The sequence below is a fragment of the Nycticebus coucang genome, chromosome 14 (assembly GCF_027406575.1).
Source record: "Nycticebus coucang isolate mNycCou1 chromosome 14, mNycCou1.pri, whole genome shotgun sequence".
NCBI lineage: Eukaryota > Metazoa > Chordata > Mammalia > Primates > Lorisidae > Nycticebus > Nycticebus coucang.
In genome coordinates, this window is record NC_069793.1 from 5,206,315 (window position 1) to 5,345,560 (window position 139,246).

Sequence of the window (139,246 nt, forward strand, 5' to 3'; positions counted from 1 at the left end):
TATATCATGGGATCTCATTGTAGTTTTAGTTTATATCCCACTCAAGACTAACGATGTTGACCTCCCTTTCATGTACTTTATGAGACATTTGGATATCTCCTTTAGTGAAATTTCTATTCAAATCTTGTGCTCATTTTTAAAGTGAGTTTAAGTGTTTTATTAATTGAGATAGATATTTTTATGCATTCTAGGTAGCAAACTTTTTTTTTTTTGTAGAGACAGAGTCTCACTGTACCGCCCTCTGGTAGAGTGCCGTGGCTCACACGGCTCACAGCAACCTCTAACTCTTGGGCTTAACGCGATTCTCTTGCCTCAGCCTCCCAAGCAGCTGGGACTACAGGCGCCCTCCACAACGCCCGGCTATTTTTTTGTTGCAGTTTGGCCGGGGCTGGGTTTGAACCCTCCATCTTCGGCATATGGGGCCGGCGCCCTACTCACTGAGCCACAGGCGCCACGCTCTGGGTAGCAAACTTTTATCAGATGTAATTATATACAAATATCATCTCTTAGTCTTTGGCTTATGTTTTCTTTCTTTTTTTTTTTTTTTTACTTTTTGGGACAGGGTCTCACTCTATCGCCCTGGGTAGAGTACTGTAGTCTCAGCCTAGCTCATGATAACCTCAAACTCTTGTGCTCAAGCCATCCTCCTGCCTCAGCCTCCTGGGTATCTGGCACTATAGGTGCCCACCACAGTGTCTGGCTGATTCTTTTAAATCTCTTTTCAGTAGAGACAGGGTCTCACTCTTGCTCAGGCTTAAACTCCTGAGCTCAAGGATTCTCCCACCTCAGCTTCCTAGAGTGCTGGGATTACAGGTGTGAGCCACTGCACTGGGACATTTAACTTTTTTTTTCATGGCTTTGGGGTTGTGTCTAAGATCTCTTTACCTAACTTAAGATCACAGAGGTCTTTTTCCTATGTTTTCTTTTATGTATTTTATAGGTTTAGCTCTTATATTCAAGTCTGCAGTCCATTTTGAGTTCACTTATATATGGTGTAAGGTAAGGGTCTAAGTAGTTTTGTTTTTCTTTTCTTTAACTCACATCTATACTGACAAGGATTTTTTTTTTTTTTTGTAGAGACAGAGTCTCACTTTATGGCCCTCGGTAGAGTGCCGTGGCATCACACAGCTCACAGCAACCTCCAACTCCTGGGCTTAAGCAATTCTCTTGCCTCAGCCTCCTGAGTAGCTGGGACTACAGGCGCCTGCCACAACGCCCGGCTATTTTTTGGTTGCAGGCCGGGTTTGAACCCGCTACCCTCGGTATATGGGGCCGGCGCCTTACTCTTTTTTTGTTTTTAATTTGCATGTAGATGTCTGGTTTTCAAGGATAGTTGAAAAGACTATCCTTTCCTCATTGAATTGTCTTGGCATCTTGTTAAATATGACTTGAGTGTAAATGTGGGGGCTTACTTCTGGACTCCCAATTCTGTGCCATTGATCTGTATGTCTATCCTATGTCAATACTACAGGGGACCCCTGGGTAGCCCCCACCCCCATCATGGAGGTGGCCCCTTCTGCAGGAGGCAGAGAAATGAGACTTCTGGTCAGGATGATGTTGCAAGTTCATGGTCAGAGGCTTAGGCCCCCACCCGTCTCTGATCCATCTCTCAGCAGTTGTGTAAAAAGTGGAAAAGGAGGCTCGGTGCCTGTAGCTCAAGCGGCTGAGGCGCCAGCCACACACACCAGAGCTGGCAGGTTCAAATCCAACCTGGGCCTGCCAAACAACAATGACAAGTACAACCAAAAAATAGCCAGGCGTTGTGGTGGGCGCCTGTAGTCCCAGCTACTTGGGAGGCTGAGGCAAAAGAATCGTGTAAGCTCAGGAGTTGAAGGTTGCTGTGAGCTGCGACACCATAGCACTCTACCCAGGGCAACAGCTTGAGGCTCTGTCTTAAAAAAAAAAAGTGGAAAAAGAGGGTTTTTTTTTTGAGACAAAGTCTTACGATGTTGCCCTTGGCAGAGTGCTGTGGCGTCACAGCTCACAGCAACCTCAAACTCTTGGGCTTAAATGATTCTTTTGCCTCAGCCCCCCAAGTAGCTGGGACTACAGGCGCCCAACACAATACCCGGCTATTTTTTGTTGCAGTCGTAATTGTTACTTAGTTGGCCTAGTCCGGGCTCAAACCCGCCACCTTTGGTGTATGTGGCTGGCGCTGTAACCATTGTGCTACAGGCACCAAGCCGAAAAGGGGTTTTGAAAACATAAAGCCGTGCTCAAGAAAAGATAAAACACCCTGAATTCTAAGACACAGACAGAAACAGGGCAGCCCAAGCAGGGCAGGGGCTGGCAGATTTGCCAGGCCCCAGGTCTGGTCAGGGGCAAGCACGGCCTGGGGCCTTTTTCCTGTGGGTAACAGGGACTCAGAGGGCCGATTCTGGGGTGGGGACCGAACCAGGCTCATACTCTGTAACTAGATGCTGGGCAGGGTTTTCTGACTCATCAGATGAGTAAAAAAACTGTCTCAGTTATTATAGCAGCATAACACACCCAAACTCCACAGGGCAGAGTAGCTATACAGTAAGCTGGTAGCTTCTTCAGCTCAGGAATTTGGGCAGAGCACATTGGGTGGGAGATTTCAGAGGCCACCACTTGCCTCAAGGTGGGACCGACCCAGGGGCTCAGGCTGACTCAGGCCTCTTGCCAAGACCAGGTTTGTGCTTGGCCTTCCTGGGTGCCCACCCTGGGACTCGCACCCGAGTCTTGGACATGGCCTGGGCCTCACCTGGCCTCCTGGCTTCGGGTGCTCGAGTCCTGGACACTGGGCCTGGGCCTCACCTGGCCTCCTGGCTTCAGGTGCTCGAGTCCTGGACACTGGGCCTAGGCTTCACCCGGCCTCCTGGCTTCAGGTGCCTGAGTCCTGGACACTGGGCCTGGGCTTCACCCGGCCTCCTGGCTTCAGGTGCCCATCCTGTGCTGACCACTTGCCAGCAGCCATCCTCAGCCCTGACTTCTCACCCCACAAACCCACTCTGGTTTCTACTGGGGTGTGTCACGTACACCCAAAGCTGAGCACCTGGTCTTCCCCCCGGTACTGGACTGAGTGATGCCCCTTCCAAAAGATTTGTCCCCATTGTAACCCCAGAACCCATGCATGTGACTCCATTTGGGACAGGGGTCTTTGAAGATTTAGTTAAGTAATGATTCTGCAGATGAGCTCATCCTGGATTACCTGCGTGGGCCCTAAATCTAATGACAAGCGTCCTCATGAGACACACAGAGGGGAGACGCCTGAGGAGAGGGGAAGCCGTGTGGAGATAGAGGAAGGACTCGGGTGACAAGGCCACCACCACCTGATACCTCAGGGGATCCCCCCGGTACTGGGCTGGGACTGTGGAGCCCAGAAGTTGGAAGAGGCAAGAGAAGATTCTCCTTCAGAGCCTTCACGTCGAGAGAAAGTTCCTGCTGTTTTGAGGCACCATGTTTGGGACGCACCCTCCAAGTCTGCAGCCCGTCCTCCAGGCTGTGCTTCCTCGGGTTCCCGGTGCCGACCTGTGCACCCCTCTTTCTTTTACCTGCACCCCTTCTGCCTTCAAAACATGCTGGGCACCTGCCGGTGTCCCTTCACCTCAGCTCCTGCCCTGCTGCAGACCCTAGCCCCTGCCTGGAGCCGGCACTGTCCCCTCTCACTAGACCCACCTTCACTGTGGACAGTGGCCACTCACGCCCTTCCTGCTCCAGGCCACGTCCCGGCCAAAAGAAAAAACAAAAAAATCCCTGTGTCTGAAGTGGATAATTGTCACCGAGGGAAACCCTCCAGGAGCCATCACAAGAGCCTAGAAAGGAGGTGGCGGGGCCCGTGGAGGTGCAGGGGGCACGTCTGCTGAATGTCACTGAGCAAATTCGTCAGAAAGTACTGCCTGACCCCCTACAAGGTGAGAGGCTGGGCCCATCACCATGCTTCTGGCTTGGGAGCCGGGTGACTTAATGGCTCAGGCAGCTGCCCGAACATTCTTAATTATAATAATTGTATTTCTTTCTTGTAAAAGGCACATATGTGGCCCAGACTAGAAATACGTGTGTATGGAGAAGTTTGGCTTTTCTAGTGATGTTAGGCTGATTGGCATCTGCAGCAATGTGTTCTGTTGACTCCCTGGGGACCCCCACCCCCACCCCACTCCTTTACCTCCTTACAGCAGTGGTGGGAGCTGCCCTGGGCCTGGCCCTTCTCAAGTTGGCTGGACAGGCCCAAGCTCTTCCTTTCCCAGGCCCAGGTCTGTCTGGTGGCAGGTAGCAGGATGTGTTTATCTGTTGGGGAAGTGGTACTGGTTACGGTATTCAGTACATTCTGTGCCTTGGCTGCTGGGAGACATACCTGACAACATCAGCCCAGCCAGGAGAACCTGGCTGTGGTGCGTGACGTGTGGCTTTAGGGGCTGGGTTTTCAGTAGTTTAAGCTAGTCATGACCCATGCTTGCTCTAGGGGTGAGAATGAGGGGGCTCAAAACCTGGTTCTGTGCAGTGAACTAGGAGAGAAGGTCAGCTTGGGGCCTCGGGAAAAAAATATTCCTTCCTCCTAAAGGGAGAGTCATTTGAGGGGTGCTCTTGTTACCCTAGCCTTCCAGATGCTTCCAGCCTTTGAGTGCATGTGTGTAGAGACATGATGTCTAGACCCATGCGGCCGCTTTGTGACTATGAATACACCTATGGACAAAAGCCAGCCCCCTGAGGACAAAACAGCATAGAAGGGACCAGTTCTTGATGGCACCCTGCAGCTGCCGGACCCAACCCCAGGCCAGCCCCCTCCTTTGGACATTTTTTTTTCATTATTGGTGTTGATAAAATTCACATAATGTAAATTAACCCTATAAAAGTGAACGACTTAGTGGCACTTGGTACATTCACAATATTGTGCAACCATCATATCTATAAATAATTCAAAAACATTTTCAACCCCCCGGAAGGAAACCTTACACCCATTGACAGTCAGCCACCCCCCATTCCTTATTTGTCTAGCCCCTCGCAGCTGCTAGTTTACTTGCTCAGGAAATTCACCTGTTCTGCATATTTCATATACAGTAGCACCATCGTAGCTGACCACCTCCCTACACTGACCACCTCCTTCAGTTGACCTAATTCTCACAGACTGGACATGCACCACACGTACATATCAGTACAGCAGGCCTAACTCCTTATGGTGACCACCTCCATGTGTTGACCAGTTTGTTACAGTCCTTTGAGGGGCAACTTACTGAGGTGCTGCTGTAAATGGGATCACACACATGACCTTTTGTGACTGCATCTTTCACGGAGCAGTCCAAGTCATCCTGCTGTAGCCTGCGCCAGTGTGCCCACCATTCCTTTTATGGCAGAATAACTTGCCTTGTGTGAGCAGGCCGCACTTTGTCCAGCCGCACAGGAGTGGATGGGCATTCAGATCTTTCTGCTTCTTGGCTGTCACGAGGATGCTGCCGTGAGCCTCTGTGTGCAGCTTTTACGTGGCCGTCCTCTTACGTGGCCAGTTGTTCACCCAGCAGTGGAATTGCTGAGTCATGCAGCGACTCGCTGCGTGCTCTGTGCACACCGTTCCAGCCTCTGCCCTCTGCACCAGGCTCTTGGTGACTCTCGTCTCCTTTGTCCCTTGCTCTCCCCTCTGAGGTCGCTATCTCCATTTTTCAGGTGAGAAAACAGAGGTGACTTGCCAGCAATCGCTGGACCACCGTCTGTCACCGCCTCTCTGGCTAGAGGAGCTGACAGGGCTGGGCCTGGTCCTGCAGGAGTTTCCTGGCAGGTCGAGGAGGCACCTGCGGAGAACTCACTGGCTGCCAAGACACAGAACATAGTGTCCTGGAGAGACCCTGGGTGGCACCACAGGGGGCACGGTGTGGGAGAGGCTCCTCAGTCTCTGCTCTACCAAAGGGCACCAAGAGTTCCCACAGCGCCCACCTGGGGGCTTTGCCACACTTGCTGACCACATGCGTGTGCCCAGGGAGGGAGCTGGTGTCATTCAGCTTCCTCTGCTGATGCTTAGCCAGGTCAATGGCCAGGGTAAGGACCACAGCTGGGGTCACGTCCCAGTTTAAGGCCGAAAGTTATGATTTTAACCACTGGCCATGCTGCTTCCTCAGCCTCTGGAGTTTCACTTTACAACAGGAGCCAAGAATGATATGGATCCTTCATGAAGAAAAGCTTGAAGAAATAATGAGAAAAACCACTCATAATACGCAAAGTCAGAGCAGCTATCACATGGCTCATACCCTGTGTATTCCGCTGTTTTTCACTGAAGGTATCGTAAGTGTTCCCATGTGCTTTTTCCTGTTTGTCACAGCTGTCATCCTCGGTGTCCTCGCCCATTCTCAGTGCATTACCGGGACCCCGTACTTAGCAAACAGTTTTCCAAATGTTTGTCACTTCGATTGGGGCGTGGCAGATGGTGCTGTCCAGGCCCAGGCTGGTCGACAAGCTAAGAATGAGCATTATATCCTCAAAGGGGTGGGAAAAAATCGAAAGAAGAATAATATTTTTTTTTTTGTAGAGACAGAGTCTCACTTTATGGCCCTTGGTAGAGTGCCGTGGCATCACACAGCTCACAGCAACCTCCAGCTCCTGGGCTTAAGCGATTCTCTTGCCTCAGCCTCCCGAGTAGCTGGGACTACAGGTGCCCGCCACAGCACCCGGCTATTTTTTTGTTGCAGTTTGGCCGGGGCTGGGTTTGAACCTGCCACCCTCGGCATATGGGGCCGGCGCCCTACTCACTGAGCCACAGGTGCCGCCCAGAAGAATAATATTTTTATTTTTTTTGGAGACAGAGTCCCACTCTGTTGCCCTGGGTAGAGTGCTGTGATATCATAGCTCACAGCAACCTCAAACTCTTGGGCTCAAAGTGATCCTCTTGCCTAAGCCTCCCTGATAACTGGGACTACAGGTGCCCACCACAACCTCAGCTATTTTTTTTTTTTTTTTTTAAGGCTGGTCTCAAACTCCTAAGCTCAGGCAATCCACACGGCTTGGCCTCCCAGAGTGCTAGGATTACAGGCATGAGCCACCATGCACAGCTGAAAGAAGAATAATGTTTTGTGACATATGCCAGTGACACAAATACCCATGTTGCCCTGCTAATTTTTCTATTATTTTTTTTTTTTAGTAGCGATGGAGTCTTGCTCTTCCTTAGGCTGATCTTGAACTCCTGAGCTCAAGCGATCTTCCCGCCTTGTCCTCCTAGAGAGCTGGGATTACAGGCAGGAGCCACTGCCCCCGGCCACAATTCTATAATATATTTGTATGCTCCTAGTAACATAGCCTCAAAATAAATAAAACAAAACGGAACTTACGCACAAGCTTGCTTTCTTATTCTGGAAGTCGGATTTGGTGGATGGACTGTAGTCTCTGCCATCAGACTTGGGCAAAGTCAGAGCCAGGCCCTCCTCTCAGGAGTTTTCTCTCCAGCGGGGAGGGAAAACCATGGCTGCGTGAGCAGCTGCAGACCTCGGCCAGTGCCAGCTGAGGAGGGTCTCAGCCACAGCAGACAGCTATCACCCACCTGCATTCACAGTCACACCACGAACACTGGTGTTCCTGCCCAGGTGTGGGGAGGAATTCTGGGCTGGTGGTGTTCAAGGGGCGCCTTCCTGGAGACAAGTGTGGACCTGAACCACTCGGGTTACTACCAACCTCACCCTGTGACTGCTGTCCCCTTCCTCACCTGGACCCACAAGGACAGCTTGGCAGGTGGGACAAAGATGTCCTGAGCACCTCTCTGTGCTGGGCCTTGTCCTCGGTCTGGGGTACAGCAGTGACCAAAACAGACACGTCCCTTCCCTCCTGGTGGACGTGTGGCGTATCAGACAGTGGCAGTGCACTGGGGGAAAGACGCAAGGTATGTGAAACCAGGGGTGTGTGTGTGTTACATTAGTCCATAAAAGATGGTCAGGAAAGCCCTCTCCAAACAGTGGTGACATTTGGGCAGTGGCCTGCAGACAGACAGGGTCAGAGCTCTGCATACTACTGGGGGAGAAGCACCTGGCAGAGGGTTGACACGTGCAAAGGTCCTGGGGCAGGCAGACTAGAGTGGGTGTGCAGGAGCATTTAGGAGACGGGGGAGAGGGGGCAGGCTATGGGCACCATCACTACTGTCTGGGAGTCCTGTCAGGAGGCAGAAAGAGCTGCAAATACAAGAGGGCTGTGAGCTGTGAGGCCGAACACCAGGGAATGCTGTTTGTACTTGATCAAGCCTGTGGTAGATGGCTGCTGTATGCGTGGTCTGTGCAGGGTGCTGGGTGCCCATTGGCGTGAGGGTGTATCTCCTGCGGGGCACTTGGGAGGGTGGCAATCACTTGGGGGGATGTGCCCTAATTGCCCTATCCTGGTCTACCCTGTCCTTGGTGAACAGGGCTGGGACAGAGACCTGTGTCCCTAATGGATCACATAGCCCCTCAAACTCCCCAGCCCCTAATGGATCAAATGGCCCCCTCTGCCTCCCTAACCTGTTCTGCACCCTGGCCAGCCCTCCAGATCTCATCCTGCCCCCCACTTCTGCCAAGGGTGGGAGAAGTGGCTGGGACGGCCTTGCCCTGCCTGCACTCTCCCACAGGCCCCTCCGCACTTCCCTGTGCAGGGCCATCTGTGCTGCTCAGATGGCACAGCACAGGCTGCCAGCTCTCGACCCATCACCCACGCTGGCATTCAGCTGCCACATATCCAGGAGGGTCCCGAAGACCACTGAGATAGTGACTCTCTGTACTGGTTGATAACCTGTCCTTACCTGAGCTCGGAGCATCTGCTCTGAGTCCCCAGCCTCTCCCCTGGGTGCCCCCTGAGACTTCTGTCTCACTGATAGTGGGGCCTGATGCCTGTTGAGGCCATGAGTGTCTCCCGAGTGGCTTGTTCTTCTCCTTGCTGGGTCTTCTCTGTGCCAGGCCTGCACTGGCTGCTTGCCAGGTCAGTGACTCTGGACACTGGCATCAGGAGAGGGCAGGGAGCCCAGGGGCAGGGCTGTGCACGGCCAGCGTCAGGCTCAGGTCTGGGCAGAGGGCAAAGGTGGGCGGCTGAGGGCCACGGTGTCAGGGGTGCTGCCCACACGTCCTGCCTCAGTGGTGCCTGTTTGTTGGGGGAGTCTCCCTTCCCTGCAGCCTGGGCTCCTCCCCCAGTGCCGGGCAGAGCACAGCCCCAGGTTCCTGCAGCCTCTGCCTCCCTGACTGCCCACGAGAAGTAGATGAGCAGTGTGGACAATGAGGGGGGATTTCTCTGATAGCTGTCTACACTTGTAGGGTGGGGAAAATGTGCACACACGTGTCTGTGTGTACATATGTGTGTGTGTGTATATATATATATATTTTGAGACAGAGTCTCACTTTGTCACTATGGGTACAGTGCCATGGCATCATAGCTCACAGCAACCTCCAACTCTTGGGTTCAAGTGATCCTCTTGCCTCAGCCTCCTGAGTAGCGGGGACTATAGGTGCCCAAAAATGGATGGATGCTCCCCCAGAGCCTCTAATTTTAGCCCTAAAGACCCACTTTAGACTTCTAACCACCAGGACTGTAAGATAATAAATTGTGTAGTTCTGAGCCACTGACTTTTTTTTTTTTTTTTGGAGACAGAGCCTCAAGCTGTCACCCTGAGTAGAGTGCCATAGCATCACAGCTCACAGCCACCTCCAACTCCTGGGCTCAAGCGATTCTCCTGCGTCTGCCTCCCAAGTAGCTGGGATTACAGGTGCCTGCCACAATGCCCTGCTATTCTGTGGTTGCAGCCGTCATTGTTGTTTGGCAGGCCTGGGCTAGATTCGAACCCGCCAGCTCAGGTGTATGTGGCTGGCACCTTAGCCACTTGAGCCACAGGCGCCGAGCCTGAGCCACTGACTTTGAGGTCATGTGTTAAAGCAACCAGAGGAAACTATTATACCATAGGGCTCGGCATCCTGATGCCCGGAGCTGGCCGGTGACCGGGGATCTTGAGGGCTGTGGGTACGAGCTCCCACGGTCTTGGCCCACAGCTGGAGAAGGAGCAGGCGTGGGAGAGCGGGAGGCACACTGACACCAGGTGGTGGTAACAGAAGAGCTGAGAAGATACTGAGACGCTGATGAGACAGGTCCTTGGTCCTTCAGTCAACCTCAGCAGGGAAATCTGGTTATTTTTCCCACCCAGCATGAATTCCCTCTTCCTCTGAGAAGACCACCTGGGTTTCTCCTTAGTGCTGGCTTTCAGGCAGGGTTCCACAGGGTGACATTTAGCCCCAGCCATCCACAGTGTATTCCACCTCCTTTCCAAAGCCACTGTCTCAGGAGTGGACGTGTGGCTTCAGCTAGGCTAGTTGTTATAATCCCGGCCTCCATATTTCTGGGGTGTTGGGGAGAACAGAGGACCAGAGGTGATAGCAGCACACTTGCCTGCACAGGCCTGCAGTCTGCCTGACTAGGAGTTAGCAAAGGAAGTCAAAGCGGAGAGGCAGACTGCTCTCCGTGACATGAGCCCCGCCTCGCCTGCAGCGAGCCCTCTAACAGCAGGTCCACGGCCTCCGAGGAGGAACTGGCTAGCGGAGCTTACACACGAAGCTGTATGATTCCTAGCTGATGGGGAAACTGCTACTGGGGAGGGGGACACTGCCTATGCCACACCTGATGTGGAGGATCTGTGGGGTCCAGGGGGTACTGGGGTTCGCCATATGGGCAGTGAGCTTCTTCATGATGTCCAGCTGGGCCATTAGCGGTCCTTGGTGCAAGGTGGCCAGTCATTGTGCAAATCTGACTTTGTTCGAGCTCTTTTTTTTTTTTTTTTTTTTGAGATAGTCTCACTATGTCGCCTTGGTAGAGTGCTGTGGCATCACAGCTCACAGCAACCTCCAACTCTTAGGCTTAAGCAATTCTCTTGCTTCAGCCTCCGAAGTAGCTGGGACTACATGTGCCGGCTACAACGCCCAGCTAATTGTTTTTTTTTTTGGTTGCAGTTGTCATTGTTGTTTAGCAGGCCTGGGCCGGGTTCAAACCTGCTACCCTCAGTGTACATGGGTGGCGGCGCCCTACCCACTGAGCCACGGGTGCCCCTGATGTGCAAGCTTTTAAGTGCTTCGCTCACACCGTGCATCTGTGAGGACAGCCCTGGTACTCATTCACTAGGGTTGCCGTGATGAAGACCGCAGACTAGGTAGTTTAAACTCAGACAGACATTCATTGTCACACATTCTGGGGGCTAAAGTCTGAGGTCAGGGGGCTGCAGGTCAGGTTCCTCCTGAGGCCTCTCTCCTGGCTTGTAGATGGCCACCTTTCCCCTGTGTCCTCTCATGGCCCTCTATCTGTCCCTGTCTGTGTCCTAAATCTCTTCTTACAAAGACACTGGCTGTGTACGATGGGGGTCTGCTCTAACAATTTCATTCTAACTTAATCACTTTTAAAAGACTCTGTCCAGGCCAGGTAGCTCATGCCCGAAATTCTAGCACTCTGGGAGACTGAGCGGGTGGATTGCTTGAGCTCACAGGTTCAAGACCAACCTGAGCAAGAGTGAGACCCTGTCTCTACTAAAATAGAAACCCTGAGGCAAGAGGATCACTGGAGCCCAAGAGCCCAAGAGTTGGAGGTTTCTGTGAGTTATGACGTCATGGCCCTCTACCCAGGGTGACAGCTTGAGACTGTCTAAAATAAATAGACTCGGGCGGCGCCTGTGGCTCAAGGAGTAGGGCGCCGGTCCCATATGCCAGAGGTGGCGGGTTCAAACCCAGCCCCGGCCAAAAACCAAAAAAAATAAATAAATAAAATAAATAAATAAATAAATAGACTCTGTCCTGAGCTGGGTGCAATGCCTCACACCTAACACTCTGGGAGGCTGAGGAGTATAGATTGCCTGAGCTCAGGAGTTTGAGACCAGCCTGAGCAAGAGTGAGACCCCATCTCTTTTTTTTTTTTTGGCCGGGGCTGGGTTTGAACCCGCCACCTCTGGCATATGGGATTGGCACCCTACTCCTTGAGCCACAGGCACCGCCCGAGACCCCATCTCTAAAAATAGCTGGGTGTTATGGTGGGCACCTGTAGTCCCAACTACTCTGGAGGCTGAGGGAAGAGTATCACTTGAGCCCAAGAGTTTGAGGTTGCTGTGAGCTGTAATGCCATGGCACTCTACCAAGGGCAACAAAGTGAGACTCTGTCTCAAAACAAACAGACAAACAAACAAACAAACAACCTCTGTGCCAAATAAGATCACATTCTGACGTGCTGGGGGTTAGGACTTGAACATATGCATTTTGTGGGACACAATTTAACCCATAATAGAGTCTTAGAAGAATGGGGAGGATTCCAGAGGCTTCTGGGGTCTTCACCAAGGTCCCACAAGAACAAAGATGGCATCCTGGGAGCTGAACTACCTGAAGCAGGAAGGGTGGAGCTGTGCAGAGAGGTCCTTTCTGCCAGGGAGGAAGGATGGGGCTGTGCAGAGGTGTCCTTTCTGTAAGGGGGTCAGGGATTCAAAGGGGTTGAGAGGCATCTCAGCCCCTTCCTGCTGCTATAACAAAATTTTTTAAAAATTTATTTATTATTAAATCATAGCTGTGTACATTAATGTAATCACGGGGCACCATACACTGGTTTTATATACCATTTGACTTCTTTTCTTTTCTCTTTTTTTTTTTTTTTGGAGACAGAACCTCAAGCTGTCACCCTGGGTAGAGTGCTGTGGCTTTACAGCTCACAGGAGCCTCCAACTCCTGGGCTCAAGAGATTCTCCTGCCTCTGCTTCCCAAGTAGGTGGGACTACAGGCGCCCGCCACAATGCCTGGCTATTTTTTGGTTGCAGCCTTCATTGTTGTTTGGCGGGCCCTGGCTGGATTTGAACCCGCCAGCTCAGGTGTATGTGGCTGGCGCCTTAGCCGCTTGAGCCACAGGCACCGAGCCCATTTGACATATTTTCATCACACTGGTTACCATAGCCTTCCTGGGATTTTCTTAGTTATTGTGTTAAGACATTTATACTCTACATTTAGTAAGTTTCACATGTACCCTTGTAAGATGCACTGCAGGTGTGGTCCCGCAAATTACCCTCCCTCTGCCCATTCTCCTCCCTCCCCTCCCCTCCCTCTCCCCTTTCCCCATATTCTTAGGTTATAGCTTTCATATGAAAGCTATAAATTAGTTTCATAGTAGGGCTGAATACATTGGATACTTTTTCTTCCATTCTTGAGATACTTTACTAAGAAGAGTATGTTCCAGCCCTATCTGTGTAAACATGAAAGAGATAAAGTCTCCATCTTTCTTTAAGGCTACATAATATATAACAAAACACTTTTTTTTTTTTTGTAGAGACAGAGTCTCACTTTACGGCCCTCAGTAGAGTGCCGTAGCCTCACACAGCTCACAGCAACCTCCAACTCCTGGGCTTAAGCGATTCTCTTGCCTCAGCCTCCCGAGTAGCTGGGACTACAGGCGCCCGCCACAACGCCCGGCTATTTTTTGGTTGCAGTTTGGCCGGGGCCAGGTTTGAACCCGCCACCCTCGGTATATGGGGCCGGCGCCTTACCGACTGAGCCACAGATTTAAACTGGATAACTGGTGAATAATAGCAATTTGTTTCTCACAGCTCTGGGGACAAGGAGTCCCAGATCAAGGTGCTGGCAGATGTGAAGTCTGGTGACAGCCTCTGCTTTGTAGATACCACCTCTTGCTGCGTCAGAGGGCACAAAGGGGCTGGCTGGTTCCCTGGAGCCCTTTTATAAGGACATTTGTCACCTCCTGAAGGCCTTTCCTCTTAAGACAATCACAGTGGTGATTAAGTTTCAATACATGAAGTTTGAAGGGGCAGCTACATTCAAACCACAGCAAGAGTCAAGTGACCTGAGCCCCACAGGCTGCAATGGATCCCCTGCTTCTGACTATAGGCCCAGCAAAGGCAGGGGTCTTGCCAGCCAATGGAGCAGCCCTCCAGCTCTCAGCCCCCACCTGGGAAGGCGGACATCTTCCCAACTGGGATGGCCATCTGCTCTGTCAGCTGTGGCCTGGGGACAGGGCAGAGAAAAGGTACCCTGCTGGGGACTAGAAATGAATACCTACAGGAACACACTGATGCATCAATACAGTGGATACCAGTAGATGTCACGGAGCAGCAGCCGCAGACGATGACAGCACACCCGCACGCAGGGAGGTGGCCCCACGGCCATGAAGCTGCCGCAGTCAGCCGGACGTGCTGATCTTCCTAGGGCCTTGTCCGGTCCCTGCTGTGGTTGCTCCCGTCAGTGCCTCTGTTGACACTACCGTCAGTCACACTCCCTGGCATTCTTCAGGAGGGCTCAGCTAGGTTTTCCACAGTGCCCTCCCCAGAACACTGTGTGGTCAGCAGAGCCAGGTCACAGACAGGGACTATCAGGGAGGATAAGAGGAACAGCACGGCCCTGGTGCCAGTTTAAGGACTGCGACTTTGCAAGCCCTTGTGTTTGGTTACAGGAATTGATGGGACACACACATTCCACAAGGCAACCGTGTTTTCAAAGAGGTGGCGGCCAGGGCAGCCCAGGTCCACCACCTCTCACTTTTTTTCTTTTTTCTCTTTTTTAGAGACAGAGTCTCAAGCTGTCACCCTTGATGGAGTGCTGTGGCATCACAGCTCATAGCAACCTCCAGCTCTTTGCCTCAGCCTCCCGAGTAGCTGGGACTACAGATGCCCACTACAACACCCGACTATTTTGGGTTTTTGGGGGGGTTGTAGTTGTCATTGTTGTTTGGCAGGCCCAGGCTGGATTTGAACCCACTAGCTCCGGTGTATGTGGCTGGTGCCCTAGCCACTTGAGCTACAAGTGCCAAGCCCAAGTCACTCTTTTTTTTTTTTTTTTTTAGCGACAGAGTCTCACTTTGTCGCCCTCCGTGAGGTGGCGTCACAGCTTGCAGCAATCTTCAACTTCTGGCCTCAGGCAATTCTCTTGCCTCAGCCTCCTGAGTAGCTGTGACTACAGGCACCTGCCACAGTGCCCGGCTATTTTTTTTGTTGCAGTTTGGCCGGGGCTGGGTTTGAACCCGCCACCCTCAGTATATGGGGCCGGTGCCCTGCCCACTGAGCCACTGGCGCCGCCCCTACCTCTCACTTTCTTTTTTTTTTTTTTTGGCCGGGGCTGGGTTTGAACCCGCCACCTCCGGCATATGGGACCGGCACCCTACTCACTGAGCCACAGGTGCCGCCCACCTACCTCTCACTTTCTAAGACAAGCCCCTGGGGGTCCTTGGTGGGGGGACTCTGACCTCATGCTGGGCTTCACACGCTCCATTCTGGACGGTCACCCAGGTCCCGCCCCTCAGCCCTGTGATTAATGTGGGGCAAGGTACTGAATCTAATCCAAAAAGACTCGATTCCTTTATCCAATAAGAGTCAGTCCCGAGGGTTCCAGGGGAAAAGCTGAGGAGAGGAGCACCCCCTTTGGGGTCAGTGAGCAGACGGAACGGAAGTCTGAGACGTGGGGACTCATTATGCCAGCAGAGTGGACGGCCACAGTGGACACCAGAACTGATGGGGAGAAAGAAGGAGGCTTCTGAGGCCACTGTTTGACCACCTGCACCACCGAGGAGGGGAGCCATGAGATTTTTGGAGTTCTTAGTTATTACAGCCAATAAATTCCTGTCCCCTTTGACCCAGATGGACTTCAGTTTCATTCTCTTGCTGCCCAGATCGTCTCCTCTGTGGGGTTACCCAGATCGATGGTAACTTGGGTTTGTTTCGCTGCCTTTGTTGAGAGGGCCATAATCAACCCTGCCTGACCTCAGGAAAAAAGATAAAAGGAAAAAAGGCACGTACTAGGGGCGTGCGAGGGAGCTGCTGAGTTGAGTGTGTTGCAGGAAGACGAGGCCCAACAGGGGGAAGGAGCACGCCATGTTTATAAGGGGAAGGGCTTTATTCTCTAGAAGAATTCCAAATGCCCACACTCCCCGACTGGCTTAATCTTTCCCTTTTTATTGACAATCAAAAAACTCCACCCCACAGCTACCCTTCTCATTGGCCAGTTTGAATCAAGCAGAAGGTGTTATTCCAGCCCCCACAGAACTACAGGATTTCATAGAAGTGGAAATTTCCAAGTTCCAGGAAGTTAAGTTTACAAATTCCCAAGAGCTGAGTCACCATGGATAGGACCCTGCAGGTGTATCCTTGTGGTCTCCTTGAGAAGCCCTGTTCTCCTGGACCTCGCCCTGCTCAGGTGTCCTCTCTCAATTGGTGCCCAGAGAATGGGCTGGACAAGTACCTGAGCTACTCAAGGGTCACAGGTGACCGGGACACCTACTCTCCTTGGGTTGTTGGGTCAAAATTCAGCTCTCTGGGAATGAGGGTGTAAGTGGGAAGCCCCCGGCCATGTGTTAGTCTTCTGCAGCTGCTGTAACAAATCACCCCTTGGGGCGTGTCTGTGACTCAGTGAGTAGGGCGCGGGCCCCATATATCGAAGGTGGTGGGTTCAAACCCGGCCCTGGCCAAATTGCAACAAAAAATAGCCAGGCATTGTAGTGGGTGCCTGTAGTCCCAGCTACTTGGGAGGCTGAGGCAAGAGAAATCGCCTAAGCCCAAGAGCTGGAGGTTGCTGTGAGCTGTGACGCCACGCCATTCTACCTGGGGTGACAAAGTGAGACTCTGTCCCTAAAAAAATAAAATAAATAAAAATCACCCCTTGAATGGTGGTTTGAAACAATGGGACCTCATTCTTTCAGAGTTCTGGAGGCCAGAAGTATGGCCTTTGGGATGAGGGGCCCGTTCTATTCAGTATGCCCCCTAATTAACTAATTACATCTGCGGAGACCTTATTTCCAAATAAGGTCACATTTTGAGGTTCTGGGAGAACATGGATTTGGGGGAGACACTTCTTTACCCAGTACAGGCCACGTACACACCGCTCAATTGTGTGGGGGGTGATAAGAAGGGTTTTCGGGAAGAGGTTCCTTAGGTTCTATAGCTGAAGGCGCTGGGCTTACCCTCTCATGGAGATGGGAGACCCTTCCTCCCAAGGATGTTCTGGTTCTTTGAGAAAGGGGATCGGATGTTGGACCCACTGCAGACAACATGCCCATCTGCACGCATCCTTTCTCTGTTACACGCATTTCCAGAATACCCCTTCCTTCCCGGCCAGAGCAGCTGAGAATGTCCTGGTACTTCTTTTGCTGTGCACGTCCCCAGTTTCTGGGGGACAGACTCCTCCGTGAGTGAGAGAGTGGCTCCTGGGCTAGTTTCACTCCTTCCCCCCCCCCCCCCCGCCCCACGTCTTTGAGTCTTTACATCTATCTTAGGCCACGGGCTATCTGGCAGCCAAGCTCCCTGGCTAGGGGGTTCAGATTTGTGCTAACCAGCCCTGTGGATTCTTAGGCCACATCCAACCACATGGGCTTGGCCAGAGGGTGCATAGTCTCTAAGTACACACACATCGGTACATTCCACTTAATCGTTTTTTTTTTGTAAAGACAGAGTCTCACTTTATCGCCTTCTGTGGGGTGCCGTGGCGTCACACAGCTCACAGCAACCTTCAATTTCTGAGCTTAGGCGATTCTCTTGCCTCATCCTCCCAAGTAGCTGGGACTACGGAAGCCCGCCACAATGCCCAGCTATTTTTTTGTTGCAGTTTGGCCTGGGCCAGGTTTGAACCCGCCACCCTCGGTATATGGGGCTGGCGCCCTACCCACTGCGCCACAGGCACCGCCCCATTCCACTTACTCTTTTTTTTTATTAATATTAAATCATAGCTGTGTACATTAATGCGATCATGGGGCACCATACACTGGTTTTATAAACAGTTTGACACATTTTCATCACACTGGTTAACATTGCCGTCCTGGCATTTTCTTAGTTATTGTATTAAGACAATTATATTCTACGTTTACTAAGTTTCACATGTACCCTTATAAGATGCACCGCAGGTGTAATCCCACCAATCACCCTCCCTCTACCCATCCTTCCCCCTCCCTTTCTCCCTTCCCCCTATTCTTAGGTTGTAACTGGGTTATAGCTTTCATATGAAAGCCATAAATTAGTTTCATAGTAGGGCTGAGTACATTGGACACTTTTTCTTCCATTCTTGAGATACTTTACTAAGAAGAATATGTTCCAGCTCCATCCATGTAAACATGAAAGAGGTAAAGTCTCCATCTTTCTTTAAGGCTCCATAATATTCCATGGTGTACATATGCCACAATTTATTAATCCATTCGTGGATCGATGGGCACTTGGGCTTTTTCCATGACTTAGCAATTGTGAATTGGGCTGCAATAAACATTCTGGTGCAAATATGTTTGTTATAATGTGATTTTTGGTCTTCTGGGTATATACCTAGTAGAGGAATTATAGGATTGAATGGCAGATCTATTTTTAGATCTCTAAGAGTTCTCCAAACATCTTTCCAAAAGGAATGTATTAATTTGCATTCCCACAAGCAGTGTAGAAGTGTTCCCTTTTCTCCACATCCACGCCAACATCTCTTTGGGATTTTGTGATATGGGCTAATCTTACTGGAGTTAGATGGTATCTCAAGGTAGTTTTGATTTGCATTTCTCTGATGATTAAAGATGATGAGCATTTTTTCATATGTCTGTAGGCCATGCGCCTGTCTTCTTCAGAGAAGTTTCTCTTCAATTCCCTTGCCCAGCCTGCGATGGGATCACTTGTTCTTTTCTTGCTTATACGTTTGAGTTCTTTATGGATTCTGGTTATTAAAGCTTTGTCGGAGACATAACCTGCAAATATCTTCTCCCATTCTGAGGGCTGTTTGCTTGCTTTACTTACTGTGTTCTTGGCTTTTTAGTTTGATCAGGTCCCAGTAGTGTATTTTTGAAGCTGCTTCAATTGCCCGGGGGGTCCTCCTCATAAAATACTCGCCCAGACCGATTTCTTCAAGGGTTTTTCCTGCACTCTCTTCTAGTATTTTTATAGTTTCATGTCTTAAGTTTAAATCTTTAATCCAGTGAGAGTCTATCTTAGTTAATAGTGAAAGGTGTGGGTCCAGTTTCAATCTTCTACAGGTTGCCAGCCAGTTCACCCAGCACCATTTGTTAAATAGGGAATCTTTTCCCCACTGGATGTTTTTAATTGGCTTGTCAAGTATCAAATAATGGTAAGTAGCTGGGTTCATCTCTTGGTTCTCTATTCTGTTCCAGACATCTACTTCTCTGTTTTTGTGTCCACTTACTCTTAAATAACTTTACGGCCCAGATGTTGGACAATACAGAGTATGGAATTCCCGCTGTCCTCCCCGCCCACCCTGGGTTAGGCAGGGATGGGATCTAAGGTAAGGATGACCATGAGGGAGGTGTAAGGGGGGATTGTAAATTCATTTCCTGTAACTAAGCACCCTGGAGAGGGCAGCAGCTCTTCAAAGAAGGCTCGGACAGTCTTGGAAGGGAGGAGGGAGACCGCCTTCAGGCAAGAGAAGCCCTAGGGTAGTGGTTCCCAACCTTCCTAATGCCTCGGCCTTTTAATACGGATCCTGTGGGGGGTTGAGAACTGCTGTCCTAGGGGGTGGTTCCACAATGTTTGGCTGTTTGGGCTCAGGATCTGTCCTGTGTCTTCTGGAACTTTCCTGATATCTTATTTTCCATGGACAGATGTGCAGCCTCTCATGAGGAGTGTTTTGCTGACAGTAAGTGCTCAGAAATGTTTGTTGAATGAACAAAAGATCCATCAAGTTGTGAATTCAACAGGTGTTCTTTTTTTTTTTTTTTGAGACAGAGCCTCAAGCCATCGCCCTGGTTAGAGTGCTATAGCATCATAGCTCACAGCAACCTCAACTCCTGGGCTCAAGCGAGTCTCCTGTCTCTGCCTCCCAAGTAGCTGGAACTACAGGCGCCCGCCACAATGCCCGGCTATTTTTTGGTTGCTGCCGTCATTGTTTGGCGGGCCTGGGCTGGATTCGAACCCTCCAGCTCAGGTGTATGTGGCTGGTGCCTTAGCCGCTTGAGCCACAGCCGCTTTGAGCCACCGAGCCTCAACAGGTGTTCTAATTCAGCAAAGTATAGAAGCATACGGTGAAGGCTGGTTTTTCCCCAAATCAATGAGCCTCCAAGCCACAAAAAAGGGGTGTGTGGTTCTTTCAATGCTGGCATAGAAAGTCCCCGAGTTTCAGTCCAGATCTCCAAACAAGAAATTAGAAATTGAATTGTCATTCTGTTGACTTCGGGTATCCAGTCCTGTCAGGGGCAGCCACTCTGGCCTGTGGCCCTGGGTTCCTGCTCTTATGTACCCTGAGGGCAACAGCTCCATGGCCAGTGTCACCCCATCAAGCTGTCCTCAGTGGACTCTGTCTGGTATTTGAATGGAGCTCCTCTGCCTTCCATTAGGGACAGACTTTGTGGAGCCAAAGCTTATCCAATAACAGTGGGGTGCTATTAAGAAAAAGAATACAAAATTAAAAATACAAAAATACAAAAAGAATACAAGGGGCGGCACCTGTGGCTCAGTGGGTAGAGTGCCGGCCCTCTATACAGAGGGTAGCGGGTTCGAACCCAGCCCTGGCCAAACTGCAACAGAAAATAGCTGGGCGTTATGGTGGGCGCCTGTAGTCCCTGCTACTCGGGAGGCTGAGGCAGGAGAATCGCCTAAGCCCAGGAGTTGGAGGTTGCTGTGAGCTGTGTGAGGCCATGGCACTCTACCGAGGGCAATAAAGTGAGACTCTGTCTCTACAAAAAAAAAAAAGAAAGGAAAGAATACAAAAAACAAATACAACAGTGAATGTTTATTTAGAATAAAAAAAACATGACAAATTACAGATTTTTAAGAGCTGATAGATACCACAAATAATACACAATACAGCAAAACTGTGATTTTGTTTTTAACATTTTTGGCTGCATGCTCTTTGATAGCCTCTTCATATGTCAACAATTTTGACTATTTTCCATACAAAGAATTAAAAGATAATTCAATCTGTTTTAAGCATGGTGGATCAAAATTTGTCCTGTATTTTTAAGTAAATATATTTCTTAACGTTACAACTCATTGTTGGTAATGCCCTATGCATTTTTAGGATTGTTATCTAACTTGAGAAGACCTCTCAAGACAAAAGAAAACCCCCCAAACAAAACTGCACTTTTATTTAAAGACAATGAAAGAAGCTCCTCTTCATTTCCAAACTTGTCAGTCTAATTCTCCTTGAAATCCAGAACTGGACCTGAGGGGTGAGCACAGCTGCCATGGAGCTGGAACTGAGGCTGGAGAACTTGGGGCTTTGGAACCTGTTCTCCCACCAGGCCGCAGGAGCAGAGTGGCCGTTGTGCACGATACAAGGAGAAGCAGCTGTGCAGAGAGGCAGCTGGAGAGCAGGGGAGAGGGCCCGTCCTGGGTTCCTGTGCCTCTGCCATTTCTGGAAGGTTCTGGTGCCTTCCAGAGGGAGACCCAGTGGCAGACCTGGCCCCGGGTTCCCTGATTCCATCTGCAAGCTCCACTGTCAGGCCTGCCCTGGCACTCAGTCTGGCAGGTAGATCAAAGAAGTCTTTGATGCCGGCCAGAGAGGGAGCCACAGTGTGGTCAGGCTGGCATGGGGCCGAGGTTCCCCACCGTGTTGGGGGAAGGGTGGCACTCAGACCACTTTCGAGAGAAGGGGCATGTGGGGTACATATGATTCACTGGTCTGGATGCCCTCACCCTCCTCTCTAACACATTGTTCTTATTCGTCAAGGCCTGGGCAGTGCCTGCCTCTTCCAGGAAGGCCCCCAGACTTTCAAGCCCTCACATCCTTCTTCCTTGGACTCTCTAGTTCCATTATCACATCCACAGCCCTTCCTGTTCTGTCTTCTTAAGTGGGCTGGTTTGGCTACCCGGTTAGTCAGCAAGCTCTTTGACAATGAGAACCAGGTTTTATGTTTTTCTTTCTGACTTTTGCTGCAAACACAGTGCATCTTAAATAATCAGTGACGTGTTGAACTCTCTGCTGGATGGCTGTGTTTTACTGCCTCCTCTGATGCACACTTATAAGCCCCTCAGACAAATCTGGGTCAACTTTATGTAACAAATTTATGAGTTGCCATGGAACTCCCCCCAACCCCTTGAAGGTCACATGACCTGAGCATGCTCAGCTAGACCAAGTGTGTGAAAGTAGATGGAACCTCAGTGCCCAGTCTGAGGAGGAGCAGGGACTGCTTGAAGAAACAGACACTGGCTCACCACCATAGTACAGTGGTTACAGAGCCAGCCACACGTACCAAGGCTGGCGGGTTCAAACCCAGCCCGGGCCAGCTGAACAACAATGATAACTACAACAAAAAATAGCCAGGCATTGTGGCAGGAGCCTGTAGTCCTAGCTACTGGGAGGCTGAGGCCAGAGAATCACCTAAGCTCAGGAATTGGAGGTTGCTGTGAGCTGTGACATCACGGCACTCTACCGAGGGGGATAAAGTGAGACTGTCTCCAAAAAAAAAAAAAAAAAAAGAAATAGGTCTGCACTGGTGTGTCCTGTAGTAAATTTTATCAAAACATAACATAATCGTGTGATCATTTTCTAGGATTCCTCCCCTTCCAATGTAAACAAGGGGCCCTGAGTGGCCACTTAGCACCAAGAAAGGAGATTATCCTTGTCACCAACCGCCTGCTCCAGGCCTGCCTCTCGTCACTGCGCAGAGCAGGGTGCACAACCAACAGGTGCCAAGGGATGGTGACACTTTTACCAGATATTCCAGAAGATAAAGAGGACCAAGACACAGCCCTGGGTGCTGAGGGCCATGAGCAGGCCCAGACACGCGGTGTAGACAAAGAACATCACTCTTTTCTGCTCCCTGTCGTCCTTGGCGATGAGGGCTGGGTGTCTACACTTAGCACGGAGGCCACGCGGAGGAGGCCAGCCATCGCCAGGCTGAAGACACAGGAGCAGCAGGGTCCTGTGCACAGGGAGGCTCGCAGCCAGGCCCCGGTGCTGTCACCTCATGTCCTATGTACACAGGTGAACTTGGACCATGGGGCAGTGTCCAGCGTGTTCTCCTGGAACTGCTTACAGTCAACTCTGTATCTTGCTGCTGGGAAAGAGGTTGAATCGATGTGAAGTCTGTGTTGCTTGGACTGCCGGGGACTTATGGAGCCCCCCGATTTCCTGCTTCGGGGCTCTCACTCTAGTCCCATTTGAAACACGGCATGACCAGGTGGCATAACCTTTCTGCACTCCCCAAGGCTCACACTGGGCCCAAATCTGCCACCAAGCCACCGTTATGGATGAAGTTGTCACAGGTACCCTTTATCATCTTAGGAAGTTCTCTTGCTTTTTTTTTTTTTTTGAGACAGAGCTGTCTCAAGCTGTCACTCTGTGGCATCATAGCTCACAGCGACCTCCAACTCTTGGGTTCAAGCGATCCTCTTACCTCAGTTTTTCTATTTGTAGTAGAGATGGGGTCTCATTCTTGCTCAGGCTGATCTTGAACCCGTAAACTCAGGCAGTCCACCCACCTCAGCCTCCCAGAGTGCTGGGAGTACAGGCGTGTGCTCTTCTATTTTTGACTCTATGTTTTAAATCATGAACAGGCATTGGCTTTTATCAAATTTCTTTTCTACATTTGTAGATATTATAATTTTTTTCTCCTATAATCTTCAAATCCTATGATCTAATTATTTTTAGACCTCCAAGGCGAAGAATAGAATGAATTACATCCCTCAATTTAAGACACACCCTGACGGCCAGCTCATGCCAAATCGTCCAGTTTTAAGTTTCCCTCTCCATCTGTCCTGGCCGCCTTTTCTCCCCCTCTGCTGGTATCTGTTCTGATCTGTTTAATGTAGGCTCTGGTACATCTAAATAGCTTTCAAAATTGCCTGTGGTGTTTTACATTTATATAAACATTGTTGTGATTTAGAATTTATGCTGTTTTTTCTTTTCACTGAGCAGTTGGTAGAATTGTAGGCTATATCCAGGAGGCTGCATGGAAAAGCAGTTTGTTGGGGCTTAAAATTTCATAAGGTACCTGAGCCCATTTTCTTGTCTGTTCCTTCACTGTGGATCCTCAGCCTGCTTCAGAATTCCCATTATGATACGCACACACACTGTGTGTTGAACGTCCTCATGCACAGACCCTGGGACTTGACTCAGGGATTTGGGGGAATATTTTCTGGGAGCAGAATTGGTAGAAGATACCCACGTTTAATTTCACTACCATTGCCTGGACTCTTTTCTGAATGGCTATTTCAGGTTTCACTTCCACCGGCGGAATAGGAAGATACCGTCTCCCCAGTCCCTCGCCAACCCCTGGTGTTGCCAAGCTGATGGCTGTGAAGTGCTGTCTCGATGTTCTAACTTGCATTATTTCTCTGATGAGAGTGAGTCTGAGCACCAATTCTTGTCATTTGCCAGCCATGTACAGGTCCTTTTCTTTGACTGCTAATTTATAGCTATTGTCCTTTTCCCAGCTTTTCTCTTTCCTTCCAGATTTGCAGAAGTTGTTTGTATTTCTAGGTATTAATCTCTTGCTGGCTTTAGATATTTTTCTCTGAGAATTTTCTTTAATGTGGCAACTTTAACTATTATGAACTTTGGTTGGCTTGGGTTTCATCAACTTCCTAAGATGATAAAGGGCATCTGTGTTGGCAGACGTCCTCAATTTTGGGTTAGCCAACTCCTATCAATTTTTCATGGCAAAATGTGTTTTTTAGATCATAAATGATTTTGTAACCCTGGGTGAAAAAGATATTCCATTATATTTCCCTCTATTGATTTTACAGCTTTTCCCTTTCAGATTTTGGTTCTTGGATCCAAATAGCACCTATTTTTTTTTTTTTATGAGAGGTAAAGTAAGAACACAGCTTGATTCCTCTCCCCTATTATAGATCAGTTTTCCTAACACCATCATCTCCTAAGCTGAGTAACCTTCCCTTATTGAGTTATGAAGTTCCTGTTTACATGTGGGAGTTTTTGAACTCTCTGTTCTATGTTACTTATTTTTTCATATGGCTTTGTGCCATTTTGTTTCATTTCATCATTTTTGGTACAGACAGGGTCTCACTTTGTCATCCAGGCTGGAGTGCAGTGGCACAATCATAGCTCACTGCAGCGTTAAACTCCTGGGCTCGAGCCATCTTCCTGCCTCAGCCTCCTGAGTAGCTGCAACTACGGTGCACATAACCACGTGCACCATGAATCTCCCTCTTTACACTTCTTCATCAAAACCGAATTAGCCATTTGAGAATATTTCTCTTTCTTATAAATTTTAGAGTGAATTTTTGAAATACTTCCAAAAAGAAAACCCTGAATTTTCAGTAGAAGTCCAATAACTTACAGATTATTGTAAGTTGCCCCAGGCTAGAGTGCCGTGGCCTCAGCCTACCTCACTACAACCTCAAACTCCTGGGTTCAATCAATCCTCCTGCCTCAGCCTCCTGAGTAGTTGGGGATACAGGCACTACCTACAATGCCTGGCTAATTTTTCTAGTTTTAGTAGAGACAGAGGTTTCACTCTTATTCATGCTGGTCTTAAACTCCTTAGCTCAAGCAATTGTCCCACTTCAGCCTCCCAGAGGGCTACAATTATAGGTGTGAGCTGCCTCGTCTTGCCCTTTTTTTTCAATTTTTAAAAATTGGGTTGTCTTGTTAGTATTTAATTATTAGAGTTCTTTGTAAATTTTGTATAGTAGACCCTTACAAGGTATAATTTCTAAATATTTCCTCCCATTCCATAGGTTGCCTTTTCACTCTCTCTCTCTCTCTCTTTTTTTTTTTTTTTGTAGAGACAGAGTCTCACTTTATCGCCCTTGGTAGAGTACCTTGGCATCACAGCTCACAGTAACCTTCAGTTCCTGGGCTTAGACGATTCTCTTGCCTCAGCCTCCCGAGTAGCTGGGACTACAGGTGCCCACCACAAAACCTGGCTATTTTTTTGTTGCAGTTTGGCCGGGGCCGGGTTTGAACTCGCCACCCTCAGTATATGGAGCTGGCACCCTACTCACTGAGCCACAGGCGCTGCCCCACCTTTTCACTCTCTTGATGGTCTTTTTTGAGGCACAAAAGTTTTTACCTTCGATGAAGTCCAATTTATCAAGTTTTTCTTATATCACTTATGCCTTTGGTGTCATATTTAAGAATCCATTGCCAAATCTAAAGTCATAAAGATTTACCTCTGTGTTTTCTTCTAAGAATTGCATGGTTTTAGCTCTTATATTTAAGACATTGATTCATTTTGTATTAATTTTTATATACAGCTGGTCATCTTCATTTTTGAAAGAGATTTTCTCTGGATAAAGAATTCTAGGTTGATAGTTTTTTTTTTCTCTTTTAAAACTGTAGACCAATAAATAAATAAATAAATAAATAAAAACTTTAGGACAGGCACAGAGGCTCACATCTGTATTCCTAGCACTTTTGGAGGCTGAGACAGGAGGATTACTTGAGTCCAGAAATTCAAGACCAGCCTGGAAAATAGATAGTGAAAACTCCTGCAAAAAAAAAAAAAAAATAGCCTGGAGTGTTGCATACCTTTAGTTGCATACCAGCTATTCAGGAGGCTGAGACAGGAGGATTGCTTGAGCCCAGGAATTGGAGGCTGTATTGAGCTATGATGACATTGCACTCTAGCCTTGGCCACAGAGTGAGACTCTGTCTCAAAACAAACAAACAAATAAACAACAAAAAAACCTTTAAAGATATTATTCTGTGGTCTTTTGTGTAATTTCTGTAAAGAAGTCTACAATAATTCTCATCCTTTGTCTTCTTTTCTCTGGCTGATTTTAATGTCTTTATCATTGGTTTAAAAAATGTAGATATGAGGCTCGGAGCCTGTAGCACACTGGTTAGGGCACCAGCCACATGCACCGAGGCTGGTGGGTTCAAACCCAGCCTGGGCCTGTTAAAGAACAATGACAACTGTAACAAAAAATAGCCGGGCATTGTGGAGGGCACCTGTAGTCCCAGCTACTTGGGAGGCTGAGGCAAGAGAATCGCTTAAGCCTAAGAATTAGAGGTCGCTGTGAGCTGTGATGCCACGGCACTCTACCAAGGGTGACATAGTGAGACTCTGTCCCCCAACCCCCCAAGAAGGAGATATGATATTCCTTAGTGTAGTTTTGTTTTTTGTGTGTGTTCATCACATTCACTGAGGTTTTTGAATCTGAGAGTTTATAATTTTTATTGAGTTTGGAACATTTTGGCCATTTTTCTTTCCCACTTTCTTAGAATTGGAATTGCACATATGTTAGATTGCTCGATATTCTTCCATAGATCTCCAAAGCTCTGCTTATTTTATTCAGTCTTGTTTTTCTCTGTGCTTCATTCTAGTGCCTTGTCTTCAAGTTCTCTGATCTTTTCTTGCAATGTGTAATTTGCTGTTAATCTTATGCTGCAAAAGTCTTGTTCTGTATACTATATGTCCAGCTCTAGAACTTGCATTTGGTTTTTATCTGCATCTTTCATTTGACTCCATTATGTTCATATTTTCTTTTCCTTTTTGTTTTGAGACAGAGTCTCACCTTGTCACCCTCTGTAGAAATCCATGGCGTCACAGCTCATAGCAACCTCAAACTCTTGGGTTTAAATGATTCTTTTGCATTAGCGTCCCAAGTAGCTGGGAGGTGCCTGCCACAACGCCCAGCTGTTTGTAGAGACGAGGTCTTGCTCTTGCTCAGGCTGGTCTCAAACCTGTGAGCTCAGCAATCCACCTGCCTTAGCCTCCCAGAGTGCTAGGATTACAGGTATGCCACCGCGCCCAGCCCCATATTTTCTTTTAAACCTTTGAGCAGTTTTATAATAGCTATTTAAAATTCCTTGCCTGCTAACTTAATCATTTCTCCTGTCTTAGTCTCTATCAATTTACTAATTTCACTCCTGGTTATGTGTCCCGTTTTCCTGCTTCTTCACACGTCTAGTAATACTTGATTAGATGCTGGACATCGTCAGTTTTACATTGTTACAAGTCTGGATATTTCAATATCCTTGTGAATAGTGGTGGTCTTTCTTCCCGCAGACATTTAATCCATTTGTAGATAAACTCAGTCCTCTCAAGACTCCTTCTGAACATTGTTAGGGCTGCTCTAGAGTAGCTGTAAAAGGTCAGAGTGACCTTTTGGGGGCTTTTTACTAAATGCCTCAGGTGTCTGATGTTCTCCACTTTGGCTTATCAGAATCTGAACCTTTTCCATCCCTGTGTGAACTCTGGAATCTATTCAGCTGACAGATAATCATTGGTTTAAAAAATGTAGATATGAGGCTCGGAGCCTCACACCTATAATCCCAGGGTTTTGTTTTTTTTTTTTTTTTTTGGTTGCAGTTTGGCCGGGGGCCGGGTTTGAACCCGCCACCCTCGGTATATGGGGCCGGCGCCCTACTCACTGAGCCACAGGCGCCGCCCAATCGGGTTGTTTTTTCCCCCCAGTTTCATCTTGGGCACAGCTTAGTTTTCAGCCAAAGACTCCAGGGGCGAGCCCCTGTGCAGAATGTTGGAGTTCTTTCTCTGAGTAGCTCACTCCCTTCTCTCTGGTACTCCAGCTCGTAAAGCCCAGCCACTCGACTCTCGCTGACGTCTGACTCAGACACAGCACCCTGTTCTGCTTTGCTTCTTCCCCTGCCCGTGCCACTGTCCCACAAGTATCTCTAGGCAGGTTCATCATCTCATGCTTCCCTCCCCCTGTGGTCATGGGCCTGGGCTGTTTCTTGTCCAATATCTGTAAAGAGTTGTTGTTGTTGTTTTTTATAGAGACAAAGTTTCACTTTGTCACCCTCGGTAGAGTGCCGTGGCGTCACAGCTCACAACAACCTCCAACTCCTGGGTTTAGGCGATTCTCTTGCCTCAGCCTCCCGAGCAGCTGGGACTACAGGCGCCTGCCACAACGCCCGGCTATTTTTTTGTTGCAGTTTGGCCGGGGCTGGGTTTGAACCCGCCACCCTTGGTATATGGGGCCGGCGCCTTACCGACTGAGCCACAGGCGCCGCCCTTTTTTGCAGTTTTTGACTGAGGCTGGGTTTGAACCCACCACCTCCGGTATATGGGGCTGACGCCCTACTCCTTAGAGCCACAGGTGCCGCCCTAACTTCTCCTTCTTAAAGAGAATGCATCTGAATTTTCTCCAGTAGATATGATGTTTATCTTTATTTTTCGGGGAGACAAGATCTCTCTCTGTTGTCCAGGTTAGAATGGAAGGCAGTGGCATGATCATAGTTCACTGGAGCCTGGAACTCCTGGGTTCAAGCAATCCTCCTGCCTCAGCCTCCTGAGCAGCTCAGACTGCATATGTGCGCCACTTTACCCAGCTAGTTTTTAAAAAATGTTTTTATAGAGATAGTGTCTTGCTATATTGCTCAGGCTGATCTCAAACTCCCGAGCTCAAGTGATCCTCCCACGTTAGTCTCCAAAGTTCTGGGATTATAGGTGTGAGCCATCGCACCTGGCCTACTCTCCGGTTTTGGTATAATCTTTTATTAAGGTGGTAATGTTTCCTTCCTAGTTTTCTGAGAGTTTTTGTCATAAATGCATGATAAAATGTATCAAAAACCTTTTCGTGGGCAGTGCCTGTGGCTCAGTGAGTAGGGGGCTGGCCGCATATACTGAGGGTGGGGGATCGAACCCGGCCCTGGCCAAACTGCAACAAAAATAGCCAGGCGTTGTGGCAGGTGCCTGTAGTCCCAGCTACTCTGGAGGCTGAAGCAAGAGAATTGCCTAAGCCCAAGAGCTAGAGGTTGCTGGGAGCTGTGTGATGCCATGGCACCCTACCGAGGGCGATAAAGTGAGACTCTATCTCTAAAAAAAAAAAAAAAAAACACCCAGAACAAAAAAACAAACTTTTTCTGAATCTAGTGAGATAATCATTTCCTTTTTTTCTCCCCTAGTCTATTTATGTTATATATTGATGGATTTCCTAACATTTATTCAACCTTATATTTACAGGATAAATGATTTAATTAGCTCTTTTTGGTTTACTTTGATTTTATTTAGAATATTTTTATCCATGTTTGCAAGTGAAATTGGCCCATAATTTTTCCCTTCTGATATCATCTTTGCATGGGTTTTTATTTCAAAGCTATAAGACTTCATAAAATGAGCTGGAGAGATTACCTTTTTTCTCTACCTTCTAGAACAATTTGTATCATGTAAGGATTATCTTTCTTTGAAGGTTTGGCAGAAGGTGAAACCATCTGGTCTGGTAATTTTTTATGTGAGTGTGAGTATGTGAGTGCATGGCTTTAAAAAGAACTACAAATCCAATTTATTTACTGTTTTAGATCTACTCAGGCATTTAATCTCTTCTTGAGCAAAAGTAGATATTATTTTTCTAGAAAATTGTTCTTGCTTTCTGGTTCCACATTTATAATACTCACTATACGGTGTAATAAAATATTCTCTTCTAATTTTTATTTTGTTTCTTATTTATTTATTTATTTTTGAGACAGAGTCTCACTATGTCACCCTGGGTAGAGTGCTGTGGTGTCACAGCTCACAGCAACCTCAAACTCTTGGGCTCAAGCGATTCTCTTGCCTCAGCCTCCCAAGTAGCTGGGACTACAGGCGCCCAACACAATGCCCAGCTGTTTTTGTTGTTGTTGTTGTCGTCATTGTTTTTAGCAGGCTGGGCTGGGTTTGAACCCGCCAGCCCCCGTGTATGTGGCTGGCGCCCTAACCGCTGAGCTACAGGCGCCGAGCCTATTTTGTTTCTTTTATATTTCCTTAAATTCTCTTAGTTTTAAAAGCTTAATTTTATCTACCATTCTTTATGTGTGACTTTGCTCCTTCCCCCCCCATTTGATCAGTTTGCCAGAGCTTTAGATTTAATTAAAAATTAAACAGAAAAAATTTTAAAAGAGGAATCATCTATTCAGTTCTTTGCTTCCCATTTCCCTAATTTATGCTTATATTTCTTTCATTTTCTTTGAATTTATCTTGTGATTCTTTTTTGTTGTCTTCTTTTGTTGAAAGCTGAGGTAATTAATTTTCTTGTTTTTTTTTTCTTTGAGACAGAGCCTCAAGCTGTCACCCTGGGTGGAGTGCTGTGGCATCACAGCTCACAGAAACCTCTAACTAACTCCTGGGCTCAAGCAATTCTCTTGCCTTCGCCTTCCACATAGCTGGGACTACAGGTGCCCACCACAACGCCTGGCTATTTTTTGGTTGCAGCCGTCATTGTTGTTTGGCGGGCCCGGGCTGGATTTGAACCCGCCATCTCAGGTGTATGTGGCTGGTGCCTTAATCGCTTGAGCCACAGGTGCTGAGCCGAGGTAATTAATTTTCAAACCTTCTTTTGCTGATGGGCATTTTGGGCTATACATATACCACTATACATTTCTTTAGCTGTTTCATGAGCTTGGAGATGTAGTGTTTTTGTTGTTCATGTTTAGATGTTTTACAATCTTAAACTATTTATTAAATTAAATTTTTGTAAATTATGTAGAAATATATTTTATAAAGCATGACTTTAGCTTTCTTTTTGTTGATGTCTATATTGAATGAAAGTGAGATAATATGGTCAATTTTTTGATATTTTATTGAGATTTACTTTGTAGTCTAACTGATGATCAATTTCTGTTTTCTTTTTAAAGCTGTGTTGCTTAAATTGTGTGTATCCTTTTTTTATTCTTTTTTTTTTTTTTTTTTTTTGAGATGCAGTCTCAAGCTGTTGCCCTGGGTAGATTGCCATGGTGTCATGTCACAGCAATCTCAAACTCTTGGGCTTAAGCGTTTCTCTTGCCTCAGGCTGAGACTATAGGCGCCTGCTACAACGCTCGGATATTTTTTGGTTGTAGTTGTCATTGTTGTTTGGCAAACCGGGGCTGGATTTGAACCTGCCAACTCTGGTGTATATGCCTGGAGCCCTAGCTGATGAGCTACAGGCGCCGAGCCAGTGTGTGTATCTTTATTTATTTATTTGTTTTTGAGACAGAGTCTCACTATGTCACCCTTGGTAGAGTGCCTGGTGTCATAGCTCACAGCAACCTCAAACTCCTGGGCTTAAAGGATTCTCTTGCCTCAGCCTCCCAAGTACCTGAGACTACAGGTGCCTGCCACAATGCCTGGCTATTTTGTTGTAGTTGTCATTGTTGTTTAGCAGGTTGGGCCAGGTTTGAACCCACGAGCCCTGGTGTATGTGTTGGGTGCCCTAACCACTGAGCTACGGGTGCCAAGCCATGTATCCTTATTAATTTTTTGTCTGTTATAAATATTAACCCTTAATGATTGTAGTCTCATCATTTTTTCTTCTATCTATTTTGAAACTTTTTAAAGTGTATACAAATCCAAGATTATTATACAATACTGGTAAATTGTGCCTTTTTTTTATGAGACAAAGTCTCACTATGTCACCCTTGGTAGAGTGCTATGGCATCACAGCTCACAGCAACCTCCAACTCTTGGGCTTAAGTGATTCTCTTGCCTCAGCCTCCCAAGTACCTGTGACTATAGGTGCCCACCACAATGCCTGGCTGTTTTTTTTGTTGCAGTTGTCATTGTTGTTTAGCAGGCTGGGCCAGGCTCGAACCCGCCAGCCTAGGTGTATGTGGCCACTGCCCTACTCGCTGAGTTACGGGTGCCTAGCCATGAATCGTGCCTTTTACACAGTGGTCCTCATCATCCTAAATACTTTTTAAGCCATAAAATCAATTTGATCTAATATCAATTCTTTTATTAACATTTCCCCAAGTGCTTTGTAATCACTAATTATCTTCCATGGGGATAACATTACATTTTTCTTGTACGAGCTCTGCATGATCATGAAAGGCATTTGTCACTGGCTTTTCTTGAATATCCAAAGGATTTCACTGGTCTAGAGCCAGGTTTTTTTTTTTTTAGACAGAGTCTCACTTGGTCACCCTTAGTAGAGTGTCATGGTGTGACAGCTCACAGCAACCTCAAACTCTTGGGCTTAAGAGATTCTCTTGCCTCAGCCTCCCACATAACTGTGACTGTGACTACATGCGCCTACCACAATGCCCAGTAAGTTTTTGTTTGTCGTTGTTTGGCAGGCCCGGGTTGGGTTCGAATCTGCCAGCTCTGGTGTATATGGCTGACACCCTAGCCGCTAAGCCTAGGACCAGGTTTTTGATGGATTTCTTGGCTTGGAGGTTTGGCATCATGCAAGTAGTTGTAAATTCAGATTCTACACCTCTGAATGGTGTGAATGAAGGGCTTTGGAGTCAGATTGGTGCCCACACGCGTGATTTTGAGCAGGGAAAAGCTGCCAATAAGAGCGTCCTGCACTGAACACTGTGTCCCTGTCCAGCTCCTGGGCTCACCCAGGTTCCTCTGTTCTAGCTCCCCCACCTGAGGTCACTCCAAGACCCCCTGCTACCTGCTAATGCCTTCACCCCTAGCCCCTGGATCCTACCCTATCTGATGTAGCCTTGGCCATCAGGTGTTAGCTCTAGTCGCAAAGTCAACCGTGATACCTGGAGATTTCCCTTCCTGTTTATTTTACCTGGGTGGGGTAGGAGGGGGGTTATGGTCTGTCTGTCATTTCTCCGAATCCATGGCAGGAGTAAAGTGCCACCTCCCACAGTTACCAACCTCTACCGCTGCCCTGTTGCTATAATTGGAAATTTCTCCTTTAGGCTCAAAACTGATTTAAACAGCATTTATCAAACTCATACCATGCGTGGGATACACATGTGTATGTATATATAGACACATAGATGTACATTATGGCACACACATACGTACAACCCACACAGGACATACACATACCTATAGATATACACAGTGCGTCCACACCTGTATGTCTGTGTGCACCGAATCACATACACAATGATCACCATAATGATCACGAGTTCTTAACGAGCTCATAGTTCAGGGGAGGAAACACAATTAAACACAATTCCTGGCCAGGCCCAGTGGCTCACGCCTATAATCCCAGCACTCTGGGAGGTTGAGATGGGTGGATTGCCTGAGCTCAGGAGTTCAAGACCAGCCTGAGGAAAAACAAGACCCTGTCTCTACAAATAGCCGGATGTTGTGGCAGGTACGTGTTGTCTCAGCTACTTGGGAGGCTGAGGCAAGAGAATTGCTTGAGCCCAAGAGTTTGAGGTTGTTGTGAGCTACAACGCCACAGTACTCGATGGAGGGTGACAAAGTGAGACTCTGTCTTAAAAAAAAAAATAGTTCAATAAGTCAAAGCCAGGTCATTAGGATGGGCTGTCATCCAACATGGCTGGTGTCCTTCTAAGAAGAGAGAATTTGGATGCAGACGGGTGTGGACAGGTGCATACACAGAGAGACAGCCACGTGAGGATGCAGAAGAGGACAGCCCTCTGCAAGCTGAGGACAGGGGCCTAATTCTGTCCGCACTGTGATTTTGGACTTCTTTTTTTTTTTTTTTTTCTTTTTACACTGGTTAAAAGATTTTTTTTTTTTTTGCAGTTTTTGGCCGGGGATGGGTTTGAACCCGCCACCTCCAGCATATGGGGCTGGTGCCCTACTCTGTTGAGCCACAGGCGCCACCCCCAATTTTGGACTTCTTAACTCCAGAACTGTGAGGAACTAAATCTCTGTTGCTCAAGCCACTGGGCCTGTGTGCTTGTTCCCGCAGCAGCCGTGTGGAGGGAAAACAAGGAGCAGTGGAGGCGCCCTTGCCTGGCTGGGAGGCCGCTCCTGCCCTCCATCTGATTGGCTCTTCTAGGTGAAGGGGGTTTGTTTCCTGTGTGAGTAACACAGCTGCGGATTTGGTTGGGAGCATTTAAAAATCTTATGCAGGAAAGAGGTGGGTCTGGGGCCATGACTGTGGTCAGCTCCCGCCGCCTGCCCGCTGGTCAGCACACCTGCCTATACCTCGAGCTCCCTCTTGCTGGCTCCAGACCCCTGGGCTCAGGTGGGATTGCTGCCGCCTGTCTCCTGAGGCCCGGTGTCCAGGGGAGGGTATGTGACCCGGGTCTGGCCAGAGAGCATGGTGGCAGGACTTCGTCTGGAATTACCAGGAGAGGGATGTTCTCTTTCTTCTGGAATTGTTGAATTTGTAGAATAAGCTGGGAATTGCTGGTTGCCTGACTGCAGTTTATTCACTGGGAGTCCATGGAACACAGACCAAGGCAGAGACGAAAACAGGAAAAGGGAGGTAGCCCAGAGAACGCGGTTCAAGGCCCCACATCCAGTTGCATCTGAAGCCAGAGTCATTTCTGGAACTTTCCAAGTGAGTCAGAAAATTCCCTTGAGCACACACATGCCCTCTGCCACCCCTCAAGCTAGGTACCAAGAGTCTTGCTTACCATCGTCCCAGCACACTGATTTGTAGTGCCATAAAGCAGAGATGAGCAGTCAGTGCCCAGTGGTGCTAGGCAATCTTTTTTGGGAGTGATGAAAATGTTCTTTTCGAGGGGATAGAAAAATTCTGTATATCAATGTGGCAATGACATGGACACACTTGTCAGAGACCATTGAACTGTATGTTCAATAGGTGCATTTTATTATATTTAAATTACATCTCAATTAAATTATTTACAAGACTTTTTTTTTTAATCTGCCCGAGTAGGTGAGCCTTCTCTTGAATTGCCAGGAAATTTGGTGCTGGTGCTCTGACTCACAGAAGTGAGTTTTCCATGAGTTTTGCTTTTGCGAAGTGTGCCCTGTTGTTTTCTAGTTCTCCAACTCTCAAGTTCATCCTGGCTTAAAATATATTTTTGCACTTGTGCTCAGTGGTTTTGATTTGGGAAGATCTCTGCAGGACGTTTGCCTACCTTCCGAAGGCACATGTCCCTGGGCCTGGCTTTCTCCCGGTATGGTGAGACGTTGGACCGTGAGGGTTCACACATCTGTGTGCCACCTTCTAAAGGAGCCCAGGGCTTTAGGACAGAGGAATCATCATGGCTGAGGACTCTGCAACCAGTTGTGCAGATATGAACAGCTCTTGGGCTTAAAAGTGCTGGCATAAAATACAAAACCCAATTTATCTGAAAACCGCTGTTGGCAGGGATCCAAGAACTGGGCAGCTGCCAGAGAAGCATTCCATTTCCTTTTGCGAAGATGGAAGATGGAGCCAGCAGAGGCATTGGCGGCGTTCAGGCTGTTTGGTGTGCCCCGTTCCCATCTCACTCTGTATCAGACGCTAGCAGCCTAAGACCCGCCATTTCCTCTTCTGGTCTCGCTACACTGTGGAACCAACTAGGCCTGTCTGGGTTGTCTTAGGGCTCTGACGGACATGTCCTGTGCACATGATGAACTTCCCCAGAATCCCAACTCTCTGCTGATGGAGGGATGCAAAGGTCAAAGGCCTGACCTCCCTGGGCCTCTGTGGGGAGCCTTTGGGTGGGGATATGGACTCCCACCAGGGCTGTCCACTCAATGCGACTGAGCTTAGAAGAGAATCACCATTTGTGAGCCCCTTCTTCCACACCTGGTGCTGACAATGAGTGCCCCGAGAGTGAACAGGGCATGCACAGGGGGTTTCTGGCCTGGAGCCCACTGCAGGAGCAGGTACTCAGCACACAGCAGTCTCCACATTGGTCATCAGTGCTTGGTTCTGGTCATCCATGCACATGTCCCTCCACTAGTGGTCACCGTGCTGCCTGCCCTGGACACCTGAGCAGGGCATTCAAGGGTTCTGGCCACTGCCCTGGGTGTTTACACCAAATCCATGAGATCTGTGCTGTAACAGCTGAGGAAACTGAGGCACAGCTGAGGCCCCATGACTTAAGGGGCAGCCCCTCTGCCTTCCCAGGCTCGCTTTTGACTTTCCAAATTTGGCCTTGTTTATCCCTTGTATAATCTAAAAGAGCGCATATCTCTACTTGCTTATTTTTGTAGAGGTAGTGAGTGGCAGGAAGTATGAAAATGAGTAGATTTCTGCCTCGCCCGTGGCCACCTGCCCCGGGGGGCCCTCGGCCCTTCACCCCAACCCTCCTGCATGCCATGTGGCGGTGGAAAGTTGGCTCAGCAGTGCCCAGAGCAGTCTGGAAACTCCTTAATAGGCACGATGATCCCCACTCCACTTTCTGTTCTGCGCCTGCCACATGCCTCTGGCCCGAGCTGCAAGATGGAAATCTGAGGTGCTAGGGGCCCTCAGCTTCCCACCTACACCAAACACCAGAAAAAAGGCAGCATGGGGTATCACTGCAGGACCCAGCCGTGCGGCCATGGGTGTGGGTGCCTGCCCCTTGAGCTCCTGGGCCCCCCCAGCCCACTTTATTTATTTATTTATTTATTTATTTATTTATTTATTGAGACAGAGTCTCACCTGGTCACTCTGGGTAGACTGCCGTGGCATCATAGCTCACAGTAACCTCAAGCTCTTGGGCTCAGGCGATTCTCATGCCTCAGTCTCTGGAGTAGCCAGGACTTCAGGCACCCACCACAACTCCCAGCTATTTTTTTTTTAGAGACAAGATCTTGCTCTAGCTCAGGCTGGTCTCGAGCCTGTTAGTTCAGGCAGTCCACCCGCCTTGGCCTTGCAGAGTGCTAGGGTTACAGGAGCAAGTCACCACGCCCCCCCCGCCCCTGCCCCCGCCTACCTTAATAATGAAATACCAGGGGAGAGGGAGGAACAGTGGGGCCTGTGGCTCCTGCTCATTTAGTCCTCTGTGAGCACAGACAGGGAGGGGTCCTAGGGCAGCGCAGGGTCTTCCTGGGGGCTGGAGGGGGCACAGAGCAGAAGAAGGCTTGCTCCCAGCACGATTGTAGTTATCTGTGCTTGACAAGGGTCCAGAGGCTGGGAGAGGCCCTGTCACTGGGGCTCCTTCTGCCCCTCCGGTCTCAGTGTCCCTAAAGGCAGGTGCCTCTTCCTAGAGTTGGACCCAGACCCAGCTGTTTCTGCCCTCCAGGACTCAGGCTCTGAGCCACGGTAGCTGGACATAGGCAGAAAGGCCGCTTCCTTCTGGTAGGGGTAGCTCCCCAGAGTGTGTTCAGGCCTGGAGGTCCGGGGCAGGGTCTCCTAGAGAGCCAGGATCCAGGATGGCCCCTCGGACCCCCAGTCCCCTCAACCTTCCACCCATGTGGAGGCTGAGCCTCAGCAGTTGGTGCTGGTGGAAGCTGTCACCCTTGGATGTGGTCGCGGTCCTGCCCCTCACATCTGCCCTCAGAGCCCCCCCTGGTCTCTCTTGAGTCCCCAGGAATGAGCCGTCAGGTGTAGTGGTTTTCACTCTGCCCTTCTGGAATTCTCAGACCATCGCTGGGGCAGGCCAGGCACTGGGAGGGGTCAGTGGCCACACTTGACCTTTGTCACCTGGAGGTCCTAGAACCATCGTCTGCAGACCACACGAGGTCTCCGCCTTCTGTAGGACAGTGGCCTCACTGGGAGGACCACCTGGGACTGTCAGAAAAGGGAACTCAGAGGGGCAGTGGTCTGGAGTGGACAGGAGGGCAAGTCAGGTTGGCTGAGCAGAGGGCTGTCAGGGACATAGATTGGCAGACCGGCCCACCTGAGTAAGGCCAAGCAAGCTAGATGCCTGTGGGTAGCAGCTGGCAGGGAGCAGGTGAGAGCTGGGTCCCAGGGACAGCTGGGCATGTAGGAAAGGGCATTGGCAGAAGCTGGCAGAGGACAGCCTAGATGACCAGGGCTTGCTCTGGCTAAGAAGTAGACGGGCCACCAGGAGAGGGGGACAGACCCAGCCGGAGGAGGCAGCCGGAGTGCTGGAGGGGAGGAGCAGAGTGCCTGGGGACTGGTGTACAGGGCTGCTGTCCTGGGGCCCTCTCACAGTGGGAATCTGAGACCCCGGGTGGGATGGCAGCACTGAGCCTTCCTCACTGCAAGTTATAAAATGTTTATTGGTATACATTTCATTGTCTTTTATAAAACTTCCTTTGGCTATATGCGACCACTGTGCTTGTGGGTGGGTATCACGGCGCCTGTCTCTGGGTGGCCAGAGTCCACTTTCAGGTGGGGGCTGGAGCCAACAGACTGTCCAGGGGCTGCCCAGGACTCACCCGGCAGGGGTCAGAAAAGGCAGGCACTTGCTCAAGGTGGCTGAAAGTCCTTTCTGTCTCCAGAGGCTTGCAAGGACCAGAAATCCCCCCATTAAAGTCACCAAATGATTTGTCAAAGGGGCAAGGATGCTGCTTGCAGGAAGACGTGGCTACCAAGTCCACTTCCACTGATGCTGCCTCCAGAGGACAGAATCGGGAGAATGGCCCCTGAAGGCGGGATGACGCTGCTGGCCTGGTGGGGGTGGTGCTGGCTGGGACACGTTCAAGGTTGTGACCAAAGGGGCAAAGGTGGACTGGGCTGGGTGACCTCCTCTTCTCTCTTCCTGACCACCACTTGGAGGCAATTTCCTCCCAAGGAAGTTGGGTCATTTAGGAGCAGAATGGTTGTGGGAGCCGGGTGGGGACCACAGGGTCTGTTTGAAGGGGTCTGCTCAGTCCCTCAGCCACTCCAGAGCCCTCCAGCCCCGAGAGAAGGAGGTACGAGGGACTAGAAACAGACCTTTCTCCTCCGGTGTGGGCAGTGAGGCAGCTGCTCATTCCTGTCCCCACCTGAGGCGGCAAAGGTCTCTGGAGGCCACCAGCTGCTCCCTGCCCAGGCGCTGGCCTTTCAGGAGGCGTTCCCAGGGGGGCACTGCATCTCCATGGTGACCGTGTTGGGCGTGCCGCCCCCAGCCTCTCCCAGCTCTGCGCCGTCCCGCAGGGCCCGTTGGAAGACCACCCTGAGTGGCTCCCACAGCCGCTGGGACTTGTCCCTCCCGGCCAGGAAGTAAAGGACGGGCTTGGCGCTGCTGTTGATGCAGATGCACAGGTCGGTGACATACTCTGGGAAGGGGGCAGGGATCTGGAAGACCCAGAAGAGGAACCAGTCGATCCCTAGGTATATGGAGGACACAAGGAACACGGAGACCATGGCTAGGATGACGTGGTTGAGCTTGGCGGACCGCTGGCGCCTCTGGGCCCGGCACTCCACATGCACGATGAGGGCCAGGCAGGGCAGCACCATGAGCGGGCAGAAGATGAGGAAGAGGAGGATGCCCAGGAAGATGTCCATGTGCCTGCAGGCCGGTCGGGAGGCCTCTCGGCCAAGGAACACACAGAAGTAGTTGTGGATGCTGGTGACCAGGAGAGACAGGACCCAGAGCAGGGCGCACACCACAGCCGACAGGCGCTTGGGCCGCCGGCGCCAGTACCAGGCTGCAAAGATGACGGACATGCAGCGCTCCGTGCTGATGGCTGGCAGCAGGCTCACGCTGGTGACAAACATGCAGAGTCCCAGGATCCGGGCCACGCTGCGGATGTAGTCGGCAAACGTGCCCAGGAAGCCCCCCGTGTTCAGGATGGAGAACACGGCCTTGCTGAAGAGGTAGCCGACATCGGCACTGGCCAAGTGCAGGAAATAGATGGAGAAGGGGTTCCTCTTGATGGAGAAGCCGAAAAACCAGAGGACCAGCCCGTTGCCCACCAGCCCACACAGGCAGAGGAGCAGGAAGATGTAGTTCATGACGGCTGGCGGCGGCAGCATCGTGATCTGCTCAATGGTCAGGAAGCCTCGGCTGTAGAGCTCCGGGGCCTCGCTCACGCTGGGACACATCTGTGCAGGTGCAGAGGGGAGAGAGCTGGTGATGCCACCAGCCCCGCTGCAGACCTGCATCTGGGGTCTGGCATGGGGGTCCTGATTGGAGACTTAGGGGGTGTCTGTAGTGTCACTGATTGTGGAACAACTAACTGGCTGTGACCCAAACAGAAAACACCCCTGACCCCACAAAAGGCTACCTCTCTGTGCCCCAGAGCCTACAGCTGGCAGCACGGACAGCAGCTCTTCAAGCAAGGGAAATGACAGCAGACTCTGTCCCAAAATGTCCATGTCACGAAAGGCAAAAACACCTGAGGGGCTTTTCCAGATTGAGTGACATCACTAACAAACGCAGTGTTAGTGTGATCCTAGAGTTTACATATGTATACTGAATCTAAATGGTTGTGACTGGGACAACTGGCAAAACGTGTACATGGACCATGTGTAGGTAGATACAGGCATCCTATCATGGTTACATTTACTGAATATGAAAATGTGTGTGGGCGGCGCCTGTGGCTCAACGGGTAGGGCGCCGGTCCCATATGCCGGAGGTGGCAGGTTCAAGCCCAGCCCCGGCCAAAAATAAAAAAAAAAAAAAAAAAAAAGAAAATGTGTGTGGCTCTCTACAAAGTGCCTGTGTTCTTAGAAGATGTAGGCTATTTGGGGGTGAAAGGGCATGGTGTCTGTAATTCACTTTCAAATAGTTCTGGGGAAAAAGTCTACTTATCAAGTGGTGCACAGGCGATGAAGGGTTAAAGACGAACGGATCAGGACTGTGCATGCTCAGGTGTGCATTGCACTGTTCCTGCACGTGCTTGTATACTTGGAATGTTTCAAAGCAAAATATGAAAATATTTATTTAAGGAAGTAAAATTGGCCTGGCATGGTGGCTCATGCCTGAAATCCTATCACTTTGGGAGGCTGAGATGGGAGGATCACCTGAGCCCAGGAGTTAGAGACCAGCCTGGGGAACATATAGCCAGACACTGTCTCTGCAAAAAAAAAGTTTAAAAATGGCTGGGTATGGTGTATGGTGGTATGAGCCCGTAGTTCAGCTACTGGGGAGACTGAGGCAGGGAGATCATCTCGGCCCAGGGGTTTGAGGCTGCAATGAACTATGATGATGCCACTGCACTCTAGCCTGGGCGACAGAGGGAGACACTGCCTCAAATAAGTGAGTAAATAATCATTTGTAAGTTTAAAAAAAAGGTGGCGGGGGGTGGGGATGGGGGAACGCTGACCATAGCTTGAGCAGGACCCTGTCCCATCATGGGCTCAGAGGCAGCTCCTTGCTAAGCCAGCATCACCCTTTGGGCTTCTGGATTGTGGTACAGTTCAGGGGGTCCCCAGGGAGGGGGAGAGGCAATAGCTATTTAACAAACTGTAGGGAAGTGTTACATGTTTTCACGATTGGTCTGAATATCAGTCCTGCCCCCAGGGTCTAGGCTGGCATGGAAATGCACGGAGGAGGGCCAGGTGCAAGAGACTGGTGAGACCCGGTGAGGTGGCAAAATGGGCAGCCTGCTCTGCTCCAGCTGCCGGGCTTGAGTGGCTGAACTTCTTACTCTTTCTCCCTGGAGAAGCCAGAACTCTAGATTGCAATGTGAAATATCTCGATCTTTAAATGTTAACATTTAAAAACCAGTGTGCAGGCCCAGCACAACCCATCCACAAGCCGGATTCAGTTCTCAGGCAGCCGCTTTTGGCCTCTCCTTCCCAGAAGCAAAGGTTGCCTGCCCAGGGTCTCCCCCTACCTTCCCTGAACCCTGGCAGACATGCTGGTCCACCCAGTACTCTCCCCTAAGGCTGGTGTTCGATTGCTCTGGCTCTACAACAAAACAAACGAGAAGGTTCTCAAGACAGGATCTGCTCTGCCACCCTCCAGAAGACCCCCAGCTCTGGCTGAAAGCTGGGTCCTGAGGTTGCTCTCTGTGCTTGACACTGCATCACAAAGGGAGGGACCTTCTGGCCTGGCTCAGGTCAAGGGCATGCTGCAAAGAAGGACTGGAGGTGTTGGCAAAGCTTTGGGCCAATCGCTGAGGCCAGGGCAAGCACTAAGGCACTGCCTGCAACCCTCTAGGTAACCTTAGCAGCCGAGCATCTGTCTGCCTCTCTCCACCTGCCCCACCTGCCCACTTGGTTTATGCTTTCCTTCCCTGTGGGTGACTTGGTTACTCCAGGTCTTGGGTGCTCCTCTCGGCTGGGGAACCAGACCTAGGAATTTGTAAGACTCAGTGCCCAAACAGGCCCAAGAAGGATCAGCTCGGACGCTGGGATGGAACTGGGCCTCAGGGGCTGGACAGAGTAGGGTCAGATCACTCAGTGACTCTTGCATGCTGGAAAAAGTCTGCAATCCCCCCCTTGGAGTCAGAGGGGGAGGCTGGGTGAGTCACGGGGCATGCAGCTGCCATTACCAGCCACATCCATACTCCCTTGTAAAATGCCTGCTCTGGAGCCCGGCCCCTCCCTGAGCTCTGCCTTTGCTCTGGGATTTCTGGAGCCTCCCCACGGCCAGTCTGATCTCTGCCTTCTGAAGCAGCCATTCCACAGCAGTCAGTGTGAGGAGGAGGTGAGTGCCCAAGGGCATGGCAAGTTACTACTGTGGTGTAAGCCTCAGTCTCCTCAAACATAGAAGAAGTTGGACTTGGAAATTTAAGTGAGTCTTCCAACTTGAGAGGGCTCTGTCCAGGATTCAGAAGGGAATTCCAGACTTTGCCACTTTTCCAGGGGCTCAGAGAAGTAGGGGACTCATAGAGGGAGGATGGAAGGAGGTGGCCCAGCTAGAGGGGTTGCCAGAGTCTCAGGGCTGGAGCCTGGAGATGGGAAGTAAATCCATGACTGATGGGTCCCGGGCAGGGCAACCAACGCCGGCAGGTGGCCCAGAGCAGCCAGGCTCCAAGGAGCTCACAGCGTCTGGGCCACCTGGGCATCCTGGGGCTTCCTGGCAGGGCCTGGCCACAGTGAACAGCTGACTAACCCTCTTCTACAGGGAAGAAATGAGAACTTGCAAGGCTGGTAGAGATGACCCCAAAGCTGGGTGCAGTGGCTCAAGCCCGTAATCCTAGCACTCTAGGAGACTGAGGCAGGTGGATCGCCTGAGCTCACGGGTTCGAGATCAGCTTGACCAAGAGCAAGACCTCGTCTCTAAAAATATCTGGGCATTGTGGTGGGCATCATTGTAATCCCAGCTACTTGGGAGGCTGAGGAGGAGAATCACTTGAGTTTGAGGTTGCTGTGAGCTATGACACCAGAGCACCCTGCTGAGGGTGACAAAGTGAGACTCTGTCTCAAAATAAATAAATAAATAAATAAATAATAAAAGATAACCCCAGGGTCAGCATGGCAAAGGACTTCAAGGTATCTAAGAGCCCAGATAACCAATGCCAGGCCACGTAGCCCAGAGCAGCCCACTGCCCACCATAAGTCCAGAGCTAGAGGGTGGGGCCTGGGCAGGGTGGGGATAGGAAATGCTGGGCTGGGCCTGCCCCTCCCACCCACGTCCCTCAAGGGCAGGTTGGGTCCCCGCTACCTAGTGGCACTTGCCTTGTTCCTGTTAGTGGGATGGGCCTCCAAGGAGCAGTTTCCCGCCATCTCCAGGCCTGGCCAGTGTGGACTCCTGCTGACAGCTCACCAGCCGGCACACCCACCTGGCAAAAGCCCAGAGAGAGAGAGAAGAGGGCAGCAGGGTCCCACCGACAGCTGCTCTCCAGCCCTCCATCTCCCAGAGCCCTGTCCCCCAGGGCTTCCCAGGCCTGGAGCTCGCCTTGGAGGTCCTCGGGGCCAGGGGCTTTGTGGGACTGTTAAGTTGAGACTCAGGAGCAGGTCACCCTTCGGGCACAGTCCCCTCCTGCCTGTGGTCCCCTCATTTGGATCCATATTAACTCTGTGGAGCCCTACTGCCCCTCACTGGAAAAGAAGTCCTCTCCTTCCCCATTCTTGCTTAGTCTGCACGACTTCTGGCGCCAGACTGCTTCTGGAGATACAAATTTACCTACGCACATTTCCCGGGCACCCCTTTGCGCCCAGCTGGTGTGGGACAGCAATCAGTCCCAGCAGGGGAGCAGGGCAGCAGCCATCTTGTCAGGGACCACTTCCCGGAGGAGGAGGCCTCTGGCTGGGCCTGTGTTTATCATGGGGTAAGGTTTGTGCCTCTCCCCTACATGTGCCTGGGAGGCAGGATAGTGTGGTCAGCAGCATCACTATCACCCACTGTCACCACCGCTAACCCTAGGGTCAACAAATGTCAGCTGGGCTCTGTGCCAGGCTACACCATCATTGGTGTGGTCCTCGTCACACCAATATGAAGCAGGCATTCCCACTACCCCCTTCGGAAAGGGGTGCGATTTGGCTTGGAGTGCGAGATCCCCTGTCCACGGGCACACCCATACCTGTGCACAGGCTACAGCTTTGCAGGCTTGTGTGTTGTCAAGACCAGAACAGCTGCAGAGAGAAACAAGAGGAACGTCTGAGGGGGCTGTCCAGGAGGGGCCTTCCGGGAAGCCTCCCCCACCCCCCACCCCCGCACTGCCTGGCTCCCAGGTGGGGAAAGGGAACGTGAGGAGGGGGCGACCCAGCCAGAGACTGGTCCACCCGCCTGGAACTGATCCCTGTCCCCCAACCTGAGCTCTGCCCCGACAGGCAAGCACTTATTCCTCCCTGCAGTGCAGGCGGGGAAATTGAGGCTGTGAGTGGAGAGGGCCTTGCCGCAGGCTCCTGGCCCCTCTCTCTTCTCTGGAGGGAGCGCTGGGCAGCCTGCTCAGCTCAACTCCCCAGAAATTCTTTCCTCGGCGCCAACGCCGGGCGGGTCCGCCCCGCCACGACTTGCACACCCACCCGCCACCTCCTCCTCCCCTCAGGGGCGGTCCGCGGTCGGGCCGCCGCACTCGCCATTGGCTGAAAAAGGTGCCTGTCCGCTCAGGTGTCCCGCCCCCTCTTTAACCCTTCCCTCCCAGAGCTAGCGGCGACAGGGCATCTTTGAGGGGACGCTCCCAGACTTTCGCCCATGTGGCCACCTTGCTTCCTTGGGCCCTTGGGGCCTGCGCAGCTGCCTCTAGTTGGGCCACGATCCTACTGTCAGGGGCTTGCCCGTGCCGTCCGGCTGTCCTGTACTTGCAACCCCAGACCTACCGGCCTACCCTCATCCTTCCTGGCCATGGGCACCCACTATTGGCGGCCCCTCCAGACACCCACCACCCCCTAGGTCTGGGTGGCCTCCAGGATGTCCTGACTCAGGAGAACCTTACCCTCTCACCCCGGCTGGCCAGGCTTAACCACAGCTGGCCAACTGATGCCCCAAAGCTGTGGAGGGGTCTCTGGCTGCAGGTGGGCATAGGGGAGGTGCTCCCAGCTCACTATTCTCACTTGATCCTCTGGGGTGTCCCTGCCTGTAGTGTCTAGAAGCCAAGTGGACCCCAGATGAGCCATATTAAAGAACATGTGTGCAACATGTGTGTGGGATGTATGAGTGCCTGTGTTCTTCTGGGTGGGAGCTGGTCTGGGACAGAACTAGTTGCCACTAAAGCTGACCCCAGCTTAGCTCATGCCTGATGCCCCACACAAGCACCCTTGGGTGGCCAGGCCACCTGTCTGTCTCCCAGCCTGCCCTCCTAAAGCCCCTCCTCTTTCACCCCACCCCATGACTCGGTCCCTCTTCTCTCCCCTGGCCACTGCCTGGGCTGGGCCTGCAGGCACTGGCCATCAGAGGGGTCTGTCTGTCACCTCCCTGCTGCAGAGCCTAATAGAGCCTGTGTTTCCTCACTCCGGCCCTGGGGGAAGTGAGGCCTGGGAGAAGGTAAGACTGCAGCTGCCCACCCTTTTGTGACTGACCCTTCAATGCCCTCCCCCTCCACCCCAGTGGGGCTCTGCACTCAGGGAAGTCTGTGTGTGCTTGTCCCTGTGCTTGGGACACTGCCCGCTGGGTGTTCCCCTTGGGGCCTTCCACAAAGCATGCTTGGACAGCCAGCCAGGCTGGGGGAAGGGTGAAGGGGGAGCCCCCACCCCCAGGAAGAAAGAGTAGAGGCTGGAACTGGAGAATGGCTTGGGCCAGGGTTGAGGCCAGTTGGGTGTCAGGACCTGCCACAGGAAGGGGGCTCTCCAAGTTCCCTCGTGTCCCTGGGAGCCCTGGAGCCTCCGGAGTGGAGGAGGAAGTCCTTCTCTGGGTGACAGCAGCTCCGGGGTCTCAGGGCTCCTTCCTGGAACCTGGGAATTTCTGGGAGCTGCCAGCCCTGGTGGTGCCCCCTTCATTTTCCTTTCCTTCCTGGCCCTCATCCTGCAGCCTCGCTTCCCGGAACACCCACCCCAGGCCCCTGGGCCCCTCGGAGCTACCTGCTGCTGTCCTGATCCACCGAGCCTCCCCTCTGTGGAGGGCTCCTCCAGTAGCTCCTGCCTTCAGCCAACCCACCAGGGCAGCAAGCCAGCGTTGAGCACTGCCCGAAGCCTTGGAAAATGCGAGCTCAGAGTGGAGGACGAGCCCTCGCCTGCTGGAGGAGATGGCTTTGGAAGCAGAATCCACCCCAAACCCAGTTCCAGGCCCGGCAGGAGGGGGTGGGGAGAGGAGGAGGAGGCGCTGAGCAGGGATGAGGCTTCGGGAAGGAATGCCCCGCTCCGCTGGAGCCCCCCCAGAGCCCCACTGGGAACTCATCTCTCTGCCTGGTGACGTCAGGCTGGCCCGAGCACTGCAGCCCGAGTCCAGCTGTTAATCTCTCCTGAATTCTGCTGCTAGGCCAGGCTGCCCAGAAGAGGGAGCACTGGGCTGTGCACTTGCCTGGCACTTTTGTCTTGTTCCCAGTGTGCATTTGCTGGCAGGCTGGCTGGTCCCCACCCCATTGTTTCAATGACTGAGGGGCTGATGCAGGGAAGTCGGGGCAGCGGCAGTGGGGTGAGGGATCCATGCAGGGGTGGTGCAGAATTGGCTGAGAGGCAGGCGACACCACCCAGGAGGCACCCCACTCTCCCTCCCACCTGGAATCTGTCGAGGGCCCCCTAAGGGCTTTTGGAGCCAGGAATTCCCCTTTCCCCAACTCTAATAGTAATCAGATGGTGCAAGTGGAAAATCACAACGCTCAGTGCGCAAAGAAATTGGCAGCTATGGTGCTGGTGTGAGTGCTGCTCAGTGGGAAGATGAGTCAGCCCCCCCACCCCACCTCGAGCCCCTAGGAGTCCTGGAACGGGTTAGTGCCCAGGGCACCCGGCCCAAGGCTGTGAGGGTTGGACCCAATGGGGTGGCTGTGAGGACAGTGTGGGGTGGCCCTCTCCTGCCCTGGGCCAACTTTCTCACGGTCCAGGGAGCCCAATGGAATCCTGAGCTTTCCCTGCAGGAACAAATGGTACCCAGACTGGGGGAGGTGTGCCTCCATGGGCACCTTGAAGAGACCCCCTGCCACTCCCCTGGAAACTCTACGCCTCTTCCTTGTCCAGCCCAAGTGTAAACCTTGGCAGGAGGGAGTTTCTCAGATCATTCCCTGTACAACCCAGCCCAGCTGCCTCCTGGGGTCTTTTTTGGGGGGAGGTCAGAGGGTTCTGAGATGCTGGAGGCTCATGGGCCACACCCGAGGCTGAGAGAGAGGCTGGCAGGCAGCAGGCAGGGTGATGACCCGTTCCCTCCTTTCCCAGGACAGCCAGCTGGGGCCCAGCTGGGCCGCTTGTTTACATGGGAGGCCGGGGGAGGCCGAATGCAGACAAGTTCCAAGTGTAATTGCGTTTGGACACTTAAAAGGAATTGTGTGAAGTGGGCAGAGGCTCTGAGGTCCACCGCCTTATTTGGTATGGAAATTTGTTTCTCTCAAAGTAAGTGAGAGGTGCTTGGTATGGGAAGCTCGCTCTCTGCCTGAGTTTGAGGAGTCCCACTGCTGATGTCTTGGTCTGTTGGGGCTGCTGTAACACAACAGCACAGATTGGGGGCCTCTAAACAACATTCTCACTGTCCTGGAGGCTGGAAGTCCAGGATCAAGGCACGGACAGATCTAGTGTCTGGTGAGGACCTGATTCTTGGTTCAGAGACAGCTAACTTCTTGCTGTGTTCTCAGAAGGGGCAGGGAGCTGGCTGGGGCTCTTATATAAAGGACACTAATCCCATTCAGGAGAACACCACCCTCATGACCTGATCACCTCTCAAAGGACCCAGCTCTCTCATACCAGGGATTAGGTTTGCAAGTTGGAATTCCCAGGTCAGTGCACAAATATTCAGTCCGCAGCAGCCACCCTGGTCCTCACAGAGGGGTGGGCTGGGCTGGGGGATGGGCCAGAGGCTGAGCTCCCAAAGACACGGTTGGAAAGAGCTCCAGTGGCTACCTCCAGTCTTGGGTGAAATTCGGGTAATTTAGTTGCCCACCTTCAGCCTTGATTTTCTCACCTGTCAAGTTTGAAAAAATAATGACTCATGTCGGGCATGGTGGCTCATGCCTGTAATATCAGCACTTTTTTGGGTTTTGTTTTGTTTAGCAGACTCTGACCAGATTCAAACCTGCCACTCCTGATGCACGGGGCCTGAGCTCTAACCATTGAGCATAGGTGCCAAGCCCTTTTTTTTGAGACAGAATCTCACTCTGTCACTCTGGTAGAGTGCCATTCGTCATAGCTCACAGCAACCTCAAACTCCTGGGCTCACGTGATCCTCCTGCCTCAGCCTCCTGAGTATAATCCCAGCACTTTCTGAGGCCAAGATGGGAGGATTGCTTGAGGCCAGGAGTTTGAAACCAGCCTGAACAATGTAATGAGACCATCTCTACAAAAAATTGAAAAATTAGCTAGGCATGATGGCATGTACCTGGTAGTCCCAGCTACTTGGGAGGCTGAAGCAGGAGGATGATTTGAGCCCAGGAATTTGAGGTTGCAGTGAGCTGTGCTGCCACTGCACATTAGCCTGGGACAAAAAAAAAAAAAATAATAATAATAATAATGATTCACAGACTCACAATAAGGGAAAGATCAGATCCTGGGTGGGAAAATTCTTCTCAAATCTTAGAAACACTGTGCCCTGGCTTGGTGGCTCAGTGGCTCAGTGGCTTCATGGAGTCACTCTCTCCCTCCCTTCTCTCTTCACTCCTTCCTCCCTCCAACCAGGCTCAGGGCTCTGGTGACCTGGAGATGAAGGAGGCATAGTCCTTGCTCTTCTGGTCTTCACTTTCTGTCTTCACACCCTGGACAGCCACTACTGCCATCAGGTGTCCTCCCTGCCCCTCCTAGTAGAAAGGAACTTTGTTTTTAGTTGTCCCCGCCAGGAGCCTCACAAACAGACTCAGTGGTCCTATACTCCTCCCTAGGTCCTCTCCTAAGGGTCCGGGTCCGGACCTTCCTCTGCTGGGAGGCCTGAGAGGAAGAGACCAGTTCTGGGCAGAGATCTCTCTCCGCCAGGTCTGCCTGTGGGCCGTACGTGCATTACTGCTCCCTTGATGATGGGACCATTGTGGACCAGACCTCCGGGACTCTTCTGCAGCCAGCAAGGCAGCAGGGCCCTCTGACACCATCCTTGCACACTACAAGTATTTACTGAGCACCTGCTGGGTGCCAGGCACTGTGCTCCATGCTGATGAACAGGACAGGTAAGGTCCTTGCCTTCAGAGCTGATGTCAAGCTGGGAGGGAGACCAGAATCAAACGAAACACCTGTAAAACTGCACCTGCAACTAAGAAGGCACACAGGGGGCACAGAGATCTGGACCGCCTCCCTGAGGAGGTGACAGTGTAGTGATGGGGAAGGTGGGCATACGTGAGTGCTTCATTCCTTTCTATGGTGCTTGGCTCTGCTGGGGAGCATGCCAGTCCCCTCTCCCTTCTGTTTGACTCAACTCTTACAGAGGTAAGATTCTCCAGGAACCTCTGAGGCCCTCTTGTCTCAACTCTGAGATAAGTGATCTCTCCAAGGTCTAGCTAGCTGGCTTTCCTGATAGCGAAGGATGAGTGGGACCTCTCTTGCCCTTTCTGTTCCTCTCTCCAGCTAGGCTGGGCCCTTCTGTGATAGAAGGTGCATCTTGGGAATCTGAGCAGAAGTCTACGTTTTCCTCTGTCCTGCATGTGGGAGGCTATTCATTCATTCATTTGTCCACCTGTCTATCCATTCATCTACCCACTGGCACACTCACCCATCCTTCCATCCACCTACCCATCCACCTACCCATCCATCCACTCATCCATCCACCCATCCACTCATCCATCCATCCATCCATCCATCCATCCATCCACCCATCCATCCACCTACCCATCCACTCATCCATCTACCTATCCATCCATCTACCCATCCATCCACTCATCCATCCACCCATCCACCTATCCACTCATCCACCCATCTATCCATCCTTCCACTCAACCATCTACAAAACCATTCGGCCATTCACCCATCTGTTCATCTTTATCTTCATTGAACACATTAACCAACATGTTAATGCCAGGAAAAGAACTATGGAGGAACCAGACATGGAGTAGGTGGAGCAGGTGATAAATGGAAACACATGAACACAAGAATTCCAGCCTAAAGTCAGTGCAGTGAGGGTGCCAAACAGGTGGAGTGACAGAAACTTATGTTGTGGGAAGGGGAGGGACAAGAGGTGACCTGATCCCCAGATCCTGAGATTTTGTGACTGTCTGTGGCCAAAGGGACTCTGCAGATTAGATGAAGGATCTTGAGCTGAAGACATTGTCCTAGAATGTCCAGGTGGGCCCCATGTAATCACAAGGTCCTTATACTACAGAGAATATCAGAGTGAGCAGTCGGAGAGTGATGTGAGGAAGGGGCCCCAAGCCAAGGAATGCAGGCAGCTTCTAGAAACTGGAAAAGACAAGGAAATGGATAGTCCCTTAGAGTCTCCAGAAGGAGCCAGCCCTGCTGACATCTTGATTTTAGCTTCTGATCTGTAGAACTGGTAAGTGAATATATTTGTATTGTTCTGAGCCACTAAGTTGGTGGTGGTTTGTTATCGCAGCAAAAGGAAACTGATGTATGAGGGGTGGAGGGATGGGTACCAGGCCAGTTTAGCAAGGGTGGGTGAGAAGCTCTTTCCACAGAGACAGTGCTTGAACTGAGAGCTGAAGATGGAGAATGAGAAGGCAGCTGTCCACTGAGTCCTCAGGGAAGCACTCCAGGATCCAGAACAGCATGTGCAAAGTCCCTGAGGTGAGAAAGGCATGGCTAAAGAGCAGGAGAGGAGGACAAATGCCAGGTGCAGAGCTGCCTCTCCAAAGCCTGAGGTCAGAGTGCTCCTGTGTCCCTCCTCTCTAGTTTGCGGCTCTCTGCCCACTGGACAATGCCCCACCTCCCTGATGCCCGGATATTACTCAATAGTGCCCACTTCTCCCCCTTCCCCTGGCCTCTGCCCTGTGCAGGCCTCTGGCACTCCCACCAAGACCCCTGCTGGAGCCTGAGCTCCACTGCAGCTCCTTCCTTAGTGTGGGCGTCCACCGTGTGCACCCCCCCACCCTGTATTGGTGCACCCCCAGCCTGCCCACCTCCAGCCCCAGGGTCAGCCTTGAGGCCAGGCTTGGTCCATGCTCCCTGCCCCTGTTGCTGCCTGAAGTAAACCCAAGACGGCATGTCCTTGGATCATCTCAGCAGGAGACTGAACAATGAGCAGCCTTTAACAAGTTCACAGTCGCCTTTTTCATGCCTAAAAATAGTGAATGATAGTCATTAAATATCCAGTTGGTGTTCAAATCTTCTTTCCTTCTTTTTATACTCTGCGTGTATGACTCAGGAGCCCCACAAGGCCCACCCCCACTGGTTGACATGCTCCTTTCAATGACTGGTGCCTCGAGTGTCTCCATCTCTCTGCCTCACTCTTCTTCCTCCCTCCTCCTTCACCCCCACCCCAGGAAACAGACACATCACACTATTAGGGAAATAGTGGTCAATAGGAGTGTGGGTGGGGCAGAGGAATGGTTACTGTGCCTGGCCAGCACCCACGTGGGCACAGAAGCTGCAGAGGCCTGCAGAGGCCTGGGAGGGGTCATGTGGGGAGGCCTGCCTCCTGGGAATAAGAGCCCCATCTTACTCACCTTGCAAACCTCACTGCAAGTTCTCCATGTTGTGCTGTAACCCAGTAATTCACAGGAGGGAGCCGGGGAGCACCCGTTCCAGCAGCAGGAGGATGTCATGGGGCCAACAGCTGGCCAACACAGCCTGCCCCTTTGTAATTTGGTGTGATTATGTTCCTTCAACTAGACTTAAGTTTTTTTGGGGGTGTGTGTGGGAAATACAGGAATTTATTTGAGCGATGACCCCCAAGAAGCACTACAGGTAACTGGGGATGTGAGACAGGGAAGGAAAGAATTATGAGAATTTGCTCCCTCTTTGTGAAACAAACCTTCATTTCTGAAAGGTCTATGCCATCAGGGGCACTTCCTCTTTTGGGGTTCCTGTAGTTTCCCACAATTTTTTTTTTTTTTGAGACAGTCTTACTCTGTTGCCCTGGGTAGAGTGCCGTGGCGTCATCATAGCTCACAGCAACGTCAAACTCTTGTGCTTACCTCAGCCTCCCAAGGCTGCTACGATGTCCAGCTAGTTTTTTTCTATTTTTAGTAGAGATAGGGTCTCACTCTTGCTCAGGCTGGTTTTAAACTCCTGAGCTTAGGTGATTCATCTGCCTCAGCCTCCCAGAGTGCTAGGATTATAGTCGGGAGCCACTGTGCCTGGCTTCCCATAAATTTTCACCATAGGACAAGGGAGTATTAAGGGTGCCTCAGATAGTCTCCTGGCTTCCAGGCATAGGCCTCCCCATAGTGACCCGGTTCCTGTGGAGTTAGACCCACTTGTCCCAGTACCCTGCCTCCTCCCGTGCCCGCTGGCTCAGTGGTGGCTGGTTCAGAGTCTCTACTGCATCCTGCAGTCCCACAGCCCATCATTACCCAGCCAAGGAAAGGGCATCCTTCCATTCAAACGTGCTCTGCTTAGGGTGACAAGGAACTTGCCAAGTGGGCATAAATCTGCTGGTATGCTTCATTTGTAAAAAACTGAGCTCTTGACCAGAAGCAATGTTATTTTCAATACAATAATCATCTGTTGGTCATGTGCGGTGGCTCACGCCTCTAATCCCAAGCACTCTGGGAGGCCGAGGCAAGTGGATTGCTTGAGCTCAGGCTGCTCCCTTTTGTTCGAGAGCAGCCTGAACAAAAGCGAGATCCCGTCTCTATAAAAATAGAAAAGCTAGCTGGGCATTGTGGCTGATGCCTATAATCCCAGCTCCTCTGGAGGCTGAGGCAGGAGGATCCCTTGAGCCCAGGAGTTTGAGGTTGCTGTGAGCTAGGCTGATGCCATGGCACTCTACCCAGGGTGACAGAGTGAGACTCTGTGTCAAAAAATAAAAAAATGTAAGCCCATAGATAGCAGTTCTGGCAGAAGCATTGTAGACAGGGAAGACAAATCCATATTCAGAGCCACTGACAACTCCAGGAAAATCCAGCTTCTGCTCTGTTACGGTGGGAGTCGTCCAATGGAACCAACCTGCCCTGAAGTGGCTGGCTGGTCCTGGGGAAAGAGTATGTAGGCTCTCAGCATCTCAGCAGTGGCTGCAGACCTGTCTTCCTTGGTGAGGGGGAGCTCACGCGGCTGAGACCATGCAAAACAGGGCAGCTAGAGAAATTGGCTGATCCTCGGAACAAGTCATCAGGTCCACATGTGAGTATTTACATGAGGTACAACTGTGGATTTGTCCACTTGTGCCCACTGAAGGAGATTCATCCTTGTGCCTCTTCCCCAGACCTTGGACCCAATCATCCAATATTGTTCCTTCCAAATCCCTGCCAATGAGTCCATGTTCATCCATAGCTCTGATCCTCTCTCCTGTGCAAAATGAACACCGAGTGCACTGTTTGGAATTCTGTCCCCAGACACTTCAGGGTCACCCCTTCCTGGGACTGGAGAGCTACAGATGTCCACTCTGAGATGGTGCCAGCAGAGCCACAGTCAGCTGATCCTTAGGGACACTTCCTGCCTGCCATGAGCTCACTTGCAGACTGAGGGGGAGGAGGTGACGCAGCACCACAGGTGCATGGCCATCTGACCTGTTTGCTTGTGCGATGACTTGTGCCTTCAGGATCCACTCAGGTCTGAGCTCGTATGTCCCACTTGAAAACGGTGCTCATAACACACACCTACACCTATAACTTGTTGGATTAGTTAGCATCTAGTTAAAGATGGGCAACTCAGATCACACGGTAACTTTGTGACCAGGGTCACATTTTTAGTCTCTACTGGGGCTTAAGGGCGAGCCAGAAGCTGTTCTTCAAAACGGGAACAGTTATCGTCAGAAGAGAATATGACTTTGCTCCAGAATTCTCATAGTCTTTTCTGTGACCCACCTGCCAAAGGCTTCATTGGGAATCCTTGCTTGCCCCAGACACCTCACTGGGCCACTGGATCTGCTGGGTTGACTGGGCCAAGTGGTACAGCAGCTGGCAGACCAGCCTGAGCGCAGGGCAGAGCCTTCTCTTGTCCCTGGCCCTGCTCACACCGGCAGCTTTGCAGGCTCCCAGTACATACACCTAGATGAGGTGTACAAGGTCAGACAAGTCCGAGAACTCACCCTAGAAAAAGTGTTCCATAACTCATCACGGAGGATCACTACGGTCACCAGATGGCCAAGGAGAGTACTTCAAGGTTGTGACCTTATGTGGCATCCAAAATCTGAAGAGCCCCACTAAATGTCCTGCTGCTTTCTTAGTCACAGGAGATGCCTGGTGCAGCAACTGGTCTTCCTCTTCGAGGGGACATCTCGACATGTCCCAGACCATTGTACCCCTGGGAATATTGCCGAGATCTTAGGCATTTTGTTGGGTTCACCTCCCACGCACCTACATGCATGAGCCTTACCAAGATTTCTGGCACATTTATTACTTCTTGTTCGTCGCGTCCAAGTTGCCTGGTGGTGCGGTGTGTTACCTTGTGGGATGGTGAGGTAATCACGGTCCCCAGATCTAGCTATGATAGAGGGCTGGAGAGTGGATAGGCCTCTGGTAAGATGGCAAAGGTGTGCTGCTGTCACTGCTAGGTGGAGCCAACATCTCATTTTTATTTATTTATTTATTAGAGACAGAGTCTCAGTCTGTTGCCATCAGTATGTGGCATCATAGGTCACAGCAACCTCAAACTCTTGGACTTAAGAGATCCTCTTGCCTCCTGAGTAGCTGGGATTACAGGTGCCTGCCACAACGCTCAGCTAGTTCCAGAGATGGGGTCTCACTCTTGCTCAGGCTGGTCTTGAACTCCTGGGCTCAAGTGATCCACCTGCCTTGGCCTCCCAAAGTACTAGGATTATAGGCATGATACACCGTGCTTGGCCTTTTGTTTTTAAATAATGGTTACAGAGAAAAACTAATTTGCTAGGTATTGGGAGTTGTCTTGAGTTGCTCAGTAAAGATACATCCGAAGAACATATAAAATTGGTGTCACTACCTGATGAAGTTTGCAATATGACTCGGTTTTCTCTTTTAGGAGAGTGGCAGTTCAGGTGGTGTCTACCAGACCATTTCTACCACAGCAGCTCTTGTGTTACTGGGCAGGGTGGGAGCCGCTCTGCCGATCCAGCCAGTTGCAGAGAGTGTGTGTTCCACTCTGCTTTCCAAAACCAGGGAAATAACCACAGTGGATGGAGACCTGCTAAGCCTCCTGTGAGATGGATCAGAACCAAACCCTGTTATTTGCTTGACTTCATAAGCTGCTATGCTGACTGTGGGGCCCCAGTGGAATTTGAATTGGGGCCTGAAAGATATCTCAGAAACTACCTTTAGGTTTTGAAAAGGTGATGTTATCTACAGAGAAAGGGAAGGGTCCTTATGACCACCAGCTATGTGGCCTCAGGGCACTAATTACAAAGAAGCCAATAGGGGTGAGTGACCAATTATCTAGCAAACCAGGAGACAGTAGCTGGTCATTAGCATTATTTTTTACCAGGCCTGTGCCTTTTTAGCTCTTAGCCCAGTTTTCACCTCATATTCCTTTACTGATTTGTAAAGGGAGGTTTCATAATTAGGGTTCACTCCTCCGTTTTCTTCTCCCAGATCCCACTTCTGTTATTTAAAAAGACTATCCAGGCCAGCTCAGTGCGCCTGTAATCCCAGCACTCTGGGAGGCTGAGGTGGGTGGATCTCCTGAGCTCCGGAGTTCAAGACCAGTCTGAGCAAGAGGGAGACCCTGTCCCTACTAAAAATAGAAAAGTTTTTTTTTTTGCAGTTTTTGGCCGGGGCTGGGTTTGAACCCGCCACCTCCGGCATATGGGGCTGGTGCCCTACTCCTTTGAGCCACAGGCGCTGCCCTAAAAATAGAAAAGTTAGCTGGGCATTGTGGTGGGTAGTCCCTGTTACTCGGGAGGCTGAGACAAGAGATCACTTGAGCTTAAGAGTCTGAGGTTGCTGTGAGCTGTGACAGAGACTGTCTCCAAAAAAAAAAAAAAAAACCAAAAAGGACTATCCATCTGAGTCTGCATGGGAAGATGGAGCCACTACATGTGTTCTAGAAATAGGGGCTTACTGTAGAGATCAGGGGCTCCATGGGTGTAGGAGGACCTGAGGGTGGGGGCTGGGGATGTGTGGGAAGCTGCAGCCAGAAGATCCAGGACTAGTCATGCCTACGTTGACCTGAAGCCCTGGAGCCTCAGGAAAGCCAGGACTCACTAAGAGGTCCAGAAGGCACCACTTTTGGCCACCATGAAGTTGGCGGTCGTGGGTCGAGGGCAGAGCCTAGGGTTGTCCCCAGGCGGGGCAGAAGCTGTTGCATCGGCTGTGTTGATCTCTAGGGAAGAATGGTTTCTGCCTCATTTACACACCACAAATCTTTTGAAAATCCCCTTCACGGTTACGCTTACCAGGAACCAAACTGTACGGAGAAGGGGATTTGGGAACTCGTAGTCTTAGAAGGATGGGGGGCAGTGAGCAGTGGTGCTCACTTATTATGTTGTTTTAAGACATTTTAATTTCAGGAGAATTTTCTTTCTTTTTTTTTTTTGAGTCTCACTTTGTCACCCTTGGTAGAGTGCCACGGTGTCATAGTTCACAGCAACCTCAAACTCTTGGGTTCAAGTGATCCCCTCGCCTCAGCCTCCTGAGTAGCTGGGACGACAGGTGCCCACCACAACACTTGGCTATTTTTTTTACAGACAGGGTCTCACTCTTGCTCAGGCTGGCCTCGCACTCCTGAGCTCAGGCGATCCACCTGCTCTAGCCTCCTGGAATCCTAGAATTGCAGGGGTGAGCCACCTGGCCTGAGAATTTTCTTGAAGTATCTTCTTCTTATTTTGCTCCTTTGCTTTGATTTTCTCCTGAGATTTCTATTATATGGATCTTGGACTTTGCCTATTTTCCATATCTATAATTTTTCCTCAGCATTTTTGTTTTTTTGGTCTTAACATTTCTTTTTGATTTAAAACATTTTCCTGTTTCCCTTAGTCTGTTTCTCTTAAGGCATTATTTGTGAAATTTATTTGCTCTTATGTTCCTTCCAGTTTTAGTCTTCATTTCTTTAGTTTTCTCTTTATTTAATTCCTTTCTGACTTGTCACCTCTTTTCAAGTTTTCCTTTTTTCCAGGTGCATTGTTTTGAGTTTTTCTAATTCCAATTTATACTATTTTCCATAACTTCTATTATTTCTTAATATCCAAATAATATCTAAATGTTCAAGTGACGCTTTTGTCTGTTTTGAGAGAAGATCCTTTTAAAAATTAACTTATTCTTAAAAACTCCCATGACAGATTAGAGGGCTTGCCCTTTTTCGTGTCATCACTGGTTGTGTAGGGTTGTCATGGTCTTTTTTTTTATTATTTTTAAAAATAATTTTATTTATTGGTCGGCGCCTGTGGCTCAGTCGGTAAGGCACCGGCCCCATATACCGAGGGTGGCGGGTTCAAACCCGGCCCCGGCCAAACTGCAACCAAAAAAAAATAGCCGGGCGTTGTGGTGGGCGCCTGTAGTCCCAGCTACTCGGGAGGCTGAGGCAAGAGAATCGCTTAAGCCCAGGAGTTGGAGGTTGCTGTGAGCCGTGTGACGCCACGGCACTCTACCAAGGGCCATAAAAAGTGAGACTCTGTCTCTACAAAAAAAAAAAAAAATAAATAAATAATTTTATTTATTTATTTTTTTTTTGAGACAGAGCCTCAAGCTGTCGCCCTGGGTAGAATGCAGTGGCATCACAGCTCACAGCAACTTCCAGCTCCTGGTCTCAAGCAATTCTCTTGCCTCCACCTCCCAAGTAGCTGGGACTACAGGCGCCCACAACAATGCCTGGCTATTTCTTGGTTGCAGCCTTCATTGTTGTTTGGTGGGCCCGGGTTGGATTCGAACTCGCCAGCTCTGGTGTATGTGGCTGGTGCCTTAGCCACTTGAGCCACAGGTGCCGAGCATCTTTCTTTTTATTTTTTATTTATTTTTATTTTTATTTTTTTTTGCAGTTTTTGGCTGGGGCTGGGTTTGAACCCGCCACCTCCGGCATATGGGGCTGGCGCCCTACTCCATTGAGCCACAGGCGCTGCCCCTCTTTTTATCTTTTAAAGACAGAGTTTCACTTTGTTGCCCTCAGTAGAATGCCGTGGCATCACAGCTCACAGCAACTTCTAACTCCTAGGCGATCCTCTTACATCAGCCTCCTGAGCAGCTGGGACTACAGGCGCCCGCCACAATGCCCGGCTATTTTTTGTTGCAGTTTGGCTGGGGCTGGGTTTGAACCCGCCACCCTCGGTATGAGGGGCCAGCGCCCTAACCACTGAGCCACAGGTACCAACTACTTTTTAAAGTTTAAAAAAAAATTTTTTTTTTTTTTTTTGGAGACAGAGTCTTATTATGTTGCCCTTGGTAGAGTGCCATGTCATCAAAGCTCACAGCAACCTCAAACTCTTGGCTTTTGAGGCCTCGGCCTCCCAAGTAGCTGGGACTACAGGCACCTGCCACAATGCCCAGCTATTTTTTGGTTGTAGTTGTCATTGTTGTTTGGCAGGCCCAGGCTGGTTTCAAACCTGCCAGCCCTGGTGTATGTGGCTGGCGTCCTAAGTGCTGAGCCACAAGCACCAAGCCTAAAAAAAATTCTAAAAAAATTATTTTTTTAGGCTAGTTGACTTTGTTTTTTGGAGACAGAGTCTCTCTCATGTTGCCCAGACTAGACAGACTCTTGGGTCAAGCCATCCTCCTGACTCAGCTTCCTGAATAGCTGGGACTACAGGTGCCTGCTAAAATGCCCAGCTAATTTTTCTATTTTTAGTAGAGACAGGTTCTTGCTCTTGCTCAGGCTGCTCTCAAACTCCTAAATTCAAGGGATCCACCTGCCTTGGCCTCCCAGAATGCTGGGATTACAGACAGGAGCCACCGTGCTCAGCCTGTAAGGGTTTTGATAACAAATCTTTTCTCTTGCTCTCTTCCCTATGAGAAGCATCTTTCTGAATATTTCAGAAGGTGGACAGAGAGCCTCCCTCTGTTATTAGTTTTGAAAAGAGGTAATGATTATGGCCCCTGCTTTCTGCTACCCCTCTGTGTGCCCTTCTGTCTTTTATCTGGACTTGTTTTCCTTTCTGCTCCTGCCCTGGTCAGTTGCAGGCGTCCTCAAACTTTTTTTTTTTTTTTTTTTTGTGGTTTTTGGCCGGGGCTGGGTTTGAACCCGCCACCTCCAGCGTATGGGACCGGCGCCCTACTCCTTGAGCCACAGGCGCCGCCCTCGTCCTCAAACTTTTTAAACAGGGGGCTAATTCACTGTCCCTCAGACCGTTGGAGGGCTGGACTATAGTTTAAAAAGAAAAAACTGTGAACACATTTCCTATGCACACTGCACATATCTTATTTTGAAGTAAAAAAACAAAACAGGAATAAACACAATCACACCGCCTCATGTGGCCCGTGGGCCGCAGTTTGAGGACCCCTGGTTTAGAGTCTACTCCGAGCAATTTCCTCTTGGCTGGGCCTTGTCTCGGAAGGGAGTTCCATCTTGTCAGTTTTGACAGCTCATAGCCCAGCCTGCTCCAGCACCGTGTGCCTTGCCCAGGTCTTCCTGACTCACCTGCGCCTGGGAGCCTCTGGGTTCTGCCTCCTGTTGGCGGCCTGGACCACCATGCTTCCCAGGGGGTAGCTGCTGGCGACTCTGGCGGGGGCTCCCCTCAGTTCTCAGGACCATCAGGGCCCACTCCAACGTCCACTTCTCTCTTTGTCCTCTCTTGCAGTTGCTGATACCACACGGGTCTCCAAGCTGCCAGTGACTCCTCCCACCTGCCTGTTTGCTGCAGACCCCTTCCCCTCCCCCAGGCACATGGCGTGCTCTATGAATAGGGGCATGTGGACAGGCCTGAGCTGGGCACTGTCTCATTGCAGTTGGCTCCTGTCTATAGCATGTCAGTGTTCCCTGATCTGGGAAAGGCTGGTGATGGCCCCTGACAGCCCCTGGGCTTCAACATGGAAGCAGATTTGTGCCCTAGGATCCATCCCAGTCCCTCCCCATGGCCAGTGTTGGCTAGGAGTTGGGAGCACATCCTAGCTTCCTTGCCCCTGGGTAGGGTACCTTTGAGGCTTTTTCTGTTTCCCAGAGGTCCCCGCCATGACTGACCCCAGTAGCCACTGGCTGAAACCCACCTCCTTTGGCCCCTCCATCCTCACTGTACCAAAACAAAGCACTTGTGCTCAAGTTCCTGCCTCAGCATCAGCATCTCCCAGCTGCACCCCAGCCCTGTGGGCCTCTGGGCTCCGGCTCTCCCACCCCTACATTGGGGACTCTTGTCCCCCACAGCCCCTCCCTTGAGCCATCACAGCAGCTCATTTTCCAATACAACAAACGCTCTGGGTCTCCCCAGATTCTTGTTGCATGTGTCATGTGTAAGAGGACTCAAAATAGTGTGTGCTGCCTGTGCCTGGCCTGGGAAGTATCTGGTTTTCCCAGGGGCTAGTCCCCAGGGCAGGGATGAGGAGGTTTGCCCACCCACACCCCTGCATTTGGCTCTCTGCCCAGCTCATGCTCTCTCCTTCCTGTTGTGGACCCCTTGCTTGCTGTGTGACTGTGAACAAAGCACGAGGCCACCCTGAGCCCAGTTTCCCCAAGTGCAACAGAGGGAGGGTCACTGGGCTGCTCTTGGCAGCAGTTTCAGGGCTGAGATGTGACAAGAGATCAGAGAATACCTTGTGATCTCAAAACATTGTTTAGGCTCGGTGCCCGTAGCTCAGTGGGTAGGGCACCGGCCACATATACCCAGGCTGGTGGGTTTGAACCTGGCCTGGGCCTGCTAAACAACAATGACAACTGCAACAACAACAACAAAATAGTCAGCCATTGTGGCGGGTACCTGTAGTCCCAGCTACTTGGGAGGCTGAGGCTACAGAATTGCTTAAGCCCAAGACTTTGAGGTTGCTGTGAGCTGTAACGCCACAGCACTCTATTGAGGGCGACATAGTAAAACTCTGTTTCAAAAAAAGAAAAAAGAAGAAAATACTGTTCATTTTCCTCCCAGAGATGGGTGTGATGGGAAGGGGGGTTGGATAGAAGGAACTGGACTGAGACCCTTCTGTGTGTCTCTCCTGTCTACAAACGCTGGGGCCAACAGCATGGTCCATTCTGCAGATGTAGAAACTGAGGCTCAGTGACGGGTCAGGGCTGCCCAAGCTCACAGGGCCCGCTGAGGGCAGGATGTGGCTCTACCCATGTGACACGGAGACCCAGTTTTCCTTCTTTCCATGTGACTTTAGAAATCACTGGAAACTCGCAGCTGGGTATGGTGGCTCCTACCTGTAATCCCAGCACTCTGGGGTGCTAAAGCAGGAGGATCGCTTTTGCTTAGGAGTTTGAGACCAGCCTGAGCATGATCAAGACCTTGTCTCTACTAAAAATAGAAAAACTAGCTGGGCATTGGTGGTGGGCACCTGTAGTCTCAGCTACGTGGGAGGGTGAGACAGGAAGAGCTCTTGAGGCTGAGAGTTTGAGGTTGCTGTGAGCTATGACGCCACAGCACTGGTGTTCCTGACTAACAGAGTGAGAATCTGTCTCAAAAAAAAAAAAAAAAATCACTGGAGGATCGGTACCCGTGGCTCAGTGAGTAGGGCGCTGGCCACATACACTGAAGCTGGTAGGTTCAAGCCTGGCCTCGGCCTGCTAAACAACAATGACAACTGCAACAAAAAGTAGCTGGGCATTGAGGTGGGCGCCTGTAGTCTCAGCTACTCCGGAGGCTGAGGCAAGAGAATCGCTTAAGCCCAAGAGTTGGAGGTTGCTGTGAGCTGTGACGACACAGCACTCTACCCAGAGTGACATAGTGAGAGTCTGACTCGAAACCCCCCCGGAATAATAAAACAGAAACAAACAACCCATAAACCTACCTGTAGAAAGTCCTACCTACGTGCACACTCTCTGCCCATGTGGCTTCCCAGTTGGCAGCTGATCTAATGCACCCACGGAGGAAATAAATGTGGCTGGGAAGCATCTAGAACAGGCTGAGGGGGCCAACTTCAGATCGCCAGTGACTCTAGGCTGCAAGGTTGGTTGGGTCCCTTTTGGGAGGTTCCTGCCGGGAAGAGGGCCTTCCCTGCCTCACCTGGACTTTCTCCATCTCGGGTGACACTAATGGAGGTATAGTGCTGGTGTTCTCCTCTGATCTCACAGATGTGCTAGAAAATAACGAGAGAGCCAAGACGAGGAAGTGGTGGGCACTTTGCCCAAAGTCACATAGTCTTGAGCCTGAGAATTTGAGGTTGCTGAGTTTGAGGGAAGCCTGTGGACATTTCTGACATTCATATTGTGGAAGGCAATCTTCTAAGATGACTCTGAGACGAAGCCGCGCCCCTCCAGCACAGAAATAAAGGACAAATCTTGAGTCTCTCCAAGGGAAGTTCCAGGTTCCTAGATAGTTTTGAGAAATGGGCAATGGATAAGCATGGAGGTGGTAATAATGTATAAACAACAGTCTCCCAAGCAAGTACAAGTCACAAGGTGTTTGGCTCGCTATGGCAACTAAAAGATAACAGCTCCTTAACTGAAATGAAATCTTAAACCCTTCCATCTGACTGAATGGACCTGTTTTTGGCCACGGGGACTCCCAAAATACCCTAAAGCTGAAGTTTCTGGCCCTGAGAACAGAGGTCAGACTTGCCTTCCTCAAGGCTATGCAAGGCAAAGCTTAAACCCCTCCCAGTGGGTCGTTGATTTACTTAACAGGTGACTTGAGTCCAATATCTATCCTGTAGCTTGTCTCTGATCAACATACTTCTTTTCTCTTAAAACATTTCAAGCCTTTAGACCAGTGTTTTTCAACCTTTCTTATCTCAGGGCACACTTGAACCTATAGTTAATCTTCTGTGACATACTTAAATTGTATTGATCAAAAGAAAGGAGTAACAAAAGAATATACTTACTGTGCTTTGAAGGTCTTACAAAAATAATTTAATTAATGACCTTTAAAAATTTTCACAGCACACCTAAGGTCCACTCACAGCACACTGGTTGAAAATCATTGCTTTAGACAAAGCTTCATTTCTGTAACTAATTACAGATCAAAGGGTGAGACCACTTGCTTGAAGATTCTTGGGTGAGGCTTTGGGGTATGGTTACACATACTTGGCTCAGACTTAAATTATTTTACAGAGTTTGGATTCTTTCCTGTTGACATACTCCTAGGCCAGCCCTTGGCACTGTATCCCTAAGCCCAGGCCCAGGACATCCACAAACAGGGAGGATGAGGCTACCCAGAAGAGCTCCCCAACCCTTTCTCTCCCTACCCACACTCATAAGAACTTGATGATGGATTTTACTGACTGCTGGTTATGGACACAGCCCAGATGCCATCTGTCTGCACCCCAGGGACATTCCAGCTGCACCAGATGATAGGGTAGAAAGTTCACTAGGTGCTGAGCATAGGACAAGAGAAGAATTTCTCTAGACTAAGATTAGGTATGGAAATATGGACTTTATCTTATCTTTTAGAAGGAGAGAGGGAGTGAGAGAGGGGAAGGGAGTGGGGAAAGAGAGAAAAAGAGCAAGGAGATGGCTGGGCATCCCAAAGAAAAAAAGAATGCAGTCTGTTGAGGTCAAGTGGTTAGCAGAATTTAAAGGGGACAAAAAGGGCACAACCTTGTGAATGTGGCTACATTCTTGTGAGGCCCAAGAAATCCACATTTTACATAAAATACGGGCAAGAAGGAGGCATCAATGATGTAGATGTCCCCAGGTAGGTGGAAGAATATCTAATTCTGTCTTGTCTCCTGTTCTGTCATTACTAACGTGGAATTGGATGGGTATTAGTGTTAGGTGCTAAACACAGGTACAAATCATGTGGAGGTGAGGGAAACGTGCCCTTTCCTCTGAAAGTTCACTGAAAGATGAATTAACAATTAAGGCAGATTAATAAGAGAATCTTGCTGGGCAGTGCCTGTGGCTCAAAGGAGTAGGGTGCTGGCCCCATATACCGGAGGTGGCGGGTTCAAACCCAGTCCCGGCCAAAACTGCACACACACACAAAATCTTGCTTATTGGAGGTGAACAAAAAATTACTGAATGAATGATCTGTGGTACCAGCTCTTCACAGGTGCCTGAGGCTGGGAGAGCAGCCTCTCAATTCCATTCTACCTCAGTTACAATTCTAATAGCCTTTATGATGAAATACAAGGAAACCAACCTAGAAATTTTAACTTTATCTGATAGGAAGTAACATCAAAGTAGTCTCCATGCTAACAATGAAAAATGGTTGAACAACGGAAGGTGATTTTCATTTTAACAAAACATCTAAGGGAATCATCAGAGAAAACATCATATGATCAAAGAAACCTTTACTCTACCAATATTGCAACACCGGTTGTCTATGTCCATGGAGTCTCCTGAGATAAACATCCTCATAATCAGAGTGAAACTGTAACTGGATAAGAGGGTGGGGGTGCAGTGTTGGAGGAGGGAAAGAATGTGAGCTAAGAAAACTAGCTCAGCTGTACTGCTTCAGCTTAGCTTCTCAGACTCCATCTTGCAGCCCACATCTGGCAAGAACACAGACCTCAGTCCTAGACTCATGGGAACAAATTCTGCCAACATCGTGGCTGAGCCTGGAAGTGGATTTTCCCCAGTGTCTACAGATAAGAGCTCAGAGACACTGTAACTTTGGCCTTGTAAGGTCCTGTGACAAGAACTAGTCCAGCGGCTGGTCTTCTGGCCTCTAGGGCTGAGATGATCAACAGGAGTTGGTTTAGGCTAAGTTTGTGACAATTCATCACTGCAGCAATAGAAAACAAATACAAACTGTTTATATACTGGTTTTATATATGTTGTAAATATCTTTTCAAGTGTGTCATTTGTGTTTTTAAACTTTGCCCTTAATCCCATTGAATTTTCCTTGTTTCATTATCAGGGTAAACTCAAGTTCTATTTCGGGGATGTCCTTTGCAGTCACCCCCACGTACCCAATACTCACATGCATCAGAATCATTCTGAATGCTTGTTTGAGACACAGATTGCTGGGCCCAAGCCTCTGGACTGCATCGGCCCGAGAAAGCACGTTTGGAGAGACTTGAACGCGCTACTGCCCGGCGGCCAGAGGCCGTAAACCACAAGGAGGCTGAGCCCCACCCCCAGGGGCGGGACTCATTAAGCCCCGCCCCTAAGCCTCCGTTCCCATTGGGAGGTAATAAAGAGCCTCCCTTGCGTCACAGTGCTGTCGACTCCTCCTTTGAACGCCGGGGGCCGGTCTCTACGCCTGCGTAGTGGAGTTGGGCGCTCGCGGGACTTGGGCTGCTGAGAGGTGGGGTCCCAGGCTCCGGCTGCCGGATGGAGAAGCCCCTGACGGAGTCGGAGCCCCTCTTGGGCCAGGCCCGGGGCGGCGCGAGCGGGAGCGGCGGCGGCGGCGGCGACTGTCCGGAGGGGCAGACCCCTTGTCGCAGCGTCCAAGTCAGCCCTGGTGAGGCGGGGAAGTCAGCGATTCGGAGCATCCTGGGGGCCGGGCTCGCGCCTGGCCGTCTTGCGGCCACACTCCCCGCACTCCTCGGCGCCGCCGGCCGCACCCACACCGCGCCGAGTCCGAGGGGGGCCCGGGCCATGCGGGCGCCAGGGGAGCCGCTTTCAAAGGGCGATGGGCTGCGTCCTGCGGACCCCGGCCCGGCGTGGGTGCAGAGTTGGGGTCCCAGCCGGATCACGTCCAGCCTGACGAGCCAGGCGGAGAGGGCCTCGCCCAGCCCTCAGGCAGAGTTGAGGCAGCCCGAGGGGAAGCAGGACCCTGCAGTCCCTTCCGGCTCCTTCCGTGTGCCGGGGCGCGCCCAGACCCTCAGAGGCAGTACTTTGGTTTTTCTCGTTTTTTGCGGAGTTTCTTGTGGGGCTCAGAAGGAGGGTTACTCCAGCCAAGGTCACACAGCCAGTGGCCGAGGTGGGGTTCAGCGCACCTGGCAGGGACTTGCCAGCCCTTTCTGCAGTGCCATTCCTGGTCCTTCTTCCCGTGCGGCTGGGGCCGGCCTCCTTGGCCCAAGACGGCTTCCTCGGTTTGTCTTGCGATGGCCCCAGCGTCCTCTCCCCACCTCCCTCCTGCCCTTCCTGTTTACCTCCTGTCTGAAGATTGCTGAATCCCGGGAAGGGTGCGGTCCATCCATCCCTCACTGATACCTGGGAGATTAGGTGCTGGGTTAGAGGCAGAAGAGGCTCATTTGCATTTTACAGATGAGGAAACTGAGGCCCAGAGAGGTTCTGAGATCTGCCGCAGGTCCCAGCACTCTGTTCTGGTGCAGTTGCTTGCTAGTACCACTCTGGGCGCTGCTGCCTGGGCCACTTCCCTCTCTGGACTTCTCTTTCCTGCTGCAGTCAGGAAGGGCACTGGGTTGGAATCATGGTCCCCAACCCCTGGTCTGTATCATGTGCCCATCCGTGGAATAATGGGGGGCCTTTGGGAGATCCCTGACAGGGTGAGAAAATTTAGAGGCTGCCCCCAGGAAGTTCTGCAGTTGTCTCGTGGGGACCACTCAGGAATGGGGTCTGCAGGAACCAGGTCTTGCAGGTTCCTTAACAAGACACATAGGATATGGTGGTGTTCAGGGGCCACAAGCTTTGTGTCTGGAGGTCTGGGTGCCTTTCTGGGGCAGCCCCTTCCTGGCTGTGTGATCTTGGCAGTTTGCATAACCTTTCTGAGTCTCCATAAAAGGGGGTAGTAATAGGGGCTGCCCACAGAGACATCGTGAGGACTTGGAGAGAATTAGAAGTTGCCCTTAGCACAGAGCCCAGCAGGCCAGTGCAGGGCTCTGATGGCTGTCCTGTAGAGGAGGGCCAGTGTGGGGCTCTGATGGCTGTCTTGTAGAGGAGGGCCACTGTGGGGCTCTGACGGCTGTCCTATAGAGGAGGGCCAGTGTGGGGCTCTGATGGCTGTCCTGTAGAGAGGGGCCAGTGCGGAGCTCTGATGGCTGTCCTGTAGAGAGGGGCCAGTGCGGGGCTCTGATGGCTTTCCTGTAGAGAAGGGCCAGTGTGTGGCTCTAATGGCTGTCCTGTAGAGAAGGGCCAGTGCAGGGCTCTGATGGCTGTCCTGTAGAGAAGGGCCAGTGCAGGGCTCTGATGGCTGTCCTGTAGAGAAGGGCCAGTGCGGGGCTCCTCTGATGGCTGTCCTGTAGAGGAGGGCCAGTGTGCGGCTCTGATGGCTGTCCTGTAGAGGAGGGCCAGTGTGCGACTCTGATGGCTGTCCTGTAGAGGAGGGCCAGTGCGGGGCTCTGATGGCTGTCCTGTAGAGGAGGGCCAGTGCGGGGCTCTGATGGCTGTCCTGTAGAGGAGGGCCAGTGTGCGGCTCTGACGGCTGTCCTGCAGAGGAGGGCCAGTGTGCGGCTCTGATGGCTGTCCTGTAGAGGAGGGCCAGTGCGGGGCTCTGACGGCTGTCCTGTAGAGAAGGGCCAGTGTGCGGCTCTGATGGCTGTCCTGTAGAGGAGGGCCAGTGCAGGGCTCTGACAGCTGTCCTCTAGAGGAGGGCCAGTGTGCGGCTCTGATGGCTGTCCTGTAGAGGAGGGCCAGTGCGGGGCTCTGACGACTGTCCTGTAGAGGAGGGCCAGTGTGCGGCTCTGATGGCTGTCCTACAGAGGAGTAGTACCAGTTATTTCAGGTTCTGAGGCAGAGAGGACATCTGGCAGATGAGACCTACTCTGTGGAGATAGGACTGAGGGCTGGGCAGTGTGGCTGGCAAGAGGGGGCTCTTGGGCAGGGCTCTTTGTCCCCTGGTGGTCTCAGTCAGGGCTTCTGAGAATGTGGACAGGACACTCTGTGTTCTGAATCTTCTTGGCTGGGCTGTCTGTGAGGCCTGCAGACCGTGGGGGCAGTGGAGACTGAAAAAGGCTCATTCAGTTCCTGCACCAGCACCTGTGTGGGGCTCTGAGATGGGGGACCCTATGCTCTGGGTTCCCAAGTCCTGCAGTGGGACTCCTGCCATCAGTGGGGGGAGCTCCTGCTTCAGGACACTCTGAGGACCCCAGTGAACCTTGCAGTAGGGTCCTTGAGGGCATTTTTTTTTTTTTTTAGAGACAGAGTCTTACTTTTTTACCCTCAGTAGAGTGCTGTGGCATCACAGCTCACAGCAACCTCCAGCTCTTGGGCTTAGGCGATTCTCTTGCCTCAGAGAGAATCTTGGTTCTCCCGAGTGGCTGGGACTACAGGCGCCTGCCACAACACCTGGCAATTTTTTGTTGCAGTTTGGCTGGGGCTGGTTTTGAACCCGCCACCCTCCGTATATGTGGCTTCTCACTGAGCAGCAGGTGATACCCGAGGGCATTTTCTTTATCTGTTCCTGGGTGAGAAAATCCCCCCTTTACTGGTTATGAGGACAAGGGATTGCTAGAATAATAGTGAAAGTTTATGATGAGCTTACTGTGCTTCAGTAGCCCATTCAGTCTGTACGTAGCTCCTACTGGGTAGGGTCTGTGAGGAACCAACCAGGGCACAGAGAGGTTAAAGGACTTGCCCAGGATCACGGGGGATGCTGGCCAGGGCCCTACGCACATCGTGCAGGTGGAGCCTGGAGCAAGAGGAGAGCGGGAGTTTAGACCTAGATGTTGGGGAGCAGCGGCTTGGGGCAGGGAGTCCGGTCTGGGGCTGGTGTGTGGGACATAGCCTTTGAGCTCCTGTTGTCCTCTGCTCTGTGGTGACATTCTGACCTGCTGTGCTCGGCAGTACCCCAAGCCTACCTGGAGTAATGGGGTGTGGACAGGTGATTGCCACCCAGAGTGATGTGCTCAGGGGAGGGCGAACTGCCCCAGGGGAGTTTGAGGGTGATGCTCCTGGAAAAGGCAACAGCCTTGGGAGGGACTTAGGGGCTTTGGAGAGCATGGCCTTGGCAGAGCCAACTTTGAGTGAATGTCATGGAGGGTGTGAGGTGAGGGAGGCGGCAAGAGAGGAGGTGGGTAGGCGGATCTGGGGCTGTGGAGTGTGGGCCTGCATCGTGGTACCAGTGGAAAGCTATGATGTGCTCCCGTTTGTGACCAGGTCTTCAGGCTGCTGCAGGGTGGGAGGCTAGTTGAGATTGGGTAGCCAGATATAGAATTTTACAAAGCAGCAACCAAAAAGCCAAGTGGAAGGGAACCATGTGTGCTGGACATTTTCAGGTGGCGGGCACCCCTGAAAATGTCCCCTCATGGCCTGCCTGGTGTTGTCCCCTTCCACAGCCTGGGGCTAGAGTGAGGCCTGGGCCCTTAGTAGCCTCACTCTTCTTGTTTGAGATTCTGTCTCTCCCTAAGGAATTTGGTAATTTGGGGGCTGTCAGACCACCTGCCCCCCAGGACTGTTCATTCACTTATTGGATAAATTAGTACCACTGTGTGTCTGGGCCCTGCACTGTCCTGGCGGTATGGTAGGGAGCAAACAGTGTGTCTTCTGTTCACAGCTTTCCCAGGACATGTTCAGGGCATCCCAGCAGTCACCACCTTCAGAGCTTCCCTGGGAAAATGTTTAGGAGTCCTCCGGGTGAGCCTCTTGGTTGTACACATGGGGAAACTGAGGCCCAGACAGGGGGAAGGTGCTTGCTCTAGGTGACATAGCAAGGCTGTCACAGAGCCAGGACAGGGTCCAGCCTCCTGCCTCTCTCTCCAAGGTTATCCATATATCTGATCAGTCCTTGGGTCCGGCTGCCTCTACCTCATATCCCCAAGTATGAGACCCAGGGACGGCAGGCAGTGTGGGCTGGCACCTCACTTTCAGGCCCTCACTTGCAGTGAGCTGCCTGAGCCATGGGAAGTAGGATGTCAGCCTCCCAGCTACCCTGCTGCTGCAGGCTTCAGCTCCCCAAGTTTTCCCTCGCCCTTTGTCTGTTGCATGGCAGCTTCCTATGGGGCATATGGGCCTACGGCATGGCTGGCAACCCAGGCCCACCCACAGTGACCGGGTATGCCAGCTTGCATCTTCTGGGTGGGTGAGGGGCTTGAGTGGGCTGGGGTGCCAGGACCTGGCTTTAGTGCTGCTTGAGTTTTTTGGAAGGCTCCTCCTAGTCCGGAGCCAGCCCCTACCCTCGCCCAGGCCCACCAGGAGAGGTTGTGTCATGACAACTCAAATCTTTGGTTTTGAAGGTGGGTGGCCACCTTTAGCCAATAAGAGACTCAGGAACATCCTGTGCTCTGAACCTGGGGGTGATTTGGGTGTGGCCATCTGATCCTGTGGGCTGTGATGGTCAGGGCTGCGACCCTGGAAGTCTCAGTGTCAGGTGAAAAGTCACAGTGGTACCTTCCGGTTTAGCTTTACGCGTCAGTGTCAAATCCTTGGTCTCCTTTGATAGAGGGTGGGTAGGATACTGGGGGGAGTGTCCTGGCAGAGGCCATGCAGCAGGCTGGGTAGGACCAGGTGGAAGAGCAGCGATGGCAGCCCATCGTTTTTGAGTGTGTTCCATAAGCCAGGCCCCTCCTGCAAACCTACCTTGCACCTCATAGCTCCCTCTGGGGAGCTGAGCAGGGCAGCCATCACACGCCTATTTGACAGAGGAGGAGACACCCATCGTCTCCATGCCTGAAGCCAGAGTCTGTGTCAGACCCCTGGTGCCCGTCTGTCTTTGCAGAGCAGTGTCTCTCCAGGTCTAGCTCCTTTGCACGGGATGCAGTGGCTCTTTCCCTGGTCTGGACGCTGCCAAGTGGGGGAGTTCTGTCTCCCGGATACACTGCAAGATGCAAGGCATCTCCTTACAAACTGAACCTTGGAAAGAGCCGCAACCAGCGTTTCTCCTTGATCATGATCTTCCCATAAGGGGGAGGCCACATGATCCCACTCAGTCGCCCAATGTGTTCTCTTGGCTTACAGATGCCGCAGCCAAGCAGGGCATCTGCATTGACCAGGCTGTGGTCTTCATCGAAGATGCGATCCAGGTGGGTGACACCTGCACCCTGTGGCTGGATCTAGGTGATGGCTGCCTGTTGGCCAAGAGCCTCCTGGCCCTGCCCTTCTGTGTTGTCCTGGGCCCAGGCTTCAATTGCTGGTTAGGATAACAGTGGTGGCTGGGCCTCTGGGCGCAGCTCTCCTTAGTCCCCTGAGGGACATCTTCTGAGGCTGTCATTGACCACCTCTTCTAGGTCCTAGGTGGGGGGGGAGGCCATCCTGGAGGATGTAACGGTTGCCCTGGGGGTGGGACGGTCGCCCTTACCCAGGGAACACAGCCCTCTAGGCAGGCCAAGGATGCGGCTGTTCCTTCAGCAGATGCTCCCTGCGTGTTTGCTCAGGCACCTACCTGTCCCAGCTGTCTGGCCTCAAGGAGTGCTCGGTTGCTGGGTCCCAAGCAGTTTCTGTGGTCTGAGCCCGTGGGGTCAGGGCAGGCCTTGCCCACGTAGCCCATCCACTGACTCGGGCATGTCTCGGGTGAGAGGGGGCACTGCCTGTAGCTATGCGTGGTGAGGGGCATGGTCAGAGGGACACCTGCTGATGTACCTCTCTGTGACCTTTGCCTTCTAGTACCGCTCTATCAATCACCGCATGGACGCCCGCTCGGTGTGGCTTTACCGATGGTATTACTCGGACATATGCCAGCGGTGAGAATACTCCCAGGCTTGCTTGGGGAGAGGGAGGATGGCTTCACCTGGCCTTGGGATCTAGGCAGGTTTCCTCCCCATGAGTGCCAGGAGGCTAGTAGCCTCCTTTCTCCCAGAGCAGAGTCCAGTTTTTAAATGGAAGGTCTTCTTTGGTGACGAGGGGTTCCTTCTAGAACACTTAGATTAGCCAAAGGCAATCAAGTCTTGACCAGATTACTGGTATTTGTAGTAAGGAGTGTCCACAACCCAAGAGGTGCCAGCTCCCGCCTTTGGACCAGTGGAGTCTGCCCTGCTGGTCAGCCTTTTGGTCATGGAGGGCTGTGGTTCTTGCATTTTAACTAGTTTTTGTCCTCTTTCTAGGACTTTGAACTTCACCATTTTTCTGATCCTGGTTTTGGCTTTTATTGAGATCCCCTCTTCACTCAGTAAAACGGCAGATGTGCGCTACCGCTCCCCGCCCTGGGAGCCGCCCTGTGGCCTGACGGAGAGCTTGGAGGTGCTCTGCCTGCTGGTCTTCACAGCTGACCTCTCTGTGAAGGTGAGGTGGACAGCAGTCCAGGTGCCACGGCCCTCTGCACTCACCGCAGTAGCCTGGCCATCCTGGCCTCTGACTTTTTTTCTTAATTTATTTCTAACACTGCTGGGGCCAGCTGCTTCCTTTCCTGACTTTATACTTTGACCCTGGTTTCTTGGGCAAGTCTGGGCTGTGGAGCAGAGGCCGCATCAACTCTTCTCCCTCCCCAGAAGTCCAAGCTGTGCTGGGGGGAGGGGTGTGCAGCCAAGCAGGGCCTCTGGGAACGGTCAGGGGTCTGGCAGTGCCACTGTGAACAAGTGAGGGTCAGGTGGTCTCTCCACAGCTCACCCTGCTACCCCCAAGGGAGGCGGGGAGGAACTGGATGTGGACGGAAAAGGGTCTCTTGCTCACATAGTAGCTTCTGTGTGTCTGACTGGATTCTGTCTGTGACCCAAATCCTTCTAGAAGATGAAGATGGGTCCTGTCATGCTCATAAGCTCCTGAGCTTTGTCAGGGTCTTAGTGATTTTTCATGGGGCACAGGGTAGCTGGGTCTCTTGTAGGCCATGCATTTGATTGCTGTTGTCGTGATCCTAGCACCGTAGTCCCAGACCCACCACAGCCACATGTACACCCATGGCATTAGGTCGTGACCCAGACTGCAGCCTGCCACGGACAGAGTGGGGCTCTTGTGTGCTCTGGTTGCCGCATTTCCGCTCGTGAGCCAGCCCCAGCCCTGAGGACAGCCCAGAGGGCTCGTATTGGGACCCTCCGACTGGCTGCAGGCTGACTTCTGTGGCTGCTCACTGGCTGGCCACTGTCTCTCTTGCAGAGCTACCTGTTTGGGTGGGCCCATTTCAAGAAGAACCTCTGGCTGCTGGGCTACCTTGTGGTCCTGGTCGTGTCGCTGGTGGACTGGACTGTGTCTGTGAGTCTTCTTTGTCAGGAGGTAAGTGGTGAGGCAGGGGGCCCTGCAAGGCTGTAGGTGCGAGGTACTGTGGCCCAGGTGAGTGCTGGGACAGGGTCTGAGGTCTGCGACTGTCCCACACAGCTACCTGGTACTGCCTACTCTCTGTAGCACTTTAGTTACCTTTGGCCAGGGTGCCTCCTTCCCACCTTGCATATGAAGGCACTGAAGCCTGGAGAAGCCATGAAGTTTCCCTTGGGTTGTCCTTTTGGTGAGGGGAGGATACTGGGAGCAAGTTTCAGAATCCCTAATTCTTAGCTGTACACATTTTGGCCTAATTCCTCAACTTGCTAATTCCCCCATGAAAGCACCACCCTAGCCCAAGAGTTACCTGCCTAAGCTCTGTGAGGCCCAGCAGTAAGAAAATCCATGTCCCCGGCCTCCTGTAAACCTCTTCACTGCATAATCTTTGTATCTGAGCACCCAGAAGCACCTGCCCATGGTTTGGTAGCACAGAGCTAGGAAAGGTTGGTTTGGAGTCAGCTGTATCTGCCAGAGTCTGTCAAGTACTTTAGTAGAGAGAATTGAGTTTAGGGTCTTATAGAGATGTTAAGTAACCAAAAAAGTGAATTGGGAAGCTAGTGGCAGGCAGAACAGCAGGAAGCAGTAGCACACCTGGGTGGCAGGGTGGGAGCATACAGGAAGGAGGCTGGGTTATTAGCATTGGGAAGCTTAGGACTGGGGCCCATAGAGCTGAGACCTGCCCTCTGGGAGTGATGCTGCTCCACTGGCACTTGGTGCCTTCTAGAAGCTCAGTGACATTGGTTTCAGAGTCCCAAAAAGCTAGAGTGCTGTGGCATCAACCTAGCTCACAGCAGCCTCAAACTCTTGGGTCAAGTGATCCTCCTGCCTTAGCTTCCAGGGCTATAGGCACCTGCTACAACACCTGGCTAGTTTATCTCTTTTTAGTAGAGATGGTATCTTGTTCTTGCTTAGGTTGGTGTCCAACTCCTGAGCTCAGGAGACCCCCTGTCTCAGTGCCTGGCTTGTCCTGCTTTTTTCTGATGGCTGAAGTTCTCTGGTAATTTTTCCTGTTGTACATGGTTGTACTCAGAGGTGCCCCAGAAGACACCTGACTCAGTCCAAATGTCCATTGGAATTGGAGTCCTTTACCCCCTCAGCACATCAGCCCCCTCTCCATGAACAAGTTACTGTCCAACTCAGTGGGTTCAGTGACTGTCCCTGCTGGAAGCATCTCTCTCTTGGGCACAGAGGCTTCCAGACCAGGGGAGCCCAGATTGGCAGAGTGGGAAGTAGAAATGCTGCCAGTCCCATTTCCTTGCCCTGGCTAGGGAGTAGCCCTGCCGAGTGGCCAGTTCAGAGCCCATGCTGTGCCCTCTCTGCCACCGGGGCAGCAGCACTGGGCATCCCTGAGTCTCTTGCGCCCTTCCTGCAAGCCAGCTGCTGCTGGTGAGTGCTGGGTCCCTGTAAGATGCCTTCTGTGACCCAAAGCGCATTTGTAAGGCTGTGAGGTGATGGCTAATTCCCCACCAGGCTCATCCCAAAGTGTGGTGGGTGTGGTGATAGAAAGGGGCCCAGAGCACCGCTAGAGGAGGCAGGGCTGCTGCACTGTGCTGCGACAGCAGGGGACAGCCAGCCAGCTGAGCAGAGACCAGCAGGGTGGGCTGGAGCACCTGGGAGGGCCTGCCCTCCGGGGCCCTGCAGGCCTCGGTCAGAGCAGTACCAGCCATCGAGGGATTTTGGTTTTGCATAGGGAGCTGACCAGCCATTGAGGGATTTTGGTTTTGCATAGGGAGCTGACTACTCTGTGTTTCCAAGACTAGATGTTGAGTAGGTTGTGAGGCTGGACCTGAGGGCTTGGATTTGAGATCTACTGTGGGAAGAATCCAAAGGATAAATGTGATTCTTAAAGTCACAGGATGGATGATTTTGGATCAGGGCATAAGGCCAGAGGGAGAAGATGCAGGGCCAGGCAGAGAGGCCGCTGGAGGCTCAGGGAACCTAGCAGTAGCTGAGAGCGTGAGGTAGGGTCGGGGGCGTTTGTGGCTTTAACAACTTGGGAGTGGGCCCCATGCCTGGGGACAGGAGCAGGTTGAGGGGACAGGAGCAGGGAAGTGTAGAGCGAGGGGGGTTTTGTTGTGAGTGGAGGGTGTGGTAGTGTTGGGGGGAAGGTGACAGGGCCAACCCTTGAGTGGGCTGGGCCCATCACAGGAAGTGGGAAGCAGGGTATGTGAGTGTGAGTACATGTGAGTGTGTGTTAGTGTGGGCAGTGCAGTGGGTGAGTGTGAGTGTGTGTGTGTGAGTGTGTGTGGGAGTGGAGAGCTCCTGGGTGTCTCTGGGAGGAGGCAGAGTAGAGGGAAGGAGGATGGGGTTGAGGAGGGAGGAGGCAGGGATGGTCCTCTGAGACCAGGTGAGGGGCATGGGGGCGGCCAGGTGCTTTCAGAGCAGGAGGCAGAGGCGGAAGGTGGCACGCCAGCCACCATGCTTTTCAACTGTGCCCTCGGTGGGCAGTGGGAACAGCCTCTGACATGGATGGGGACAGAGAGTCTGTGGTGGGGGAGCCCCGGAGTCAAGAGACACAGAGACCCAAGCTGAGGAAGGAGAGTGGAGGCGTGTGGCTTGAGGAGGGCCTTAAAACCAACTCTGGGACCCAGGCCCCCAGTTACAAGCCCAGGGCTTATAGTGTGGCCGGAGGACACTGGGGTCTCTGGTCTGTTTGGCCCTTGTGGTAGGACTTAGGACATGGGGGTTCTCAGTTGCCCGGGTCTCTTGCAGCTCTTCCGTGTGCGCCGGGTCCTCCGGCCCTTCTTCCTGCTGCAGAACTCCTCCATGATGAAGAAGACCTTGAAGTGCATCAGGTGGTCACTGCCGCAGATGGCCAGGTGGGCTCTCGGGGCTGGCGGGTGGGCCATGCTGTGTGGGGCTTCTTGCAGCTGGCTCCCTCCCTCCCAGGCTGGCGGGGAGGCTGGTTGTGGGTGTCCTGGGTCCTCTGGTTCTAGTTTGAAGATTGGGAGTCCTGTGAATACTTTTCCCAATGGATCTGCTTGGCCATTACTGTCTCCTCCCATCCCTCTATGACCGCCCCTCCCCTCTGCTGTCTTCTACGCAACTTGGTGTTGGTGTACCCTTGGGACTGGCGTGCTCTCCGTATAGGCTTTGTAAGGCCGGGTTGCTCCTGATGTGGTTCTGTCACCACCTGCGTTCCAAGTCCAGCCTCCACTCTGCCTTGCCTTCCTGGACCCCAGTCCATCTGTTCTTGTCAGTGATAGTGCTGCTGAGTCCCCAGTGGCTCCCATGCCTGGCCTCCTCACTGCCAGACCAGATGGATGGAAGTGGCCTTTCTGGTCTGAGGGTCCCTGGTCCTTCACACTGCTTCTCCTGGGCCCCTGGGGTTGTGTTTGTCCCTGACAAAGAAAGGGGGCTCTGCTGGGCAGCACTGGACATGCTCTGGACTCCAAGGCTGAGCACAAGGCAGGTGCTTGGAGGAGGGGGAGGGACAGAGATGCTGCCTAGCTCTGCCCTAGCTCCTGGGGTACCCCCTTAACTGAGCCTAGTGGGCAGGTCACTACCCCCAGGCCCTACCCGTCCCACACGGCCTTTGGGCTACACTTTGCCTGCTGCTGAGTGCCGTGTGCTCCCCAGTGTTGGGCTGCTGCTGGCGCTGCACCTGTGTCTCTTCACCACGTTCGGGATGCTGCTGTTTACTGGCGAGAAGGTGAGGACCTGGTGGACTGGGCCATGACGGGGCTGCCCTGAGCCAGGACAGATACATAGGCCGGGCTGGCGTCTCTGCGTGTGCTTAATCCAGTGCAACTGTATGCTAGTTCTTGGGCTAGTTTGGCAGAGATGGAGGACCAGGTTATGCCACCTGTCCGACATACCCCCTCAATCTCCTGTCCCCTTTCTAGCCCCTCCCTGTGTCCTTCCTTGTCCCTGCCTGCCAGGCAGCTCACCTGGGTGATTGTGCTGGTTCTTTCTCCGGTGCCCGTCATACCTTTCGTATCTGCTGACACCCGGTGTTCCCTGCAGCCTCCCAGGCTGCGCCAGCTTCCTGGCGTGGCCCCACTTCTCACAGCCTCTCCCAGCTCTGTCTCCATATCCTCTTCTCTGGCCTTGTTGGTGCCTGCCTTGTTGCCACCTACCTGCCATGTCATCTGTTTGTCCAGGCCAGGGTAACTGTCCTCAGAGCTGGGGCAGGCTGCTTCTCTCTTGCTTTGTCCTGGGAGTGTGGGCAGTGCTCAGGCAAGGCTGGTCTTTGTGAGTTTGCGGTGACCTTTGAGCTGCGCCTGTGCTGTCCGGGAAGGGCAGAGGGCTCTGCCTTCTAACCCTAGGTAGAAGGAGTCAGCCCCAAGGGCCTGAGTGCCCCCCACCCCTGTGTGTTTGCATGTGCGTGTGCATCTGTGTTTGTGTGTCCACGTGTGCATACGTGCACATCTGTATCTGTGTCTGCAGGGGTCTGTGTGTCTGTGTATGTGTTTGTGGAAGGCAGGGGCAGCTGGGTCACTGCAATGGGACAGTTGATGGAATCTCAGTGATGGCTATAGTCATTGCTGTTTCCTAGAGCCCAGGCTGAGTAGGCAGAGTTGATGGGGGTGGGGGGTGGGGGCTGCAGGTAGTAACAGGCTTGGCCTCAAGTCTGGGGCTGTGGCCTCTGCCTCAAAAATGCTGAGTGTCCCGAGGTGCCTGGTAGGGTTGAATTCTCCAGGCGTGGGTTTCTGCCCATGAAGGGGAACTGGGCTGAGCAGGGCGGTATTGTTTAATTGTGGGGAAAGATGGTTGTTCATTGTGGTCTGGGCAAGAGTCCAGGTTGCCCAAGGTTGCAGTTCAGATGAGCATGTGGTGGTGGCCGACCTGTCCCGGGTTCCTTGACCATGGCCATTGTGCTCCCTTGCCAACCTGGCCTATGTGGGGAGCTGGGCCTCACTCCCAGGTGGCCTTGGTCAGCAACCCCTAGCCCCTGCCAGCTGAGAATGAGGGCCTGGCCTTGTTTTTACACCTTTGTGAACAATGTACAACACCAGCATATGTGTTACCTGCTGGCCTTGGTCACCATGAAGTTCTGACTTGGAATTATTTTTAAGAAATGGACTTGGTGTTGGGGGTTTGTGGTCCCCCAGGAGCAGCAGCGGCCTCATTCCGCTTGACAGATGATTTTCCAGGTTTGGGCCACAGCCTGGCACAGGTCCATCACTGCTGGTTGGCAGTAGCTGGGCGAGAAACCAGGCTCCTTCTGCTCCCCTGCAGAGCTGTGGCTCAAGCTGGGGGCTCCAGGGTAGGGAGGTCATGCTTAGGGGCTGCTCCTGGGGGCATGGATTTGTAGGGGAGGAGCAGGAGACTTGCCAGGAGGCACCTAGTGTGGCTCGGGAGATCCCGCCTGCCTTGGGGAGTTCTGTCTTCTCCCTGGGCCTCCGGCGTCCTTATCTGTAAAACAGCATAGGTGCAGGAACATTCCTCAGTTGATGTGAGCCTAAACTGCCTCACTGTAGTGGCTAAAGCATGTCACCAAGCTGGTGTTTTTTTTTTTTGTCCTGGTCTTCTCTGGAATGCATTCCTACCTTTTCTTGTTTTCTTGTTTTCCCTGCGCAAGGGGCTTAACTAGTCAGGACAGGTGGTTCCCGCAGTGGGTGCTCAGTATTGGGGGGTTGTTTTACATTTAGGAATGAGGCAGGTCAAGGTGGGTGGGGGCAGGCCCGGGAGTGCTGACCTCAGCTCTCTGATCCTGCCTTTCCTGGGGTCTAGGGTGGGCGTGGCCTGTCCTCCAGGCCTCTGAAGGTGATACCCAGGTGGGGCTGCCTCCTCCTCCCTCTCCCCCAGCAGCATCCTGCACCTGCCTGGGGCTCTGTGTGTGGCAGCACTCGACCTTATAACTCCTGTGTCTATAACTAGTTGGCTCGACCTTATCACTCCCTACCTCTGTAGTAGTTGGCTCACCTGTCCTCAGGGCCCCTGACTGGGCAGACTAGGGGCAGTGCCATTTTATGTATGAGGACTTGGAGGCCCTGGGGTTTGCATTGTGTCCCTGGGCCCTGAGGCAGGAAGGGCATTCCATGCAGGAAAGAGTAATCATTATGGGTGGCCCCTGGCAAGGGCCTGCTCACAGAGTTGGTCCTTCTCAAGATGAGATAGTTTTGTTTGTACTGCCAGTCTGGTTTACAGGGGCCACCCATCTTCTGGCTGGGAGGCTTGGCAGGCATAGTTGCCTGTGTCCCCAGGCCCTTGGGAGAACCCTGGGCTTGGAGTCCTGAGTAGAGTCACCACATACTTGCTGTGTTTTGAGGCTGGGAGCCCTCCTAGGAGGAAGGCAGGGTGGGGAGTAGGCACAGATGTCCCTTGCTGGTAAACCATAAGACCAGGCCTTCTTGAGTGAGTACTTGTGAGCCCCTGATGCGCAGCCTGTAGAGCAGGTGAGGGCTCTCCTGTTGGGGGGGTGGGGGGTGTCATGACCCAGATTCTGGCTCTTCCCTCCCTGTGTGGCAGGCTGTGATGCTCTTAGCTTAATTGGCGAGGGCTTTTCACTGTGGTTCTGAGCAGACCTGCTTCAGTGGCCAGGATCCGTGTGGGTGTGTGGCCTCACTGGACACCTGCTCTCTGCCCAGGGACTCTGAGTTTGGTCCTGTCTGGCCATGAAATCAGAGTCTCTGAGAAACGATGGGAGGAGGCAGGTGCCAGGCAGCTGGGTGGATGGTTCTAGGTTGTTGGGCCCAGGGTCATGGAGCTTTGCTGGCCGCCCCCACAGCCCATGGGGCAGGGGCCTAGTGGCTGCTGGAGCTGCTACTTCCACTCTCAGCAGGATGATTGGCAGAGAAGGGAGAAGCTGACCTACTTCCGGAACCTGCCAGATGCTCTGACTTCGCTCCTGGTGCTGCTGACCACCGCCAACAACCCCGATGGTGTGTTCGGGACGAGGGCGGGAGCCCGGGTTGGTGAGGGTGCCGAGCCACAGAGCTCCCACGGCGCTCACCGCCTTTGTCTTGGCAAGTGGGCTCCTGCCGGCCTTGGTTGCCACAGAGCTCCCTGTGCTCCTTTGTCTTCTCCACTTTCTTCTTGTTCAATGTCCCCTTTCTTCTCTCCTCTCCTCTTTCCCATTTTTTGCTTTTCTCTTTCCATCTGTACTTTTGCAGGCTCCGTTTGCCTTCTCTTCGCTTCCTCCTTCCCTTCGTCTCCTCATTCTGAGAAGCTACAAGTGACAGGCATCCTTTCTGTGTGTCAGATGGCAGTGCTCAGTGGGGTTCCTCTGGTGGCCTCCCGGGCCCCGCTGTTAGGGTGCCACTTGGCCGCACTGAGCATGAGAGGCCCTGGGGTCTGGGCTGACTGGTGCTTGCCGGGTTGGGGTGCTGATACATTGGCCAGCTGTACAGGTGGGCTGTGGTCCTCCTGGGCTGGGTGGGGCCTGGCCACCCTGGCTGGGCCTTTCATACTAGGCTCAGGCATGGTCACCAGCCATAGAGACCCTCCCCGGAGGGCAGCCAGGGAGCTTCCACACCCAGGGAGTGCTGTACTGCCAGGCCCTGGGTGCTGTCCCATGCGTCCTGTAAGTCCTGGCAAGTCACCACAGGCAGAGCTGAACTGCCTGTGGGGAGTGTGACAGGGAGGCTGCCTTCACTTCTGCATAAGGATGATCCTCCTTGCTGGGAATTCCTTGGTCCCAAGGGTGTGCAAATGGAGGCATGAGGGTAGGCATTTGGACGAGAGGCCTCAGCTCTCCAGGGCAGAGCCTCCGTTCTGTTGAGATGGCAGATGGTGTGGGGTCAGGATGTGCCCAGGCTGTCAGTGGACTTTTAGCTTCTTGGTGTCTTCTTTCTCTCAGTGATGATTCCTGCATATTCTAAGAATCGCGCCTACGCTATCTTCTTCATAGTCTTCAGCATAATAGGTGAGTGTGGGCAGATCTGTGTGGGTCAACTCGGGGCATCCTGTGTGTGCCCCTTGACCCTACAGCTTCACCTCAGTATCTCCCCATAGCCTTACCTCAGGGGCCCCCAGCCCTGAGTTTCTCCTCAGCGTCCCCCACCCCTGAGTTTCACCTCAGGGTCCCCCACCCCTTAGTTTCACCTCAGTGTCCCCCACCCCATAGTTTTACCTCAGTGTCCCCCACCTGTAGGGGTGATGGTCTTCTTTGACCGGGACTTTTTCCTCTGGAAGGAAGCTTGTTTTTGATGAACCTGCTGACGGCCATCATCTACAGCAAGTTCCGGGGATACCTGATGGTGAGCGGCTGTCCCTGGGGCCCAGCTGGGTGACACTTGAGCCGAGCAGAGGCTGATTCTCAGCTTCGCTGGCCAGGTCCCTGTTGGGGGAGGGCAGACAGGGCCACTCCCTCTCATGGAGGAACTACAGATACAGGCATGTCATTGTCATAGCCCCCAGGGGTCCTATCCTGTGCCCCTGCCCTGTGCCCTTTCCCCTGTGGCAGGAAGCTGTTACATCGTAGCTTCCTGTGCTGCTGGCTCCAAACCTTTCTGGGGCCAGGTCCCCAGGTACGCAGAGCAGCTGCACAGACCTTGGTGGATCACACTGTGGCCTACCCCACTGGGCTTCGGTCCCTGCCTTCCTGCCTGGACTGTCCCTTGAGTTTCTGTGACCCTTCCTGATGCCTGAAGGGCTGCGTGTCCTTGTAGGCTGTCCAGGCTCCCCCTCTGTCTACCTGCCAGGGGAGGGCGTGGGGCCAGGAGAGGGCCAGGCCATGCCCTCAGCTCTGCTCTCCTTGCAGAAATCTCTCCAGACCTCGCTGCTGCGGAGGCGGTTGGGGACCCGGGCTGCCTTTGAAGTCCTTTCCTCCTTGTCTAGGGTGGCAGGAGCCTCCCCTCAGGAGTGAGTGCCAGGGCATGGGCCCTCTCCTCCCTGGGGGGTGGGTGCTGTTGCTGCTTTGGGAGAGGGAATGGGGTGTTCTCAGGGACTTCTTGGTCACTGCGCCTTGCTCCCTGCTGGCCAGCATGCGAGTCAGTCCTCTGTTTAGAGTCACAGCAGCCACATGTCCCAATGCTCTGTGGTTCCTAGAGTTCTTGCCCTGAGCTGATGTGTTTGTCCTTGGGATTCCCTTGGAGACTCTGGGCTGCTGCAGGGCGAGTGTCTCTGGCCTCCTGTCCTTGCTGACTCTGTGCACTTCCCGCCGAGCTGTTACTTGGGTATCAGAACCAGAGGTGCTTGGATCAGTTGTCTGCTCTGCCATCCTGTTTGGAAAAGAGGGCAGAGAGTTTGAGAATGTCACTGTGGAAGGTTCCGATCCTGGTTGCTTGTGGTGGTGGAGTGTCTGTTTGCCTTCCTCATGGGGGACAGCAGTGTCTCCCTTGCAGGCCTGTAGCAGACACTCCATAGCAGAGGCTCATGTTGTGGCCTGTGGCTGCTGATTGGATTCGTGGTGAAGCTCAGGCCAGACTCCAGGGCCTAGGTTCTGAGGGGGCCCAAGTTGGGGGTGTTTTTATTTTCTCTCCACAGAATTGGGGTGAAGCCACAGCACTTACTGCTGGTACTTCAGAAAGTCCAGGTGGACAGCTCCCACAAGCAGGCCCTCATGGAGGTAGTGGCTTCCCTCGCGCCTGCCCCTCTGGGCCCCTCCCTGGAGGTCACGTGGGCCAGCAGCCCCTTTTCAGGACTGGGGATGGGGGTTCTCATCAGCCCATCATGCTGGGTGGCTTACCTGCTCCTGGCCATTGTTCCCGTTGGCCCAGGCTGACCGCACTTCCCACCTCTGCAGAAGGTGAGATCCTTTGGGGACATCCCCCTGTCAGCCAACGAGTTTCAGAGACTCTTCAACGAGCTTGATAAAAGTGTGGTTAAAGAGGTAAGTGGGGGGCCACTGGGGCTGGTCCAGAGTGGGGCCACACGAGGTTGGGGAGGGCTTTCCAGTTTCTGTTGCCGTTGACTGCCCAGAGAGCTAGCTCTTAATGACCACTACCAGGACTTACCCACTGTGATCCTGGCTTCTAGGATGGCAGGTGGGAAAGGGGATGCATTTGGTTCCTGGAAACTGGGGAGATTTTATGGACCTGATGAAATTCATGGGGCCCCTGGGGCAGGCCTGAGCCAAGCCTGATGCTAAGGTGCCTCTGCGTGCATGTGTGTCCTAATCTCCTGGTTTTTTTTTTTTTGAGACAGAGTCTCACTGTTGCTCTGGTAGAGTGCTGTGGCGTCACAGCTCACAGCAACCTCTAACTATTGGGCTTAGGTGATTCTCTTGCCTCAGCCTCCCAAGTAGCTGGGACTATGGGTGCCCACCACAAAGCCTGGCTATTTTTTTGTTGCAGTTGTCATTGTTGTTTAGTTGGCCCGAGCTGGGTTTGAACCCGCCAGTTGGGTGCATGTGGCTGGCGCTGTAACCACTGAGCTATGGGTGCCGAGGCATAACCTCCTGTTTTTATTAGGGCACTGTTTGGACTGGACCAGAGCCCACTTCAGTGACTCTATTTTAACCTAATTACCTCTTAAAAGGTCTTCTCTAAATGTGGAGGTATGGGGCTTAGGGCTTCAACATAAGAATTTTGGGGGAGATGAGATTTAGCCCGTAACTGCCAACTGCTGTGGGATTGCTGTTAGCCTCTTGGGCCGCAGGCCCCTGTCAAAGTCGGCTTCCTTATAAATATGTTATCTCCAGGTCTTTTCAGACCGTTTGGAGCCAAGTCCTGCTTCAGCCCATGCCATGGGTACCACATGCTGTCTTATTGTTATTTGGGGCATCCCTTCTAGAACATTGTTCCTCAGAGTGTGGCACCCCACATACCACTGGGGGCCTAGGAGCCACATCAGCAGGTGACACTGTGTATTCATCAGATTTCTGCTTGGCCAGTGGGGTGCCAAGTTAACGTTGACTGGAAGGAAACCCTAAGAGCATGCTGTCAGGTTCATGGGGGAACTTTGGGAGTGGTCCTCATGTGACAGAACGTTAGGAAGCAACATGCTAAATAATGGCTCTTGTCCTGGGGTCACAGGTTTGCTGGGCCCAGGAGGCAGCTCTTAGCAGCTGTCACAGGCTAGGTTTGCTGTGATGCCATGATAGACTTGGGCAGGGAGAAGCCCCTGCAGTGGTCATTCCGTTCCTTGTCTGGCCGTCTCCTCTGAGGCCCGTGGGATGCCATCCCTTCCTACGGTGCCCTGAGGCCTAAAGTCAGAGCTAAGGTTGAACTGGGAGCTTGGGTTACAAAGGTTTTGGGTGCTGTCATGTCCTTGCCTTGTCTTTTGCTCTCTTTTGACCCAAAATGCTGATTGTGGGGAATAGGGAGGCAGTATGTTGGGGACTGGCTTCAGGACTCCCCACAGATACCCCAAATCCTCGTATGCTCAAGTTCCTTATATAAAATGGTGTCATATTTGCAGATAACCTACACATCCTGCTGTGTAATTTAAAGCCGTTTATATTACTTAAAAAACCCAACACAATGTGAATGCTGTGTAAATAGTTACTATGCTGTATTGTTCAGGGAATGGTGACAGGGTATAAAGGTCTGCACATGTTCAGTAGACATTTTTTCTCCTGAACATATTCCATCTGCAGTTGGTGGAGTTCATGGATTTGGAACCTATGGATACAAAGGGCTGACTGTATTTCATTTTTGAAAGGCAGATGCTTCTAGCATTGCTACTATTTGGGTCAGGAATCACTTCTCCAGAGAGGTGCTCTCTGGGCAGGCTGATGTCATGGGAACTTGAGCCTTTTAGGGAGCCCTCTTTTTTTTTTTTAAATGTATTGTTGGGGATTCATTGATGGTATAAGAAACCAGGTTACACTGATTGCATTTGTTAGGTAAAGTGCCTCTTACAATCGTGTCTTGCCCCCAAAAGGTCACACATCAAGACCCCAGCCCTCCCTCCTTCCCTCTCCTTGCCCTTCCTTTCCCCACCCACCCTCCTTCTTTCTCTAAGGACCCCCATCATAAACTTAATTGTCATTAATTGTCCTCATATCAAAATTGAGTACATAGGATTCATGCTTCTCCATTCTTGTGATGCTTTACTAAGAGTAATGTGTTCTACTTCCATCTAGGTTAATACGAAGGATGTAAAGTCTCCATTTTTTTTTTTTTTTTGTAGAGACAGAGTCTCACTGTCCCGCCCTCAGGTAGAGCGCTGTGGCGTCACACGGCTCACAGCAACCTCTAACTCTTGGGCTTACGCGATTCTCTTGCCTCAGCCTCCTGAGTAGCTGGGACTACAGGTGCCCGCCACAACGCCCGGCTATTTTTTTGTTGCGGTTTGGCCGGGGCTGGGTTTGAACCCGCCACCCTCGGCATATGGGGCCGGCGCCCTACTCACTGAGCCACAGGCGCCGCCCGTCTCCATTTTTTTTTAATGGCTGAATAGTATTCCACAATGTACATATACCACAGCTTGTTAATCCATTCCTGGGTTGGGGGGCATTTAGGCTGTTTCCACATTTTGGTGATTGTAAATTGAGCTGCGATAAACAGTCTAGTGCAAGTGTCTTTATGATAAAAGGATTTTTTTCCTTCTGGGTAGATGCCCAGTAATGGGATTGGATTGTAGGATCAAATGGGAGGTCTAGCTTGAGTGCTTTGAGGTTTCTCCATACTTCCTTCCAGAAAGGTTGTACTAGTTTGCAGTCCCACCAGTAGTGTTAAAGTGTTCCCTTCTCTCCATATCCACGCCAGCATCTGCAGTTTTGAGATTTTGTGATGTGGGTCATTCTCACTGGGGTTAGATGGTATCTGAGGGTGGTTTTGATTTGCATTTCTCTAATAATTAGGGATGATGAGCATTTTTTCATATGTTTGTTAGCCATTCGTCTGTCTTTAGAGAAGGTCTATTCATGTCTCTTGCTCATTGATATATGGGATTGTTGACTTTTTTCATGTGGATTAATTTAAGTTCTCTATCGATCCTAGTTATTAAGGTTTTGTCTGATTCAAAATATGCAAATATCCTTTCCCATTGTATAGGTTGTCTGTTTGCTTTGGTTGTTGTCTCCTTAGCTGTATAGAAGATTTTCAGTTTAATTAAGTCCTGTTTGTTTATTTTTGTTGTTGTAATTGCCACGGAAGTCTTCTTCATGAAGTCTTTCCCCAGGCCTATATCTTCCAGTGTTTTTCCTGTGCTTTCTTTGAGGATTTTTATTGTTTCATGCCTCAAATTTAGGTCTTTTATCCATCTTGAATCAATTTTTGTGAGTGGAGAAAGGTGTGGGTCCAGTTTCAGTCTTGTACATGTGGATATCCAGTTTTCCCAGCACCATTCATTGAATAGGAAGTCTTTCCTCCAGTATATGTTTTTGTTTGGTTTATGGAAGATTAGGTAGTTGTAAGATGTTAGTTTCATTTCCTGGTTTTCTGTTTGATTCCACATGTCTATGTCTCTATTTTTGTGCCAGTACCATTTGTCTTGATCACTATGGCTTTGTGATACAGCCGAAAATCTGGTATGCTGATGCCCCGGCTTTGTTTTTATTACTAAGAACTGCCTTAGCTATACGGGATTTTTTCTAGTTCCATACAAAATGCAGAATCATTTTTACCAAGTCTTGAAAGTACAATGTTGGTATTTTAATAGGGATGGCATTGAATTGGTAGATTGCTTTGGGAAGTATAGACATTTTAACAATGTTGATTCTTCCCAGCCATGAGCATGGTATGTTCTTCCATTTGTTAATATCCTCTGCTATTTCCTTTCTTAGAGTTTCATAACTTTCTTTATAGAGGTCCTTAACCTCTTTTGTTAGGTATATTTCTAGGTATTTCATTTTCTTTGAAGCTGTGGTAAAGTGGGTTGTGTCCTTAATTAGCCTCTCATCTTGGCTGTTATTGGTGTATACAAAGGTTACTGACTTGTGGATATTGATTTTATATCCTGAGACATTAGTGTATTTTTTGATGACTTCATGGAGTCTTGTGGTTGAGGCTTTGGGGTTCTCTAAGTATAAGATCATATCGTCAGCAAAGAGGGAGAGTTTGACCTCCTCTGCTCCCATTTGGATGCCCTTTATTTCCCTGTCTTGCCTAATTTTATTGGCTAGAACTTCCAGCACTATGTTGAATAGTAATGGTGACCGAGGACAACCTTGTCTGGTTCCAGTTCTAAGAAGAAAAGCTTTCAGTTTTACTCCATTCAGTAAAATATTAGCTGTGGGTTTGTCATAGATAGCTTTGATCAGTTTAAGAAATGTGCCACCTATGCCTATACTCTTCAGTGTTCTAATTAGAAAAGATGCTGGATTTTATCGAATGCCTTTTCTGCATCTATTGAGAGGATCATATGGTCTTTGTTTTTGCTTCTATTGATATGGTGAATAACGTTTATGGACTTGCGTATGTTAAACCAGCGTTACATCTCTGAGATGAAACCTACTTGATCATGATGTATGACTATTTTGATGATAAGCTGTAATCTGTTGGCTAGGATTTCGTTGAGAATTTTTGCATCTATATTCATTAGTGAAATTGGTCTGAAATTCTCCTTTTTAGTTGGGTCTTTTCTTGGTTTTGGTATCAGGGTGATATTTGCTTCATAGAACATGTTGGGGGAAGATTCCCTCCTCCTCAATTTTTTAGAATAATTTCTGCAGTACAGGAATAAGCTCTTCTTTGAAGGTTTGCTAGAATTCTGGTGTGAAGCCATCTGTACCAGGGCATTTTTTTGTTAGAAGATGTTTTATTGTTTCTTTGATCTCAGTGTTTGAAATTGGTCTGTTCAGGAGCTCTGTTTCTTCCTGGCTGAGTCTAGGGAGAAATGTGATTCCAAATATTGATCCATTTCCTTCACATTGTCAAATTTCTGGGCATAGAGTTTCTGGTAATATTCAGAGATGATCTCTTGTATCTCTGTAGCATCAGTTGTTATTTCCCCTTTATCATTTCTGATTGAGGTTACTAGAGATTTTACTTTCTGTTTCTAGTTAGTCTGGCCAAAGGTTTATCTATTTTATTTATTTTTTTCAAAAAACCAACTCCTTGTTTCATTAATTTTCTGAATGATTCTTTTCTTTTCAATTTCATTGATCTCTGATTTAATTTTGGATATTTTTTTTCTTGTGCTGGGTTTAGGCTTAGATTGTTCTTCTTTTTCCAATTTCATAAGATGGCATGTGAGTTTATTGATGACATCTAAAGCAATAAATTTTCCTCTCAGAACTGCTTTTGGTGTATCCCACAGGTTTTGGTAGCTTGTGTCTTCGTTGTTGTTATACTCAAGGAAGTTAATGATTTCCTGTTTTATTTCTTCCTGCACCCAATTGTCATTCAACAGAAGGTTGTTTAATTTCCATGCCTTTGTGTGGGGTTGAACGTTTTTGTTGTAGTTGAGTTCTACCTTTAGTGCCTTGTGGTCTGAGAAGACACAAGGTAAAATTTCAATTCTTTTGATTTTGTTGAGGTTTGTTTTGTGTCCTAGGATATGATCAATTTTGGAGAATGTTCCATGGGGTAATGAGAAGAATGTATATTCTTTATCTTTGGGATGGAGTGTTCTATATGCGTCTATCAAGCACAGTTTTTCTAGGGTCTCATTTAAGTCCCTTATATCTTTGTTTAATTTCTGTTTAGAGGATCTGTCCAGCTCTGTAAGAGGAGTGTTGAAGTCCCCTGTTATTATGGTATTATAGGATATCTTATTGCTCAGACTGAGTAAGGTCTGTTTCAAGAATCTGGGAGCATTTAAGTTGGGTGCATAAATATTTGGAATTGAAACATCTTGTTGTATTTTTCCCTTCACCTATATAAAGTGACCATCTTTGTCTTTTTTGACTAAAGTTGCTCTAAATCCACATGTATCTGAAAATAAGATTGCAACCCCTCTTTTCTTCTGAATTCCATTTGCCTGAAAAATTGTCTTCCAACCCTTAACTCAGAGTTTTAATTTGTCTTTTGAAGCTAGGTATGTTTTCTGCAGTCAGCAAATGGATGGTTTGTGTTTTTTAATCCAGTCAGCCAGTCTGTGCCTCTTCAGTAGGGAATTTAAGCTGTTAATATTTATTGAGATAATTGATAAGTGTGGTAGTGTTCTATTCATCTTATTTTGTGAGAGTCCATTGCTTAGTTTTATTTTTTGCATCATTGTGGAAGTTAGGTCCTGTCCTTCAACTTCTGTTCTTATTTTGATCCATTGTGATGGTCATTGTGTAGAACAGGTTGAAGTATTTACTGTAGAGCTGGTCTTATTGAGGCCAATTTCCTCAGTGTTTCCATATCTGTAAATGATTTGATTTCTCTATCAATTTTAATTTTTTAGCAGTTTGGCTGGGGCTGGGTTCGAACCTGCCACCCTCGGTATATGGGGCCATTGCTCTACCCACTGAGCCACAGGCGCCACCCTGTCAATTTTAATTTTAATCCTGTTTAGCAGGATATAGAATTCTGGGCTGGAAATTGTTGAGTTTAAGTAGATTAAGGTAGATGACCATTATCTTCTTGCTTCAAAAGTTTCCTTAGAGAAGTCCTGATGGATTTGCCCCTGTAGATCAACTGGCATTTACTCCTGGCAGCTTGAAGAATCTTTTCTTTTGTCTTGACTTTGGACAGGTTCATCACAATGTGTCTTGGAGAAGCTCTGTTAGAGTTGAGGTAACCTGGGATCCAATATCCCTCTGAAAGGAGTGTGTCAGAATCTTTGGTGATATTTGGGCAATTTTAATTTATAATATTCTCTGGTATGGCTTCCATTCCCCTGGGGCATTGTTCTTCCCTTTCTGGGATGCCTATAACTCATATGTTTGAATGCTTCATAAAGTCCCACAATTCTATCAGTGAATGTTCTGCTTTCTCTCTCTTTTTTTCTGCCTCTTTAACTATCTGAGTTATCTCAAGAGCTTTGTCCTCTACCTCTGAGATTCTTTATTCTGCATTGTCTAATCTGTTGTTGATACTTTCTATTGCATCTTTAAGTTCCCTAATTGACTGCTTCAATTCCTCCAGCTCTGCTATATCCTTTCTATATTCTTCATATTGTTCATCTCTTATTTGATTCTGTTTTTGGATTTCCTTTTGGTTATTTTCCACTTTATCAGCAGTTTTTTTCATTGTTTCCATGATTTCTTTCATTGTTTTCATCATCTGTATTCTAAATTCCCTTTCTGTAATTTCTTTCTTTCTTTTTTTTTTTTTTAAAGAGACGGAGTCTTACTTTGTCGCCCTTGGTAGAGTGCCATGGCATCACACAGCTCACAGCAACCTCCAGCTCTTGGGCTTAGGTGATTCTCTTGCCTCAGCCTCTGAGTAGCTGGGACTACAGGTGTCCGCCACAACGCCTGGCTGATTTTTTATTGTAGTTTGGACTGGGCCGGGTTTGATCCTGCCACCCTCGGTATATGGGGCCAGCACCCTACCCACTGAGCCACAGGTGCTGCCTCTTTCTGTCATTTTTAACATTTCTTTATAGGTGGAATCCTCTGCAGCAGCTACCTCATGGTCCCTTGGGTGGGGGTTGCATTTGACTGGTTTTTTATGTTGCCAGGATTTTTGTGCTGATTGTTTCTCATGAGTGTTTTCTTTTATCTGTTTCCTTGTCCTAATTTCCCTTTTTCTTCCTCTTATTCTTTAAGTTATCGTGTCTCTGGACTAGGGTTTCGATGAGTCCAGTTCTCCACTGCTTTTGTCCTCCTCGTGGGATCCAGAAGTCTCTTGCTGACTCCCTCTGTCCCCAAAGGAATGTTTCTGGGCAGATCCCACCAGGCAGAGATGCCTGAAGTCTTCTCTCCCTAGTCTCACGGTGCCCAGTTGGCAAGGAAGCTGTTACTTGGCCGCCATCTTGCTTCTCCCAGTCTAGGGAGCCCTCTTGTGTTGTCGGGAGGCTGCCAGTGTGTGCTGTCAGCTGCAGAGGTCATGCCTTTGCCAACTGCTGAAAGGTCTTTTATTTTTATGAGAAGCTTTTTGGGTTAAAAGTGTAGTTACACATTAGAGATAACAGAGCAAAATGGATAAAAACCACCATACTGTGCCTCTTCCCCAAGACAACCACTACAAGCATATCAAGGTCACTTCTGAATTACACAGGTGACACGTGACTATATTCTTCTTGTGAAAATTTAACATAATGAATAATGCCGAAATCTCTGTTGGCCAAGGCATCATTCTGGGTCCACCCAGAGGACAGAAGCAATCCAGTGGATTAAATGGAGAAAGTGTAATATAAGGAAATAGCAATGATGATAAAGAGTAGCTGTGAGGTAGAAGAAAGCTCTTTGATACCTAAGGGCCAAGGGGAGGGCCTTGGAAGGGACCCTCTCCAAGGCCAGGATTTAGACACCCCCCCCTTTTTTTTTTGAGACAGAATTTCATTTTGTCACCCTCAGTAGAGTGATGTGATGTCACAGCTCACAGCAACCTCCAACCTTTGGGCTTAAGCAATTCTCTTGCCTCAGCTTCTCAAGTAGCTGGGACCACAGGTGCTCACCACAGCATCCGGCTATTTTTAGAGATGTCTCACTGTGGCTCAGGCTGGTCTTCAACTTGTTAGCTCAGTTGATCTGCCTGCCTCAGCCTCCCACAGTGCTAGGATTAGAGACATGAGCCACTGTGCTTGGCCAGGAGTCAGACCTTTTCAGAGAAGGTGTGATTCATTCAGTCCACAGGGTGACAGAGATGTTTAGATGTAACAGGCAGTCACCTTAAATGTATGCAAAGTGTTCACCACAATATGAAAAATGCTATGTGAGAAAGTGCTTATAAATGGTGTGCTAGCAGCCCTGAAATTCAGCACAGAGCAGACGAGCTCATGCACAGAGAACAGTGGGGCAGGAAGGCACTGGTGGGCAACCCAGCAATTAGTACAGACATTAAGATACACTTGTGAGACCCAGCATAAGTGTATCACTTGGCTGCTCTGCTGGGATGGAGCTGGTCCTTGGAAGCAGGAAGCAACTCTCCTGGGTGTAGCAGGGCTCAGGCCAGCAGCAGGCAGAGGCACAGGCTGACAAAAGGCATTGGTGTGGGCAGGTGGCCTTTGTGCCCTGGTTTTCAGTTGAGGACTGTGGAGGTTGGGAGGTCAGGCTCTTAGCAGGTCAGAGTGCAGGGGACTGTGTGTCTGGGTGTGTGGGTGGGACAGAGTGTCAGCAGCTATCCCACCACATAGTGTCCGGAAACTGCAGGAGAGCCTTGCCCTCCTGCCACGTCCTACCAGTGCCCTCTACTGAGAAAACTTCACCTCGTGCTCATTGCAGAGGAGAGATTCTGAAAGGGACCCTACCCATTGTGGTGGGCAGATAGTGAAGGGTGAGCTGGGCATTGAGAGGCAGTAAATTGATAACTGGCACAGCTAGTTTGGGTGCAGCCCCCAAAATAGCCACTCCCCTGGATTTGACATGTAGGTGTTTCTTTCTAGACTTATCCCCATGCAATTACAGATACATATGTGTACCAGAAGAATCATTGTTCTGTTTTTCTTTAATATGTAAATTAAGTGTCCTGGCTTGGCACCGGTAGTGCAGTGTGTAGGGCGCCAGCCACAAACATCAAAGGTGGTGGATTCGAGCCCAGCCTGGGCCTGCCAAACAGTGACAACTGCAACCAAAAAAAAAAGAAAAACAGCTGGGCGTTGTGGTGGGCGCCTGTAGTCCCAACTACTTGGGAGGCTGAGGCAAGAGAATCGCTTAAGCCTAAGAGTTTGAGGTTGCTGTGAGCTGTGACACCACAGCACTCTACCGAGGGCGACATAGTGAGACTCTGTCTCAAAAAAAAAAAAAAAAAAAATAAATAAATAAAAAATAAATTAAGTGTCCTAATTTTCGTTCTGCAGCTCACTCTTTTTCACTCAGCAGTGTCTTACAGATCTTGCCATTTTCACGTGGAACTTTTTGTGGCGATGCACTATTCTCTTTGCCTGCCTGATGCCACTTGTCACAGTTGTTGTCTGTCACTGAAAATGCGGCAATTGTTGCATGTTACTGGGTTGAAATTTACAATAAATAGCCACATGTGGTCCGTGGCTCCTGTGTGGGACAGCAGGTGCAGCCGTCTCATGCTCCTCCTGCTGTGTCCCGGTACACTCCCTGAGGGATATTTGGGATATTTCCATTGTCTGCTGTAGTCACCATGCTATGACTGTCCTCATGCACACCCAGCAGAAGGTCTTGAAGGAAGGTGCTGAGCTCAGAAAGTGCTGGGTCTGAGTGCATCCTAACGACGGTGGTTATTGCGGCTTGCCCACTGCTGCTCCCCTGCTCTGCCTGTTCACTGTGTATGACCCTGTCCGCGCTGAGTTTCAGGGCTACAGCACACCATTTATGTGTACTTTTTCACATGGCATCTTCCATGTTGTGGGGACGCTGGGCACACATTTAAGATGACTGCATGACACTACAGGTTTTACTTACATGCTCAGAGCACATTCAGGTTACTTCTCCCCATCTTTTGGTGCTGTACAGGCCAGTGTCACAAGCGGCTTTGTGTATAAACTATTCCTGTGTTTGGGACAGGCTAGGGTAGGAGATAAGGTAGCCCCAGTGGGAGAAGACGCAGGCATTTGTGGGTAGGATGTGTTTCTGAGCATGTGTGTCCCCACCCAGCACCCGCCGAGGCCCCAGTACCAGTCTCCGTTTCTGCAGAACGCCCAGTTCTTCTTTGGCCACCACTACTTCGACTACCTGGGGAACCTTGTCGCCCTGGGAAACCTCGTGTCTATTTGCGTGAGTTCAGGCTTGCCTTTGTTAATGTGGGAGGCCCCTATGTCCTAGTCCTCTTGCTGACACACCTGCCCTTCTTCCCTCGTCCCTGTGCTGTTCTGGGCCCGCTTGGTGAGCCTTACCCTCACATTGGCTTTGCAGGTGTTTTTGGTGCTGGATGCGGACGGGCTGCCTGGTGACCGTGGGAGTCACTTCATCCTGGGGGTAAGCTCTGAGGTCACTGTCTGGCCAGACTGTCAGCCCTGCCAGGGCGTGAGGGAGTCACAGCAGCTGGAGAGTGTGGCCTCCCTGCCTGGGCCCTGGGTCTAGCTGGACGCAGGGCTGCCTAGTGCAGGAGTGAAGTTCTGTCATGTGGGGTACAGGTACAGAGGGTGGGAGGGGGTGTGTCAGAGGAGGGAGTGCCAGGCCCTATGGTGGGTGGGTGAGGCTAGTGTAGGCAGAGGCAACAAGCCAGGGTGAGTCAGCTTGGTGCAGTGGGCTCAGCAGGTGGATGGCAAAGTGTCATGTAGAGGAAGGAGACCCAAGGGGGCAGCTGCTGAGACCACAGGTGTGTTCCTGCCTGGCTGGCTCTGGGGTTTGAGCTTTTTCTTCTTGGGTATTTCCCCAGCCTTTTCTTGTGAATTGTGAACTCCTTTCCTAATATTGAAAGGTGTAATCAAATTCACAGGAATTTAAAAAGCTTTTCCAGTTTGGATTTTAAGCAAAGCAGCAGTACCACCTCTGTGTGATTTTGTATTAATACTTTTACAAAAGGTGCTATTGTGTGTAACGGAATATATTATGGATGCTAAGAAGTTGATGGAAGCCATGAAATTTCCCCTAATTATGTCAGAAAAACTTGATTTCTCAAATTTAAAAAAGGACACATAATATCGTGTATGTTAAATGTAGAATGACATTTATCAAATTGAAAGTGGGAAAATGGCTTTCCTGCACTGATGTTTGAAGATTTTCTATTTTATACTGAAATAAAGTTTTGATTTTTAAATTGTTTTTGTTTTTCCCTGGGTGAGAGTGGGAGGGTTCAGGCTTTTCCCTGGGAATAACATGTTGCAGAGGTGGCTGGTTTTTATTCTTGGTGAATGTCAAGTTAGATAATTGGCTTATGTTTTATCTTTTTAGTGATAGTTGTTTTTTTTTTGAGATAGAGTCTCACTATGTTGCCCTCCATAGAGTGTCTCACAGCAACCCCCAACTCTTGGGCTTAAGCAATTCTCTTGCTTCAGCCTCCCAAGTAGCTGGGACTACAGGTGCCTGCCACAATGCCCAGCTATTTTTTGGTTGTAGTTGTCATTGTTGTTTGGCAGGCCCAGGCTGGATTTGAACCTGCTAGCTCCGGTACATGTGGCTGGTGCCCTAGCTCCTGAGCTACAGGTGCCGAGCCTTAATGATAGTTTTGTAAGCACTAGAGTCAGCTTGATTGGTTGTGAGAGACAGTTGGTTAGAGGAATGGCTCGTAGGGGCCTCCCAAACCCCGTCTGAGACCTATGTGGGATTCCTCCCTCTCTGTCCCTCTGTGACTCTCCATCCTCCTTACCTTATAGCCATTTCAAGTGGGAGAGGTTGAGCTAGGTTGGTAAGAACAAGTAAAATTTAAGGTGGACACCTGTGGAGGCCTGTAGGACTCAGTTGAGGGAATGGGCACCCTTGCCAGCCCCCTGAGGTCTGTGCACACACAGGTAGGATCCCATGTGACCCCCCCATTAAGGGAAGAGCTCCTCGATATTTTGTTTACTGGCTTCAGAAAAGACAGTGACATAATCTGAGACCATCTTCAATGAGGATTCCCATGAAGTTATGCCCAGGGTTTGGGAAGATACATCTGTGAGCCGAGAGCTTCTGTCAGGAAGGGGACACAGCGAGGGGTAGTCTGGGCGGGGGTGCAGATGTGTGGTGGTCAGTGAAGCGTCCCCTCATACACGGGTCACAGAAGAGAGAGAGTGTAGGGCCAGAAGTCGGGTGCGGGGGTGCCCTGCGTGTGAGAGACGGGGCCTGGGAGGGGGACAGAGAGGTGGGTGGAGGCAGTGATGTGGCGGGGGGCAGGGGATGCCAGTCCCCCATAGTCCGAGCTGAGTGGCAGGAAGGCAAATGATGGCGTGGTGGGATGGCTGCCTGGCCTGTCACCAGGGCTGAGGCTGGGCGCGGCTGGCAGCACTGGGACCCACCGCCGGCGCCTCTTTGCCCCTTTCAGAGTCTGGACTTTGTCTTCATCCTGTACTACCTGTTGGAGATGCTGCTCAAGGTCTTTGCTCTGGGCCTGCGGGGCTACCTGTCCTACCCCAGCAACGTGTTTGACGGGTTCCTCACCATAGTGCTGCTGGTAAAGTTGGGGGCTGAGGCCCCGCCTCTCCCGGGGGGGTGGTGTGAGCCCTTCTGTGGCTTTGTGCTGTGTCCCATCTCAGCCCCTGGAGGACCAGAGGGCCTCCTGTCTCAAGTGACAAGGTGCCAGGCTTCTCCTGGCCCAGCTGCCTGGTAGACGGCCGGTGGCGGCTGTAGGAGCCTGGATTCTTGTTGCCTATGAGGGTCATGGGGGCAGGGTGACACCCCTGGTCTCTAAGGCACGCCAGGAAGGACCCTCGGCCCTTACCAGAGAACCCATTCCCCAGCACAGCCTCTGATGTCACTGATGGACTGTGCCACCTCGGTGTGGGCGGAGTGAGGGGCTGGGGGGCAGCCAGAGGCACCCAGGACACCTTGGGAAAGTTGCACCTCCTTTTCCCCAGACACTGGGAACAAGGGTGTATGTCACAGTAGCAATATCAGAGTGACATGTATTCGTATTTGACTGACTAGAGCCAGTAGGCCTCTCAGAAAATGAGTGCAGACGATTTGAGAAGGGCCTTTCAGTCCATCCTTGACTAAGTAGCTTCCCCACCCCCCACCTCCCAGTTGAAGGCAGGCCCTGACATCTGGAGCCAACCCACGGGAAGAAGGACCAAGCTCTGATTTCTCCCCAAAACCCCTCTTTGAGGAGAACAAGTTAGATGTGAGCTTTATAATACATTTAAGACCCACCCAGATTAGCCTTGCTGTACCGATGCCTTCTTTTCTTTTGTAATTAAAGGTTTTGGAGATCTCAACTCTGGCTGTGTACCGATTCCCACACCCAGGCTGGTATGTGGCTGAGGAGAACCGAGGGACGCTAACGCTACAGCAAACCGCCCCTGCCCAGCCCCTGGGCCTGCCTGCTGGCTGCTCTGGTTCTAGGGCGAACTGCTGGGCTGGTGCTGCCCAGCTGAGGACTGTGGGTGCTGAGCCTTGCTTGCCACCCTTGGGCCCTCTCTTCAGGGCGTTAGCATCCCTGAGGCTGTATTGGGGAATGGTTGTGTCCCCCAGGGCACCCTCTAGAGCAGCAGTGGGCTGGCCATCCTAGCACCATGATAGGACATGTAGCCCCAGATGTGTGGGGGGTCTGGATGCAGAGACATCCGAGGCTTAGGTTTAGGGGATCTGTGGTCACTGGGATTGAGCTGGGCTCCTCTGCTCAGGCCCCCGTGTAAGCTCCGGCCAGTAATGTGAGCTTGTGCATCAGTTTTGATAAACTGTCATGACTCTGGTCCCAGCTGGGCAGGGAGTCTAGGGAGCCTCGCAGCATGGCAGGGTGCCGGCCTGCTGCCAGGACCAGTCAGTGAGGCTCCTCTGCCCCTGAGTGTGACAGCCATCGGGTGGGCGTTGTGAGGAAGAGGGTGGGTGTGGCCCCGCAGGGCCGAGGCCCAGCTCTTTGATATCTCTGTGAGAGCTGCTGTTGGCTTGTCTATGCCACCGTCCAGTGAGCAGCTGGGGATCTCTGGAGAGGGGGAGCAGGGTCATAGGACCTTCGCTTGTGCAGCCACCTCTCCTGGAAGCCTGCCAGGACTTATCTCTGGAAAACAGTATCTCATGGTCTTGCCTCTCATGTGCCACGAGTGCCCTGTTGTACTTTTGTCTGCGTTGTCACCTTGGGAACTGTGGGGTGACGTTCTGGGTGAGAATGGGCTTAAGTTTAAATAGACATGAAAAAACAGAAAGGCCATGAGGGGTGCCAAAAGGGTATGGGGCAGGAACAGGGTCAGAGGACAGGGTCATGGGACAGGAGCCAAGGTCTAGGAACAGGGGATAAGTCAGAGAATGAGGTTGGGGTTAGGGTCACAGGATAGGGGATGAGGTCAGAGGTTATGGTCATAGCTCAGGAGATGGGAGATGAGGTCAAGGGTCATGGTCTTGCTCAGTTCTGGGACCTGGCAAGGCCCAGCCCCTGGAGCCTCAGCATTTTTCTGTGTAAATGGGGACTGGCTGCCACATGCTGCTGTGAGGCTGGGCTAGAAGGTGTTGCCTGACCAGGGCTACCCTGGGTGGCAGCTCTGCCCTTTTTCTGTGTCTGGGCTTTTTTGTTCAATGTGGACTACAGGTGTGCCTCAGTCATGCTCTGTCACCCTCTTGCACCTCTGTCTTGGGGACCTTGCGATGCTCTGCTCTTCTCTGTGGGCCTCCTGGGCCTTTCCCAACCCATCTCCATGTGTCTCTCCAGGTGGCCACAGATGCAGGGCCTGCTGTCACTGTGGGACATGGCCCGTATGCTGAACATGCTCATCGTGTGCCGGTTCCTGCGCATCATCCCCAATGTGAAGGTAAGCGCGTGTGCGGCCCTGCCCAGCCTTGCTTGGCCCCTGCTGTCAGCTTCAAACTATTGTGCTGCTCCAAGGTGGGTGGGCCCAGGGTGGCGAGAGACCCCATCACCCTGGGCACTCTGGGGCGCCTCAGCCCTGCCTCACCCTGCAGGGCTGGGTGGGGTGATGAGAAGGACGAAGGCCCAGCCCTGTGTGGCTAGGGAAGCTGGGCTGGGGGCGTGGTGGGAGTTGCTGTATGCTGCTCCCAGGACCCTGGCACCTATTAAACAGATGTTCCCCAGGTCACCTGAGGCTTCCTGAAATGCCTTTGTCACAGGCTTCTAGGTGCTAGCAATGAGGGGCAAAGGTACGAAAGGACGGGGTATCTCATGACACCTTCGGAGCCTTGGATTCTCTTAGCGTCCTTTAAAGGCAGCGGTGATCAGGTGTTCAGGCCCAGCGCCCGACTCTTGTCTCTCTTTTCCTACAAACTTGTCAGGGGAACAGATACCTGAGGACATCAGACCCTCTTTTCAGAGTGCAGGTCCTCCCTCTGTCCATACTCATCCTCTGAGCCGTGTACTGCCCCACCTGCGCGGTTACCTTTAGCCCAGTGGTATTTCAATAGGAAGATGCACGTCTGGTGGATAGATTGGGCTAATTTGAAGCCCTTCTGTGGGTTAGGTTGTGTGTGGATGGAGTGACCCTTTGAGGCTGGCTTCTCTGGCTGGCTCTCTGAGCCTCTCTTCTCAGAGTCAGTGCCCCCTCCAGGCCACAGAGTAGCTTACCTGTCCTCAGGTCACAGGCTTGGAGAGCTTCACTGGAGGGTCTCAGGACCCAGGACCCACACAGGGTGGACTGGGTAGAGGTTTGTGAATGTGTAAGCATGTGTGGGCAGAGGTGGGTGTTTGGGATGTGAACAGGTGGTGTGTACAGCTGTGCATGGGTGGCTACATGTCCAGGTGTGGGTTGGTGGTAATTTACCTGTCCTGTTTTGTGCCTTTCTAGTCAGGGTGGGGGCTGGACAGGGATGGTGGCCCCTGAGTGGGGCCAGGAGGAGTCAGGGCTGTATTTTCTTTATGTCCTTAGCCGGTGGCTATGGTGGCTGGTACCGCCTTGGGCCTGATACAGAACATGCGGGCATTTGGCGGGATCATAGTGGTGAGTCCTCAGGTTGTGCTGGTGCCAGGGGAGGGCACTAGAGTGGGTGGCGGTGGGCTCAGGGAGCCAGTGCTCCCGAGAGGCTGGTGGGGGGCAGTACTGGGCTGGCTGCTGCCCAGGCAGCAGCAGGTGATGGAGGCCAGGGAAGTCCAGGTCGGGGCAGGAAGCTGGAGTCACTGTCTTTGGTTCTAGGGCACAGACGTCAGCCTCGGTCAGCCAGCTTTCTCCCTTGTCAGAGAGGCTTCTGGCACGGGACTCAGGCTGCCCTTGAATCCTTCATGTTTTCTGGATCATGAGGCACACTGAGAAATGGATAACAATTTAAAAGATAAAAGAGTTTGTCTCTCTGGGACTCTCAAAGCCCACATAAACCCTGGCCAAGGTTTGGGGCCACAGTTCTTTCGTAAAGGAATTCAGGGACTCATGGCAGTGTTTGCCAAACTAAAACCCATGGTCTATCTGGGCATCCCCCTGTCAGGGGCCAGCCTTCTGCCAGGGAGCTGGTGGTCTTTGCCCTATGGCTGAGCTTGGGCAGGCGGGGCAGCCATGACCAAGCAGGGCCCCAGAGCTGATCTATGCCACAGTGACAGGACGTCCTGCTGCAAGAAGCCTTGCTGCATGGAGCTGTTGTCCTGTCACTCTGACTGCCGTGGGGTGTGGCCCCACCTGGGGGGGAAGGACATACCTGGGAGCCACATGTGCTCTGGGCCTGGCTCTGCGTGTGTGGGTCACACTGCTGCAAATGGACACTTGTGTCAGGCGCTGTCTGGCAGACCCCTCGCTGTGGAACGTGATGATGGCCTCTCTCTGAGGCCCAGAGAGAGGCCCAGAGTAGCCCAGGGCATGTGCCTCTCCACTTCCTGCTGCCTGCTGGGACACATTAGGACAGGTCTGGGGGCAAGCAGGCAGCCTTACCTTCTTACCCTGTGGCCACCAGGGTACCTGGGAGCAGGGTCTGTGGGTTCCCTGGGTAGTGTTGCAAACACCCTGCCTCAGGAGCACCCAGCCTGGGTGACCCACTGTGTATTTTGAGGTGACAGTGTCAATGGTTGGCAGCAGCAGCTAGGCTGGGAGAGGAGCTGGCTTCACAGGCGTGGCTTTGTGGTTCTAACTGAGGATGGTGGGGCGGGTGTGCGTGGGTGGGGCTGACCAGCCTTAGGCCCCTGCCTCCCTAGGTGGTCTACTATGTGTTTGCCATCATTGGGATCAGCTTGTTTCGTGGTGTCATTGTGGCTCCTTCTGGAAACAGCAGGTGAGGTGGGGGTTCCCTCAACTTTTAAGAAGGAATGGGACACTCTCCTGGTTCCTCATTGCCCCTTTTCCTCCTCTCTTTGGACCCCTCCTCGAGTGTGTATGGGACACACTTCCCACGCCTGCTCAGAGCAGCACCTCCACCCCTGGACCCCAATTTGGACCTTCAGACCAGGCCAGGCATTCTGGCAGAGGGGGCGGTGTGAAGTGTCGGGCTGTAGACCCAGAACCCCAAAGTGGCCCCTATCCCTGTGGGGTGTGCAAGTCTCTGCCCCCACCCTGACCCTGGTGTGCCCTGTCCACTCCCAGCCTGGCTCCTGCCAATGGCTCAGCGCCCTGTGGGAGCTTCGAGCAGCTGGAGTACTGGGCCAACAACTTCGATGACTTTGCCGTGAGTCCTGCGCCCTGATCGGGGCCTTTACTCCCCCTCCCTCTCCTGCACCCTTTGGACCCTCCTGGACCTTGGTCTGTGCCCCCACAGGCCGCCCTGGTCACGCTGTGGAACGTGATGATGGTGAACAACTGGCAGGTGATCCTGGATGCCTATCAGCGCTACTCGGGCCAGTGAGTCCTTCCGAGACAGAGTCTGGGCGCAGACTTAGGGGCTCCCCCTCTCCTGTTGTGCACCAGACACTCAGAGGGTGGCTTGTGCAGGGAGTGGGCCCTGGGCCAGGAAAGCGTGCCAGAGTAGCACCCTGCTGGCCTTGTCCCTTTGATAAGGGTGGGGGACCCTCAGGGAGCCAAGGTCAGCCCTACCTCCTGCTGGCTGAGCTACCTGGGTGACTTGTTTGATGTTTCTGAGCTGTGGTTGGATCATATCTGAAGTGGAAATTGTCACATACTCTATGCCATGGAATCTCTGGCAAGTCCCAGTGAGAGGTGTCCTGGACAGGACTCATTGTTTATATTTGAGCGACCTCAATCTGCTCATGGGGGGCCCCCGGGTGGCCTCTTTGTCCTCCACAGGTGGTCCAAGATCTACTTCGTGTCATGGTGGCTGTTGTCATCTGTCATCTGGATCAACCTGCTTCTGGCCCTGATTCTGGAGGTACCAGAATCCCTGCCTGGGCTGTACTTGCCACTGGGATGCACGTGCAGCTTGGATGGGAGTCCCTGCTGGGCCAGGGCTGCCCTGAGTTTGGGTTGAGTCCTTGTGGTGGGGTTGGCACTGGGACTCCATAGGATGCTCCTGACATTGACCTGGGGGGACTCTTGGGTCCCCAGGGTTGAAGCTGAGGGGGGAATCAGGGTTCTGATTTCCAGGCTGGGCATCTCAGTTCCCTCAGTGGGTGCCAGGCCCATCCTGCAGGTGGTCAGGGAGGGGTGAGGCTGGTTTCACTTAGCGCCCACACTCACGGTCTACCCCCTCCTGCTTGTCAGAATTTCCTTCATAAGTGGGATAACCAAAGTGACCTACAGCCCCTTGATGGGACCGAGGAGGCCACCTACCAGATGACCGAGGAGCTCCCGTTCAGGTGTGTGGGTGGGGAAGGTGCTTCTGTGTAGCTCCCCGAGGCAGGCAGGAAGTGGCAAGGAGGTCCTCTGACAGCTGTCCTCCTCGTCCACCTGGTCACCTGGTTTCCCTCCTGTGCTACAGGTGAACAAGTGAGAGCAGCTCAGAGTGAAGTCAGGGTCAGGGTCAAGGTGTGGCCTCTGCTCCAGCTGCTGGGGTTGTTGACTTCCCTGCTCTCTGACAGAACGTATTAAGGAAGCTTCTTCCAGGTCATGCTGTTGGATGTAAACAGGTGGCTTGAGGAAGCTGCACTCCTTTCCTGGCGACTTTGAGATTGTTCCTCTGCTAGTGCAGAACGGTGGCCACCTTTTTGTGGCTATAGAGCTCTGGGTTCCGTCCCCTGTATGAAGGTTTGCTGTCTGTCAGCCATCCAGGAGCAGCCCCTTCTGGGTATTTGGGGACGCCATGTGAACATTTATAATGGTTGCGTCCCTCCTGAAGCTGGATCTCAGCCCCTTTGTCCCCACGTCGTTGTCACACTCATGTTTGCACATGTCTCTGATGGTTTCCTCTGGGGGGGCCACGTAGGAGGCTTTTTGATAAATCTGCTCACTTGTCCTTCCCAACGTGCCCAGGGTCTTTTATTGGAGACCTCTGCGAAGCACCTTCTCCCTGATTCCACAGGGACATCCTGGAGGAGCCGAAGGAGGAGGAGCTGACAGAGAAGCTGAGACGTCACCTGCACCTGCACCTGTGCAGGTGACATGAGGTTCCCCTCCCAGCGGGGGTGGCAGGATAGAGACGCTGGCCTGCGGCAGGTGTTGGTCATGGAAGAGGCAGGTGGGCTGTGGCCAAGCAGGAAGAGACTTTGCTTTGACAGACCACTTAGCTGGCGACAGGTGGAGCCTGGAGACAGGAACCAGGTCCTTCGGATGCTGCCCAGTGGAACTATCTACAGAATAGCTGCTAATGCCTCAGGGACGAGTCGCGCTATGCCACTTTCTGTTATAAGCTGCTTCAATGAGACTTTTTCAATTAAGCTAAGAGGGTGACTCCACAGGGGCCTTTAAGGCAGTCTGAAAAGCAAGAAGCAGTGGCTTTCTCATGCCCTGTGGCTTCCATGGTGCCTTTGCTGTTGGTGGCCTTCAGGGACCAAAGGCCCGTCCAGGGCCTGCACAGGTTAACCAGCAGATTTCTAGGACATTACGATCTGGGTGCTGAGGGTTTTACATGAAGAGAATGTTGACTATGTCTTACTATTTTGTGGGTTGTATGAGTGTGGTTGGGTATGTTTCTTTGGGAATCAGAAATGCCAATAATTTTCCTCAACAACTTGTACAAAGATGGGATTGTCATTCTTACTTCAACATGACTGGTCCTATTTCTCTGGACCAGGGTTGTCAGTAAGGTTGTTTAGGTTGGGTACTACACAAAGGCACCTGCCTGTGGGGTGCATCCTGGCATGCGGCACCTGAAGTAAGGGCTGTTTTCTCATGGTGGCCGTCTACTTTGTGTGTCCTTGGTGTGGGGCAGAGGGGGACTAGGGCAGAGAGGTGGGGAAAGTGAGTAGAGTGGAAAGCCAGGTTGTCACTCAGTTCATATTAGACAGTGATTGGTGAGTGGTTTCCTCCCTGTAAGTGCTGACTCAAGTGATGGGCGTTATAGTCTGTGGATCTTCAGGGAGAGGGATGAGGGTGGTGAGTGGCGTTTGCTGACCACTGGGGAAAGTGAGGGCTGGGTGCTGACCTGTAGGCACTGGGGAAAGTGAGGGCCGGGTGCTGACCTGTACGGGCACTGGGGAAAGTGAGGGCCGGGTGCTGACCTATAGGGACACTGGGGAAAGTGAGGGCTGGGTGCTGACCTGTAGGGGCACTGGGGAAAGTGAGGGCTGGGTGCTGACCTGGGGGCAGTGGGGAAAGTGAGGGCTGGGTGCTGACCTGTAGGCACTGGGGAAAGTGAGGGCCGGGTGCTGACCTGTAGGGACACTGGGGAAAGTGAGGGCTGGGTGCTGACCTGTAGGAGGTGGTTTCCTGTCTTCCCAGCTTGACTTGGAAAAGGTATTTGAAGAAAGTTTAACTAAAGAAACCAACTTCTAAGATGCCAGGAAGCCCAGGGCGCGGGGTGCTGTAAGTCTGTGCGCCTTCTGCCTCTGTGCGTCATTCCCTCTGACCAATCCTGAGGCTTGTCTGGAACCCTGGGCATTTGCCTGTGTGGGGTTCCTGTGCCAGGACACTGCAGACCTGCCCGCCTCTGAGGGTCTATCCTGGGAGCACCTCGAGAGCACTGGGTGGGGCGGCCACACCCAGGTGGCCTCTGCAGACTGCTCTCTCGGGCAGGGTTAGTGTCCTCTTACTAACCACAGCTGGCTGTGCTGCGGCGGCCTCCTTTCTGCTGGCGGTTGGGTGCCACCTAGTGGTGGAATGGGGTGCATTTGGCCCCATGACACCCAGACATGGCTCACAGAGACTGGGTTTGCTCCTCGTGAGCTCCCCCCACCCTGGGGCTGGTGCCCTGTCTGTGCCTGTTGTCACCAGCGTGGCCAGGCGGGCTGGGAATACACAGGGTTGCTTCCATGGGCGGCCCGTGAGGCAGAAGTGCTATTGTCTCCTTCTCTAGCTAGGGGCTGTGTCCCACCTCTTGGCACTTGCAGTGGGGCAAGGGGAGCCCAGTGACAAAGTTGCTGTGACTGAGACCGGGGAGAGAAGCAAGTCCAAAGTGAAGGTCATGAATTTGTTTTTGCTTATCTTTAATAATGATAGTAACAATAATGATGTACAGAATAGTTACAGGTACAACTTGTGGGTGAGCTGCAGTTCTGATGCCCAACCCTCAGTGCTTTGGACGTGTTTGCAGTGCTGGTCAGCTGGCCTCACTGGCCCAGCGGGTATAGACCATCCCTGCATGTGCTCTGGTGGTCAGCTGCCCTCACTGGCCCAGCGGGTATAGACTGTCCCTGAGTGTGCTGTGGTGGTCAGCTGCCCTCACTGGCCCAGCGGGTATAGACTGTCCCTGAGTGTGCTGTGGTGGTCAGCTGTCCTCACTGGTCCAGGGAGTATAGACCATCCCTGCGTGTGCTGTGGTGGTCAGCTGTCCTCACTGGCCCAGCGGGTATAGACTGTCCCTGCGTGTGCTCTGGTGGTCAGCTGCCCTCACTGGCCCAGCGGGTATAGACTGTCCCTGCGTGTGCTCTGGTGGTCAGCTGTCCTCACTGGTCCAGTGAGTATAGACCATCCCTGCGTGTGCTGTGGTGGTCGCTGTCCTCACTGGCCCAGCGGGTATAGACTGTCCCTGCGTGTGCTCTGGTGGTCAGCTGCCCTCACTGGCCCAGCGGGTATAGACCATCCTTGCGTGTGCTGTGGTGGTCAGCTGCCCTCACTGGCCCAGCGGGTATAGACTGTCCCTGCGTGTGCTGTGGTGGTCAGCTGTCCTCACTGGTCCAGTGAGTATAGACCATCCCTGCGTGTGCTGTGGTGGTCAGCTGTCCTCACTGGTCCAGTGAGTATAGACCGTCCCGGCGTGTGCTCTGGTGGTCAGCTGTCCTCACTGGCCCAACGGGTATAGACCGTCCTGCGTGTGCTCTGGTGGTCAGCTGTCCTCACTGGCCCAACGGGTATAGACTGTCCTTGCGTGTGCTTTGGTGGTCAGCTATCCTCATTGGTCCAGTGAGTATAGACTGTCCCTGCATATGCTCTGGTGGTCAGCTGTCCTCACTGGCCCAACGGGTATAGACTGTCCTTGTGTGTGCTCTGGTGGTCAGCTGTCCTCACTGGCCCAATGGGTATAGACTGTCCTTGCGTGTGCTTTGGTGGTCAGCTATCCTCATTGGTCCAGTGAGTATAGACTGTCCCTGCATGTGCTCTGGTGGTCAGCTGTCCTCACTGGCCCAGCGGGTATAGACTGTCCCTGTGTGTGCTGTGGTGGTCAGCTGTCCTCACTGGGTTGATGGGAGCCCCTCATGCAGTTTTGTGTCCCTCTGCTATGTGGCTATCATTCTTTCCATATCTCTTTACTTTCGGCACAAAATGATGTTCAAGGCTCATGTTATTCTTCTCTGCCTCATTCCCTTCATTCCCTAGAATGAGCCACTCTCCTGGAGCCCTGGCTCTTCTGTAAGTGCTACATGGTGTCTGGGGACCAAGACGTGGCTGTGGCTGTTGGACGTTGCTGTGTTCTGGCACTGTCCTGGACAGGGGGATGATTACATGCATTATCTCTCCTGCCCCTGCCCCTGGTGTGTTGACTACTAGGAGGTGATGCCATAACTCCCAGCTTTGATCCAGCACTGCTGGGTAATATTCCAGCTTTCTTTCTATAGTAAGGCCCTTTCTCTGAATGGTTCTCATTCTCTTTAATCTATTATTTGAACAGTCCCTCTGTAGACAATCAGTATCCTGTCCCTAAAAAAGCCCCTTCCCCTAGATGTCCTTGTCTCCCCACTGGGGTCTGTCCCCCTGCACTGAGACGTGTTTGTGTGGGTGCCTCCAACAAGCCTCCAGGAAATAGCCACCCAGTGGGGAGATGCTGCTGTCAGGGCCTTAACAGCAGAAAAACCTGCTTTCTACTACAGATCCTCATCTGCTCATTAAGACTCAATAAGTAAGTTAACAGCATTGGAAGAAATATAACACTTTATTCACCAAAATCATAATTACCTGTATGGAAAACTCCAAACTGAGAGTGAGAATTCTTTTTTTTTTTTTTTTTTGCAGTTTTTGGCTGGGGCTGGGTTTGAACCCGCCACCTCTGGCATATGGGGCCAGCACCCTAACCCTTTGAGCCACAGGCGCTGCCCCGAGAGTGAGAATTCTTAAGAAAGTCTCAGGACGAGTATGCCAAAGGATCGATTGCTTTTCTTAGTACTACCAACAGACTTGTAAATTGTATATTAAAGATATTGTTTAAATAACAGTAAAAACCCTTAAGGTTTCTAAAAATAAATGGAATGAAAAATATTCAAGGACTATATACAGAAAACTATAAAATTTCATTTTAATCCACTACTGTGAAGTCGAGTAAGTGGAGACTATACGAGTCTTCTGTGGACAAGTCACCTTGTCCCCTGACAGTCACCACAGCCCTGTTCACGCCTTCACAGCTGCAGGCCAGAGGTCCAGGCATGGCCTAGTACAGTGGTTCTCAACCTTCCTCATGCCACGACCCTTTAATACAGTTCCTCATTTTGTGGTGACCCCTAACCATAAAATTATTTTCGTTGCTAGTAGCGCCATACTCAATGGTCTCCACCCACATCCGAGGGGCGGAGATTATGAAGGTGAGGGCTACTGTGGCATCCGGGAGCTCTGCCCACGACGGAGGTCCTGTCTGCGTGGGCAGACAGAGTCAGGACAGTAGAAGTGTTGGTCTCCACAGTTGAATCCATACAGTCATTATAATGCTAGAGGCAGTGCCATTTTTTTCTCATGAAATTTCATAAGCAGCTTGAAAAATGTACATGAGAAAACAAAAGCAAGAATAGCTAAGTCCTTTCTGTCGAGGAATAAAGTTGAGGGAATTGCTCTGCCTGCCATCCTCCTTAACCTCTTGTGACGGTGCATTGCTGTGATACTGGTGCAGGGACAAATGGGCTGAGGGCGAGAGCCCACACACAGCTCTGTGTGACACAGAACTGTGACATGTGCCAGAGAATGGACGGGGAAGGCAGGGCCAGCCGGTGAATGGTGCTGGGAATTCCAGCCTCCGCTGGAAGACAGTGCAATCAGGTTCCTATTTCACACCTAACAAAAGTGCACACCAGCTAGCTTAAGAGCGTAGGGTGAAAAGCAGACTTTAGAACATTTAGAAGACAGTTCGTAAAGAAGGTGTTGATGAACTCAGTACGTCTGCATCATCAAGAACTTTCTTTGACAGATGTCGTAAATAGGCAAGCTGGAGAAAGTATCTGTAGCAGTGATAATGACTAAGGACTTCCATCTGTCTAGACCACATGAAGAGCTCCCACAAATTAGTAAGAAAAAGCCACCTGGTGGGAAAGTGGGGTTCACTGACAAGCCAACCCGCAAGTATCCCGGTTCCGCGAAACGCTGCCCCGTCTCGTCTCGGAGTAATTAGGAGCATGCAAAGTAGAACTGAAACGCGGCGTGTTCACTCACTCGTCGGTCAAAATCCAAGGAGTTGGGCGATCTGAATTGTTGGGACCTGTATGTATTTTGGGAGAAGATTTAATCAAAACCACCTAGTTTTTAGCATTATTGTGGCCGAGTGTGGCGCATCTTACTAGCAGTGTTGTTGGACACGCTCCTGCGGGATACCAGAGAGGCGTTGGTACCAGCAATAAGCTGGACGCAGCCTGTGTGTCCTCCACAGCGTGTCACGCGCACTGGGGTGTCGGTGAGGTGGTACTCTCAGCTCTCAGAGAAGAGAGCCCGAGTGAATGCGTTCCGGAAGTCACACAGCACAATATTCATGTCAAGTTCAAAGCTAAAGTCAAAAGACATACCGTACAGGCACGGATGTGGTGGCGGTGATTACTTCAAAATAAAATGCAGGAGAACAAGAGCCCGTGGTCCAAGGGAGTGGGCACCTCTTGGGAGCATAGATGGGACGGGGTGGGAAGGAACATGCTAGCACATGTGGCTGGGCGGGGCTTGACGTGATTATGTCATTAGACTTCGTAACATACACACATGTACCAAACATGGAAACATGATCAAGGAAAAGAGCAAGAGGAGAGGGGCTGCAGGCAGCGAGTGTGCACAGGGCCCCTGGAGCTGTGTTGCGAATGTTGTGGAGGACATGGGGTTAAGAGAACTTGGTGGTGGTTTTTCACATGGGAGGAAATCCTGGGGATTGGAGGGAAGACCCAGGGTGGAGTGAGGCAGTGAGCAGGCTGTTAGGGTAGGAGCAGGAAGATGAGTCATCGGCACACGGGGACCAGTGTGTTGCCTGGCTGTGGCAGGTGCAGTGTCGGGCAGCAGCAGGGGCAGGGGTTGGGTGGGCTGGGAGGCCCTCTGTGCCCAGGGCTCACGCTCAGGGTTGGCCAGGGCAGGGGGTTCTGCTGGCCCCACAGGCCTTGTGTTGTCAGGGGGAGAGGACAGTGGCCATCGGGGTCCTCACCTGGGCTGCCTCCCACATGCTGTTCCTTGGTGCAGGCGGCTGGATGGGGTCCAGGAGCTGTACCCAATCTGTCGCTGGGACCTGGGAGTAGGGTCTTAGCATGCGGGCCTGGGGCCTTTCATGTGGTCTCTGCCACTGGGCACAGCAGGGACCTTCTCTTTCACCAGAGCAATCTGGATTGAGTTTCCTGCCTCTGAGGTAATTGATGTTCTTAGGAAAAGTTTAGAACAATCCCCTACTTAAAGAAACAAAACAAAACAACAAACCCAAGTGGGAGTGCAGGCACACCGCACTGCTCTTGAAAATCAAAGGAGGAGGTGTGGGCTCAGACAACACCTTTCACATCAAAGTGGCCAGCAGGCGGCCTCAGCTCTCAGTCTCATTTTGGGGGGAAGGGTGAGCTATTATTCTGGGTAATTCAATCGGAGCCTCGCAGGGCAGTGGGGCCCACACCTGTGGGTACTCGGCGGCGGGCCTAGCTGCCTCCCTGGTTCAGACAGCAGTTGGCTAATCCATGCCTTGGCCTGGGCCCCTGCAACACCTGTTGCCAGGTGAGCCAGGCCTGCCTACCTGCCTCCTGGGCTCTGCGGGTCGAGGTCTTTACTTTTTTTTTCTTTTTGAGACAGAGTCTTACTTTGTCACCCTTGGTGGAGTGCTCTGGCATCATAGCTCACAGCAACCTCTAACTCTTAGGCTCACGTGATTCTCTTGCTTAAGCCTTCTGAGTAGCTGGGACTACAGGCACCCGCCACAATGTCTGGCTGTTTTTTTTAGATATGGGGTGTCACTTTTGTTCAGGCTGATCTTGAACTCATGAGCTCAGGCAGTCCACCCACTTCAGCCTCCCAGAGTGTTAGGATTACAGGCATGAGCCATCAGGCCTGGCCCGTGGCCTTTACTTTTTGACAATAGCTAACGGGGACCTTGGCTTGTGTGGTAGATGGGAGCCTGGTAACCCAGGTCCTCAGCAGACGTTCTGTGGCCAGGCCTGGCACCTGAGAGGTGTGGGGGCAAGAGGCTCTGTGGGCCTCAGGCAAGACCGTGTGTCAGGATTCCCTGGAGGGCAACTTGAAAACAGATTCCTGGGCTCCACCTGAAGTCTTAGACTCTGATGGCCAGAGTGAGGCCTGAGCACCCACATTTGTTGTGAATCCCAGCTGCTGCTGCCCTGGCAGGGAGGCCCCGCCTCCTGCCTCACCTCTCCTTCCTGTGTTCTTTCAACAGATGTGTAATGAGCGCCATGGCAGCTATTGGTGAACATTTTGGGAGGGGCAGTTGCAGAAAGACCCCCTTTGTGGGTGATCAGAATTGCCCAAAAGGTCATCTCTGGGCAGAGGAATCAGGGACAGGTGCTGGTGGCAAGTGGCTTGACCGGCACAGTGGGCTTGGCTCAGGTGTGCAAACCACACGATGACAGGGGGAGCCCGACTAGACCCTGTTGTGCCCAGCATGAGCCCTTGGGCATGAACAGGACTGAGGTGGGGTCTGGTGGGTCCCTCTGTGCTCTGTCCTCTCCACTTGCCCTTCGTGACAGGGCAGTGTCCCATTCCATCCTGTGCTCCCAGGCAGTGCGCAGTGACAGTGTAGACACTCGTGCTGTTGACTCCTGGAAGAGTGGGGGGCCTCTAACTTCTGCAGCAGCATCTGGTGCTACTTTAAGTCAGGCTTGGGGAGCTCACATTCTCACACTGAAGGACCACTGTGGTGACAACAGAGAAAAGGCTGGGGCCAGGAGGAGGAAGAGGCTGGATGTGCAGCCTGAAGACCCCCTATTCCTTTAGGCCAGCTTGGAGCTTCCTGCAGTGTCTGGGAAAAGGGAAAAAGTTTCTGCCCAAGGAAATCCAGATCTCCTTGTTGGTGAGCCCCACCGTGGCTTCTTGGTGGAGACATGCTTGCAAAGGAGCTCCAGTGAGAGGCTGCGTGCAGCGCAGTGTTAGTTGATCCCAGCCCCATGTTGGGAAATGTCTCTGGGAAGTGAGCGGGGTCCACAGAAGCCTCCATGCTTTCATCTGCATGTTCAGAGGCTCATCCTGGGAGGCCCATGAGGCGGAGGGTGTGGGAACACCTGGTCTGTAAGCAGAGAACACATACAGATTGTTGGTGCTTCATTTCCCTTGGAGAGATTCTCAAGAAAATAATAGTCAGTGGTAATCAGTGACAGTAAAGTCATGTTACTGAATGCTTACTTTGTGCCAGGGGCTTTTCTGAGCCCCCTTGAAACAAGCGGATGCACTTGTTGAATCATACAGAAGGCACTGGTTGTGTCACTACTGATGAGTGGACAAACTGAGGCTCAGAGAAGTGGGTAACTTGTCAAGGTTGCTGGCTAGTGGATGGTGTGGCACCCCTCTGCCTCTCAGCCTAGCCTGCGCCATTCTTCACTGGGTGTCCGTGTGAGAACGTTAGCTCCCGGGCCTGGCCCCTAGTGGCTCCTGCTAAGCCTTAATAGAGTGAACACTATAGCCACTTAGAGGTCGGCTCTCCCCACCACTGGAGGCTGGCTGCAGTCCCAGCGGCCTGCATGTGTCACTGCAGAAGGTGGCAGGTGACATACTTGACAAGGCATGCCGTGGGGGCTGGCCCGTCTCCCTGGGATGTTCTCCCATCTTAGCTCAGGGCGCCTGGCCTGGAGCCTGAGGCCTGGGTCTGGGCCTCGCCTTCTACCTGCCGTGGTCTGGACTTGCAGCTGGCTTTTCCAGTATCTGCTGCCTCTTTTGGAAAAGGGTGTGAGGGGTTGGGAGAATGACGATGGGAAGTGGGGGAGTCGCCCTGTGTGGTGCGTGTGCTCTCCACACCAGTCTAGTCTTCACAGCTCTTGTATGTGGGGCCATTGTCCTCTTGCAGGTGAGGAAACTGAGGCACAAGGAGGTTCAGGGACCTACGCTAACGGGTGTCAAGGTGGACATGAGTCCAGGGCTGTCATCAAGGCCCAGGTCCCCTCAGCCCACTGTGATGCTTCTCATGTGGTGACTCTTGGGTCTCCAGTTGTTGGTTCAGCTGTGCTGTTCTTGACTGTCAAGCAGGCCTCCCAGTGTGCCCCCAGTGGCTGAGGAGGCGGAGTCCTGGGTGTGCTGGCTCCCAAATGGCTGTATCTTCTCTTGGGGTCTCTCCCCCACACCTTTCCGCAGCACTGGGCACTGGTGATACCTGGCTGATCTCCTGTACCTGGAAGCCGGAGAGCATTGTTGGGGGCCCACCTGCCCCTGTCGGCCAAGCATTTGGGGGAGCCCAGGCTGGTGGGCTCCCCCTGTGTGGGGTTCACTGTCTGACCTGTTTTGCCCACGGCCTTTCCTGAGTTCCTCCTGACTTAGGAAGGCCAGGTCCCGTCTCATGGGGTGGGCTGGGCCCAGTGCTGGACACGATGGGTCACGGGGAGGGCTGTGACGCCTATGGAGAAGGCAGTTCTGGGTCAGGGGTTCCTCAGAGGGCAGTGAAATGCTGGAGACTGGAATTGTAGATCTGGAGGCACCTGGACACCACCAAGGCCACCCCCCCTTGTTTTACAGATAGGGAAACTGAGGCGAGAGAGGAAAGGCCTGCTGCTGCTGTATGGCCCAGACAGGACAGAACCCGGGTCCTCCCCCACCCCCCAGCACACACTGTTCTGTGGCTGTGGGCGAGATGGTGATGGTGCCCCCCCCCAGGAGCTCATACCTGCTTCAATCTCTGTGTTTGGGATGGTAAAGATGTAAAGAAGAAGCAAAGGTTAGAGTGATGCGGCCACCAAAAGCTGAAGACACAGTGCCGCCGCCTCCCAGAGCCTCTCGAGGGAGCGTGGCCCTGCTGGCACCTTGATTTAGGACTTCTGGTCTCCAGGGTGTAAGAGAGAACTCTCTGGTTCTGAGCCCCCCATTCTTGGTGGTCTCTTATGGCTGACCTAGGCCAGGATGGCCGCTGGGACAGTGCTGATTAGTGAGCTGTCCTTTCTGCAACTTGAGCCAGTTAAGACCTTTCACATGTGGCTAGTGCTTAAAGAATATGGTCAAGTCAAAAGCTATTTGATGCTTCTATTTCCTGCTTTTTCTCCGTGCCATGACCCAAGAAAACTTCTGGAATGTAGCCTGGGTCCAGGGAGTTTCCTGAGGGTTTGCAGCTTAGGGGCTGTCCAGAGGGAATGCCTTTCCCTTTGTCTTGTTTGGCAGCAGTGGCCTTGAAGGCTGAGCCTGGCGGGGACCCAGCTGGGCACAGGGGTGCTCTACAGTCACTCCTCCTGGGACCATAGACACTGGGGGAACCCCCTGCCCTGGCCCCAAGGCAGGGTCCACAAGGCTGGCATGTGCTGGTGGATGCTGGTGCTGTGGGGCAATCTGCCACTTTGGGTATGGCCCTGGGAATGCAGTGGCCTGGGGACCTCAGAGGGGCTTGTCATTCACCAGCAGAAATGGGCTGTGAGCCAGGCGTGGAGGTGACACAGGCTTGGCTTGACATCTGCTCTGCAGGTGTGGTCCTGTGCCGGGCCCCTTCTCTGCACTGTCCTCAGGGTCCTGGCATGTAAGATGGGATGAAAGCCTACCTTCCTCTGGGTCTGCACACAGGTGCCGGGTCCTTTTCTCAGGGGTGAAGCCAGTACCTTTTGAGGGAGTCCCTAAACAGTGCCGAGCAGTCCCCCCCAGGAAGTGTATGCCAGGGAATAAGCACCTGCCCTGCAACTCTGTGGCTGAGTGCAGGTGCTGACACCAGGCTGTCCTGGTGGGGCTGGGGCCCGGCTGGTGAATGGCACCTTCTTAACCCATAAGACACCTGCAAAGCTGGCTTTGGTGACAAGAAAGGCTCACTCTTCGTGTTGTCCCTTCTAGCAGTGGGTAGGGGGGCCCAGAGGTGATTTGCACTCAGGTGAGGTCCTGCAGCAGAGCCCTGCATGTCCAGACCCAAAAGGACCCGGTAGAGGGCCAGGTAGGACAGCACACCTGGGAGACTCTGCCCCAGGCACGCGCCCTACCTGGGCAGGCCAGTGGAGGGCAGCAGAGCTCCGGTGGTGGGTGACCCCAGTGGGCCTGGCCCCTCCCACAGCCCCAGGCCCTGGGAGGACAGGGGCAGTCACCCTAGACTGGAACTTTTTCCTCTCCCATCTCCACTAAGGCATCACCTCCTCCTGGCCAGCCTTCCTTCACTCCAGGCCTAGAAATGTCATCTGGGCTGTCACAGCCTTTGCTAAGGGATGCAGGTGCGGAGGAAGAGGGCTGCAGGGGCAGGGGGTGGGTGCGCTTGGACACCCATCACTGCCCCAGCTGACCTCCTGGGAGCGCAGGGCACTGAAGGGCTTCTCTGGCTGCAGGAAACCCTCTGGGTGTTTGCACTTGCCCCCCCTGCCAGCCATGAAGAGGGGCACGGACACCCTGGCCGGATGGGGCAAGTTAGGTGCCCGCATCTGACACCTGCAGTGGGGATCTAGATGCTGGGCAGGAGCAGCTCCTATCTGCCCCTGGGGTCTGTTGCGGCTCGGAGGACCCTGTGTTTCTGTGGATGTTTGATTCATTCAACCTTATTTCCCTAGACATCTGGGCCTTGACTACCCTTTGCCAACGTTGGGTATGTGCTCAGGATTTGTCTGAGCAGAGAAAGGAAGCTCTGTTCCTTGGGATGCAGCAGGCTGCTGGCCAGGCATGTGAGGAGTGTCCCACTTTGCAGACAGGGCCAAAGTCTCAGGAGGGGAGATCTGGAGGGTCAGAGGCCAATTTAGACCTCCCCTGGCTTACAGACTAGGGGACTGAGGCTCAGAACATTCTGGATCAGACCCTCCTCCCAGCATACCTGAACTGGCTTCCTCCAGAAACCAAAGTTGTGCTGCCCACTCTAATGGACAAAAGAGATTGCACTTTTTTCGGGGTCTGTCCACAGTTTGGAATCACCCCAGGGAGGACAGGAGGACAAGGGGGATATTGTCAGGGCCTGGGTGTCCAAAGGTGGCAGTGCCATCCGGGCTGTGGGGATAGGCTGTGCACAGCACACACTCAGGCCAGGAGGGAGACAAGGAGGCCTCTCGGCCACACTGGGAAGTTATTGGGAGGTGGGGCGGGCGGGATAGGATGGTGAGTGTCTCAGCTCCCAGGAGTGGGTGGCAGGTAGGCAGCTGTGACATGTACATGATGGGACTGGGCTTGAGAGCACAGACATAGGACCGGCACAGGCGGAAGGGACCAAGGATCCAGGTCCCTCATCGGAAGGTCATTGGCTGCTTGAGGCTTGACAAGGGGCTCACAGGCCTGGCTGCAGCTTTCCTCTGGGAAACAATCTTACTTGATCAGATGCCTTTGGCATTTTTTTGAGATGCAAGAATGTGTTTGGGGGCCGGATGGTCTCACTTTCCACCCGGCAAATCACTTTGCCGCATAACTGGAAGGCAGTGACTCTGTGTGACTGCGGGGTGTGCAGGACCGCGGTCTCTGCTCTGGCCTGCCTGTGGTGGCCAGTGGCCGGCGGGGGCAGTGTGAGCTCCAGGCTGGATGGGAGAAACAGGGATGAGTGAACCTGGCAGAGGTTATGGAGGCACTGGCCGGCTGGAATGGCTCTCAGCGGCCACCCTCGGGGCTCTGGGCCCTGCACTGTGGTGAGAGTTCTGGCATTTGCTTTCTTCTTCTCCAGAACAAAACTCACCCCCATCATCAGGTGACCAATAGCAGGGAGCGTACTTGTCAGGGCAGAGGGATGGGTAATGCTGCCTCCCTGGCCTTTCTCTAAACACAGGCTGCTGGGTCAGGTTGATCCCCTGGGGCTTCTGTGACAAAGTACCCAGACCAGGTGGCTTTAAACCTGAGAAATAGATTTTCTGTCAGTGCTGGAGGCCAGATGTCTAGGACCAAGGTGTGGGCAGGCCTGGGCCCCATCTGTAGGTGCTGGGGGGAGGATCGGCCTCTGTCCTTCCTGCTCTGGTGGCCTTGGAGTCCTTGGTGCTCCTTGGCTGTGGCTACATCGCCCCAGGCTCTGCCTCCAGCTGCATGTGCCTTCTGCCCTGTGCGTCTGTCTCCCTGTCCGGATCCTGCCCTGTGCGTCTTCCTGTCCGGATCCTGCCCTGTGCGTCTCCCTGTCCAGATTTCTCTCTTCTTGTAAGGACACTGGTTGTTGGCTTAGGGCCTGCCCTGTTCTACTATGACTTCATCTTAATGTCATCTGCAAAGCACCCTATTTCCAAAGAGGGTCACATTCTGAGGTTCCAGGTAGATGTGAATACTGGGGGGGTACCTGTTTCCGTCCAGCTGAGGTGTTCTCTCTCTGACAGCAAGGGCCTGGAGCCAGTGTCACTTTGAAGGGCTGCATACCAGGTGTTAGGAAGGTGGAGGACCAGAGAAGGGTGCAGGAATTGAGACAGTGCCAGGGCCTTGGGAATGTTACTAACACACTTGAACTTCAGTCTCCACATCTGTGAAATGGGCCTATTATTTCTCTCTGCTACACTGACATCAGTTGCTTATTCTCTAAAAGCAAATGTAGAGGAGAGGTGGTTTATGCAGGACCAGGAATGGTGTTTCTAGACATGGCCGAGGGTCAGTGCCAGGTATGCCTGCTGTCCACTGGCTGCACAGATTCCCTGTGCCTTGGAGGCCTTATCTGTAGGATGGGAATAACGACTGTCCCTATTTGGTGGGCTTGGCGGGAGGGCAGGTGGGAGAGGAAGTCCTCTGGGTGCCTGGCTGCGGGGCCAGCTATCTCTGCGTATCAGCTTCTGTGAGAGTTGCTCTGGCCGCGGGCGTAGCGAGGTGGTCAGGGAGGCTTTTGCTATTCTTGTTCCTTTCCCTAGAGACTTTGGTTCCAACTTGGGTCTTGTGGGCATTATCAGCCGTGAGAGCCAGGAAGATGAACCTGGTGCCTGTAAGAGTTACCCACCACATCTGGGCAGAGCTTTAGCTCAGAGCGATACATTCAGGACTTCCTGCATTAGCGACCTCTTTCCCTCAGATGCTGGCCGACCAGACGCTGGGCATGTGGCGTCCACATCCAGGAAGTTGCCACCAGTTTGTCTGCAATGAGACAATAGCTGCAGGCGTGTGGGACAGCAAGGTCATCTATGTCCACCAAAGTGTTGCAAACACTTCCCTCCCCTGTCCAGAAAGGAGGCCCCATACTGGGTGAATGGAGGTTCTGTTGGTCTCACGGGACTCCTGTGTGTCCTGACTGACCGTCTCTCTGTCCAGGCTGATGCCATGTCAGTTGACGGGGCCTGCGAGCCCTCTGGCTTCACACTTGCTCTGTCTGGGCCTCTCTGTCAAATAGTTAATGATGCCTGAACAAACAGCACAGTGTCCTCGGGGAGCTCCTGCCTGGAGGGGCCCTGCCATGGATCGCGAGCCACCGCCTGTGGGCTGGGGTTTCCAGGGATCAGCAGGGCACATCTGTGGTCAGCCCCCACCCACCTTGTTGTCTGGGTAAGACAACTCCAGCCCTGCCGAACCCCCCGTGTGCCCCCAGCTCATTCACCTGGCACAGAGAGGTGTTGAGGGACCAAGAAAAGGACTTTTGATCTTAGGATGGCTGGTGCTTTTGCCAAGAGCCCCTAGACATCTCTGACTGGCTTAATCCCAAACCAGCTTCTCTAAAGGGCAGTTCCTTCGAGGGAGGCTGTTGGGAAACACCTTTGAAAAATGGCTTTATGCAGCTGGCCTGGAGGGCTGTGGACCAGCCCAGGACTCCTCCTTGGCCACCAGCCTGGGTCCCAGGACGCAGGGCCATATGGCAGGTTTAGAAAGTAAGCCAGGCCTTGCATTCCTGTGTGGCAGCCCTGGAGGCCCTGAGGCCTGAGCTCACTTGTGGCTCTGCCAACCCAGTGTCTTCAGGGGCTCTCTCTGCACTTGGGCTTGGGTGAGGGGCTGGGCTTTTCTGTACCCAGCCAACTTAGAAGCTTCTGCAAGTGGCGAAACCCAGAAGCAAAGCTGTGGAGTCTTCCCCACCACTGCCCTTTTGGGCTCAGTGATGTTCTGCTAGGCCACTTCTGCTGTCAGAGTTCGGACAGGGACTTAGTTTATTTTTGTCTCGTTCAGTTAGGCTGATTATCTTTAATATGGCCATGGAGAATGTTTCCTTGTAAGCTCGTTTTAAGGAAATGTTTGTGCATAGAGCATTTTTCCCACAGTGGTGAGACAATGTGCTGTCCCTTGCCAAAGATCACATTTGCCATCCTCGGTGTTCCTGCCGCTGGACGGTGAGCCTGGAGGCTGGCCAGGCGGTGCTGCCAAGTGCCCTGCATTGATCGCTATCAGGAGGCATTTGATTAATATCCCTGGAGGATGAGGCCTGTGCTTCCAGCCCCCATGACCTGCTGCCGAGGGGCTCTGCACATAGGGTCTCAGGGAAGGTGCTGGCGGTGGCGAGGTGGTGCATGGCCCTCGGGCAGGTGGCCTGAGTGCTGGGCTGAGCTTGGCTGTGGCCATGTGAACTGGCTGCCCAGCCCTGTTCCCAGTCCTTTGAAGCACGTCCAGCCTGCCTAGCTCAGCACGCCCAGCGCAGCCCTTTACGTTTCCAGTTTGTCCGGATCCACGAAGCAAAACCAAACTGTCCGTGTCCCCTGAAGGCTGCTGCCCTGCCTGCCAGGCCCAGCTACCCGGGGAGGCCTCTGTGAGAAGGTGCCTCTGGGTGATTCTTTGGGCCCTGGGTGGGTGTGGGGAAGCCCGTCCAAGCCTCCTGTTTCCGGGGGTCTGCCCCCAGTAGGGACGGGCCTCCCTCTTGCATCTTCCTGCTCAAAGACTGTGGAGGCCACGAGCTCCCAGGGCTCAGCCCTGGCCTGCCAAATGGTCAGGGCAGGGCATGTCAACAGTATGTGGCTGCGTGGGGGCCTGGCCCCAGAAAGGCGGGCAGGACAGCAAAGGGTGTAGGGTGTTCAGGGCCCATGGCCTCTGAGTAGGAGAAGGAAGCTCCCCGAATGGGAGCTGTTGCAGAGGGGAGGTGGTGGGTGCTGGGGTGGGAGAAACAGGGTCAGATGGATTGGGAGGGAGGGGGAGTAAGGAGATAGCCAGCACTGCCTGTTCAGTGTCTGAGAGGTGGGGGCTGATGCCGTGGGGGGGTGGCCAGCCCGGGAGTACCTGCCTCATGGGCGGATGGCTACACAGGAAAGGCCACGGGGCAGGCGCAGGGGGGAGGGCGTATGTTTTCTAAGTAGTAATGTCTCTGAGTTTTGGGGAGCTGGAGACTTTTGAAGCAGGAAGGGCCTGTGGAAGCTGTGGTGTCAGACCCCTGTGTCCAAGTCATGCTTCTGGGAGAGCTGCCATGCTGAACGTTCACCTGGGATAGATCTTTGGGTTCCTCCTGATGTGAACCCCAGGCCCTGAGTACAGTGTTTGTCCCAGGAGCACCAGGGAAGGTCCTGCTGGCCTGGAACACCTGAGTAAATGCAGGCCCAACCCCCCGAATGCTGCTTCAGATGTCCTGGCCTCTCTCAGCTCTGTGCCTGTGAGCTGGGGCTGCCTTGGGACCACTCCTCAGGGTGTTGGGAGGATCACACCTGGTCCTACCTGCCTGGTCTCTCTGGGGAGAAGGCCCTCTCTGCTACTGCTCCCCTTGCAGTACCTGTGCCCCAAGCTCAACATGGAGCCTCCCTCCCTTGCTGCGATCATTCGCCAAGATCCAGTTAAACCTCCAAGAATTTTTGGATTAACCCTCTTCCTTCCACCTCACTTGCCTGTACCCCCGGCCTAACATGCCACCAGGGCCATGGCAGCCCTGCCAGCCTGAGTCTCCTCTCCCGCAGCATCTGTCAGATCATACCCCACTGTGTGAAGCTCAGCTCTGGTATCTGCTGCCTGCAAGTCTGGCCCCCGGGGCCCCACCTGCACAAGACCCTGTCTGCTGTCTAGGTTCCTTTGGGCCTGCCATGTCACTGCCCAGCACCACATCTCCTGGCTGAGGGCCTTGGCCTGGGTGTTTGGACCAGGCTGAATGGAGGTCTCCAAAAAAATGTCCAAATCCTAACTTCTGGATCCTGGGAGTGTGACCTTATTTGGATAAAAGGGTCTTTGCAGGTCTGATTAGGGTAAGAATTCTGAAGATGAGATCACTCTGGACTATCTGCCTAGGCTTGGAGTCCAGTGCCAGACCCCTCCTGAGACAGAAGAACAGAAGGCACAGAGAGGGGAAAGGACTGCGTGAAGATGGAGGCAGAGGCCTGAGCCATGAGCCTGGGAATACCAGGATGCCCAAAAGCTGGAGGCGGCCAGAAGGACCCCTCCCTAGAGCTTTCGGAGAGAGTGTGGCCCTGCTGACACCTTCATCTTGGACTTCTGTCTTCCAGACTGTGAGAGAAGGCATTTCTGTTGTTCTGAGCCACCCAGTTTACGATCCCTTTGTTACAGCACCTGTGGGAGACTCATGGCCACGTTTCAGGCCTCAGCTCAGACCCGTTCCCCAGGGTAGGTACTCCCCGGGGCCAACCCAACCCAATGCCTGCTCTTGCCCCTAGAGGAGCCCCATTCTCATCCACCATCCATGCACTTATTGTCACTTGCTGATCCATATGCAATCACATATTGATCTGTTATTAACTTATTTATTGGCCGACTACACATTTATGGATTAATTATTGAGAACAGGGACTGCATCTCATTCATCTTTATTTTTTTTTTTGTGGCAGAGTCTCACCCTGTCACTGAGTAGAGTGCCACGGCATCATCACAGCTCCCTACAACCTCAAACTCCTGGACTCAAGTCATCCTCCAGCCTCAGTCTCCCGAGTAGCTGGGACTACAGGCACTCACCACAACGCCAGGCTGGTTTTACTCTTTTAGTACAGATGGAGTCTCACTTTTGCTCAGGCTGGTCCTGAACTCCTGAGCTCAGGGGATCTACATGCCTTGGCCTCCCAGAGTACTGGGATTACAGGAGGGATCCACCGAGCCGGCCTTGGTTATCTTTAAATCCCAGCGTCTGATGCAGACCCTGATGCTTGGCTGACTGCTCTTGGGCTCCTGCTATTGTTATGGTTTTTTTTTTCTTTTTGACCAGGGCTGGGTTTGAACCCGCCACCTCCGGCATATGGAGCTGGCACCCTACCCCTTTGAGCCACGGGTGCTGCCTGTTACGGTTTATTATTACTAGTAGTCACATTAAATAAATGAATGGGACAGGTTTCTGCTATTTTGCCCACTCACTTAGTCACTGTTTATTACTGAGTGCCCACTGGGTGCCGGGGCTGGGGCATGGCTGAACAAGGCAGACCAAGGCGCCTTTCTCTGTGGGCTGTTCTTGGGGAAGAGGCTGAGGAACCAGATACAGGGTCTGCTGCGCCAGGTGGGGCTGGCCTCCGGTGGGGATTTAGGCTGGGCCAGGGAAGCCTGGCTGATAAAGGACATTTCCGCACGGACTTGAGAGCAGGGAGGAAGGAAGACCATCAGAGACCTTGAGACAGATCAACGTGTGCAGAGGCCCCTGGGAGGGGGGTATGTTTGGCTTGATCAAGTTTGCTGAAAGGGCCGTGAGGTGGGGAGAGGAGTTCGGGGTGGGAGACAAAGTGTGTAATTGTGCCCTGTGAGATGAGGAGCCCTGGGTGGTTTCAGTGGAGCAGGAATGAGATCTGATGCCCGCTTGGAAGGTTTGCAGGGGTGGCTGGGATGTCTTTGGTCTTTGAGCTGGAGAGTTTGGAAGTGAGGTCCCACAGGGTGGCTTGGAATGATTCTGAGTCTGCACAGATTGCTGGCAATACCAGGGATCACTCTAACTAGGAAGACAAGCTCTTTAAACCATGCCTGGGGAGGAGTGGCCACTTATTTTCTTCTAAGCAGGAGACAGCTGGGACGTGATGATGAGGGCCAGGGCAGGCTGTACTGTTTGCAGGGTTGTGCTGAAAGGTGACTCTGGCTCCCTTTGGAGTTTCAAATCTGAGTACTACGACTTGCTGGGCACCTCCCCTATGTGGCGGGTGCTGCCCAGGACCCTTTCTTCGTCCTCAGGGGACAACCTTTTGACAGGTGAGGGAACCAAGGCTCAGAGAAGAAAGTCCCTGCTGGAGCCCAGGCCTCTGAGGACAGTGTCTCTGTGTACATGTCCCTTATAGTCTGTGCGTGGAAGAGAGAATGGCCAGTGCAGTGCTCTGAGGGGGAAGAGGTCAGGGCGCCGGGCCACAGGGCTTGGAGCTGGAGGTAGAATTCAGCGTGGGAAGTGGAGGCGCATGTGCTCCAGGAGGGAGCTGTGTGAGAGATGGAAACGTAAGGCAGGAGGTTGGACTGGTAGGACCACCTGTCTCCAAGGCTAGTGTTAGGGGGCATGGCTACGAGGGGTCCCCTGACCATGATCCCTGCTTAGCTCCATGGGAAAAAAGCAGGAAATGCAAATTAGGCTACCAAGACAGTTGTGTTTTGGGGGGATAGAAAATATTCTTCATCTATCCATCCATCCATCCATCCATCCACCCAAACCATCCGTCCATCCATCCATCCATCCATCTCTTCATCCATCCAGACCGTCCATCCATCCCTCCATCCCATCCCTCCATCCATCCATCTATCCATCCATCCATCCATCCATCCATCCTAACCATCCATCCATCCATTCAAACCATCCATCCATCTATCTCTTCATCCATCCAAACCATCCATCCATCCATCTCTTCATCCATCCCTCCATCCTATCTCTCCCTCCCTCCCTCCCTCCATCCATCCATCCTAACATACATACATACATCTCTTTATCCATCCATCCTAAACCTAATCCCAACTCCAATCCCAAACCCTAACCCTAAACCTAAGGTTAGGATGTATAAACACCCATCCAGCCATCCATCCATCCATCCATCCATTCATCCCCCAACCCGAAGCCCTAACCCTAGGGTTAGGGTGTATAAACACCCACCCACCCATCCATTCATCCATCCCCCAACCCCAAGCCCTAACCATAGGGTTAGGGTATATAAACACCCACTCACCCATCCATCCATCCATCCCCCAACCCCAAGCTCTAACCCTAGGGTTAGGGTGTATAAACACCCATCCATCCATCCATCCCCCAACCCCAAGCCCTAACCCTAGGGTTAGGGTGTATAAACACCAATCCATCCATCCATCCATCCATCCCCCAACCCCAAGCTCTAACCCTAGGGTTAGGGTGTATAAACACCATCCATCCATCCATCCATCCCCCAACCCCAAGCTCTAACTCTAGGGTTAGGGTGTATAAACACCCATCCATCCACCCACCCATCCATCCATCCATCCCCCAACCCCAAGCCCTAACCCTAGGGTTAGGGTGTATAAACACCCATCCATCCATCCATCCATCCATCCATCCATCCATCCATCCATCCCCCAACCCCAAGCTCTAACCCTAGGGTTAGGGTGTATAAACACCATCCATCCATCCATCTATCCCCCAACCCCAAGCCCTAACCCACCCATACATCCATTCATTGGTCCATCCATCTCTTTGTAAACATCCATCCAAACTCCTTGAAGTCCTGAGAAGCATTCTTCTAGGCACTGGGGACCAAGGATAGACCCTTGTTACTGCTCTCAGGAAGCTGATAAGCTGGAAGTTTCTACCACCACCATTGAATGGGAGTGGCAGACAAGGAACAGATCACTACACAAACAGTAATTCTCTGGGAATTGTGAGGAAGACACTCGGAGAGGACACAACTAGGGCCCTCCTTGTCCGGTGGTCAAGGTGGGCTTCTCTGTGAGCTGAGATGAAGCAGAGGTCAGGGATGTGGTCAAGAGAGTAGATAAGTGTGATCCCAGCGGGAGGAACAGAAGGTACAAAGCCTCTGAAGAAGGAAGGTCTTGGTGAGGTGGGAAGAGCGGAAAGAAAACTGGTGTCTGTGGGGGATAGGTTGGGGGACATGAGGCTGGGGAGGCCCAGAATCCAGGCACTGGAGTGGGGGTAGTGTGATATTGTGATGTTGACAGACTGCGGGTCAGTTGATAACTCCAGGTCAGGGGTTCAGTGCAGACCCCCTCCATTCTGTTTTACAATCTTTGCTTTTTTTAAAAAGGTTACTCTGAAAGGAGACCTCAAGGTCAAGATGGGCACTTGGAGGCTTTGGATGCCAAAGCAGTTTTATTTTGGCAAGTCAGCTGAAGGAGCACGTGGGCCTAAAATTAGGCAAGAGTGTGAGCTGAGAGCAGGTTCACACGCTTGAGACTCCTGCGATCAGATCGCTCGGCCTTCCCTGTCTGTTAATGGTACAATCTGTTCGGACCTTTGGAACATTCCTCAGCTTTTATTTAATGTAGGAAGAATCATTTCTGGAATTAGCATATAAATTGGCAGAAGTCAGCAGCTCTTGCAGAAAATTCCTTTCCCCATGTCAGGGTAGGGAGGCAAAGGCTCGTGAGGATGGATGGGTGGCCCAGTTCCCCTTCAAGGGGCAAAGACACGCTCTGTTTAAGGTACTCCAGGCTTTTTCCCAAAATATACATCTTGAGAAAGAAGATGTGTCCCTGGCCACAGGGGAAATGGGCTTGGCCAGGGAGGGCTGCTGGGTGCACGGGAAATTTTTCCAGTTGAGTGGGGCTGAGGGGACGTTTTCCCACAGGGCAGGCCTTTCGGCACAAGGTTATGGGGAAGGGAAGCCGAGAAATGTTCACCACCCTAGTTGTCATGTCTGGTCTGGTCGGAGGCAGATATTTTACACATTTTATAGCCCTATTAGTTCTAGGTCTTTGGGATAGGGGTGACCAGTTGATCATTAACTGTTTGCTACGTGTGGCATTCCAAACCCTGGCCGAGAGAGCTCAGCCCGCGTGCTGATTCCGCCTGGCTGTCGGGCCGTGGCCAGAGGGCCTGCCTCCTGCGGTGGGCGGGGCACATTCCCCTGATGCCAGGGCTCGGCCCGGGGTGGCCCTCCCTGGCTCCCTCGGGCTCTGCCATGAATGCTTAATTACTCCATGAACCCTCTGCCCCAGCGTCTTCCCAGGGCCATGGGCATCCATCCCGAGAAGGCACAGGCCACTTAGTCCTTGCCAACCGTTTCTGCAAACAATGAGAAAGGCCGCCTTGGGGTCTGGGTGTCCCCATCTCTCACTGCTCAGCCTGCAGACCTGGCTGGGGCAGTGTTCTGTCTTTGTGGTCAGACCAGCATCTCCGTGTTCTCCGTCTACAAAAGATTCCCAATCAAGTGCTGCTTCCGGCAGTGCTAGGAGTTTTCTGAATTGGCTTCTGGAACACCAGAGCACGGTGGGTCAGTGGGGTAGGCTTCAGGGAGCAGGTGCACTGGTCAGAGGATTCTCACTCTGTCAAGTTTCCAGAAATGGCCTGTCTTGCAGAATCAAAAGGCAAATGTGAGGCCTTAAAAACAAACGTGTCTACAGGGTTTGGGCGCCCCGGGCACCGGCTCCTTCACTTTGCCACCCCGTCCTGTCATAGACACCCAGACCCTCCCAGCTCTGCCTCCCCCATCTGGCTGCCTCCTTTTCTTCTGGGTGTGCGGCCTTCCGCCGACACTTCCAAAAGGCAAATTCCATCACTCGCCCCTGGGCTTAGAACTTTCTGTGGTTCTTCAGGATAAAGTCTAAGACAAAAGTCCCAACTCCTGGTTTGGTCTCCAAGGCCCTGCACAACCAGGCCTGTGCCCAAGGCGGCTCTGAGAACATCCTGCTGCTCCCTGGACGTGGCATTGCCAGCCCCTTCTGTGCATGTGCTATCCATCTACCGTCCCCTTCTCCCCACCTGGTTGAGCTGAAAAGCCCAGCTGCCTTCTCTGGGAAGACCCCAGCCTTAGTCCTTGGCCCCAGGCTCTAGCTGTATGTCCATCAGGCTTGATTCCCTTTCTGTGTGTCCTGTGGGAGATTCCATGTCTCCTTACACTTGTGTGCATTTTGGGGCCAGAGGCTGCTAATGGACAAATGGATGGGCGTGTGTGGACAAGTGGTGCATGTAGCGGCTAGTCCCCAGCCTTACAGCTCAGCCCAGAGCCAGGGTGAGGGAGCCCAACTCTGGCAGCTGTGTGGCCTTAAATAAGTTACCTAACCTCTCTGAGCCCAGCTTTTTTGCCTGAGGAAAGGGGTACTATAATAGCACTCTTTTTTTTTTTTTTTTGAGACAGAGTCTCACTATGTCATGCTGGGTAGAGTGCCATGGCTTCACAGCTCACAGCAACCTCAAACTCTTGGGCTTAAGCAATTCTATTGCCTCAGCCTCCCAAGTAGCTGGGACTTCAGGTGCCTGCCACAACGCCTGGCTATATTTTTTTTGTTGTTGTTTGTTGTAGTTGCCATTGTTGTTTAGCTGGCCTGGGCTGGGTTCAAACCAACCAGCCTTGGTGTATGTGGCTGGCACTGTAACCACTGTGCTATGGGCGCCGAGCCTACAATAGCACTTTTGAGGGATGTGGAGCTTCTGGCCTGGCCTGCGCTGTCTAGGTGCTCAGGAAATGGGTTTTGAATATTGGGAGGCTGGAGTGGGGACATTGTTCTTGACTGTCTAGCTTGAGGATGTCCTGGCAGGGGTGAGGGGCAGGGGCTGTTATGGGAGATGTTTTTTGTGCTCCGGCCTTTTGACAGAGATCTTAATCCTTACATAGGACATGGAGGACACCCAGGTTCAAGTCCAGCTCCACCATCCTCTTGCTAGGGGACCTGGGCCAGGCGTTTTCACATGAGGGGCTGCCCTCATGCTCTTGGAGATCTCTTAGGAGCTGCCCTTGGGGGTGCAAAGTCTCTTACAGCAGGGCCTCCCAGGGCCGCTGCTCCTCACCACTTCGTGACCCCAGAGAAATCTGTGTGTTGGGCTCATAACCTTTAGCTCCTTGGGAATCTACAGTCCCTCTTACGGAAGCCTCTCTACCTGGAAACATGGTCTCTTCCAAGAATTCCTGATGCCGAGAGGATGGATTTGAGGCCCGTTTTCTTTTGTCTGCACCAGACTTTGGTTAGGAGAGAGGCTCTAGAAATGGAAAGGCTTGTCCTACCTGCAGCCCTGAGATAGGTTGATTTATGGTGAATGAATGTAACCGCCCTTTGCTGGCCCAGGCTGTGGAGCCTGAAGTTGGGAGCAGCTGGTGACAGGACATAGCCCCAGCCGGATAAAAACAGGAGTGCCTGTCCTGAACGTTTATCAAGCATTCACACGGAGACCCGAGCCAAGTGCACTGTCTCATTAGCGTACCTTATCTCATTATCAGAGCCTGCAAACCTCCCAGTCTACCCCCAAAGTCCTGGTCAGTGCCTGTCGTCTTGGCAGCATCATTAATAACCACCTTGAAGAGTAAAACCATAGTCCTGTGTTTCATCCTCTGAGGAGCCCTGTGGAGTACCCCCATTTCATGGATGAGCAAACTGAGGCTTAAGGAGGTAGAGGGATGCGCCCAAGGTCACCAGCGTGGAGGCAGGGTTGACTGCCAGAATGTAAAATCTCAGAGTTTGGGCTCAAAGCCGCAGCCCTAGAATCCTTCCCAAACCTCAGAGGGCACTCATCGATTCAGGAGGGCCATGGGAAGGCAGAGCTGGAGTCTCCGTGGAGGCCTGACCTTGCCAGCACCTTTGCTAGTGGCCAGCAGCCGGGGTCCCGGGAAGAATTCTGCCGAGAGAGAGCTTTTTCCCCTTCAAGGAATAAAAAGCACACGCACATTCCTCCGAATCAAAGGTGTGTCTGCAGAGAGGGCGGGCAGGGCCCCTTGACCGGCGGCTGCCTGCAGCCCAGGCACGTGACAGCCCCCGAAAGCTGCTGGCACCAACTCCAGCTGGGCATTCATAGTGGGTGGCAGTGCCAGGAGGAGGAGGGTGGCCTTTCACCAGCTTGGCACCTCTGCCATGTGACGGCCGCCTCATGGGGGAAGGGCTGGTCTGCTCCTCTGGGGCAGGCAGGTGCTGCCCGAGGCCCCTGCCCTGGCCTCTGTGTCCCACGCCCCCTATTCCTGGGGAGAGGGCATGGCTCAGGATCTCTGAGACAGCAATTCAATGCCTTTCCACATGCAGAACTCCCACTATTTAAGCTGGAAAGGAACTTTACAGTGTCTGAAGCCTCGTCACATCCATTGTCCTCACAGCCAGCCATTGAAGGTGCTCCTCCAGCGTCACAGGGGGCTGTGCTCTGGAGTCCAGACCTTGCTGACTGGGGTTGTCCGGGTGAGGGTGGCTTCCACTGTGTGTGTTGTGGTTCCTTTAGCAATAATAAAAGAAACGAGCCTGTGCATGGAAGTTGGGAGATGTATTAGTTTCCTATGGATGCTGTAACAAATGGTCACAAACCTGGTGGCTTAAAAGACCAGATGTTTCTTTCATAGTGCTGGAGGCTCCAAGTTCAAGATTGAGGTGTTAGCAGAGCCACGCTCCATCTGAAGGCTTTATGGGAGAGTCCTTCCTGCCTCTTCTAGCTTCTGGTGACTATAGGCGTTCCAATCATCCTCATATGACCTCTTCTCTGGTTCCTTATAAGGACACTTGTCATTGGATGTAGGGTCCTCTGGGATGATCTTATCTCAAGATCCTTGATCACAGCTGCAATGACCCTATTTCTGAATAAGGCCACACTCATTATACTTGGCTAGGACTTGGGCATATATTTTGGAGGCGACCCTACAACCCACAGGGAATTTCGTGAATTAGTTTTTGATTGCTGTTTTCTCTTGAAGAATCAGAGGACGTAGCACCTCTGTCCGTGTTCCTCTAGCACTGACCAGAAGCAGCTGAATAGCAGAAGCGTGTGTCCTTTAGATAGGGAAGGAACCCACCAGATTGTCACAGCGCCCCTGCCCTGACCCTGCCTGGGACCCTGATGTGATCTGGTCTAACCAGCCCATGCCACAGGCAGGCAAACAGGTGGCTTTGGGTGAGTGGCTGCCAGGGAGAAGCTGGCATCGCTTAGGAGGCTTCGGCAGGCCTCTGTTATCACATGGGAGTCACCTAGGGGCTCCCCGGGTGTGTTCTGTGCCCAAGGGCAGCAGACGCCAGGCCCTTGATGACTCAGACTGATCAAATAAGTGTCCACATCTCTTAGCACAAGCAGCACTTACCACATATTGTGGCCCTTGGTGTTTTTTCTTGCAAAGCTGGGAGGTTCTTGCCCACAGTGTTCCTAACTAGCCTGGAGGGTCAAGTGAGAGAATGTAAAAGCATTTTGTAACCTGCAGAGTGGTGTCTACAGGAGGAAGCTGTTGCTAGAGGAAGCCGTACAGTAACAGTACAACCTTTACCCCCCGAGTTGTATAGGAAGCATCCTTAGAAGCTTCAAGAACTCATTCCATTGAGTTTTCCTATTTTTGGTGTACCTGTCACGTGCTGGACCCTGTGCTGGGCACTGGGGCGGGGGAAAGGGCAAGGACTTTGCCTCTGGCCCTCTGTGGCATTACATGACACCAGGGCCTGGTCCGTGAATGGCATAGGTGGCTGGGACTGAGGGTACCACCCTCAGGCTGTTGGGGACACCTGAGCACAGGAGCTGGGATAGGCACTGAGCCCAGGATGGAGGGTGCGTGGTGGAGAGGCCACAGGGCACCCCTGCAGATGGCTGCTCAGAGCCCCCTTCCTCAGGTGGCACCAGAATGAAACCTCATAGTAAGGCAGGGCAGGACTGTGTGCCTCTGTCCTGTACCCTGGAGGGCGGGGCTAGTGGAGGACCTGGCCTTCTGGGTGTGGTAGAGGCTGCTGGGTGCAGGTCCTCAAATTCATGTTTTCCTTCCTTTTAGAACAAAAATCCAGTGTGTGGCTGTGAGGCCTGTTCAGTAGATTACATTGCCCACTCCCTCTTATAGCTATAGAAGTGTGTCAGCCAAGTTTTGCTGTGTAACAAACCACCTCAAAACTTCGTAACTTAAAACAGCAAGGATTTATTATTTCTCCTGGTTCTGTAGGTTGGCTGAATGGCCCTTCTGATCTGGCAGAGACTGGATGGTCGCGGATGGCCTTCTCCCATGTTGGGCCTCAGCTGGGATAGCGGATGCTATCTCCAGGAGATGAGTCCGGGCTGGCTCACGTGCTGGCAGAAGGTCCTAACACCCAGATAGCAGCCCAAATGCATAGAAAGCATTTCTAGCTTCTACTTGCATCTTGTTTGCTCCTGTTCCTCTGGAGAAAGCAAGTTACAGGGCCAAGTTTAGATTCTGCTGGCAAGAGAATTAAATGGTCATGTGTATAGGGAAGCATGGACAACTAGGAGTCATTACCGTCATGGTCTACCATTGAGGGCGTGACTCAGCTCTGGTCAGTCAGACTCAGTAGAGTGGGCCTTCTAGAAAATCTCCTTAAAAGGAACAGGCACACTGCCTCCCTCCCTTCCTCCATCCTATTGCTTAGACAATAACTGTGACAGCTGGAGCTCTTGCAGCCATGTTAAACTATGAGGAGGGGGCCATGCATCTTAAACTATGAAGAAGGGAGCATTTGAAGGTGGCAAATCAGTAAGCTGGAGGGAAGCTTGGATCTTGCTGACTTCTTGGGACCTTGGACTGCCTACCCTGGCATTTCTTTAACTTGATAGGAAAGTTACATGTGTTCAAATCTCATCCTAACAGATACATCTGACAAAGGTCCTGTTTCCTAGAATGTAAGGCCTTGGATGGCCTCTCAGTGACCCGGGGTGGTGCAGGGATGGACTTAAAGCAAATGAACAGAGCAGTTCAGATGCTTCTAAGGGGCCTGTCCTCTGTGCTCCTGAGGACAGATGGTCTGGAGACACTTCTGAGCATCCCAGGCAAACTTTAGGAAGACCAGCTTGAGACCCAGAAGTGGGGAGGGTGGCAGCCAGCACTGCTGTGCCCAGCACGGCCCTCTTCAGTAGCTCATTTGTTGTTTTATGGGTGCAGAAGCTGCGAAGTTGGGTGACTTGTATAAGGTCCTGTGACCCAAGATTCACACCCCCAGAGCAAGACCTCAGAGCCCTGGGTGCCCCCAAGACCTGCAGGTCGGGAACTGAGCCAACCCTGCCATTCACCCTACACTCACCCATTCATTCAGTGCTCTCTGACCCCCACCCCCACATCCCAACCTCTGCTGGTGGTTCTGGGGGCACAGCTGTGAACGGAAGAGGCCAAGTTCTATCCTTGTGGTTGGCATACATCATCGTGGGAGCAGGGGAAACTCTCACAAGAGGGCTCAGGCCTTGGGGATGTGCAGAAGCAGGGCTGGGAAGGGCTGAGGGTCTCCTCGGGGGCATGTGTCCAGGACGGGAGCCGAGGGCCGGCTTGACATCCTAAGTGTCATGTGTTAGCCGTGTGACGTGAAGCAGAATCCCCAGCAGTCCAGGCCTGTTTCTGCACCTGTAGGATGGGGACACTGACCTGCTGCTCACAATCTGGTGAGGAGCGGGTGCCCTGTTTTGGGGGCTGCTTCTCTGTGGGTACGCGTGCTTCTATCAGTCCTTCACCTGGCTTTCCCCTGAGGATGGACCAGGAGATGGAGGAAGTAGCCCTGGCCACTTCCCCTGGGGGTTTCCCATGGTCCTGCTAATGCCTGCTGCTGGCAGGGGGAGAGAGGCCTGGGTGCTGAGTCACACACAGGTCATCTGGGAGTCTGGCCACAGATGAGGCTCAGAGTCCAGGGGTGTGCTCCAGCCCGGCTGCAGAGGCCTGGGTCAGGTGGCCCTTGCTCCTGTCCACTAGGTCCCCGGCATGCTGAGGGTGGGTGGGAGGCTGGGGAGGAGCCCTTGAAGAGCCCCAGTGGCCTCTGAGCTGGGGGCTGTGGCCTGGGCGGGCGTGGGGCTGGCGGGCACAGAGGCTGTTTCTCGGAGGGATGGCGGCCAGAGTCTCCTTCCTGTGGGTCAGTACCGCCGGTGGTGTTGGATTCATTCCCCAGTAGGAGCCTTCTCGGGCTGCTGACACACAGCACACAGATGGGGTCAGACGACTAGACATTTATGCTCTCACGGTTCTGGGGGCTGTGAGTCCAAGGGCAGGGTGCCGGCAGGGCTGCTGGTTCTGTCCCGGGGCTTCTCCCTGGCCTGCAGGCAGCATCTTCTCCGTGTCCTCATGTGGCCGTCCTGTGCAGGTCTGCGTTCCAATCTCCTCTTAGAAGGAAACAGGGCACAGCAGGATGGGACCAGGGCCTGTCCAGAGGATGGCACGGTCACTGGATCACCTCGAGAAAGACCCTGTCTCAGGCCCAGTTGCAGGAGGGTTAAGGCTTCCACACGGGAATGTTTACGGGAGTGGTCTGCTGCAGAGAGGGGGACGCACTCTCAGGTGTCTGCAGGACCCCGCTACCCTGCTGGCCTGCTCCGGGCAAGCCAGCACCACGCTGAGCCCCTTCTGGGACTGAAGCTGATGGACGGGACTCCTCAGGCTGTGTGGGCTCATTCCCCTCATCCCTAGACACTCCTCGGCCCTGCTTATGTCAGTCGTCCAGACGCCCCACAGGCCCGGCGGAAGTCACAGGAACGGCGTGCAGTGACTGCACGGCCCTCTGGAGCCCAGCGTGCCGGCCCTGGTCCCACCCGCCCTTGCTGGCTCTGAGTGCACATCCACATGCCGACCTCCCTTTGCCTCAGTTTCCTCATCTGCCAGACGAGAGCCCCAGAGGAGCCTCACAGGGCTCAGGACATGATGATGTAAGAACCTTAGATCATGGCCTGCCCTGGGGAGCTGGCGGCCCAAGAGAAGTGGACGTCAGAGACCCCGTGCACTGTGGGGTTTCCTGCCTCAGTGGCGTTTGATGTTTGTCACCCTGGTATGCGGGAGGCCCTGTTGTCCCTGTTCAGTTGGTGAGGAGACTGAGGCCGGGACAGGTGTGGCCAGGGGGCAGTGTTCCTCTGGTAGGTCAGCTGCACGGCGGCTGCTCTGGGTGGACGGGCAGCTCTCACCTCTTCCCTTGTCTTGTGCATTTGGGCCCAACCTGTGCCCTGCGACGTGGCTTCTGCCCTGGGCGGCATCTTTCCTGAGGCCAAGCACCCTGTCTTCTTATTCATGCCAGTGTGGACAAAACCAGCAAAGGGCCTTAAGTGAGTGGTGTGGTTGTTCCAGGGACGAGGCTGCCTTCTCAGGGCCCCCGTGTGTTCCTGTCCCAGGCAGCCCTCTGCCTGCTTCCCACCAGTAGGTCCCCCCAGCCCCCACCCCCCACCACCAGCTGCCCTCACTGATTCTAAAGTGGTGGTGACTTGTATCTGGCTCCAGCAATCTCCCCTGGCCCACCGACCACACAATTGCATCTCCATCCTCTCTCAGAACGTTCTGGAACATCTGCATCTCAAGACCCCCCGGGTGCTCTGTTCTTCCCAGCTATCCCCTACCCCATAGTGGCTCCAGAATCCTTAGCTCCTGGCTCCGGGGATATCTGCCCTCTGCCCTGCCCTTTCAGGGTCTTGCCCCCACCAGCCAGGCCTCGGCCCCTTCTTAGCCTCCTGCTCTCTTTGGGCAGCGTGTGGCTTCTGAGTCCACCACCAGCTTATCCTGTGTCTCTCTCGTCACTCCCTGTCAGCTGGCAGGGCAGAAGGGCCCAGCTGCAGAGGCCCACTGGTGCCTGCCAGCCCCCAGGGAAAATGACAGTGGCTGGCACATCCCTCTGATGCCTCTGAGCCCGCTGGAGCCCTGGAGGAGTGTCTTCTGCAAAGAGATTTTCTCATCCCCATGAAGCACTGAGCTCTGGGGAAGGGGTGTGATCTGCCGTCAACCAGAACACCTTGACCCCTCGGGATAGGGGTTGGGGGGCCCCACCGAATGCGGCTTTCCCAGGGCAGTGACTGTCCCAAGCCTAGCTGAGCCCCTCACTGGGAGTTTTGGGCAATGGGGGGCAGGCTGGGGTGAGAATATGGTCCTGGTGAGGGCCCTGGGGGTGGACAGGGGAGCTGGAGGGAAGGGGGGCTGTGAATAGTGGGGATTGCTGTTCAGTTCAAGTCACCTAAGCCCAGGCCTTTGGGGATGTCTGCCCCACCATGACCCTGGGTGCCCCGTGAGGGCCATGGAGGGTCTGAGAGAAGGGGTGGCGTGTGGGAGCTGGGCCAGCTGGTGCAGGGCAGTGCGGAGGGGGACCCATTTTAGTCGGATCCTGAGGCTCTGGGACTCTGAGGTCCCTCAGAGGGCAGAGGGAACCGTTGCTCAGCGAGGTAAAGGATAGAGTGTGACCCCCAAGGGCAGGAGGACTTGAAGGGAAGAGCAACATGCCCAGGGCCCAGAAGCATGCGGCCCCTGATTCTGCCAGGCTTATTGGGGTGGGGGTGGGAGACCAAGGAAGGCCCCCTGGAGGAGGCAGCTTTGAGGCCTTGAAGAGTAAGCAGGAGTTCACTGGGGAGACTTGAGGTGGGTCTCTTGACCAAGGGAGCAGGTGGAGGAGTGATCCTGGGCGTGGTTGTGTGCTGGCCACCTGCCTTCCCTTCCAGAACCCAGCAGGCCCTTGCCAGAGCTCCATCCCTCCCCATCTGTATAGCCTTTCTTCTCTATACCTGGAGAAGACCAAAGCACTTTCGAGCCCGTCATCCCACTGGCAGGTAAGGGGAGGAGGACGGCCTTTTGTGCTCCTGGAGTCATGTCCATGCACCTCGTCTTGTGTGGATTTTGGCGTCTTCCACTTACCTATCTCTCTGGGTGCCCTCAGCCTCCTTTTGTGGCTGCCAGAACATATAGATGATCCCATGTTGGTCACTTTTGAAAAGTAAGACTCAAGATATAGACCAAAGGCACACAGGGGTGTGTGTGCATGCTTGAGTGTCACACACACACCCCCTGCCCCGTGCGTGTGTGTGCCGGTTTGCAGAGTCTGTGTGTCTGTGTGGGAGTTTGCACAGGTGGGCCATGTAGGGCTCATGTGGACAAGTGCGTGTGTCTCACGAGAAAGCCCCTTACGTTGTAACAGCTGGAGCGTGTCACACTGCTGCTCTGATTATAACAGCGGTTGCTTGGGCGCCTAGGTGGTGCCTGGCGGAGTAGCTCTCCTCCTGAAGCCTCAGCACACCCCAATATGGTCAGCACCCCACTTTACCAACAAGAAAACCGAGGCCTGGAGAGGTGACGGGAAGTGACGCAAGGGCCCAGTGGGGTTGGAATTTCAGCCTTGGTGACTCCAGGACCTGTAGGTGTCCACCTTGACCCCAGTGTCCCATTTGGAAAGCAGGTTCAGCTTCAGTCATCTTCCCCCACCCCACGGAGCCCTCGGATCGGACCCACCCCTCCCTGCAGATTGGCTCTCACACATCGTCCTGGGGCCTGAGGGGTTCACAGGTGGCGTCGGGTCTGTGGGTCCCTATGCCCTTCTGCAGTCTGCTGGCTGGCACTGGTGGGGTCACATTGGACTTGGGAGGGTTTGAACCTGAAGGTCCTGGCTGTGCCACCACACAGGGCATGGCTGAGGGCAGGTGGTGCTGGCTCTGTGTCACACAGAGGGTGGGGGTAGCTATCTCTTAAAGCACATACTGTATGCAAAGCCCCTATTCAGTGCCTGGCACACAATGGGTGCTTTTAGTCTTACTTCTTTGGATCTGTACATGTGCAGGGGTGGTGGGAATTATTGTCCCTTTTTCTAGATGGGAAACGGAGGCTCAGACACACAAGTGGCTTGGCGTGCATCATTCCATCCTAAGACAGCGCTGCTACAGACAGTTGTCCCAGGCAGTTAAAATACTGTTTAAATCTCTAAGTTCAGTTCACATCCAGAGACAGCTGTGCCCAGGAGGTGCTTGGCTGAGAGGGTACTGTGCGGGGAGTCTAGCGTCTTGGCTCGGAGTCCCCGGGTGACCTAGGGCGAGTGCCTCCTCTCCTCTGCTTCCTTATCTGGGAATGGTTCAGACCTTACCCAGGCTGGGTGGGGGAGAGCACTGCCTGAGGACTGGTCCCAGGCTGCTGTTTACCCTGGTTCTGCATGGAGGGTTTGATCTCATGCTGGCCGCCCTGCTGTGCGGCCTCCGCTCTGCCTCAGCTGACTCACACAGCTCTGCTATGTGTCCTGCAAATATTCCGGAGCCCTCACCCTGCGGCAGGGCGCTCTGCATTGGTGAATAGCAGGGCAGTCCTGTATACCCAGAGTAGGAGGCATAAGGGCCCCAAAGGAGCATGTGCCACTCTGTCCCTGGGCCTTGTGGCCTGTGATCTCAGAAGCGCTGCTGGGCGTGTCTCTATGGCCTTCCCAGGAAAGTTGTTCTTCAATTTTATCCAGACCCACGGCGGGAGGGGTGAGGGGGTCAGAGCACCTGGATCTGGTCCCTGATCTTTTCCTGCCACCCCTGGATCGTGGGCACATTGAGTCAGCTGCCTGCAAGGGATGGGTGGATGGCACCAGTGTGGTTTGCAGAAAAGTCAGCTGCAGAGTCGGTGAAATCGTGTGGGCAGCCCTGATACAGAGCCAAGGGGGGATGCTTGGGGTGGGCTGGGGTGCCGGGCAGAGCTGCCCCCAACCTGCTGGGGTCTTGGAATCCAGCCGGGGAGTGGTGGTGGGGTGGTGCAGAAGCCCAGACTTCCCTGCAGTCTTGGAGGTCATAACCACGTCAACCTTTGGCATCCCACTGTAGCCCAGGGTCAGGCAGCAGGCTCAGTCAGGGTTTGAACCCAGCCTTTGGTGGCCCCACAACCTGCAAGCATTCCACTTGACCATCAGGGTGGGTAATCCTAGCACTCTGGAGGCCGAGGCGGGAGGGTTGCCTAAGCTCAGGAGTTGGAGAACAGCCTCTGGAGGAGTAAGACCCCATCTCTACTAAAAATAGAAAAATTAGGCTCAGTGCCTGTTGTAGTTCAATAGCTAGGGCACTGGCCACATACACTGGAGCTGGCGGGTTCAAACCCAGCCTGCACCTGCACAACAACAATGACAACTATAGCCAAAAAATTGCGGGGCACTGTGGTGGGCACCTGTAGTCCCAGCTACTTGCGAGGCTGAGGCAAAAGAATCACTTGGGCCCAAGAGTTTGAAGTTGCTGTGAGCTATGACGCTACAGCACTCTACTGAGGGTGACAGAGTGAGACTCTGTCTCAAAATAAATTAATAAACAAAAAAAGCCTTAAAAGAAAAAAAGAAACACCCTCAATGAATCCCCAACAATAAAAAAAAAAAATAGAAAAATTAGCCAGGCTTCGTGGTGGGCGCCTGTAGTCCCAGCTACTTGGGAGACTGAGGCAAGAGAATCCCTTGAGCCCAAGAGTTTGAGGTTGTTGTGAGCTATGATGCCATGGCACTTTACCAGGGTGTCAGAGTGAGACTCTGTCTCAAAAACAAACAAACAAAAAAACCCCAAAACAAAAAAAACCCAGAAAAGAAAGTGATACACGTTAAGTAAAAAAATCACTAAATTTCCTGAGATATTGAGCATTTTATTATAAAATAGGCCTTGTGTTAGGTGATCTTGTCCACTTGTATGCTAACGTTCAGTGTTCTGAGCACATTTGAGGTGGGCTAGCTAAGGGACAAGGTTTAGTGGTTTAGTATGTATTAAACGTATTTTGACTTATAATATTTTCAACTTACGGTGGTTTATTGGGATGCTGACCCCATCAAAAGTTGAGCAGCATTTGCATTTTCAAGTAGCCACATTTAAAAGGTGAAAACAAACAAGTGAAATGAATTTTAATAACATTTCGTTTAAGCCGACCTATCCCAGATTTTGATTTAGTGTGTTATCAATATCAAAAGTCTCAAAAAGATACCTTGCCTTCTTTTGTATGTCCTGATTCTTCAAAGTTGGGGGTGTCATTTTGCACTTTGAGAAACTCTTTTTTCAGACACTGAGTGTTAAATGTCCTGCCAGAAGGATAAAGTTGTGTTGAACAGAAAGCATTTCACATAGCTTCCGTTTTAAATTTAAATGAATTAAAATTAAATTCATTAAAAATAAGGTCTCCCCGGCCACACACCAGATGGTCTGTGGCTGCGTGTGGCCTGGGCTGCCATGTTGGGCAGTGCTGGGCCAGACAACCCCTGCGTCCTCTTCCCCTCCTTGAACCACACCTGTCCCGGGTCCTGGCTCACCTGAGATGCTCACATATACTTGTCTGTTAGGGGTGAACTCGCCTCTTGTTTAGCGGAGTTTAGGGGACATCTCAGAGGTGCTTGGATGGAGCTTCAGGCTTTTGGGAGGCAGCCAGGGAGAGAATTTGGTCCTTTGGAGCTCAAATGAGCCACTGCGATGTGTGGAAAGGGCACACATGTGTTTGGGGTCTGGGGCCTGGGGCCACACACATGTCCTCTTTGTGACTACAGGTGCCCGCCACAGTGCCCGGCAGTGCTGATGCCCGTCAAGTGCCAGCCTCTCTACCTAGAGCCATCATGGTGATGACAAAGCAGGGCTGATGACCCTCCTGAGACTCGGCAGCACTAGGCATGCCCGGCGGGCAGACGTACTTCATGGGGGCTTGGTGCATGAAGGTGGCTTTCCTTTTTCCCTGTCATAGGGGTCTGACTGTGACCTTCCTCAGACTGCCATTCTGGGGTTCTGTCCCCGAGCAGCCCCTGGGTTTTGCTTCTCCCTGCACACTGATGAACTTCCACTGTCCTGACGGCCTGAGGAGCACCTGTTGCATGGTCCTCACTTTGTGGACGAGAAGACGGAAGTGCAGAGAGATGATGTGACTCGCCTAGAGTCGCAGAGTTACCGAGTGGCAGAGCGAGGATGGGGCCTCAGCTGGGCAGGCCCTCGCCCTTCTGAGAATTAATGAGCAGCGTCAAGCCCAGCTGTAGCCTTGGCTCTTCGGCCTCCTGGTTCCAGACTCAGTTTCTCCAACCGTACCATGAGAGAATGGGACCTTCTGATGGACAAGTTCCTTCCAGCTCTGAGAGTCTCTGCAACACCTACTTTTTATCTTCTAGGTGACTTTGTTTTGGCAACAAGGCTGATGGTGGGTGAGGCCAGGTGGGTGGAGAAGCCACATC

The 139,246-nt window shown here is 52.3% G+C and overlaps 3 protein-coding genes and 1 long non-coding RNA gene across 13 annotated transcripts; 3 read left to right on the forward strand and 1 right to left on the reverse strand.

The window, feature by feature from the left end:
- The first annotated feature begins 2,443 nt into the window (after window positions 1–2,443).
- Window positions 2,444–7,509, forward strand: LOC128565775 (uncharacterized). 2 transcript variants are annotated; one of them, XR_008374334.1, is made up of 3 exons: window positions 2,444–2,849; window positions 2,903–6,226; window positions 7,085–7,509. It is a non-coding gene; the product is annotated as an uncharacterized LOC128565775 (long non-coding RNA). The 2 variants fall into 2 exon arrangements; XR_008374335.1 differs by having other exon boundaries at window positions 2,444–2,796; window positions 2,850–6,226.
- Window positions 7,510–37,238: 29,729 nt separating this feature from the next.
- Window positions 37,239–46,692, reverse strand: MRGPRF (MAS related GPR family member F). Of its 3 annotated transcripts, none has more exons than XM_053562484.1 (4): window positions 46,553–46,692; window positions 44,616–44,668; window positions 43,772–43,885; window positions 37,239–40,246 (listed from the first exon to the last, which is right to left on the reverse strand). In XM_053562484.1, exons 3-4 carry the CDS (start codon window positions 43,817–43,819, stop codon window positions 39,263–39,265), a joined length of 1,032 nt encoding a protein of 343 aa, XP_053418459.1. In that variant the 5' UTR covers window positions 43,820–43,885; window positions 44,616–44,668; window positions 46,553–46,692; the 3' UTR covers window positions 37,239–39,262. The 3 variants fall into 3 exon arrangements, with proteins under 3 accessions (XP_053418459.1, XP_053418458.1, XP_053418457.1); XM_053562483.1 differs by lacking the exon at window positions 46,553–46,692 and adding an exon at window positions 44,848–44,986 and having other exon boundaries at window positions 43,772–43,875; window positions 44,617–44,668; XM_053562482.1 differs by having other exon boundaries at window positions 37,240–40,246; window positions 43,772–43,875; window positions 44,617–44,668.
- On the forward strand, window positions 45,768–51,640 carry LOC128565772 (uncharacterized). Of its 4 annotated transcripts, none has more exons than XR_008374331.1 (4): window positions 45,889–46,019; window positions 46,503–48,393; window positions 49,489–49,767; window positions 50,913–51,640. XR_008374331.1 is itself a non-coding variant. In XM_053562485.1 (2 exons), exons 1-2 carry the CDS (start codon window positions 45,768–45,770, stop codon window positions 46,881–46,883), a joined length of 633 nt encoding a protein of 210 aa, XP_053418460.1. In that variant the 3' UTR covers window positions 46,884–49,112. The 4 variants fall into 4 exon arrangements, 1 of the variants encoding a protein (XP_053418460.1); XR_008374332.1 differs by having other exon boundaries at window positions 46,503–48,199; XR_008374333.1 differs by having other exon boundaries at window positions 46,503–47,989.
- A 14,151-nt stretch (window positions 51,641–65,791) lies between these two features.
- TPCN2 (two pore segment channel 2) lies at window positions 65,792–105,446 on the forward strand. 4 transcript variants are annotated; one of them, XM_053562480.1, is made up of 25 exons: window positions 65,792–66,038; window positions 71,375–71,439; window positions 72,020–72,096; window positions 72,457–72,634; window positions 73,442–73,558; window positions 76,313–76,419; window positions 77,180–77,252; window positions 80,325–80,427; window positions 81,345–81,410; window positions 81,680–81,744; window positions 82,248–82,348; window positions 82,973–83,054; window positions 83,232–83,318; window positions 93,978–94,097; window positions 94,236–94,298; window positions 96,286–96,414; window positions 97,159–97,208; window positions 98,602–98,701; window positions 99,770–99,841; window positions 101,017–101,093; window positions 101,402–101,483; window positions 101,574–101,656; window positions 102,059–102,140; window positions 102,473–102,567; window positions 103,230–105,446. In XM_053562480.1, the coding sequence occupies exons 1-25, from the start codon at window positions 65,909–65,911 to the stop codon at window positions 103,306–103,308; spliced, it is 2,283 nt and encodes a 760-aa protein (XP_053418455.1). In that variant the 5' UTR covers window positions 65,792–65,908; the 3' UTR covers window positions 103,309–105,446. The 4 variants fall into 4 exon arrangements, 2 of the variants coding, with proteins under 2 accessions (XP_053418455.1, XP_053418456.1); XM_053562481.1 differs by having other exon boundaries at window positions 80,328–80,427; XR_008374330.1 differs by lacking the exons at window positions 102,473–102,567; window positions 103,230–105,446 and having other exon boundaries at window positions 101,001–101,093; window positions 102,059–102,115.
- Window positions 105,447–139,246: the final 33,800 nt, after the last annotated feature.

Coding starts and splice junctions, on each gene's coding strand:
- MRGPRF (XM_053562484.1), bottom strand. CDS start 43,819: ATGGCGGGAAACTGCTCCTTGGAGGCCCATCCCACTAACAGGAACAAG. Junction 40,247..43,771: donor ATCCCACTAACAGGAACAAG/GCAAGTGCCACT, acceptor GCACCTGCACAG/ATGTGTCCCAGCGTGAGCGA.
- LOC128565772 (XM_053562485.1), top strand. CDS start 45,768: ATGCCTGATGCCCCACACAAGCACCCTTGGGTGGCCAGGCCACCTGTC. Junction 46,020..46,502: donor GAAGTGAGGCCTGGGAGAAG/GTAAGACTGCAG, acceptor CTCATCCTGCAG/CCTCGCTTCCCGGAACACCC.
- TPCN2 (XM_053562480.1), top strand. CDS start 65,909: ATGGAGAAGCCCCTGACGGAGTCGGAGCCCCTCTTGGGCCAGGCCCGG. Junction 71,440..72,019: donor TCATCGAAGATGCGATCCAG/GTGGGTGACACC, acceptor TTTGCCTTCTAG/TACCGCTCTATCAATCACCG. Junction 83,055..83,231: donor ACAAGCAGGCCCTCATGGAG/GTAGTGGCTTCC, acceptor CCACCTCTGCAG/AAGGTGAGATCCTTTGGGGA.